Genomic DNA, 141415 nt, shown 5'->3' with positions numbered 1-141415 from the left:
TCTCCTCTCTCACTTCCTCCCCCCTCTCTCTGTCTGTCTCTCCCTCTCTCTGTCTCTCTCTCTCCCTCTCTCTGTCTCTCCTCTCTCTCCTCTTGCTCTCTGTCTCTCCTCTCTCTCTGTCTCTGTCCTCTCTTGCTGTCTGTCTCTGCCTCTGTCTCTCTCTCCTCTCTCTCTGTCTCGCTTCCTCCCCTCTCTCTCTCTCTCTCTCTCTCTCTCTCTCTCTCTCTCTCTCTCTCTCCCTCCCTCTCTCTGTCTCTCCTCTCTCTCCTCTTGCTCTCTGTCTCTCTCTCTCTCCCTCTCTCTGTCTCTCCTCTCTCCCTCTCTCTGTCTCTCCTCTCTCTCCTCTTGCTCTCTGTCTCTCTCTCTCCTCTTGCTCTCTGTCTCTGTCTCTCCCTCTCTCTCCTCTTGCTCTCTGTCTCTGTCTCTCCTCTCTCTCCTCTTGCTCTCTGTCTCTGTCTCTCCTCTCTCTCCTCTTGCTCTCTGTCTCTCTCTCTCCCTCTCTCTCTCTCCTCTCTCTCCTCTTGCTCTCTGTCTCTCTGTCCCTCTCTCTGTCTCTCCTCTCTCTCCTCTTCCTCTCTGTCTCTGTCTCTCTCTCTCCTCTTCCTCTCTGTCTCTGTCTCTCTCTCCCTCTCCCTTTATACACACGTCAACACATGCTTTTCTATCCCTTTAATTTTCACTCGGTTTGTTCCTAAATGTTCCTGATTCCTGATCCGTCCCATCTTTCCGTCCACCTGTCTGTCCTCCTGCCCATCTATTTGCCTGCCTGCCTGTCTGTCTTGTCTTTAGATGGTCCTCCCTACAGGCTGTTCTTCAGAGTCAAGTTTTACTCCTCGGAGCCGAATAACCTACACGAGGAATTCACCAGGTAGCGCACACACACACACACACGGCACACACACACACACACACACACACACACACACACACACACACACACACACACACACGGCACACACACGGCACACACACACACACACACACACACACACGGCACACACACACACACACACACACACACACGGCACACACACGGCACACACACACACACACACACACACACACACACACACACACGGCACACACACACACACACACACACACACACGGTGCACACAAGTTCTCACAGCACTCTCCCGGTTCCACTGTAGAAAGGTCCAAAGGGGAAGCGAGGCTAATTACTCTGCTCCTCTGAGCGGATTCTAATCAAGGCCAAATGGACAGAGACTTGTTAAGACAGATCATATATATGTGTGTGTGTGTGTGTGTGTGTGTGTGTATCCACACGCCCAAGACAGAAACAGTAACGGGGGGGGGGGGCAGATGGGAAAGTGCAACTGATGATGCCTCGGTCTTTTATTGTCCTGTTTCATTTTGTTTTGTCTATTTATTTTTCTTCCCTGTCAGGTATCTGTTTGTGCTGCAGCTACGGCAAGACATTCTGTCCGGCAAGTAAGCAGTCCTTAACACTGTTCATGTTAACACTCACACACACACGCACATACACACACACACACACACACACACATAGAACAAGCACAGACACTAGTAAACACACATCCACAACAGATACGGAAACTAGCACACAGACACACACACGTTGGTACTGCTACAGGTGACTCACAGGAAGTGGAAGCAGCTCATCTGGACACAATGTATATTGAGAGAAACGACAATTTTCCCCCTTTTTCTCCCCAATTACCCCACTCTTCGGCGCCGTCCCGGTCTTTGCTCCACCCTCTTTGCCGATCCGGGGAGGGCTGCAGACTTACCACGCGCCTCCTCCGATACACGTGGAGTCGCCGGCTGCTTCTGTTCACCCGGCGGTGAGGAGTTTCGCCGGGGGGGGGACGTAGTGTGTGAGAGGAACACGCTATTCTCCCCAGTTCCCCCGAACAGGCGCCCCGACCGACCAGAGGAGGCGCTACTGCAGCGACCAGGACACGTACCCACATCTGGCTTCCCGCCAATAATTCTCTCAGTAAACGTTGTGTCCAGATGAACTGATTCACCTTTCTTTGCTATTGAGAGAAACTTTTCATCGCTCATCTAAGTGACCTCTTCGGTGTCAACTGACTGCGGGTATCCCACCCTTGTAAACAATACAGCGGCATAACGACCAAAACAACGGTCCGTTTCATATGCAATTTGCCAGGACCATGAACTAGAGTTTCAATGGCCATGCATACTATTCACAGAGGATTGGGAAATCAGAATCAGAATACTTTACTTATCCCTGAGGGTAAATTGAGTAATGGTGGGCATTTGGGTAGCATAGCGGTCTATTCCGTTGTCTACCAACATGGGGATCGCCGGTTCGAATCCCCGTATTACCGCCAGCTTGGTTGGGCGTCCCTACAGACACAATTGTGCATGTCTGCGGGTATGAAGCTCGATGTGTGTTTGTGTCCTGATCACTGCACTGGTGCCTCCTCTGGTCGGTCGGGGCGCCTGTTCGGGGGGGAAGGGGGAACTGGGGGGAATAGCGTGATCCTCCCACGCACGACGTCCCCCTGGTGAAACTCCTCACTGTCAGGTGAAAAGAAGTGGCTGGCGACTCCACGTGTATCGGAGGAGGCGTGTGGTAGTCTGCAGCCCTCCCCGGATCGGCAGAGGGGGGGTGGAGCAGTGACCGGGACGGCTCGGAAGAGTGGGGTAATTGGCTTGGTACAATTGGGGAGGAAAAATCCCCCCAAAAATTGGGGAATAGTTTCAATCACAGCATTGTAAGATGGTGACAGATGTATTCTTTGTTCCCCCCTCGGTTCAGTGATGGTCTCTTCACATAGACGGCCTCTTTGACTCCCCGTTCAAACCAGCGTTCCTCCCTATCAAGGATGTGCACAGCCTCATCCTTGAAAGAATGGCCACTCCCTCTAGACGGGTGTAGACTTGGGAGTCCTGACCTGACGGCACAACACAGAGGAGCTCCCGCATCAGGCCAGGATTCTAGTCTACACCCGCCTACAGGACACATGACTCGTATTTCTTCCCTTGATCTCGACCATAATGTTCACCCTTCTATAACCAGCAGTTTAACTTGGCCTCATTTTAACCGTAACCATCGACCCCATCTTTAAGTGTCTTTCCTTGAGAGCGGGATGTAGAAGTTAGCCCTTAAATGATTGGCTGGTTATTGCATCATAGCTTTCAGGTTTTCTGCACCTTACATGTAGATGTGCACACACACACACACACGTACATGTACTCACATGCACACACGTGCACACACCATAAACATCAGGATAGATCTTCCCTCTCTCGTACCCCAGATCTATCTGGGCCATGGTTCCCCCGAGCCCAGCTCTATTATAAAGCTCAAGATCACGAACAGTAGAGGGCCGCTTATTTTAGGAAAAGGGCCGCTTCTTTTCATCACTGACAAACATACACATACACACACCAGACACACATGCACACACGCACTCTTACAGACACAGATACTGTAGTGTACTCACACACTCTTACAGTGAGTAGTGTACTCACACACTGAATCTTCTCCAACACACGATAGCATGCACGCATCATCCCGTAGGAGGGATAATGTAGTGTGCGTTTCTGTATTTTTACGACAGTGCATGCATGTGCGTGTATGTGTGTGCATTTGTGCGTGTGCACTAACGCAGCTGTCTGGTCATGTCATTGTCCCTCTCGTCCTCTCCACAGGTTGAAATGTCCGTACGACGTCTCCATAGAACTGGGCGCCTATTGTTTACAAAGTAAGTTGGCGCCGCATCGAGAGGTTAGCTCATCAGACCTTCTGGCTTTGGTTTGCACATTTCCAGGTGCATAAAGTTTGACGTTTAATGTTACAACACAGTAAGACTCATTGATTTAGGGCGTCCGGGATCGCCGGTTCGAATCCCCGTGTTACCCCCGGCTTGGTCGGGCGTCCCTACAAACACAACTGGCCATATTTGCGGGTGGGAAGCCAGATGTGGGTATGTGTCCTGGTCACTGCGCTAGCACCTCCTCTGGTCGGTCGGGGCGCCTGTTTGGGGAGGGGGAGGGGGAGGGGGAACTGGGGGGGAGTAGCCTGATCCTCCCACGCACTACGTCCCCCTGGTGAAACGCCTCACTGTCAGCTGAATAAAAGCGGCTGGCGACTCCACATGTATGGGAGGAGGCATGTGGTAGTCTGCAGCCCTCCCCGGATGGGCAGAGGGGGTGGAGCAGAGACCGGGACGGCTCGGAAGAGCGGGGTAATTGGCCAACTCCAATTGGGGAGAAAAGGGGGAGGGGGGATCATTGATTTTCGTTTTTTTTGTTTTGTTTTTTTTTCTCTTTTTGCAGTTTCAACAACTTGACTTGAACAGGCAGTACTACCCACATGTTTTGGATGATATTATAACATCTGCATGTTTGCTGCTCATCACATATTTCCTATATCTGTATTTTTAAATGTGTGTGTGTGTGCATGCACAGGTGAGCTGGGAGACTGCGATCCTTTGGAGCACTCTCCCGAACTGGTGTCGGAGTTTCGCTTCACCCCCAAACAGAGCGAGGCCATGGAGGCAGACATCTTCAGCAAATGGGTGGAGCTCAGGTAAGAGCAAAGTTTACCTACCGGAAAGTCATTGATTGTCAGGCTCTGTCCCCCTTATCTGGTTTATAACACACACTGAGCAAGCAGCCTGCCGTAGGGATGCCTGTGGTCTATCACTCGACCCCGGCTGGCTGTTCCCTCACTGGGAGAGGCCACTTGGCCGAAGCCTCGGGCGGCGAGTGGGGAAAGGAAGTCATTCCAGAGCTGCCTTTCAGCGCCAGTGTTGCCACTCTAAAGAGCCTCTAAAGTTCAATGTCCCTCCATTCTCCCTTTCTCTCCCTCCGGCCTGTGTGAAGGATTAAAGGATTAATCCCTGGAGGGTCTTGATTGAATCCAGGCAGTATTTAACCCAGCTACAGTCTGATCGCTCCCATCTCGGATGAGATTACATACACATATGCTGTGCCTCGCTGAACCAACGCCACACAGGGACAGATCCGCTCCTGGGTTCTTATCAGAAACAATTGTTCTTATGCACGCATGCGCGCACACACACGCGCACACACGCCCACACACACACACACACACACACGACGTCAAGGGTGAGTCAGGTACACAACCAGAGGGTAGTCACCAAGAACCAGGCGGTTTTCGCCTCGCTGCTGCAAAAAAAAAAACCCCTCACAGTAGGCTCTGCACAAAGTGTCAGTGATGATGGTTTCCTTGTTGTTGAACCACGCCCAAGTATCAGACTGGGGGGTGGGGGTGGGGGGGGGTGGATGCCTTGAATGAAGGATATTTCTATTTTGAAAACTGGCCATAATGGTTCATTTTTGTGTCTTCAGGGGAAAGAGCCCATCTCAAGCAGAGATCAGCTTCCTCAATAAATGCAAATGGCTGGAGCTTTATGGAGTAGATATGCACTTTGTGAAGGTCTGTATGTATGTTTCTAACCTCTTAGGCTCAGTATTAGTTTGCTCATGTCGCTTTAATACAAATTCGTTCCGTTAATACTTGATATTCTTTTTGATGGACCTTCCGCTCATTGTTGCGTGGCCCTCTAACCGTATCCAAGGATAAATGGCCACTGTTAGAATTCATTCTGAATTAATTTGTGTTTGTGTTACACCCTCAGGGCCGAGATGGAGGGGAGTACGCTCTAGGTCTCACTCCCACCGGCATCCTGGTGTTTGAGGGCTCAAGCAAGATAGGCCTCTTCTTCTGGTGAATATACCAAACAGATCTGTGACTGTCTCTTCACACTAAATAACACCCACGCGTTGAGACATTCATGGCTCGGGTCTCTCTGTTTGTGTGTCTGTGTGTGTGTGTGTGTGTGTGTGTGTGTGTGTGTGTGTGTGTGTAATTGCGTGCATGTTTGTGTGTCTGTCTGATCAAGGCCCAAGATCACCCGTCTGGACTTCAAGAAGAGTCGACTCACGCTGATCGTGGTGGAAGACGACGACCAGGTACGCATCCCGTTATCAACTCGGGGTGGGGGTGGGGTGTGGGGGGAGGGCAGCATTTGCATACAGCGAGCACTATTGCACAGTGTTGCGACTGTAAACAGAAGCTTGTTACACAGATGTGTGCTTGTGGTGTGCTCGTCCAGGGACGGGAGCAGGAGCATACGTTCGTGTTCCAGTTGGCCAGCTCCAAAAGTTGCAAGCACCTGTGGAAGTGCGCCGTGGAGAGTCACGCCTTCTTCCGGTTGCGCCAGCCGACTGCAGGCAAGGCCAGCCACAGCGATTTCACACGCCTCGGGTCACGCTTCAGATTCAGGTAGAGGACGGCGAGCCGCTCGGGTTTTTTTTCCTCACTCGGTCTACATGTTGTTCGCTGTGCTGTGCGGCATATGAATTGCCTGCTGCCTTTGGCCACGAGGCTGTGTTGAGACAGGGTGGCACAAGCTGCCACACCGAGGTAGCTGTGGCCAACGGTAGGGCTCATCTATATGGGGAATAGTGCGTCACATAAACCAGAGCTTCCTCTGTATCTATGGTTACGGTGTATCTATGGTTACACAGATCTGTTCCTATGGTGACAGAATTTTTTTTCATTTTTTTTTTTTTATATTATTTGTTTTCCTGTCAAACCATTATCAGAGATGTGAAGGAATCAGCAACTAGGCCTCGCTTCCCTGTCAGCAGTGGGAGGGGAAAGCAGTCCGCTGAAGGCGTGTCAGCGGATAACTTGCAAGATCTGGCGTCATTGCACAGATATGGAACTGATTTTGGACAAAGTTGAAGTTGTGGGAAGGGAAGAAAAAGCATGAGATTTACAGAGTTGCTCGACGTCTACTTGATCGCTTGCTAAAGTTATTTATGGTTATCAGTGTGGATTCCTTGGCCGCGCTGCTAGCCATCCTGTCATAAGTTTGGCTCCAGCTGTATTTGTGTCCATGGTAGCAAAGGGTAAATGTCAGCTTCAAAAAGTTGGTTCAAAGCCAAGCAATTTCTAGACCAAAGCCTAGATTTTGATTTAATGATGATACCCTTAGTATTTTGACAGTTTTTCACATCCAAACTCTGATTGTGGCGGCTCGGTGGCTAGTGCGGTCACCTCACAGCAAGAAGGTCCTGGGTCCGAGCCCCTGGGTAGTCCAGCCTTGGGGGTCGTCCCGGGTCGTCCTCTGTGTGAGTTGCATGTTCTCCCCGTGTCTGCGTGGGTTTCCTCCGGTTTCCTCCCACAGCCCAAACACATGTAGGTCAGGTGACTCGGCCGTACTAAATTGTCTGTAGGTGTGAATATGTGTGTGTGGGCCCTGTGATGGCCTGGCGGCCTGTCCGGGGTTGTCTCCCAGCCTACTGTCCAATGACTGCCGGGATAGGCTCCAGCATCCCCGCGACCCTGAGAGTAGGATAAGCGGTTTGGATAATGGATGGATGGGACTCTTGATTGTTGCTGCCGTCATCCCCAAGAGTAATGGCGTTCTTCATGTGCACCGCTTCACGTTCTGCTGGCTATCTTCCTGTCTTTTTGTCTGCCTTTCTTACTGTGCATGTCTCTCTGTCTCTGTTTGTTTGTCTCAGTGGTAAGACAGAGTACCAGGCCACTCGGGGCAGTCGGCTAAGGAGGGCCAGCACATTTGAGAGGAGGCCAAGCAAGAGATACCCCTCCCGCTCTCACTCACTGGGCAAAGGTCAGTCACATCTGGACATCAAAATATAAAATTAAACAGTTGTAAGTAACAGTCCACTGATTCCCACATTGGCCATTGATAAACCTAAACTTGTCATTGGTAAAACTCACTTATAATGCACAGAGCTGTAATATGACGTAATGTGATGATGTTCGTCTGTTTGCCAAATTTGTTGGGACCAAAGGGGGTCCGGGTGTTGTGGCGGTCTATTCCGTTGCTTACCAACACGGGGATCGCCAGCTCGAATCTTCGTGTTACCTCCGGCTTGGTCGGGCGTCCCTACAGACACAATTGGCCGTGTCTGCAGGTGGGAAGCCGGATGTGGGTTTATGTCCTGGTCACTGCACTAGCGCCTCCTCTGGTCGGTCGGGGCGCCCGTTTGGAGGGGAGGGGGAGCTGGGGGGGAATAGCGTGATCCTCCCACATGCTACATCCCCCTGGCGAAACTCCTCACTGTCAGGTGAAAAGAAGCGGCTGGCGAGTCCACGTGTGTCGGAGGAGACATGTGGTAGTCTGCAGCCCTCCCCGGATCAGCAGAGGGGGTAATTGGCCGGGTACAACTGGGGAGAAAAAGGAGGAAAATGAGGCACCCTGGTGGCTCACTTGGTAGAGCGCATACCACATAAGCCCGAATCCTTACTGTAGCAGCCTGGGTTCGAATCCAGCCCAGGCCTTTTGCTGCATATCATCCCCTCTCTCTCCCCTGCCTTTCCTGTCTCTGTCTCGACTATCGCTATCTAATAAAGGCGGAAAATGGCCAAAAAAAAAAAAATCTTTAAAAAGAAAAGGGGGGAGGGGGGTCCGGAAAAAAAAATTGTAGGGACCACGTGCTGTGATTGAATCAAAGTAATCTGCCAGCATTGACATTGGATTTATTCTCGATTAAAGTGTATAACTCAGTGTTATAATAGCCCAAATATTTACATCAGGGAAAGTATGAGATGCTGTAAACTCAGGTTTACTTTTCTAGTGGGTCCGAAAGAACAGTTTCCTGAAATCTATGACATCTGCACTTCAATATACTGAATAATGAATGGACTTCAATACACTCCCCTCCCATGGCCGGCGGTAGATTCGGACGAAGGTCCACAACCCTCCGTCTCTATATCGACTAACCGTTTTAAATAATACAGTGCAGACTGAAGACTATATTTACCCCTTGCAATGTGCCTTTTATTTATTTAGATGGAAAAGGTCCAACTGCCTCCATGGATGAGGCTTTGGCACTTATTAATGTCTGCAGCGCCGTGGTAATGGTACCTAACATGCAAAGATGCTGAGCTCATGCACAGCTCACACAGAGCTCGCTGATCAAACGGAGTTGATCGAAGAGGGCCGGAGAGTTCAAACTTTGCTCCTCTGGTTTGCCTTTTACCTCTTTAATCCTCTCACCGATATTATTTTGTCTCTTTCCACAGCTATTTCGCCAGCCAAACCACAGCACGCTGGGTGAGTCCCTGAAGAAGATTGAACAGTTCCCATAGATTTGTACACAGGCAAAACGCACACGCACACGTACACGCACACACGCAGGTTTGAGATCAAACCTGTGAGCAATGGGGGCGTCCAGGTAGCGTAGCGGTCTATTCCGCTGGTTCGAATCCCTGTGTTACCTCCGGCTTGGTCGGGCGACACCTACAGACACAATTGGCCATGTCTGCAGGTGGGAAGCTGGCGGATGTGGGTATGTGTCCTGGTCGCTGCACTAGCGCCTCCTCTGGTCGGTTGGGGCACCTGTTCGGGGGGCGGGGGGATACCGTGATCCTCCCCCGCGCTACGTCCCCCCTGGCGAAACTCCTCATTGTCCGGTGAAAAGAAGCAGCTGGTGACTCCACATGTATGGGAGGAGGCATGTGGTAGTCTGCAGCCTTCCCCGGATTGGCAGAGGGGGCGGAGCAGCGACCGGGACGGCTCGGAAGAGTGTGGTAATCGGCTGGGTACTACTTGGGAGAAAAAGGGGGGGGGGTGTTGGCAGGTTACTTACACGCCAGTCTGTGAGTGTGAGTGAATGTTCTGCGTTCATGTGTGCGTATATCTGTACGTTGTGGTGGGGTTATCTGTGGTAGGGAAAACCAATTTCCTGCCAGACAAGAAAGACTATATCTCTCTATCTTATCCTCAACCCCGACCCTGAAACTGGAACTAGTTCCTTTTGATAGAGGAGCACCGACATGCACATGTGTACACGTGTGTACTATGTATGTATGTTTGTACAGTATATTGTGTGTTTTCTGTTAACTCGTAATTCTGTTATCCGTTCTAGCGCTCGAGCCAGCCCTGACCCCAGCCTGCATCTGGTGAGATACCTCAGAACCTCAGATATCCCTCTCCTCATGAACACACACACACACACACACACACACACACACACACACACACACACACACACACACACACACACACACACACACAGAAACACTTCTGTTCATGCTCTCTCTCGCTCTCTCTCAGCCTCACCTCTCACTCTCTCCGTCGCATGTGTATACACACATTTAACTGTGTTATTCGGGGCATCCGGGTAGCATAGCGGTCTATTCCGTTGCCTAGCAACACGAGGATCGCCGGTTCGAATCCCCGTGTCAACTCCGGCTTGGTCGGGCGTCCCTACAGACACAATTGGCCGTGTCTGCAGGTGGGAAGCCGGATGTGGGTACGTGTCCTGGTCGCTGCACTAGCGCCTCCTCCGGTCGGTCGGGGCGCCTGTTCAGGGGGGAGGGGGAACCGGGGGGAGCCCCTCCCAGGTCGGCGGAGGGGGTGGAGCAGCGACCGGGATGGCTCGGAAGAGTGGGGTGATTGGCCAGGGACAATCGGGGAGAAAAAGGGAGAGAAAAAAAAACAAAAACCTGTTATTTATGTTCGACGACATAAGTTAATCATGTAATTATTAATAATTAATATATCATTAGTTATCAGATACGGATGTGTTGAGTTCTTTTGGCTCTTGTGACAACGTTGGATTATTGGGCATCTTATTCGAAGCTCTCCTCTTCCCCGCTGTATAGTACCAGCATAACATTCCCATTGGTCGTGACCCCTGGCACCCGCCCCACCCGGCCCTCACCCCCCCAGTTTACCTGCAGCACACCGGGCACACACCGCCCCACAGGTAAGACCGCCGAACCGACCCCCGACCACAAGGTTGCATGTAGGTCTTTAAAAAAAAAAAAAAACAGTTTGACGTCGAGGAGAGGATGTGATTGGATTTTGAATTTGGTGTTGGAATATTATTTTATTTTTTTTCATTGTGCCATCTGTTTTAGGGATTCTTGGGCGCACACTGGCTGAAGGGCAGATTTCTATTTTTAGAGATGCTTTCTCTCCTCTTGCCTCCCTCGTCACCCTTCATATCACTCATGAACCTCATTGCCCATGTCTGTGGCTGTCTGTATGTGTTGCTTCCACCCGCATGCTTGTGTGTGTGTGTGTGTGTGTGTGTGTGTGTGTGTGTGTGACCCTCCATCTACCTGTCATGTTCAGGCCTTCTGGGGAGGCTGCGAGTCCCGAGCCCAGCCGTTGCGCCGTACCACAACGGACCAGCGGCGTCTTCCCGGGGTCGATCAGCGTGGTTTACAAGGATAAGGTCATGACCGCCCTTTGACCAGGACCATCTTCCAAACCCCACCCTGCTTTTACCCCCCCTCCCTCCCCTCCCCAAGACTATCCCAAACTGAAACTTAACCCCGGAGAGGAGGGACTCTTGTCGGTGGACTCGCTACGGGAGGAGGAGTGCATCATCACGATCACAGCCATTGTCTTCATCAACTCCATTTCCCTCATCGGACGCCATTTCACAGCCTTCCCTGTTGTTTCCTCGCCCGTCTTCCCAGCCAGGCCCAGAAAACAACCTCTTGAACGAGGGAGATGAAAGAGAAACCCCACTTAAATCGCTCTGTGCATTTATTTTTTTCAGTTACGCGTGTGTCAGATTTGACTCGGGGAGGTCACGTTGTCCTCCGTTTTCAAGAAGTCTTGCCGACAGCCGGATTTCCTGAATCCCTCCGCGTCACGTGTGTGAAACGAGGCGATCCGACCGCGGCGTCTCCTGAATGTAAAGCTGTAAATTTGTGCTCCGTAAATGTAATTCGCTTACAGGTCTGCAGAGGTGTGATGGCTTCGCTCTCTGTGCATATCCTGGGGAATAAATTGCAAAAAAAAAAAAAAAGCTAAAAAAATGTCAATTTTTTTTTTTACCATATTTAATCTGCAGCGGAAGTTTACGAACGCGCTCAAATCGATCGCAGTGTGTTCACATGTGTGCGATGCTGCCACCGTTTGTATCGTCATCCTTTTGCCTCTTGTTACATTAAACCGTAGCTCTCGTTGCCTCGTCTAATCTCCACAAGTGACCCGATAAACGTTTGTTTGCGTGAGGGGTGAGAGAGAGGTGGTGGGTGTTTTGTGTTGATGGCACGTGTCGTCCTCAGTTACCCTCTGAGCGGTCCCGGTTCGCAGCATCAGTTCAGCGTCGAGGAGAACGAGGCCCAGTATTCGGGGAAGGTCCACTGCCATCGCCGCCGGCACACACACAGCCAGGACACTTTGTGCCACACACACACCAACGCCAGTGAGTACGCAGGCTGTTTTCAGCCAGATGTGTTGCAACATTTTGAAAAATAAAGGGGGGGAGGGGGGGTCTGTCTGTGAATCCACTGTGCCCGGATAGCATCCGGATGTGGGCCACTTCAGGCAGTGATGCGGCACTGGTGGCCGCCTTCTGGCCCTGACAAAATGGATGTGAGCCTGAAGTGGCCCACATGTATAATAGTGTGGCCCAAATGTGCCAAATCAAATGTGGGCCTTTTTTTGGCAAAGACGCGGTGCTCTGGGCAACATGTGATCTGGATGTGACCCTGAAGTGGCCCGTGTGGTGAATGGTGAATATGGCCCAAATATCACAACACACATATGGCCCACCTTTGGCAAATCTGTGGCACATGCGGCATTGCTGTGGCTTGGTTCTGGCCCAGATCCGGCAAACAGGAGCGGACCGCCCAAGTGCCGTCATTCCACGCGGTATGTGGGCCGGATGAAAGTGTCGGGTGTGGGACGGGTCCGGGCCACAGCAGTTTTGCTCTCTGGGTGCAGCGGCATTGTGAGTCGGCAGGTTTACCCGGGGAATAAAGTTCAATTTCTGCTCCGTGCTGCACAATGTTCTGCACCCACTTGCTCGTAAATGCGATGTGTGTGTGCGTGTGTGTGTGTGTGTGCGTGCGCGCGTTCCTTTTATCCGAGTTAGAACACCGAGCCCCTCCTTGCCCGGCAGACGAACTGGACCTGTCTCAGTCTCTGCTCAAGGCCCTGGAGTCTGACAGCGACTCTTCCCCTTGGCCGTCTCTCCACATCAATATCGACAAGGTCAGCAGACTGCTCATTAGGTTTGGTTTTGAGTTTGTTTTTGTGTTTTTTTCCTGTTCAGCCGACGCAATGAAACTTTGCTTCGGTCTCTCCCCTCTTGTCCCTCTACCAGGGTGAGGAGAAGCAGCTGTCTGAAAAGTCCCTGCACCCCCCCGCCTCGCCGTCGTTGCTGCCGGACCACCTCAAATGCAACATCCTCAAGGCGCAGATGGAGGCGGCTTTCAGGGTGAAGGCCGCTACAGGCTTCCTCCAGCCAGCCACCTTCTGATGGCTGAATGCTGTGTGTGTGTGTTTGAGCCCACTTCTTGTGCTTCTGTTTTTGTGAGCAGTTTGACCCCCCCCTCCCCTTTTCTACCCAGTTGTATCTGGCCAACTACCCCGCTCTTCCGGGTTGTCCCGGTCGCTGCTGCACCCCCTCTGCTGATCCGGGGAGGGCTGCAGACTACCACATGTCTCCTCCCATACATGTGGAGTCACCAGCCGCTTCTTTTCACCTGACAGCGAGGAGTTTCACCAGGGGACATAGCGCGTGGGAGGATCACACTGTTCCCCCGACTGACCAGAGGAGACGCTAGTGCGGCGACCAGGACACATACCCACATCCGGCTTCCCACCCGCAGACACGGCCAGTTGTGTCTGTAGGGACGCCCGACCGAGCCGGAGGTAACACGGGGATTCGAACCGGCGATCCCCGTGTTGCTAGGCAACGGAATAGACCGCCGCGCCACCCGGACGCCCCAGCGGTTTGAGTTTTTAACCGTCAGAGTGAGGACATTTCTGCAGAGTGAGAACATTATGGCTGGTCCTCCCTTTTTTAAGGGTCTGTTTTAGGGTCTGGATTTGGGTTTAGGATTAAGGTTAGAATTAGGATTATATTAAGGTAGGGGTTCAGGTTAGGCATTGAGTTCTGATGGTTAAGGTTAGGGTTAAAGGTGAGGGTATGAATGTCGTCAGTAGGGTTGAGGGTTGGGAGCCCTCACAAAGATGGAAGTACAAGAACGTGTGTGTGTGTGTGTGTGTGTGTGTACCGACATGCTGGCACACAGGCCAAGATTCTAATCCTCCATTTCCTTCTCTCCTTCATGATGAAGAAGGAAGCTCCGACGCCGCCGAGGGGGAAGAACTCGGGCGAGGCTCTGAACGACAGGTCAGCGTCTCTTCAGGGTGTGCGTGCATGTTTCTGAGCTGCTACACTGCGTGCGTTCAATTCCAGGTTCAAACTGGCTTGTGTGTGTGTGTGTGTGTGTGTGTGTGTGTGTCCTCAGATATCAGAGCTCGCCCCAAGATTCAGCCCCGTCCAGTCTGACCGCAGACAAGACCCCCCATCGGCCAGAGTGCAACCCCACCCCGGAGAGACTGCAACCCAGGCCCAACCCGAGCACCAACCGCAGGAAAAGGCTGGTTCGCCAGTTCAGCTTGTGAGTAAGGACGACCTTTAGGTGAACGCCGAAGGGCAAGCGATGCCCGCCGGCAGTTTTCTTTTTTTATTGGCACACAATGCACTCCTTAAATCAATGCTAGGCGGAGTACTTGAAGCGACGTTAATGCCGTCTCCCCCTCTTGGTAAAATGACAGTCTTTTCCCCTTGTAATGGATTGGCCGTATAAATCAGGATCGTGCCTGAGCCTCTTCTCTGTCGACTCGGTCAATAGCAACCATGAAGATGAGGATAATCTCCCAGAAGCCCTTGCGGCAATCTCGTCCCAGAGCGCGGGCAAGTCTGGATCTACCAGTTCGTTGGACAAACAAGTACAACCACCCATATACCCACAGGTAACTCATACACACATACACACACACACACACACACACACATACACACACACCAACACACACACCAACACACACACAAGCAACTCTTGAACAGGAGACTTTTGCTTGTCTGCATGTGTGGATTACGTGTATCCGTATGTGTGTGTCGGCCCACACATGCATTTGTATTACAGGTGGACAATATGCCCACACTGGAACTGGGTAGTCCCTGCTGTCCCTCTCCTTCTCCGTCCCCACACCTCTCCCCTTCCTTCTACCATAGCTCCATCCCTCACCTGGTCCCGTACCTTGCCGCCCACACGGACAGGTAACCTATCGCCCTTTTGTCGAAGCCTCCATCCGGTGACTTCAAACAATTTGAACTTTTTTTTTTCTTTTCTTTTTTTTTCCTTCACGGGGGCGTCCGGATAGCATGGCGGTCTATTCCGTCGCCTACCAACATGGAGATCGCCGGTTCGAATCCTCATGTTGTGTCCAGCGTGGTCGGGGATCACTACAGACACAACTGGCCGTGTCTGCGGGTGGGAAGCCGGATGTGGGTATGTGTCCTGGTCGCTGCACTAGCGCCTCCTCCGGTCGGTCGGGGCGCCTGTTCGGGGGGGGGGGGACTGGGGGGGGGTAGCGTGATCCTCCCACGTGCTACATCCCCCTGGTGAAACTCCTCACTGTCAGGCGAAAAGAAGCGGCTGGCGAGACTCCACATGTATGGGAGGAGGCATGTGGTAGTCTGCAGCCCTCCCCGGATCGGCAGGGGGGGGGTGGAGCAGCAACCGGGACGGCTCAGAGAGCCGGATGATTGGACGAGTACAATTGGGGAGAATAAAGGGGTGGGGGAGGGTCAAAAAAATTCATCGTCTCAAGAAAATCACAAGGCAATGTGAGGAGCTGCTAGTCGGCTAAGCTCTAGCGCAGCGTTTCTCAACCCGGTCCTCAAGGACCCCCCCTATCCTGCAGGTTTTCATGGTAACCCTGCATAGGAAGCCCCGCTTGTGCTTACTCGACCAATCATCTCGCAGCACTTAATTATGCAAGGTGTGCAACGTCTGACAAAATTCATTGCTGATTGGTTGAATAACTACAAACGGGTAACCTATTCAGGGTTGCAAAGGAAATCTGCAGGATAGGGGGTCCTTGAGGACCGGGTTGAGAAACGCCGCTCTAGCAAATGAAAGCGATGACGTGGCGTGTGCATTTATTTGTGTTAACCGCTGCTGAATGTCACGTTGTCCGTATTGTCGTACTTGTGCGTGTCACAGGGAGGAGGTGAGACTGGACAGAGAGAAGATACTAAGGGCACTCCTGATGACAGAGCTCTGAGACGCTGACCCTTGACCCCCCCTCGTGACGTTGCCACCGACCCAGTGTCAAAGGGAGGCCGAAGCGGAGTCGCCAAAGTCCCAAAGTCGCCAGCTGCACTCAGCATTTGTACATTTGCATAATGCAGTCAACATTTCCAAATATATATTTACACAAAGAGTACTTGGCTTAACTGTTATTTTACAAGGTATTTGATTTGTGTTCACACGACTGAAAACGTATTGAGCTTTCCCGCGGAGTGTTGTGGAGCCAGAGGGACTCGGTCATTGACTCACAGGCACGTGCGCACACACACACACACACACACACACACACACACACACACACACACACACACACATACAAGCAACTCTTAAGACCGGTGCTGCTTGCATGAGAGACCATCCATCCATTATCCAAGCCGCTTATCCGAATTCGGGTTGCAGGATGCTGGAGCCTATCCCAGCAGTCACTGGGGCGGCAGGCAGGGAGACACCCTCGACACGCCGCCGGTCCATCACAGGGCTGACACACACATGCACATTTACACCTAGGGGCAATTTAGGGTGGCGCGGTGACTGCTGGGATAGGCTCCAGCATCCTACGACCCCAACTGGGATAAGCGGCTTGGATAATGGATGGACGGACGGACGGCGTTGCAGTGTTTAGCGCAGTCGCCTCACAGCGAGAAGGTCCTGGGTTCGATCCCCGGGGTAGTCCAACCTTGGGGGGTCGTCCCGGGTGTGTGGAGTTTGCGCGCCCCCCCCCCCCGTGTCTGCGTGGGTTTCCTCCCCCCAGTCCAAAAACACGTAGGTCAGGTGCATGACAGACACGTTTTATTGTTTAGATCACGCCGGGCAAAGTGCGTCTCCGCCAGTGGCTGCAGAGCTCTTCACTGTTGCCAGCAGTCCTCTCGCCTTCAGAAGCCGAGTGTGTAGCTCAAGGTGGAAGCTGAAGTCCGCTCGCCCGCCCGTCCGTTGACTTACAAGTGAACGAAGAAACAATTTGCTGATGCACCACGTCAGTCGAACAGCGAATTAGAAAACGTGTTCACCCGAAGAACAATATCCAAGGGCGACCAAGTTGAAAGTGAATTGAACACCGCCCAGGGTTATCCGGGGCCCTTTTCCACATTGCGCTTAAAGAGCTGCCAACTCAATCTGACCAGGAGGTGGGGACAAATGCAAAGTGATCGCTGCTGAGGCAGGCGGCCGATGCATGAGCAACCCACTCCTCAAGTCGTTTCACAACAGGAAAGTCGAGACCTCCGATTCCTGTCATCCAGAGCCCCCCGCGTACAAACCGGTCCCATCGTGAACAAGAGGACGGTCGCCGTTTTCTCTGGAGCCAGGTATGCTCACGCGTACCCCCCGAGGTCAGATGACGAGCGTGTCAGTCCACCCCCTCTCCATCACCTCCTCTTAGCCCGGGGGTGTCCAACTCCGGGCCTCGAGGGCCGCAGCGTCTGCAGGTATTTGTTGCACCCGTGCACTGCGCCACCTGATTAAACCAGTTCCTTTCCCCTCCTTGATCCAGGAGGCTGGCTAATTACTGAAATCAGGCGGTGCAGTGCACGGTTGCAACAAATACCTGCAGACGCCGCGGCCCTCGAGGCCCGGAGCTTGACACCCCTGTGGATGATTTACTTTGTACCGCCTATCTCCATTGTGGTGGTGGTGGTGTTGTTGTTTTTTCTGAACTGGGTTTGATCTCGGCCTACACTTTACAGTCAGTTGGGGTAATTACCTCAATTTTGCCCTCTGAATTGACACGGGAATGTAGCCCGGCCTCACCCTGTGTGTTTGTGTTTAAACGTGTGTGTGTGTGTGTGTGCGCGCGCGCCCCGCCCAGCCTGAGAGGGAATGTTGTAATGAAGAACTATTACCGACTTATCTGCCTCTTCCCCACACACCTACTGTGCACCGTGAGTCAGATTATAATTGCATCCCCGCTGTCCCTCAGCGAGGCGCTTTGATGAACAGCGGACAGTTCATCTCCTTGAAGGCAAAGGCGCCGTGTAAAGGTTGTGACGCAAATAAAGGAATATGTGGCACATACGTTGGCCTACGAGTGTTCCTTTGACCCTGGAAGTACTGACGTGTGGGATTTGTCTACAGTCCAGTGGTTCTCAACCTTTTTGGGGGTCCTGGACCCCCCCCTGCGTATTTTTGATCTACCCTGAGGACCCCTCCACCTGATCTTGGGGGAGGGGGGGTTGCAATTTGATAGAAACAGTAGAAACTGCATTTTAAATTGCATTATAGCATTTATTCACTCTTTGGGGCAAAAATAAGAGCTTTCAGTTGTAACTTAGATATAGTTAACAAAACAGAATTCTTATGCAGTAACTTTCAGATATATGTAACAAAACAGAATATGTATTCAGTAACTTTCAGATATAGTTAACAAAACAGAATTCTTATGCAGTAACTTTCAGATATATGTAACAAAACAGAATATGTATTCAGTAACTTTCAGATATAGTTAACAAAACAGAATATGTATTCAGTAACTTTCAGATATATGTAACAAAACAGAATATGTATTCAGTAACTTTCAGATATATGTAACAACAGAATTTTTATGCAGTAACTTTTGACAATGCAAACGGGAGCGAGATCTCTTATTGAAATACAATAAATTACACTTGTGAAACAGATTAGAGGGGAAAAAAGTCCTGTTACCCTTTATAGTTCAGGTAGATAAAGGTCTCAGTCACATTTGAGTAAAATAATCCTATTTCTATAAATGTCATAGGATCTTTTTTTTTAAAAGATATTTTATTTTCACGGACCCCTTGCAATTACACCACGGGCCACTAGGGGTCCGCGGACCCCCGGTTGAGAAACACTGGCGCGTACCTATACATCCATCTATAGATAGAGGGAGAGAGGGGGCTGGCTCGCTGGGGTTTGAGCACATTGAAACCAGAAAGCCATTTGAAATTAAACGGCACTTTCCACACACCTGCGCAACGGAGACAAACGGTGGGAGCGGAGTTTGAGCTCGGCGATACAAAGTCTTCAACAAGCCGGCTCCGGCTGACTCCTAGTCGAACGAGTCTGCTTCTTCCGACTTGTGACCACCTTCTTAATTCCCCCCCCGAATCGACTCTGCGCCTAACCGTAGTCCGCTCACTTCCGGTTTCTACTGCAGCGGTCATACCGGTTTCCGGTGCGTTGACGACGGCGTGTTTTTCGGGACGCCTGCGAGCTTCACCGTGGATAAACGCGACGAATTGTCGACAAACGTTCACCCGCAGCGACCAGCAAACGGGGGAAACGTTTCGAGTTGTACGTATCAAGTTTGCCGACCGTTGTGTGCATGTGGTTGACGTTCACCCGTGGTAACTCCTGCTGGCGTCTCGAAAAATATGCCGTTGTCAATGGCAAACGTCTAACAAACCGGAAACTGTTATGACCGCTGCAGCGGAAACCGGAAGTCTGGACTAGTTTTGGGTTTTTTTTTCTTTTTTTCCCTTTTTCTCCCAATTTAGTGGCCAATCAAATCCCTATTTTAGTACAAACACCCCCCCCCCCCGTACTACAGTTCTGGGCAGAGCCGATTCGGCGGCCTCGTCATTTACCCTGTGCAAGTCTATAATCAAAAATGATCAACAGGGTAGGAAGCATGGGAATCTTCTGTAACCTATTTTTCTGGATTTAGCCTGTTAGTGATTTTAAGTTCCTGTTAGAAGCTGTTGCCACAGTAGATGCCTTGAGCTCTTATTTTGAAGGCTGAAGAGAGAGCGGAAGTGCTGTACGCAGTGTTGTTGCTGTGGAGTTCTGTTGGGGGAAGAATCCAAATAAAGTGGTCCTCGTGCGAAAGTGGAACCTCCGTATTTGTTATTTTATAGTTTCATACAGTATAGGCGACATCTACAAACCCTCGGTTACATTGGTGGCAGCGGTGGGATCCGGAAGTGCGCAGATCCTCAACAGTCTCTTCGGAGCGCGGGAAGAACAAAGCGCGAGGGCGCGCTTCCGGGAGAGGGTGACGACTGTAAACTACTGATAAGACACGTTAGCCCCTAGCTAAGGGCTCTGACCCTTTAGCCCCTAGCTAAGGGGTCTGACCCTTTAGCCGAGCGGTTAGTGATGTCGCCTTGTGGAGCAGTACACCTCGTCTCGAATCCCGCACCGGGCAAGAAAATAACCGGTTACAATAGCAAACGTCTAACAAACAGGAAACTGTTATGACCGCTGCAGCAGAAACCGGAAGTCTGGACTAGTTTTTTTATTTTTTATTTCTGATTTTTCCCTTTTTCTCCCAATTTAGTGGCCAATCAATCCCTATTTCAGTACAAACACCCACCCCCCGTACTACAGTTCTGGGCAGAGCCGATTCGGCGGCCTCGTCATTTACCCTGTGCAAGTCTATAATCAAAAACTGATCAACAGGGTAGGAAGCATGGGAATCTTCCATACGACAGGTTTAAACCCAACAGTTTCGATCCAGACCAGCACGTTGTGGTCATGCTGACCATTTCAGTCTGTTCCATAATTGTTTTATCATCCGTTTATTTTACTTTTTTTTCCCTCTTTGGCGGAAGTCTCCCGAGTTGCACGTTTGACTTTTTAAATGACGTTTTCCAGAAGTACCTGCCATCTATTTGCCCCCCCCCTCCTCCCCCCCGCAAAGAATCTCATTTGCTCTAATCTGAATCCGGTTTCTTCGCAGCTGCCAGAAGCATTTACACAACTCGACCCCGCCAATAAAATGGATGCCAGCGGCTGTCAGTCATCGGACGAGGGAGAAGAAGTCCCTTCGCCCCGCGTCGCGTCGCAGCCGCGCACACAGCACATAAAGCAGAGCCGGTTCGGGAAGCCTTTCTCATGGGTGGATGAAGGAGTCAGTGAGTTTAAAAACGGCTTGGGAGTTGGGTGGGGTGCGGTCTTATATTACACAATACCACATCTGCCCTGAGGGGGTCCGGCATCTTTTTGTCCCTGTTCCCACTCCCTACGCACGCGCACCCCACCCCACGTGTCTAATTCCTTCAACCTCCCACCTTGCCTGCAAGTCCACCCCGCCGTGTTAATGTCTTTTAGTGGGCTTGAATAACAACTTTCTTTGGGATTGTAGGCGTATGTGTAGGGGGAGGGAGGGTGGGGGATAAGGAAATCATTGCGGACTGGGAGTTTTCCCCTCTGGCCACAACCCGTCATTACCAGCTCCACCTGTGCGCGTGCGCGCGTGTTATTCTGGCAGGTAGCAGCTCTCGGCCCTTCCCAGTTCACGCAAAGCGCACTCGGGGAGGGGGGAGGGGAGGGGAGGGGGAGGGAATTGACAAAAGGAGCGATGGTGTGAGAAGGGCAAACAATGAAGCCACACAACTCGAGGACCAGTCGGTTTCACATGTAGTGTTTATTGCCATCGTTATTTGTCAGCACGGTCACAGCGCAAGGGGGGGGGCGGCGGGCACCCCGACGAGACAAAGATGGCGGCCGAACTCGCTCGGCGGTGACGTCACCAAGCGAGATGGACCCCCCGCCCCCCCGTACAGAAGCACCCCCGTCCCCGCGCGGGGCAAACACGGGCATCAAATCCAACACAGCAGTGTCCTTGCCCCCCCCCCCGCGAGCGCAGTCTTCATAAGAACTATAAGGGTGGCTTAGGAAGAAATATGGCGTAAGGATTTCCTTTGGTGGTGGTGGGGGTGTTCCGGTCCGCTCGGTTGACGTCCGCGCAGGTGTGGGACGGGAAACGGGCACGAGGGAACACGAGGAGGAGGAGGAGGAGGAGGAGGGCGGAAACCACCTCTGGCTCCCGCGGCCCACCCGGTAAGGTGAGAGAGCGCCGGTGGCAGGAGTCCTCTTTAAAGAGCAGCACAGCCCCTGCGGTTGGGTTACCCGGGAGCCGCCATTGTCCTCACTTCACGTTTGTGTCCCGACACAAAAGGCAAGACATTAGACAACATGGAAGTGGCCCCCGTGTAGGGTGCACAAGGGGGGGGGGGTGACGTGTTCCTATAGCCGAGGTCTGACACCGGGATCAGGCTGTCGAACAAGTTCAGGAAGAACCGTTGTAGGGTGTAAAATGTATGGTGGTGATTCCCAAAAATATACATATATATATGTGTAAACTACTAATAAGACACGTTAGCCTCCTAGCTAACGGGTCTGACCCTTTAGCCGAGCGGTCAGTGATGTCGCCTTGTGGTGCAGAACACCGCGTATCGAATCCCGCACCGGGCAACAAAATAACCGGTTACACATACACATATATATATATACTGCTATTGCATTGACTCGTGGAATTGTGGGTCAACAGTGCATCAACAAACTGGCGTCATGTAAACATCTTAAAACAGTGGTACTAACTTCTTCATGCACTAAAGCCTCCATCGCGTACTGTATCGAACGTATACAAACAAAACAATGCATTAGATGGACAAATGAAAGTATTAAAATATATATAAACACACAGCCATGCAAAAAAAAAAAATACGCACGCTCCTCATTCACATTCGCGCACGCATTCTCAACTTTGGTTCACAAAAAAAAAAAAAGACCGAAGAAAAATATTCAGTTCGTCTGGTGCCTAGTCAATCTGTTGTTTTTTTTTTCCTTTTTCTTTTTTTGCTAGCAAATATATCATAGTGGTTATATCATTTAACGTGTTAAAACATCTCTATAAAGCTTTTAAAATACACATTGTGCAATGGAAAGACGAAAGCTGCTATTTTGGCTAAGGGCACGTTGATTTTGGTATAAAATACATGGCTGTTTAACATAAATAACACAACTAAGACTATTGCAAAAACATACGAATACATTAACAGTCTGACTTATACCTAGTGAGAGTGTGAGAGAGAGAGAGAGAGAGAGAGAGAGAGAGAGAGAGACCCTACAGCAGGGTCAGGTCCAGGTACTGCCCTCCCGGCTTGGTTATGAGAGGGGGGAGGGGCATCAGGGGAACGTCGCCTCCGCTGGACTGACCAATCAGACTGCTGTTCAGGAGAGGAACCGACTCAACGGGACTCTATAGAGAAGAAAAGTGGGAGAACAAAGAAGGGAGAGAGGGGTGGGGTAGGGGTGGGGTGGGCATTAGTTCATGGACACAGGGACAGAGTGAGAACCCTTGTACCAGCACCAGAGGTTAACCCATCACCTTATCAGCCGCCGGTCAGCTCCACCTTTTTTATTACCCCTTTCCTGAAACGGCTACGACACCACAGATTAACCCCTTAAGAGGGCTTCAAGTGTAGAGGGAAAGCCACAGGCTGTGGTGGCTTCCTACGCGGGGTCGGCGGAAGTTTAGTAGCCTGTATCCGAGAGAGCAGTTAGCTACGATACCCTTCCACATACCCGTTAGAAGAGTAACGGCCCCTTGACACAACACAAACCGAGATCCAAGGAAACTCTACAACACTGAGAAATTTCCCCCAACCACTTCAATCCATCCAAAAAAAACAACAAAATGGCGGTGGCCAGAATTTGTTCCTAGTGCTTGTGGTTCGTGGAAACTTCCCTGTCTAGATAGGAAACATCCCTGCCGTCACCCCCACCCGGTGACCAGCCGAGCCAGAGCCACAGCTACAGCCTCCGTCCACAAACGCTCAACTGCGCCTCGGAAGCCAATCCTTACCTGCCACCTGTCTCAGACACCTTAAATACACACCCATTCTTTGGGCTGCGTAAGCAAAGTCCTGGTCGGGTCGTGGGCGTGCACGGGCCCGTGAGCGTGCACGAGACCATCCTCGTGGGTGTACTGTGGTGTGAGGGAGGGGGGGGGGAGGAGGAGGAGGAGGAGGAGGAGGGACAGAGAGCGGGGCTGAGAGACACAGACAAAATACACATGCAAGTCTAAAAAGGCCTCCGGGATCTGCGGCTGAAGCGCGGAGGCGGGGTGGACGGCGAGCTGGACGACGTCCGTCCCCTGGGGTTTGTCCCCGCGCACGACTTCCAACGTACATCCACTCACCAAGTAAACATCTGAGCTACATCCGTCTCTCCCGAGCTCGACTAAAAGACTTCTGGCGAATCAAGTCTAAGCAAGCAACAGTGTGCGTGTGTGTGTGCGTGTGTGCGTGTGTGTGTGTGTGTGTGTGTGTGTGTGTGTGTGAGAATGGGTAGAGCAGACCAGATAAACGAGTTCGATAGCCTCCGGGCAAACACGGCAAAATGCCTGACAATACACACCCACTACAGAAGGACATTTGAATGTAGCATTTGGAATCTGCGGCGAGGCGTGTGAACACTGGAGGCGCCGAGGCGTTCGCATGCACACGAACTGCAGCGCAAACGGGTTCTTGACGATGTGTATACACACACACACACACACATATACACACACATATACACACACACACACACATATACATGCGGTTCTTACCTGGTATCCCTGTACGGTGCTAATGAGGTCTTTGACTCCGTTGCTGTAGGTCAGGCTGGGCATGCGCACCAACCCCCCGGGGGAGGAGAGGGGGGAGGGGAAGAAACCTACAGCAGTGGGAGAACCAGGTGGGCTGAAGAGCAAGATGGTGGTGGTGGTGGTGGTGGTGATAGGAAAGGTGGGAGAGAAAGACTGTTACCTTGGAAATACACACTGTACATAACAACAAAACTTGCCTCAGTGACTTGGATTGTGTGTCGTTTGAGAGTAAAGGACGCAGGTGACCCACTTAGACCAGGCTGGCCAGAGAGGGAGAGAGAGGGGGAGAGAGAGGGAGAGGGAGAGAGAGAGAGAGAGAGAGAGAGAGGGGGAGAGAGAGGGAGAGGGAGAGAGAGAGAGAGAGAGAGAGAGAGAGAGAGAGGGAGGTCACCGATGTTTACCAAGCTATCCGATAAGTCACTGTTCAGTTATTAACTACCCTTGACCAAGTCTCCTTCTACTTGGCAATGCAACATTTCCCTCAAATCCAAACTTCCTTTCCTCCTCGTTGCACGAGGGGTCTTGATTTAGTCGCGGCAGTTACCCTCCAGAAGTCATCACGGAGCCTGGCCCGTTGTCCAAAACCCCAAAAACATCTCTGGCCGTGAAACGTGGGGGAAGAAAAGCTACGTGGAATCAAATCACCGGACCTATATCCCAATTGTGCTTAGCCAATTACCCCGCTCTTCTGAGCCGTCCCGATCTCCGCTCCGCCCCCGATCCGGGGAGGGCTGCAGACCACCACGTGCCTCCTCCCATACATGTGGAGTCGCCAGCCGCTTCTTATCACCTGACAGTGAGGAGTTTCACCAGGGGGGGCGTAGCGCGTGGGAGGATCACGCTATTCCCCCCAGTTCCCCCTCCTTCCTGAAAAGGCAGCCCAACCGACCAGAGGAGGCGCTAGTGCAGCGACCAGGACACGTACCCGCATCCGGCTCCCCACCGGAATAGACCGCCGCACCACCCGGACGCCCCGGTCCCGCAGGTTTGCTGATGGGACGCGCTCTCGGGGCTGGGACCGAGCTCTACGGGGGTGTCAGAATCATCAGGGGTCCCGTATTCCGCGGTGCAACGCGGCTTACGGACACCGCGAGACGGATGCACGAGTGCGGCATGGACCCGTTTAACACCGTCATGCTCATGTGAGCGTTACCCCACTAGCTGAATGCTCTCCTTCCTGTTTCCCTGCACACAAAAAACCGCCCCCCAAAAGTTTGGGGGTATCCCAGTACCGGCTGTCCATCGTCCAGAAAATGCTTCTACTCCGTCAGCGACATATCCCTGAGATGCACAAATCTGAACAGCAGTCAGAACGTCGGCCATTTTCACAATCAGGCCCAGCTGATGGAAGGTTTTGTCACATTTCACAGTGACAGGAAGTGATGGTAGAAGACAGACTCTCTGACACACTGCGGGGTGACTGCGGTCCTCGGTGGGTATCGGAAGGTAAAAGCTCGTTCTGCCATATCCACTTGTTAGCCACAAGTTCCCTTTTCCTTCTTCTTCTTCTCCAGACTCGTCGCTACTTGCCTTAGTCGTCCTCGCTCGACACAAGAACGCCACGCGGCGGATCATTTTGGTGCCTGACAGTTGCCACGAAGATGTGCAACTCCGGAAGCGTTCACGATTTAGCTGCTGTCTTACACACGCATTCGGTTGATATACACCATCAACAAGGATGGGCGGATTTTCTTCCCAGTTGTACCCGGCCAATTACCCCACTCTCTCTCTCTCGAGCCGTCCCGGCCGCTGCTCCACCCCCTCTGCCCATCCGGGGGGAGGGGCTGCAGACTACCACATGCCCCCTCCCGTACATGTGGAGTCGCCAGCCGCTTCTTTTCACCGGACAGTGAGGAGTTTCACCAGGGGGACGTAGCATGTGGGAGGATCACGCTATTCCCCCCCCGCCGAACAGAGGAGGCGCTAGTGCAGCGACCAGGACACATACCCGCATCCGGCTTCCTACCAGCAGACACGGCCAATTGTCTCTGTAGGGACGCCCGACCGAGCCGGCGGTGACACGGGGATTCAAACCAACGATCCCCGTGTTGGTAGGCGACGGGATAGACCACCACGCCACCCGGACGCCCGTAGGATTGTAGCGTTAATGTGAAAGCCACGAGGAAGACATCAGGATGTCGCTTTTATTGGCGTCTGGTGTCTGTCTCTATTCAGCCATAGGTAGTACCTGGGGTAGTAGGCTGCATAGTTCATGTACAGCTGAGGCGTGGCGGGGTAGTAGGGGTGCGCGGGGGGCAGGGGCCGGGGAGTCAGCAACACCTGACCAATAGGAGGGTAGAGGGCCGTGGCCTCCGTGGGCAGGACCGAGGGAACAGGGGTGAAGGAGTAGGTTGGCGGGGACAGACCTGGGAAAGGAAGAGGGAGAGAAGGGAGGTTAGACTCGGGGGGGGGGGGAGAAAAACAAGCGATAAAAGACAACCTTCACATGGGGGATTTATTATTTTTGGGGGGTTTTTTTGGGGGGGAACTCTGGTCATTGTTTGTTTCAGAGAGAGGTGTTCATGCAGTAACACAAACAATGACCAAAATCGTGAAGACGTCTGCACGGGACACCTTTATGACTGGGAGTATGGGCCTCTATAGGAGCAGATATGTTCAAGGAAGTGTCCTACGGGACTGTAACGCAGAGTATTGATAAGAACCCCCCCCCGCCCCCCCATCATTTCCATTTACTATGGCCTCACCAACACCTACACATCGCTAGACCTGAATCCCGGTGCTCTCTCCTTGTCATTCATGGGTGATTCTTCAATTTGGGGCCTTTTGAAATTTTGAAAAATCAATTTCTTTAAAATTTTGGGAGGAAAAAGTTGGCCAAGTGTTGGACTTGCTAAGCTAACTTGCTAGCTAGCATACGATGTACAGCGAATACGCGTGACTAAAGCGACCCCGTCCTTCTTTCTGAGCTAAAATCCTCAGCCGCTAACTGGTTTGGTAACGACGCCTAATGAACACACCGTCGGATCAGGACGTATAAACCCTCACATGACTCACATTTGTGGACATGAAAAAGGCACGCTTCTGCCGTCACCGCTCAACACCTCTGGCACGCCTCGTTTCCGCGGCAACCGTGTTGCCGGTGTTCGAAAAAACATCACTGCTCTAAAATGTTGGGCGTGAGGCCATGACGGATGTATGAGGGGGGGCAGCGATATTTCACTATATAAAATGTGCAAATTGCACATAAATAAACCATATGGATTTGAAAGATGTCTCTTTAATGAATTTAACCATTTTTATGACTTCATAGAGGGGGGAAGTTAAAAAATCTGGGTTGGGGACAAGCCCAAAGCGGTGAGATTCTGGCACATTGGAGTTTTCAACACACTGAAAAAAGCATTAAAATGACGTCACTGAGACACAAATCTTTCCCAAAAAAAAATTTTTTTTTTCTCTTGCAAATGTACCCTCCGTTGAAGAATCACTCTCGTGTGAACCCTATGCACTCGAAACCAAAAACACTGAGCCGTCCGAAAAGCTGAGCGAGCAAAGTCTGCGTGGTGCATTTTACCAGTCTTCCTTCTATTTAATTTGTATTCTTTCCATCCGCATACAGGAGTGCATAAATGTACACCGAGTCTGAGAAGAGAGAGGACGGGAGGACGGACAACACGTCTCTAGGCATCAGCGCTTAGCTCCGCCCACCAGCCCCACTGATTGGACAAGCACGGGTGATGCACACACCTAAAAAAGGCAAGAGGGGACTGACGAGGTCAAATCAACATACCACAACCGACCCCTGAGAACAGACGACATGATTGGAGAGTTGGAAGCCACCTCGCCCTCTCGGTTGGGATCTCGGCAGTGTTGCTTACGCTCATCCGACCTCCTCAGGTCACTGCGGGTGACCTCGGCAAGGGGGGGTGAGGATAAGCAACACGCGTGCCGTTGGAATAGACTCGCTATTCGACCAGAGTGTGTGAATGAAGATGCAGGGGGAAACTGTGAGTGCAGAGTAAAACGGTGGAACTAAGAAGTTTCTCGGTGCATGCAAAACCTCACCAAAAATCACTCTCGGGTTACACCGGGAAGGAACACAACCACATGTTCACACACACACACACACACACACACACACACACACACACACACACACACACACACACACACACACACACACACACACACACACACACCCACTAACACACCGATTCCCACAAATACGCATGTACACACACACGGTTCCTACCCCTCCTGGTCAGACCAGATGTCCCCATCCTCCGAAGAGTTCTAGATTGGAGAGAACCCAGAGAAGAGAGGAAGGGGAGGGGGGGGCAGAATTTAACCTCTAACCTCTCACCTCTGCCCCCGTGGCAGGAGCCCGCCTACCCCTGCGGTCCCGAAGCAAACCCCCAGCTCCCAGCAGCACTTACGTCTGGACTTACATGGCGGCGGGCTGAGCCCTGTCCCACTCCTGCTCCGGCTTTGTGTGTGTGTGTGTGTGTGCGACAGCGAGCCTCCCATCAGAACCAGGCCCATCTCCTCGGCGCTGCACGGGAACACCTCCACGTAGCGGCTGTGGACCCCGCGCTGGCCGGGCATCACCTGCTTGTGGAGCCGCTGGGAGGCCAGGAACGCCCGCTCCGCCGAGGTCATCTGGATGAAACAGTCGCCCGACGGGCGGCCCTGAGTGGAGAGACGAGATAAGGGGGAGAGAGAGGGGGAGAGGGAGGGAGGGAGAGAGAAAGCTTGGGGTCTATCTTTGAGGAAAACACTCAGGCACATTCAACCCCAGGGGGCAATTCAGGCGCTCACGCACCACACAGATCAGTCGAATTTGCTGGTTTAATTTAATTCAGGGTTGCAAAGGCTCGTAACGTATCCCAGCTGTCCATCGAAGGCGGAGGAAACCCCTCCGCCCAGCTCACTGCTCCATCACGGGGCTCAAACACACGGTCGCTCGCACGCCATTCGTGTCTATGGACAATTTACGCCTCCCGAATTCGACCGGCGTGCGGGTCTGGAGACAGCGAGAGGAGACCGCATGCTCGGAGGAAACCCACGCAAACAAATGGAGGGGAACAAGGAGACCGAGAAGGCAGGGACTCGAACCCAAGACCCGCTTGCTGCGAGGCAACAGGGTCGACCGCCCTTAACCCCCGCCCCCGGTACCTGTTGGTTAAGCACCATGTGCACGCCGTGGGGTCGGATGTCGTGCGTGAACTCTCCCAGGAAGGTGAGGATGTCCTCTATGGAGGCCGTGTAGGGGAGACCCCTCAGCCGTAAGCAGTCCCTTACACCACCAGGAGGGGGCAGGAGAGACACCGTGGGCAGCACCGACACCAAAGGGGCAGGTGCGACGGGGATCAGAGGCGCCGACGAGTACCTGTTCAGAACCTGAAAACACACACACACACACACACGCACACACACTTTATCAATGGCCGACCCGTTAGAATTACTTTTTATTTGTTTGATTTTCCCCCTTTTCTCCCCAGTTGTACCCGGCCAATTACCCCCCCCCCCTCCAAGCTGTCCCGGTCTCTGCTCCACCCCCTCTGCCGATCCGGGGAGGGCTGCAGACTACCACATGCCTCCTCCCATACATGTGTGACAGTGAGGAGTTTCGCCAGGGGGGCGGAGTGTGTGGCCCCAGTTCCCCCCCTCCCGAACAGGCGCTCCGACCGACCAGAGGAGGCGCTAGTGCAGCGACCAGGATGCACACCCGCATCCGGCTTCCCACCCGCAGACACGGCCAATTGTGTAGGGACGCCCGACCAAGCCGGAGGTAACACGGGGATTCGAACCGGCGATCCCCGTGTTGGTAGGCAACGGAATAGACCGCTACGCCACCCGCCCGCCCCGCCCCGGCCGTTAGAGTTATTGCCAGGCAGCTAGCTTAAAAAGGGGGCGGCTCTTCACTTCCAGGTGATTAGAAAGTACACTGGGGTTTCAGAGATGAGACGGCCGGTCGCCACCCGGACGAAACGCCTGTTTAATCTGCAGGAGAGGCCCCATAAAACCATAAAGGCTCTCACACGTTGAGCCACACGGGACGGCCTTCTGCTCGGCGCTTGATTCCTTGTCTCATAAGGGGGGGGGAGGGAGGGGAGGGATAGAGAAAGAGAAAGAGGAAGAAGAACGGCAATTGTTCACGGACCCAAGTGTTTGTCCAACACCCAAATAAATAAGAAGGCAGCGTAGTGAAGGGAAAAGCACAGATGAACACACAGATAAAGACACACACACACCCACCCTTGCTCGGCAGGTTCCACCCTTAAACCCTCTTCCAACTTTTCCTTTAAGTAACTCCAGAATATAGACAGCACGCCCACGCATTGTTTCGCTCTATTCAGCGTTCACACACACGACGAGATAATGGGCCCTCCATCCCCCCCAGAGGAGAACAAAAGAAGCGCAACAGACCCGGCCCAGTGACAACGACCAAAGAGTACACAATTTTTAAAAAACTACACCGAGGACCGAGCCCATTCCGCACATACACACCAATTCAGGCGCACAAATATCCAGAATTCCCGCGTGCGCGAGAGCAGACACACCCGCACACGCCCGAACGTACCTGTTGGACCTCAGCGGCGGTGCTCTTGAACAGCTCGATGTATCGTTTGCCCAGGATGTCTTTGTGCTTCCTCAGAGCGCTCTGGGCATGCTCCTCGCAGGAAAACAGGACGAAGGCGTCGCCCGTGGGACGTCCGTCCGGGTAGCGGACGAACAGGATGCCGTCTTTCCCGCCGCTGACCGGGCACGACTCCTTGGGGCCGTCCTCCTGGGCGAAGAACACCAGCACCTGCTCGTGCGTGGCGGTGAAGGGGAGACCCCGCATCCTCACTATGACCTGGTCCTCGCGCGACAGGAACACCGCCACCTCGTTGGAGGTACCTGGGGAGACACAGAAACACCCGTTCAGCTTCTGAGCGAGAAAGCGGGCGAAGTAACGCCGGACTATAGGGATCACCGGCGGTAAGAGTTCCCTCGGCGGGGCAGACAGGAGTACCGCCACGTTGCCGGAGTTGCTTCCGCTTCCAAAAATCAGACCTAGTTCAGATCGGAAGATCCGACCCGAGTCAAAACATTACAGAATTTTTATACTACTGTAATGACCACAAACGAGCAGAATTGCTAGCCCTTGGCTAACGGGTCGGACCCTTTGGTTGACTGGTTAGCACAGTTGCCCTGTGGTCTGGGCTATCCAGGTTCAATCCCCGGCTGCGACGGATGAAAAACAAATTGAAAATGGCCTCACGGTCTCACCATCCCACTTCTGGAACCAATGTAGCGAATTCAGGGGCAGCCGGGAATCGATCCCGGATAGCCCGGACCATAGGGCAACTGTGCTAACCAGTCAACTAAAGGGTCAGACCCCCACCCGGGCTGGTCCGGGTTCAATTCCAGGCTGTGGCGAATTCCCTACATTGGTGTCAGAAGTGGGATGGTGAGACCGCGAGGCCGTCGGAAGCACGTGTGCCCAAAGGCGTGAGGGAGCTGATATGCTGAAGCGTGGGGACGCGCTTCCCAAAGGAGCCCTTGGCTAACGGGTCGGACCCTTTGGTTGACTGGTTAGCACAGTTGCCCTGTGGTCCGGGCTATCCAGGTTCAATCCCCGGCTGCGACAGATGAAAAACAAATTGAAAATGGCCTCACGGTCTCACCATCCCACTTCTGGAACCAATGTAGCGAATTCAGGGGCAGCCGGGAATCGATCCCGGATAGCCCGGACCACAGGGCAACTGTGCTAACCAGTCAACTAAAGGGTCAGACCCCCCCCCCGGGCTGGTCCGGGTTCAATTCCAGGCTGTGGCGAATTCCCTACATTGGTGTCAGAAGTGGGATGGTGAGACCGCGAGGCCGTCGGAAGCACGCGTGCCCAGAGGCGTGAGGGAGCTGATATGCTGAAGCGTGGGGACGCGCTTCCCGAAGGAGCCCTTGGCTAACGGGTCGGACCCTTTGGTTGACTGGTTAGCACAGTTGCCCTGTGGTCCGGGCTATCCAGGTTCAATCCCCGGCTGCGACAGATGAAAAACAAATTGAAAATGGCCTCACGGTCTCACCATCCCACTTCTGGAACCAATGTAGCGAATTCAGGGGCAGCCGGGAATCGATCCCGGATAGCCCGGACCACAGGGCAACTGTGCTAACCAGTCAACTAAAGGGTCAGACCCCCCCCCCGGGCTGGTCCGGGTTCAATTCCAGACTGTGGCGAATTCCCTACATTGGTGTCAGAAGTGGGATGGTGAGACCGCGAGGCCGTCGGAAGCACGTGTGCCCAGAGGCGTGAGGGAGCTGATATGCTGAAGCGTGGGGACGCGCTTCCCGAAGGAGCCCTTGGCTAACGGGTCGGACCCTTTGGTTGACTGGTTAGCACAGTTGCCCTGTGGTCCGGGCTATCCAGGTTCAATCCCCGGCTGCGACAGATGAAAAACAAATTGAAAATGGCCTCATGGTCTCACCATCCCACTTCTGGAACCAATGTAGCGAATTCAGGGGCAGCCGGGAATCGATCCCGGATAGCCCGGACCATAGGGCAACTGTGCTAACCAGTCAACTAAAGGGTCAGACCCCCCCTGGGCTGGTTCGGGTTCAATTCCAGGCTGTGGCGAATTCCCTACATTGGTGTCAGAAGTGGGATGGTGAGACCGCGAGGCCGTCGGAAGCACGTGTGCCCAGAGGCGTGAGGGAGCTGATATGCTGAAGCGTGGGGACGCGCTTCCCGAAGGAGCCCTTGGCTAACGGGTCGGACCCTTTGGTTGACTGGTTAGCACAGTTGCCCTGTTGTCCGGGCTATCCAGGTTCAATCCCCGGCTGCGACAGATGAAAAACAAATTGAAAATGGCCTCACGGTCTCACCATCCCACTTCTGGAACCAATGTAGCGAATTCAGGGGCAGCCGGGAATCGATCCCGGATAGCCCGGACCACAGGGCAACTGTGCTAACCAGTCAACTAAAGGGTCAGACCCCCCCCCGGGCTGGTCCGGGTTCAATTCCAGACTGTGGCGAATTCCCTACATTGGTGTCAGAAGTGGGATGGTGAGACCGCGAGGCCGTCGGAAGCACGTGTGCCCAGAGGCGTGAGGGAGCTGATATGCTGAAGCGTGGGGACGCGCTTCCCGAAGGAGCCCTTGGCTAACGGGTCGGACCCTTTGGTTGACTGGTTAGCACAGTTGCCCTGTGGTCCGGGCTATCCAGGTTCAATCCCCGGCTGCGACAGATGAAAAACAAATTGAAAATGGCCTCATGGTCTCACCATCCCACTTCTGGAACCAATGTAGCGAATTCAGGGGCAGCCGGGAATCGATCCCGGATAGCCCGGACCATAGGGCAACTGTGCTAACCAGTCAACTAAAGGGTCAGACCCCCCCTGGGCTGGTTCGGGTTCAATTCCAGGCTGTGGCGAATTCCCTACATTGGTGTCAGAAGTGGGATGGTGAGACCGCGAGGCCGTCGGAAGCACGTGTGCCCAGAGGCGTGAGGGAGCTGATATGCTGAAGCGTGGGGACGCGCTTCCCAAAGGAGCCCTTGGCTAACGGGTCGGACCCTTTAGTTGACTGGTTAGCACAGTTGCCCTGTGGTCCGGGCTATCCAGGTTCAATCCCCGGCTGCGACAGATGAAAAACAAATTGAAAATGGCCTCATGGTCTCACCATCCCACTTCTGGAACCAATGTAGCGAATTCAGGGGCAGCCGGGAATCGATCCCGGATAGCCCGGACCATAGGGCAACTGTGCTAACCAGTCAACTAAAGGGTCAGACCCCCCCTGGGCTGGTTCGGGTTCAATTCCAGGCTGTGGCGAATTCCCTACATTGGTGTCAGAAGTGGGATGGTGAGACCGCGAGGCCGTTGGAAGCACGTGTGCCCAGAGGCGTGAGGGAGCTGATATGCTGAAGCGTGGGGACGCGCTTCCCAAAGGAGCCCTTGGCTAACGGGTCGGACCCTTTAGTTGACTGGTTAGCGCAGTCGCCCATGGGCCGGGCTATCCGGCATCGATTCCCGGCTGCGACGGATTCCCGGCTGCCCCTGAATTCGCTACACCTATATCGAGAAGGCCTCGATAAGGCTCGCATCATCTCGTATATGACAGTCGAACCTTTAAAGCGACCACTTGTTTGTCGATCGAGTTGCGGTCATCCTGGAATACGCTGCTCTTGAGAAGAGCGAACGGCATCATGGGATAAAGGTGACCACTCTGTTTTAGCACGACAATATATTTATTTCTCAAATGTATTAAATGTCTTGTCTTCATGGAGGCTCGATAATCCAGGTAAGGAAATCACAGAAAGTTGAATCAGTTCATCGGGACACAACGTTTATTGGGAGAAACGTCTCATCATCATCATCTAGGTGACCTCTTCAGACTCAACTGACTGCAGGCACCTCCACCCTTATAAACAATAATGACACGAAACAGGGCACCAGCTGACGCGAGGAGAAGGACAACGGCTGCCTAAGCTAAACCAGCGGTGAGTCCGTATGTGGCAGGAGTTTTGGAACAGTCGAGACGCGTATTTTCCAAACACCGCATCTCAGTTGCTTTCAAACCCCAAAACACGCCGCGCCAGAAGTTGGTCCACCCCAAGGATCGGGTCCCCCGGTAGTGTACGCTGTCAAGTACTGGGAGGATTGCTGTGACTTGCACATCGGGGGAACCAAACAGATGCTGGCGAAGAGGAGAGCACGACACAGGAGAGCCAGTCTACACCCATCTACAGGCCAGCGGCCACTCTTTCAAGGATGAGGGTGTACACACACACACCCTCCCCAGTTGTACCAAGCCAATTACCCCACTCTTCCGAGCCATCCCGGTCACTGCTCCACCCCCTCTGCCGATCCGGGGAGGGCTGCAGACTACCACATGCCTCCTCCCATACGTGTGGAGTCTCCAGTCGCTTCTTTTCACCTGACAGTGAGGAGTTTCCCCAGGGGGACGTAGCACGTGGGAGGATCATGCCATTCCCCCCAGTTCCCCCTCCCCCCTGAACAGGTGCCTCGACCGACCAGGGGAGGCGCCAGTGCAGCGACCAGGACACATACTCACATCCGGCTTCTCACCTGCAGACACGGCCAGTTGTGTCCGTAGGGATGCTCAACCAAGCCGGAGGTAACACGGGGATTCGAACCGGCGATCCCGGTGTTGGTAGTCAATGGAATAGACCACTATGCCACCCAGACGTCCTATTGAATGTGAACATCCTTGATGGGGAGGAACGCTGGTTTGAACGGGGAGTCAAAGAGGCCATCCATGTGAAGTGGGAACGACCACCCCTGAACCGAAGGGGGGGGGGTAAGAGTACATCTGTCACCATCTTACCATGCTGTGATTGCAACTATTCCCAGATCCTCTGTAAATAGTACACATGGGCATTAACTCTAGTTAATGGTCACGGCATTTACATATGAAACCAATCGTTGTTTTTGGTCGTTTTTGTCACTGTTTTATGTATGGGGGGGGGGGGATACCTGCGGTCAGTTGAGTATGAAGAGGTCACCTGAGGTCAGATGAGTGATGAAACGTTTCTCTCAGTAAGCGTGGTGTCCGGATGAACCGACTCACCTCTCTGTGATGTAATTTCTTGCAGACTTGCCACATCTTTGTTTTATTGTCCTTATTTATTGGGATATATTCAAAACATTCTATTTTTAAGGTCCAATTTACAGCTTAGTACTGCAATGCATGATTTTCCCAAGTTTTATTGAATTATTAGATTGAGCCCCTCCACCCCCCCCAAAAAAAATCCACCCATGATCAGCAAGAACACCAGGGGACCTCATAGAACAGGGGTTAATTTTGATGTCTCCTTAAATTTGACTAAATTCTGTACACTGTACAAGAGTAGTAGAAGCTAGGTTAAGAGGAGAGGTGATGATCAGCGAGCAGCAGTGTGGTTTCATGCCAGGAAAGAGCACCACAGATGCGATGTTTGCTTTGAGAATGTTAACGAGGAAGTACAGAAGGAGGTACATTGTGTCTTTGAGGAGTTAGAGAAAGCATACGACAGGGTGCCAAGAGAGGAGGTGTGGTATTGTATGAGGAAGTCGGGAGTGGCAGAGAAGTATGTAGGAGTGGTGCAGGATATGTATGAGGGAAGTGTGACAGTGCTGAGGTGTGCGGGTAGGGATGACAGATGGGTTGAGGGTGGAGGTGGGATTACATCACGGATCGGCTCTGAGCCCTTTCTTGTTTACAGTAGTGATGGACAGGTTGACGGACATGATCGGGTAGGAGTCTCCGTGAACTACGATGTTCGCGTATGACACTGTGATCTGTAGTGAGAGTAGGGTGCAGGTTGAGGAGAGGTGGAGGTATGCACTGGAGAGAAGAGGAATGAAAGTCAGTAGGAGCAAGACAGCAGAATGGTGAGGATGCAAGGAGTGGATGTGACGAAGGCGTAGGAGTTTCAACGCTTGGGGTCAACCGTCCAAAGTAATGGGGAGTGCAGTAGAGAGGTGAAGAAGACAGTGCAGGCAGGGTGGAGTGGGTGGAGAAGAGTGTCAGGAGTGATGTGTGACAGAAGGGTACCAGCAAGAGTTAAAGGGAAGGTTTACAAGATGGTCGTGAGACCAGCTATGTTATATGGTCTGGAGACAGTGGCACTGATGAAAAGACAGGAGGCGGAGCTGGAGGTGGCGGAGCTGGAGGTGGCAGAGTTGAAGATGCTAAGATTTTAATTGGGAGTGATGAAGACGGACAGGATTGGAGGTTGGACGGTTTGGAGACAAAGCAAGAGAGGCAAGATTGAGATGGCTTGGACATGTGTGGAGGAGAGACGCTGGGTATACTGGGAGAAGGATGCTGAATATGGAGCTGCCAGGGGAGAGGAGAAGAGGAAGAGGAGGTTTATGGATGTGGTGAGGGAGGACATGCAGGTGGCTGGTGTGACAGAGGAAGACGCAGAGGACGGGAAGAGATGGAAACTGACGATCCGCTGTGGCGCCCCCTAACGGGAGCAGCCGAAAGTAGCAGTAGTCTGTAAACCATGCATTAAAATAAATGTATGGGCAATGTGACGATGCGACGTGAACGACAGTTGATCTTACGACTCAAGTTTCTAAACCGTATTTTAAATTAGGTTGCAACATGGCATCGAATCTCTCACCTCCCGCTATCTTCAGGAAGTCCTCCCCTGTTGCTTTGTAAACCTGCAATGACAACGATAACGCATGTCAGCTAGGCAGGGTGGTGCGTTAATAATTTAACGCACCACCCTCAGATGCGTGGTTGCAGCGTGTCAGGTGTGGGCTATTAGTGTTAAATATGGATTAGAAAGTAACGAGTTGAAGGGGGTTGGTTACCTCGATGTATCTGTTCCCCATGTGGTGCTTGTGTCTTTGCAGAGCCAAGTCTCTGTGCTCTTCACTGACGAAGCGAACCAGAGCCTCCCCGTTCCTCCTCCCCTGAGCATTAAGACACAACGCAGCTCCGCCTCTACACAACACAAAACGTGGAGATGTGTAAGTTGACGGGACTCTTGTGGGCGCCCCACCGCGGTCCTCCTGGGAGCATCTTCTCAGTCGACGCGATGGGGGTGGAAAGGTCTCGCGTGTGAGACAGCCACAACCTACTTGGCAATGTTGAGTCCCCTGAAGAAGCGAGCGATGTCCTGGTCGGACGACTGCCACGGCAGCCCTCGGGCCCTGATCACGGTGTTGTCACCCACTTTCTCCGTCTTGCTGCTGCGCCCCAAACACAAAGTTAACGTCATAGGGTGAGACACTGGAGTCTATTCGCAAATTCTGCCGAATGAGAAACATAAAAACTCAAGCCAAGTTTCAATACCAAGTGCCGGTCTCGAACTTCTCACTGACTCTCTCTGGGTGAGAAAACGTGTGACCTGTCACGAAAACAAACAAACAAATAAGCAAGCAAACAAACAAACGAGTGCACGATTAGATTCCAGAATGAGATACATTTGAACGAGGTGACAAGTAAATCATCACACACAGTCGAAACAAATGGATACTTTGTAAACGATAGTAGGCAACGCAAGTTATGCGTCCCCCCACACGTTTCAGACACTATCAAGAGTAAATAAAATACAATGTTTAACGTTTCGTAATTGACCCCCCCTCCCCTTTTTCTCCCGAATTGTACCCATCCAATTACCCCACTCGAGTGGTCCCGGTCCACATGCCTCCTCCGATACATGTGGAGTCTCGCCAGCCGCTTCTTTTCACCTGACAGTGAGGGGTTTCGCCAGGGGGACGTAGCACATGGGAGGATCATGCTATTACCCCCCCTGAACGGGAACCCAGACCGACCAGAGGAGGCGCTAGTGCAGCGGCCAGGAGACATACCCACAACCTGCACGGCCAATTGTGTCTGTAGGGACGCCCGACCAAGCCGGAGGTAACACGGGGATCTGAACCGCCGGTCCCCGTGTCGGCGGGCAACGGAATAGGCCACCGTCTCTGTAGTCCTGGTTAAAAGAGCTCAGAGAGAACGTACTGCTGCTGGTATCTGTACCACGGCGCCACTCTCCACCCGATAATAACGTACCGCACACGCCCTACCCTGGCAGTCTCGCCGTTGTCGATATCCTAGATGTGATTACAGCGAAAGAGGGGGTATGCGGCTCTTACATAGGGGCTCGGAGAGCAGCGCGAGGACAATGCTGGTCATAGTCTGGACCTGCTGCACTGCTGCTTCTGGGCCCAATATGGCGGACGAATCCGACACGGCCGGTGCATCAACGGGTATACTGAGAGCTGAGGCGGTCGGTTAAGGAGAGGATGCAGAGCAAATTTGCAGCAAAACAAACAAACAAACAAACAAACAAACAAACACAGTACTGGTAGCCTGCAGTACCCTGGAGGAAGGCGAAATGTGTACTCGCGTATGTACGGTGAGCGAGAAAGGGGATTAAACAGAACACGAGTGAAGGACAAGGCGGCGAATGAATAAATGAGAGAGACGAGTGGAGAGGTGGTACAGAGAGAGAGAGAGAAAATAGACAGAGAGAGAGAGAGAGCGAGAAAGTGAGAGATTCTAGCTTTCCTGTTCTTATGGGTGTGCGGGGTTAGCCCTGTTGGCTAAGCACACACTCTGTCAGTGTGCACTTAGCAAGGTGCCGCCATTGTTTCTTTATTTGCATTTCAAAACCTCTAGACTTGAGGCCAACACCCTGTGGTCCCAACTTCTCATTTGAATGACCGACGTGCATGTTTTTGCCTCCACGTGCTCGCCGCCGTTCCTTGAAAATGCTTTTTCTCTGTATGCACACAGTCTCCATCACAACAAGACGACGCGACGGTATTGAAAGGATACAGTCTGCCATGAGGCGCACGTCCAGAGTTTTCAGGTCAGACCTGGGGAAATGCTTCCTGAACTCTTTCCGCAAGTCAAAGAAGCTGTAGAAGCACTCCGGCACCAGGATGTTCTAAGGAGGCAGGCGAGTTACAAGTCAACAGACGGGTCCCCAAGAGAAAAACTGAGTTGAAGGAGTGTCATGAGCAACAGCCGGCTGGTACGGGTTCACAACAGCTGGCTGGTATGGGTTCACAACAGCTGGCTGGTACGGGTTCACAACAGCTGGCTGGTATGGGTTCACAACAGCTGGCTGGTATGGGTTCACAACAGCTGGCTGGTATGGGTTCACAACAGCTGGCTGGTATGGGTTCACAACAGCTGGCTGGTATGGGTTCACAACAGCTGGCTGGTACGGGTTCACAACAGCTGCCGCCTTTCCACTACTGCCGTACTGCTATTGGGGGCAAGCCAAAAGTGTGCTGGAGGTTCACCATAGCCCTGCCTTGTTCCTACATCCATCTTGGTGCGATGTGTGTAGGAATTTGATAGGCTGCAGTGTGTGTGCGGTAGACAAACTCTACACCTGACACACAAACCCACGAAATAGCCCATCCCGGCGTGATTCTGTGTGGGCGCTGATGGCTCTAGAAGCAGCGAATGCCCTCCCCGGGGCAAAAGGCCCGCACCTCCCCGGTTCACTCACCTTCCCGGCGGCTTCAGGGTGAATCACCTGGCGGATGTGGAGCTGCCCGTCCGTGCACAAATATAAGGACGTGCCTGCGTCGGCGCTGTTCACCTCGTTTGTCAGTCTCAGATGAAACTGCGGAGGCAAGCGTGAGACATTCATAAAATCACACACACACACACACACACACACACACACGCACAATAAAGACAACAGACAAGACAACGCTCAGATGCTGCGAGCTTTGTGCCGACATTGTTCAACAACCCATGGAGAAAAGTGAAAGATCAATCACAAAAAATGACAAATGATGGTTCTTGCTCTTAAACCCTTTTGTGTGTGTGTGTGTGTGTGTGTGTGTGTGTGTGTGTGTGTGTGTGTGTGTGTGTGTGTGTGTGTGTGTCACTTCTGCAGGTCTGCTTGGCGTCATTTTCTCCGTCCTATGTAAATTCACCAGTTTGCATTTATAGGCCATAAAGAGCCACGGCTCCATATGGCACTTCACTTACTTTTTATCGACAGCTCACACCGGGTTCATTCAAATCGGTAGGCCAGCAAACATGGCCAAAGATTATGTGTATGCATACACAACCTCGCCATATTAAAGATAAATAAATAATTAATGATCATGAATAGGCCATCGTGTACAAATTGATGGCGCTACAGTGCATGTATACACACGTGGGGGGGGGGGTCAGTACCTGGCTTAACGCGTTCTCGAGGTCTGTGGCCGTGGAGGTGACATCCGCGCAGGATCCGCTCTCCCCCTCCTCCTCCTCCTCCTCCTCCTCCTTCTCCTCTGTCAAGTCTGCGAGCTCGGGCTTAACCCGGAGCTCGTTCACCTTGCCCAGCTGGTTCGCACAAGTTAACAAAAAAAAAACGTGTCAGACCCGAAGCAGTGGACGGCAAACTTGGCGGACACACGTCCCCCCCCCCCTTTCCCAGGGGGGAAACGACACTGTACAGCGACGTGTAAATATGGCTACACAACGTCACGCAGCCCGGTCTAGGCGTACCACGCAAGGGGCCTCGCGCGCTCCCCTTGCGCGTGCGGGGTGAAAGCGCTCTCGGGCCCCAAATGTAGCGACCGAGGGGTGTGAGTGGGTTTAGTAAAGTTGTATCACCTTTTTGTTCTTGACGTCCACCAGCTGCCACGCTAGCTGCGCGAGCTCCTTCTCGTCGGACCCCAGCAGGTCTCCGCTCACGCCAGATGTGGCCGCGAACAGCACCGCCAGGTAGTCTACCTGTGCCGTCATCTCGGGACAAATACACCACACACAAAAAAAACAAAAACAACCACACAGTATAACGAGGGTGACTTAAAAACAACAACAACAACGGAAGAAAAGAACCGAGAGCGCTAAAACCGCCTACACCCTGACACCTGAACGCATGGGTGTGCTTTCTTTTTTTAGGCAAAGCCTCCCGCAGTCACCATCGCGGAGTAATGGCTGAACGCTCGCCCCTTTTTCTTTTTTTTTTCTTTCTTCTTCTTCTTCTTCTTCTTCTTCTTTTTTTTGTGTAGCGCACCTACCTGTGTGACCACGTGACTCCATACCTGCCCTCCCCGCCTCAGGTGGCTTTCGGGATCAGGGACGTGGCAGATGTGCGACAGTCGTGGGAAAAAAAACAAAACTCTTATTCACGCGCAGTGGCACGCGACGAGGGGGGGGGGACCCCGATTTCTGCAAAAAATACAAGTTTTACTCGACGCAGCCGCATCACCGCCCGGCCGTTGTGACGTCAAAACCTTGAATGGGACAGACCCCACGCCGTTTCCGAAATAACGATCGCTATTTCGCGGCTCTGTTCTTAAAAACTGTCTTGGCCAGGTCAAGACCTGTGGTCTCGATATTATTCAAACATCGACATATTTTTTGAGAGGTGCATAAATTAGCGACTCGCGGACGACTGATCACCAATATGAGGGGGTCGCCTATTTACTCTTTCGGGGCCTTATCACTTAAATTTGCGTGGCGAAACACTATTTGGCGTCGAACCCCCTCGCCTTCTAGAGCAGTGTTTCTCAACCGTGGGTCCGCGGACCCCTAGTGGTCCGTGGTGTAATTGCAATAAAATATCTTTATAAAAAAAAGATCCTATGACATTTATAGAAATAGGATTATTTTACTCGAATGTGACTGAGACCTTTATCTACCTAAACTATAAAGGGTAACAGGACTTTTTTCTCTAATTACATCTGCTTCACAAGTGTAATTTATTGTATTGTAGCGAATTCGGGGGACAACGCAACCGCAGGAAGTGCCGCGGCCGGGAAGCGAACCTGTATCGCCCGCACCGCAGGAGGCATCGCTAACCGCTCGACTAAATGGTCAGACCCGCCAGCCGGCGGCCAGCGTGTCTTCATATCTATGCACGTTACAGTTTATTAATAAGAGATCTCGCTCCCGTTTGCATTGTTAAAAGTTACTGCATAAAATTCTGTTTTGTTACATATATCTGAAAGTTACTGAATACATATTCTGTTTTGTTACATATATCTGAAAGTTACTGAATACATATTCTGTTTAGTTACATATATCTGAAAGTTACTGAATACATATTCTGTTTTGTTACATATATCTGAAAGTTACTGAATACATATTCTGTTTTGTTACATATATCTGAAAGTTACTGAATACATATTCTGTGTTGTTACATATATCTGAAAGTTACTGAATACATATTCTGTTTTGTTACATATATCTGAAAGTTACTGCATAAGAATTCTGTTTTGTTAACTATATCTAAGTTACAACTGAAAGCTCTTATTTTTTCCCCGAAGAGTGAATAAATGCTATAATGAAATTTAAAATGCAGTTTCTACTGTTTCTATCAAATTGCAACCCCCCTCCCCCAAGATCAGGTGGAGGGGTCCTCAGGGTAGATCAAAAATACGCAGGGGGTCCAGGACCCCCAAAAAGGTTGAGAACCACTGGTCTAGAGCGCGGGCGAATTTTACCAATTATTTAGATGGCCTGATGGGGAGCGACTGATACGTAGCTGATCTGAGAACAGCACTCGCCGGGTGAACTCAGGCCGCTCGGAGGCGCGAGCAACCGATCGGAGATCTGCGCTTCGTCGCCGTCGTATACGACCGTGCTCCGGAAGCGTTCGCAACCTCCCGGAAGTGAACCTCACCGCGACAACGGCGAATGATGGCGGGGGACGCTTCGACGGAGCTTCTTTTCCTCGAAACGTTCAAACACCAGAGTGCAGAGGTAACGTCTTCTGGAGAGTTGGGGTCCCCCCCACTCGGGACGCGCCGTTCGGGGCGTCGCTGTAATGAGCGGCGCGGCTTGTGGTGCCGTAATCACGGCTAACTTCATGGCAGACGGCGTTAGCTCCACTAACCGGTGGCGAGCTCACTGTAGTTGTTGTAAAATAAGCCGTGGGAAGATTGTTATTAAACGGCTCTCAGAGTACGTCGCACTTCCTCCATTATTGTCCGGAGCTCTCTGTGAATAACACCCTTTTCAAGCGTGCAATCCAAACACGTGTTGAGCAACATGTCGTCTGTTAGCATCGTCAACGACACTGTTTGTTTGTTAGCTTAGCAATGCTACATTTAACGTGACCTGGACAAGAAACGCTCGTTTTAGGTATATTACGGAAGGTGTATCTGCAGTGTAGCCGTTGCTAATGGGCCCAGCGTCAGTGATGGACTTATTAACGAGGGAACATGTGTTAAAACCAGTGTTTGATTAAAGGTTTTGCTATGTTTTGGCATATAAGTGATTTTTATCGATTAATATAGTTTGTTATGCATGTTTTGTGTTCACTACATTGTAGTTGACCAACGTTGATGTTGTGCGGTTCCCATGCGGCGTACTTATCACAGAGGTGCGGGTCATCCCCCCCGGAATCAAAGCACACAGCAGCCTACCTGACAGCAGAGCATTTGGGTATGTGATGCATAGAAGGATTAGAGAAAAAAAATTACCTCATTACAACTCATTACTTACAGCATGTCCCTTAAGGGGACGTTTGCTTGCTCTGAGTGTCAAGGATAATGTTTATCTCTCAGAACCATAGAAGCCCGCTATGTATGTGAATGAATGTGTGACACCTCAGCTCTGTTGTTGAGTTGATTCTGGATCACTGTGAGCCAGTTGGGTAATCTGTGATGTAATCTAACTGTCTGCCTGACTGGTCTTGTTGCTATACAGTGCATAGACCTGAGCAGAGCAGCTCTCTTATGTTTATATAGTCGTCAATTCTCCCATGAAGCCTTCTCGATTCAGTGGGAATAAGACATGAACACCGCATGAGACTGACTAGTGTGTGCGTGTATGTGTGTTCCCAATGTATCCAGGGAGACCTCTCCTCATGCCTTCCAACTAGAGTTGTTCTTCAACAATGTCGCCAAACCCAACAGCCCCACCTTCCACAGGCTTGGCAGGTAAGAGTTATCCACTTTCTCTCTTTTGCCTTCTCTGTGTGTTTGCTGGTTGGGTGGTGGATTTATAAAGAACTCAAAAGTACTTAAAAAGTAGGTGTCTGTCCCACCTGCAGAACCAGTCGGGGTGGAGTCTGTTCTCATCCTTGTTCTCACAGGATGCCTTGAGTGAGGGGTGTGTCTGTATGTGTGGTTGCTTGTGTGCATTCATGCTGGAGCAGGTGCATGTGTGTGTTTACTGAACCCTTGTCAGGTGGCTTTGTTCATTTGCGAGCTAACTGGTCTCTCCAGAAACTCAGCTCTGCTCACAAAGAACCAGTACATCTTGGAGGTCCTAGGGAAAAATAGTCTAGAGAAGTGCCAGAAAGTTGAATCAGTTCATCTGGTCACAACGTTTAGTGGGAGAAACGTTTCATCACTCATCCAAGTGACTTCGTCAGTCTCAACTGATTGTAGGTATCCCCACCCTTATAAACAGCACAGCTGAATAACGACCAAAACCAAGGATCAGTTTCATGTGCAAATTGCCGTGACCATTAACTAGAGTTACAATGGGTATGTGTACTATTCACAGAGGATTGGGGGATAGTTGCAATCACAGCATTGTAAGATGGCAACCAATGTACTCTGCCACCGCTGCCCCCCATTCGGGGATGGTTGTTCCCTCTTCACATAGATGGCTTTTTTCTTTTTAGATTTTTTTTTTGGCCATTTTCCACCTTTTTATTTGATAGTGATAGTCGAGAGAGAGAGAGAGGACAGGCTGGGGAGAGGGGGGGGGATGACATGCAGCAAAGGGCCCAAGCTGGATTTGAAACCAGGTCGCTGCATCAAGGACTCAGCCTTATGTGGTATGTGCTCTACCAGGTGAGCCACCGGAGCACCCCTGATAGATGGCCTCTTTGACTCCCCATTTAAATCAGACTTCCTCCCTATTAAGGATGAAATCCTTGAAAGAGTGGCCCCTGGCGTGTAGATAGGTGATGGCGTGTAGATGGATGTAGACCGTGAGTTCTGGCCTGATGAGGTAGCTCTTCTGTGTTGTGCCTCCCTCTTCGCCAGCGTTTGTTTCGTTTCCCTAGTGAACAAGTCTGGATTATTGAGCATACATCAAGACAAGTCTAGCACAGTGGTTTTTAAATTATGGGTCAAGACAACAAGTAGGTTGAAGCAGGGAGCAGATCGCGGGCTGTTCTAAATAGACACATTTTGTGTGGACACAGAACTTAAATTTAAAAAAGAAAAAGAAAAGATTTTATTTTCATACATTTTGTGCCGATGCAAACAGTGCAATGATTGATTGTATTTCAAAATATCTCTAGATTAATGTTGAACGTTGACATGCCTTGTCAGTTTCATTTGAGCATTAATAGGCCATGACTAAAGACTGAAAAGGGGAATACTGCATTGCTGAACAATATGAAAAGGATTGTTAATTATTTCACTTTTTGACAGGTAATGAGAATTTACTGTTTATTTTACTGTACAAAGTATATGGTCTATCTTAGGCCAATAAAACCTCTGCAGGGGTGAGTCACAACATGATCAAGTCTGGGAGCTCCTGTTCTAGTGAGAGGATATTTGAATGAAGGATATTTATGTCTTTGTGATAAAGACAGTGTAGACTAAACACCACAAAGCTGTAAATAATGGTAACCGTGTATACGCTAGCTGTAACAGCTTCCCCTTGTGCTGAAAATCGCAAATTGCAAGCCAGATATACCCCAGTTGTTGTTGTTGTTGTTTGGGTGGTACTAATCTGCCTCGTCTTCTGCCCTCAGTCTGGAATATGATGAAAACAAGTCCATCATCTTCAGGCCCAGTGGAAAGGTAAATGCATCATATCTGATTTGAAGTGACACTGTATGCCTATCCTGTATATTTGTAAATAAATATCCATGTGTTTGGGGGTTCAGGTGAACACAGATGGCTTGGTGCTGCGTGGCTGGTACACTAGTCTGACTCTGGCAGTGTATGGAACTGCAGAACAGTCACATGACCAAGCCTCACCCCCTCCTCCACCACCCCCACCCCCACAACAGCAGAGTGGACCCAAGAGGATCATTAAACAAGGTGGGCTCACCCTGAATCTATCCGGCTCTTCCCCTATATACCAACCTTCTGAAACTGACTTTATGAATGTTCAATAATTCAGCTAAAGAAATTGCAGAAAGTTGAATCAGTTCATCTGGACACAACTTTTATTGAGAGAAACGTTTCAGCAATCATCTGACTTCTTCAATCTCAACTGCAGGTATTTCCACCCTTATAAACAATACAGTGGCGTAACGACCGAAAACAATGATTGGTTTCACATGCAAATTACCATGACCATTAACTAGAGTTACAATGGCCATGTGTACTATTCACAGAGGATTTGGGAATAGTTGCAATCACAGCATTGTAAAATGGCAACAGATGTACTCTTACCCCCCCTCTTGGTTAAGGGTGGTTATCCTAACAAGGCGTTTGTCAAAGCCAGGAAGACGCCCAAATAGTGCACCAGCCAACTGAAGAGAGGAGAAGGACCACAGCTGCCTAGGCATGAACCAATGGTGATTCTGTATGTGGCGATAGTGTCAGAGCAGTTGAGACACATTTTCCAAACACCGCTTCTCAGTTGTTTTCAAACCTCAAAACATGCTGCATCAGAAATTGGTCCACCCCAAGGATCGGATCCCCCAGGCACAAATAGAGCAATTTAGTGTACACTGTTAAGTGCCGGGAGGATTGCCGTGATTGGTATACATACATGTGTTGTGCCAAAAAGATGGCACAGCACGGAAGAGCTAACGCGTCAGGCCAGGACTTTGCAGTTTACACCCATATACAGGCCAGTGGCCACTCTTTCAAGGATGATATGCACATCCTTGATAGGGAGGAACACAGGCTTTGAACGGGGACTCAAAGAGGCCATCTATGTGAGGAGGGAACAACCATCCCGGAACCGAGGGGAGGGCTAAGAGTACATCTGTTGCGATCTTACAATGCTGTGATTGCAACCATTCCCCAATCCTCTCTGAACAGTACACATGGCCATTGTAACTCTAGTTAATGGTCACAGTAATTTGCATATGAAACTGATTGTTGTTGTTGGTCGTTATGTCACTGTATTGTTTATACGGGTGGGGATACAAGCAGTCAGTTGAGACTGAAGAGGTCACTTAGATGAGTGATGAAACGTTTCTCTCAATAAACGTTGTGTCCAGATGAACTGATTCAACTTTCTGTGACTTCTGAGACTGAAATTTCCCTCTGGCCAGGCAACCACCTCCCTTGCTCTGTGCCTCTTAACACCACACAGGGCCAAGCGCCCTAATTCAATTTGTCAATGCCAATTCAATTTGTCAGTGTGAATTTGTGATATTCCCCCATGCCCATTCTCGTAGAGTGGGACAAAGATGACCAGTACAATGGCAGTCCGCCCAGACCAGCACCAAGAGGCCCCCGCACTCCGCCTGGTCCCCCACCCCCAGATGATGATGATGAGGAGCAGGTCCCAGTGACAGGTCAGTTTTAAACTAATTATCTGCTGGTTTTAGATGTATGGTGATGGTTTTGTTGGGTATAAATATAAAAATGCACCAAGCTGACTGTGGAAAAAGATGGTGAATATTTAATTTTCTTATAATTGAATGTGGTACGCATAGTTATTTAATGACGCTTGTAGTGACTTGAAATCATCAAATGATTAGGTCCATTGTCCCTAGAGACACATGAAATGAGTCCCAGCAGGGCTCACATAACTAGATCTCTCTCGTTCTTTTTCTTTCTCTCTCCCCATAAAATAAATGATAAAAATATTAATTTTTGTTTTAAGAAAAATAAAATTGCAAATTTTTTTTTGCATTTTACATTGGTAGGTCCTTTCATGTTTTTCTTTTTGTATGTTTATATAGCGCTTTGTAGATGTGTTTGTCCCTTGTTTAGCATTAGCACTATATGGAAAGCTCTTTCGGTCTGTCTATGGTCTGTGTGACTTTTACAGTGGGCGTGGTCAAAACTGAGCTGTGTGAAGGTCGTGAGGATTACCTCGAGGCCGTGTCACCTGAGAGATCACTGCCTGCCGATGAACCATACTCGGATGCCGAGCAGGAGGAGGAAGGCGAGGAAGAGGAGGAAGAGGAGCAGGAGGAGGAAGAAGATGTGCGGACTGAAGGAAGCGTACCGGAGGAGGAGGAAGAGGAGGAAGAAGAGGAAGATGAGGGTGAGGACGAGGAAGAGGAGATGGAGGAAGGTAGGGGAATTCCGGTGTGGGAGCAGGATAGACTGACAGATATCCAATCCCAAATGGACCCTTTATCCTTAGTTGCTTAGGTGTCATAAACCCTACCATTTGCCAGCCATCGCTGACCTGTGTATAACTTGCCAGAGGTTTTGGGGAAACAGGGTCCATTTGGGACTGGGAGATGGTCCAAGACCGAGTTATTTGTTGTGGCATGCTGCATCCGCCTGCACCTCCTTGGTTTCTCTTCAGCTTGTCCACCTCGGGCTGCTTTGAAGGCTTATGATGAGATCACAGAAAGTTGAATCAGTCCATCTGAATACGTTTATTGAAACGTTTCATCATCATCGAAGTGACCTCTTCAGTCTCAACTGCCTGCAGGTATCCCCACCCTTATAAACAATACAGTAGCATAACGACTGAAAACAATTGATTTCACATGCAACTCGCTGTGACCATTAACTAGAGTTACAATGGCAATGTGTACTATTTAGAGAGGGCTGGGGAATAGTTGCAATTGCAGCATTGTAAGATGGTGACAGATGTACTCTTAGGCCCCCCTCCCCTCGGTTCAGGGGTGGTCGTTCCCCCTTCACATAGATGGCCTGTTTGACTCCCCGTTCAAACCAGCGTTCCTCCCTATCAAGGATGTGCACATCCTCATCCTTGAAAGAGTGGCCACTGGCCTGTAGATGGTGTAGCCTGTGGAGTCCTGACCTGACGCGTTAGCTCCTCTGTGTTGTGTCATCCTCTTGGCCAGCGTCTGTTTGATTTCCCCGATGTACAAGTCACGGCAATCCTTCTGGCACTTAACAGCGTACACACTATGTTGCTCTGTATGTGCCAGGGGACCCGATATTTGGGGTGGACTAATTTTTGGCACAGCATGTTTTGGGGTTTGAAAGCAACTGAGACGCGGTGTTTGGAAAATACGTGTCTCAACTGTTCCAAAACTCCCGCCACATACAGAATCACCACTGATTTACGCTTAGGCAGCTGTTGTCCTTCTCCTCACTTCAGCTGGTGCACTGTTTGCTTTGACAAACACCCAGTTAGGATACCCACACTTAACCAGGGCCTGTTTAATGTGGGATTTCTCCCCATCCCCGGCCGCTGTGTCGGTGGGGACGTTGTCAGCTCGGTGGTGTAACGTCCTGATGACTCCTAGTTTGTGCTCCAGTGGATGATGAGAGTCAAACTTTAAGTACTGATCAGTATGTGTTGGTTTGCGGTAAACATCAACCATCAAGTGTCCCTCATCACCGATTGCAATTTCACAGTCTAAGAAGACTAACCTGTCATTTTTCACGTCCTCCCTGGTGAAATTGATGTGGTTGTTAATGTGGTCAGTGAAATGTGGTACATCCTGAGATTTAATTTTAACCCAGGTGTCGTCCACAATTATGATGAGAATTCATAAGCTGTTCTAAGCAGCCCTAGTGTAACGCATCCATCCTCACAGCCATGGCTGCCGCCGCTTGTGTTGTGGTCACATCCTGCATGTCAAAGTAACTAACCTTGCATGTTTGGAGTGGTGCTCCCACTGCGTGAGTAGGTCTGTCTGTGTATGTAGAAAGGGTAAGAGAATAGCTGCTGTCATCATTCTTATCATTTCACAGAATGCTGTCAACCTAAATAACTTTTAAAAACTGTTAAAAGAAAGTTTATTCATAGTAGCTTCATTGTCATCTCTCTCTCTTTTCCCCCTGGTCCACCCTGCCAGGCGATGATGGCTATGAACAAATTTCCAGTGATGAAGATGACTTGGATAATGGCAGCTTCAAGCTGCCCAGCTTTGACATGGACTACACTCCTGAGGACCTGGCGTCTGTCCCACCAGTTCAGTATGACCCCTATGAAAGAGAACTTAGACCGCTGCTCTACTTTACCCCTCCCTACAAGACACGCTTTGATATCCAGCTTGAGAAGGCAAGCATAGAAGAGCCCAGGGACTCTGGTGGCACAGAGGGTCTTGGAGGTGGGGAAGTGTCTGAGGCTGACACCATTTCCCAGCTAAGAGAGCTCCTGGCAGGTATCGGAGAGGACAGAGATGCCCACTGGGTCACCGCTCTTGAACAGGCACCAGGACTTTTAGCAAAGGGGCTGGGCTATTTAATCGGACAGGGAGAGGGAGAGTGGGAGGATCCTTTAGGTGCTTTAGTCCAATGGGCTCTCCAAGCTCTTAGTATGGAGATTGCACTTACACAACCAATTGCTCTTAATCTCAGACAGCTGAAAGCTGGTGCCAAGCTCGCATCTCACCTGGCAGAATGCCCACAGGGTCTCACAGCGCTGCTGCATGCAGGGGCCCTGGGCGTGCTCCTGGAGCTGCTCCATGGGGATCATGTCTCCTCCACACTGAAGCTGTGTATCCTTAGAGCTCTGGATGCCCTCATCAGTGCTCCCGCTGGAGTGGAGGCCTTCCTACATACAAGGGAAGGGGAGAGGAGTTGCTATCAGGTCAGGGGCACAAATTTCCACTCAAAAGAATTGTCTCATGGTTGAATTAATTAGATTCACATATGTGTTTCCTCTAGCAATTACAAGGGAAACATAGCACATTTTTCTGTATACGATGATATAAATACCCAATTGAGTTGTTTTGAAACTGCAAAGACAACTGGAACTGATCTTGGAATGGGCCCAAGAGTGAACCTTGGTCTCAGAACCAAAACTACCAGCCCCTACACCTGGGGGAAAAATCCACAGAAAATACTGATTACATGGAAAAAAGTATTTGCTTGTGGATTTCTATCCCTGAGCTGACATCTAACTCCATGTCCCTCACAGCGTCTAGTTCAGCTGTTCCTGCGTGAGGAAACTGTGAGGGTCGTAACTGCTGGCAACGCCATACTACAGAAAAGCCATGCCTATGAAGTACTGACTGACCTGCAGCGCACAGCTGCAGCATGGAGTGAGCCCCAACAGGTACACACCCACATTAACGCAGTGTTCCAAATTATAACAGAAAGAGCACACACATATGGTTAAAACAATAACCACCTAATGTTATCAGGAGGAGATGGAGGATACTGAGAGCCCTATGGAGGAGGAACCATCGCTGAGCTCTTCCCCTGTGAGTGAGGCAGAGCTGGATAGGTTGGCAGGAGCTCTAGAAGAGTTACATCATCTGCTAGAAACTGCCCCTCACACCATGGTACAGCCCCCTGGGAAAGCCTTCCCCACCAATGCTAGAATAACAGGACCACAGGAGAGGGATGACCCATATCCATCACTGTATAGGTATTTCTCTCCATCCCTCTCATATACACACACACACACACAACCCAGGGCCTTTTATACTACACATTGACCAAAGTATAGATCCCTGAACCCCAATAAGCGGCCCACGGGCCAAGTACGGCCCGCAAGAACCAAACGTCTGGCCCGCGCCAACCCATTGGCACTAACACACCTGTCATAACATGTGAAATAAAGTGCGTGCTGCTCTACTTTATTATGACCTCAGCCCACACCGTACACTTGACCTATGCCGTAGAGCATGTGTAGATGTAAGACGTACTCTGTGCTCTCTAGACTAGACAGAGCCACTCACCAGCTAAGTCACAGGTAATCAATAAATCTCCTAAACCAAGAACATGGCCTGCGCGAAAAAGTGGCAAGTCAACCAGGAAAACCGTCAGTTCAAATCTGACTGGACCGATTGGTTTTGTTTTATTTTACTGGACCACGCCAGTGCCAAACCAACATGCTTGATATGCATGCAGACCGTAGCTGTCTGCAAAGCAGATACTCTCAAGCAGCACTTAAACACTACACATGCTGCCAGTTTTATTGCCAACTGCCCTACAAAACCAGATCACCGCAAACAAAAAAATGGCAAATATGATAACGTCATACAAGCACTCCATTTCTACTATCTGCAAATCAACATTGGCATGAGAGAGTGCAACAGCTGCATCACTGCATAGTTCATGGAACCTTGCTAAAGTAAGAAGCCATTCGCGATGCTGAGTTGATTTAAAACGTGTGCAAATGGTTGGCAAAGTTTTAAGTCATGATGAGAAAAACAAGAAAATGGCTGTGGCGCTATTAGAGCAGGTGCCATTGTCAGTTAACAGGACAACAAGAAGAGTAGAACTTTTAGCGGAGGAATGTTTTTCCAATCTACTCATCGATTTGAAGAAAGCAGAAGCCATATCATTAGCCATAGACTCGTCCTATGACTGAACCGATATGGAACAGCTATCTTGTGTTCACAAGATTTTTTGATGGGAAGACCTTTTGGGGAGAGCTGCTTTGTTTGCTTCCTCTGCCTGGGAGCACAACTGGGGAAATCATCTTTAATGAATTAATACAGTTCTTTGAGAAGAATGGCTTGGATGTGAGCAAAATTGTGTCTGTTGTCACCGATGGGGTTCCGTCAATGGTGGGACAACACAAGGGCTTGGTAAGCAGGCTTACCGCCGTTAACCCAGCGCTCTAGTATTTCATTGCATTATTCACAAATCAGTGTAGTGCACTAAACTGTGTGGGGAAATGAAAGAGGTGATGGATGATGTGATGAGACAGCTAAATTTCGTTCGTGAGAGTTCTTGTCTGCAACATCGCCTTTTCAGAGCATTGCTGGAGGAAATGTCAGTGGAACGCAAGGATCTTTTGCTGCATAATGAAGTTTGCTGGCTGAGCAAAGGCCGTGAGTTGGAGAGGGTGTGTGACCTGTGCAATGAGCTCGTGTCATTTTTATCCAGCCTGCAGAGCCAAAAACCCCAAGAATTTCAGAGGTTTTTAAGTGACAATAAGGTGATGGCATATGTTTATTTTTGTGTTTGACATCACATCTCATCTAAAGCACCTTAATCTGCAATTAAAAGGCAAGAACCACATAGTTGCAAATATGTACAAGGCTGTAGAAGCTTTCTGGTCAAAGTTGAACCTTTTGGAGAGAGACATTCACGGGAGAAAGTTGCACTCTCCACGTCTGCGGGAGCATTGCGAGAACGAAATACGGGAGGATTCAGCGATGAAGGATTTTGCGATGAGCCTGGCAGAAAACTTCAAGGAATGGTTTGAAAGCTCCCCTTAACTCTTGGGTGACATCCTCGTCTTCCTGAGACAGCCATTCTCCGTTTTGGCTGCTGGCCAGTGGACTTCAGAGGCCAAAAGGCTGGTACCTGCCATAGATGAGGCAGCTCTTCAGATGGAGGTCTTGCAGATGGGAACATCTGATTTGCTCAAAGTAAAACACAAGGACGTTGGGGTGAGTGAGTTTTGGATCAGTGTGGTTCTCCAAGCTCGATTCAGAAACATGAGCGCTATTGCAATGCTCCTACTCACAATTTTCCCCGCCACGTACATGTGAGTCACCGGTTTCTTCAATGAACTCGATCAAGAACCAGGAAAGAAACAGACTCTCCAGTGCACATCTTGGCCAGAGCCTCAGGCTTGCCATAACAGAATAGTACAGGCCCAACATCAGAAGGACTGTCTCATCCCGTCGCTCTCACTGATTGGTGAATGAACATCCATTTATTTTTGTCCATTTGTCCATAATTAAATGGTTGGTTTTGGACTTATTTTGTATCAAGAGTGCATTTTTTTTCTTGTGTGACCCTCAACACAGGCTTTAAGAATCCCAGGCTTAAACTACTACTACTACTACTAATTATAATTAATAACAATAAAAATAATAATCGTAATAGCAGCAACAACATCTGCACATAAAACAACTTTTCCTGGCGCAGTGGTAAATAAAACCTGGACGTTTTGGCCCTTGGTTTGGCATGCATGACAGGATTTGGCCCTTGGGGAAAACTAATTGGGGAACCTTTGTATAGATAATACAAAATAGAGACCCATGTATACCCCTGTTTATCTATTAATTAATGGTTGTGATCCTTTTTTTGTTTTCCTTGTCTCAGGTACATGCACGCATGCCACTTCCTGGAGAGTGTGACAGTAGTGCTGTCGGCAGCTGCAGCCGCCGGACACTTTGGCGTCACTCAAGCCATCAGAGAGCTCCTACGGTTCCTATCTCTTGCCCAATCAGGGCTGCTCTTCATGCTTGCCCAGCCCACTCCCACCAACCTGCTGCTGCGTCTCCTGGCAACTGTGGCAGAGGCTGAAGGGGAGGAGACGGCATCCACAAGCGGAGAGGGAGGTCTCACAGGGCCAGTGTTGGGTGAGGAGGGTTTGGGGGTGTGGCTTATGCAGGCGCTGCACGCTCTCCAGGGTGTGTCGGAGCTAATGAGCCACGTTGCGACTGGGGGAGACGGAGGGGCTGGGCTGGAGGAGGGAGACAACGCAGACGTACTAGGCATGCTCCATGCCCTCTACCTGATCACCTTCACCCAAACTGGCCGAAGCGCGGTGGCCCATGTCTTCAGCCTGGACCACAATCTGTCCTGTCTGGTCACGCTGCTTCAGCACCACAGCAAGGATGGACAGGGGTGAGGCCTGCGTTTAGCTGTATATCTGTATCCATATCTACCTGTTTGGTTTTTGTGAGCCAAGACCATGTGACTATTTGTAATTCCTTATGTGTCTTTTTCTCATTTGCTGCTTTCCATCAAGATTTTTTATGCAAATGTTAAAGTCCAGAATATGAAAAGCTAAATAGAGAGCCAACATGACAAAAAAAAACAAAAAACAAATATCACAAAAAATCCACTTGCTCACTTGATGTTGAGAAGTTGACGTGTTGAGAGTTTTTGCAGTGAGGTGAATGGGAACTGTCTTTCAAAAGGTCGATGACAAGTCATTCCTGTCAACCCTTTTTGCCCTCTCTTCTTTTAGGTTTTGCTGTAGGGCGGGGCAATAACTCCGTATCATCGTTTATTGTCTTTCAGTGGTATTGCATCAAGAGGAAATTCAGATGTTGTCCTATCATGATACAAAATTTTGTTGTCTAAATTAATGGTAACAAAAATGTACTCCCTCAAATTCTTTAGGAAATGAGGTCTGAAATATTTCAGCAGGTAGCCTGTTGTTAGAAAACTAGTTTAGGTTTAATATATGATACATTACCAAACAGTTCAATGCGGTGAACCTCTGTTGGATTCTTTAACATGATATTTTTGCATTTGTAAGCCGATATCATGATGTATATTTATATTGTGTAAAATTCCCCACTGTGGGCGTCCGGTGGCATAGCGGCCTATTCCGTTGCCTACCAACACGGGGATCAGTGGTTCGAATCCCCGCGTTACCTCCGGCTTGGTCGGGCATCCCTATAGACACAATTGCCCGTGTCTGCAGGTGGGAAGCCGGGTGTAGGTATGTGTCCTGGTCGCTGCACTAGCACCTCCTCTGGTCAGTCGGGGCGCCTGTTCGGGGGGGGAATAGCGTGATCCTCCCACACACTACGTCCCCCTGTGGCAAAACTCCTCACTGTCAGGTGAAAAGAAGTGGCTGGCGACCGCTCGATGGTGTTTTAAGCCCCCAACGTACTCTTCAAGGCAGTGCTGCATGGAAGGAACTCCCCGCCCCCTACAGTTTCAGCCAATCACAGCACTGGCGCTAACCCTAACCCTAACCAGTGCTGTGATTGGATGAACTGTTGGGGACGGGAAGTGCCTTCCATGCAGCGCTGCCTTGAGGAGTACGTTGGGGGCTTAAAACACCATCAAAGCCGGCGACCCCACACGTATCAGAGGAGGCATGTGGTAGTCTGCAGCCCTCCCCGGATCGGCAGAGAGGGCGGAGCAGTGACCAGGACGGCTCGGAAGAGTGGGGTAATCGGCCAAGCACAATTGAGGAGAAAAAGGGGAGAAAGCCCCCCCCCCAAAAAAAAATTTGCATACCACTTTGACAGAAACCTTTTTTTTTTATCTTCCAGGGAGGCCAAGGCTCGCAAGGCAGTGACATATAACTACGCCTGTATGCTGGTGTTACTGGTGGTGCAGAGCTCGAATGACCTGCATATGATGGAACAGTACGCTGCTCCACTGCTCACCGTAGCCAAAGCGGATGACACCAATACCAAATTACAGGGTTTGGCTCCACCATATAGTATTCATACATTGCATATAAGAAATATATTTTGGTGTAAGTGTGTTTGTGTGTTGAGTACTGTGTATTGATTATCAGTATGGTGTTTTGATCAGGGCTCATATTGTGTTTCAGAACTCAGTAAATGGTTGGAACCGTTGGAGAAATTACGCTTTGAGATTGGCAGCATTCCCGCCCTCATAGACTACATCAAACAGGTACCTCATTCGCTCAATTCAGTACTCTTGAGGCTGAGTTTGAAACCAATCAGTTGCACGATTACATACACTTTTATCAAATACGGCGCTTTACAGAGTAAAGACGTTTGTCGTCAATATAAAACATTTACTTTTCGAGTCCTGTGAGACTTGTACGCGGTTCCAACGGTTCCGCGTGGTCCTGTTAACATTTCTTCCAGCACTTGAATCCTTTCTATGATGCCCTGTTACACTCATACAGTAACTGTGCTGTGCTCTGGCGAGCACATTCACTTGCATTATATTGTTTTTCCCTGCTATCTTGTAATTGCCACCAGCAGACTTTTAAATCCTCTCTTAAAGAAAGTAACAGCAGAACACACCACATGCTTCTAATTCCTTGCGTGTGATGGCGAAGTATTTTGCTGTTTTATAACACTGGAAGAAGACTCAGGGAAACTGCCTGGACTGCCAATAATAATAGGACATCAGAAAAGCTCACTTACTGACAACTAATTAAAAATGTGATTTTATATCAGAGTGAAATTTTGATTTGAAATTAAACATTCAGTTATATGTTCTCATCAGGCACTTGAAAAGCCACCACAATGCATTGCAGTGGATGTCACACTTCTTTAAAATGTCGGCTCGTCAAAAACACATACTTGCCGTGTGACATTTAAACAGTCGTTATATGCAAATAAGCGGGCGCCATGTTTTTCTGAACCCGTGTTATTTCCCCCCGGGCTTTAGAATGTGGAGAACGTGTTGACTGCCGAGGGAGCTGGGTTGGTGACTGCTCTCAGAGTCCTCTGCCACATCGCCTGCGCTCCGGTTGCAGTTGAAGGTAAAAAACGTCAAATGCAATTTCTCCAACACTCAAGCTCAAGTGATAGTTGTTAAACTCACAATCACTAGCCACACTGATAACAAGATAAATTAAAAAGTTACTTGCAATAAAACCCATTTATGACATTTTAGCTAATTGTTCTTGCACTCACTTATAAGCTGGTCTTCATGAAACATAAGCTAAATACCAATAACAGGAGTTTTATTGTAAGGACTGTACTTTTGGCTGGACCGGCCAGCGGGCCAGCCCTACAAATGAGAATGTCCCCGAGCCACCATGTTTAGAGTGCCTGACAGTAATGATGTTTGACACAATTGGGCCGCTGGATCAGGTGACCAACGGTGTCACTGAAGATACATGATTGCTTGGCTGAGTGCTGAGAGGCATGAGGGAGAGAGAGCGCATAGTTAAAGCACCCCAGGGTGGCGGCATGGCTCAGGAGGTAGAGCGGGTCGTCTAGTAATCAGAAGATCACTGGTATTGATCCCCGGCTCCTCCAGAGAGTGTGTCGAAGTGTCCTTGAGCAAGGCACCGAACCCCCTAACTGCTCCTGATGAGCAGGTTGGTGCCTTGCACGGCAGCCTCCACCATCAGTGTATGAATGTGTGTGTGAATGGGTGAATGTGAGGCACACACTGTAAAGCACTTTAAATGGTCAGTAGACTAGAAAAGAGCCATATAATGCAGTCCATTTACTGTTTCACCCCAAATAATTGTCACGCTGACGAAACACTCACTGGCCCAAGTCACAAAAGGATTGCGCGGCTTTTGTGGCTGCTAAACCTGCACAAATAAGACAAAAAAAAAAAACACCTGGGTAATTCTCAAAGTACCCACAAAAGGTGAAATGTACCCCTTACTGCGCTACCGAGCAAATGGCGTCTTGGTGCTCCGGTGCTATTTGCACGTATTTAAATTAGATATTATGCACTCATTAGGCGCAAAATTGGCCCCTTGTATGCAAATGAGCCTCATTGCAAAAAAAGTCCAATTCAACAAACACCAGCGCTGATAGCCACATGCAGTTAGAATGAAAATTATTAGCGCCTTCAGAGAGTTGGTGGTCACTGAAGCGGTGCCATGCCCGGACTTTCCGGTGATCGTGGCAGCGGTGATTGTAGCCAGGTCAAGGCATTGTCATGCCAGGTGTGCTCGTGCAGTAGCGTGGAACACGAGTGGCGCACCACTCTTGGGATCAGTATAATGCCGCATAACCACTGGTGGCACCCATCATCCACTTTTCAAGCTTGGCATCACTGCTCGTAAGCAGATACAGGTTGCCAGGTCTAACAGTTCTTGCTGTACTTGATGACATTGGGCCTGCCTACTGTGTTCTTGGCACAAAGCCACCATTTCTACTTACCGCATGGATAATCGCAATCAGACACAAAACTTGATGAGTGTGTTTGCACTGTAATATCATTAGCGCAGTATCTTTTGTGAATCGGACCTTGAGACGGTGCAGATAGCGGTCACAAGTGATGCAGAATTCATGGTGCTATCATTGGCCGCAGTCCATTCTTTGTGAATTTACAGTGAGTCTTGGAAAAATGAGAGACATCTGCAGATAGATAAAGAGGAGGGGGAGTTAACAGACAATTAGAATAGGTATGCTTACAATTAAATTAGGTTCTCTTACAAATCAAACACAGTGTTGTTCTTGCAACTGCATTTGTAACTTTTTTTTTTTTTTACTTGAACGTAGCTTAACCATATCATGTGACATGCTACTTCAGTACACTTTAACAACATATATTACAGGGACCACTACAGGAAATTGCTGATGAACGTTTAATATCCAGGAATTCACATTATAGACACTACCACTGACTATCCCTGTAACAAATTGGCCACAATTTTGAACATTGACCACACACCGTCCAGCTGTATACCAGGTTTTGACCTGGTCTTGTTTACTTTTTCCAAGAACACTTTGCTTCCTTCCTACAGGTCAGCAAAAGGATCTGAAGTGGAGTTTGGCTGGGGTCCAGCTGTTTTCTGGTGAGGGTCTGGACACGTGTGTGCGTGTGCTTCAGAAGCTGTGCAGCGTGCTCCTGCAGCCGTGGCGTGTGCATGGCCACATGGGCCCCACGCCGCAGCGCTGCATGATTCTGAGCATATGTATCAACACCCTCCGGCTGCTTCGCACCATGCTGACAGAGCTGCTGCGTGGGGGAGCCTTCCAGTTCAGGGACACGCGCGTGGCTAGCGTGTTGGTCACACTCCACATGATCGTTTGTTCTGTCCCCGCATCTGGCCGCCTTGACGGGGAGGAGACCAGAGTGCAGGCGTTTATTGTTGATGTGCTACTCACCTTCACACAGGGCGTCAATGAAAAGGTGTGTCTACATTTGGGTTTTGCATTTCTGTTCACAACCAGCCTTGCTATCCTTTACTGCCTAATGTTTCCCATGAAATGGGCCTGTAGAAGCCTTAAAGCACAGTAGCCTGATGTCCTTCTGCGGTGTCCTCTGGTAAGTAGTTAGTACATTGTGTCAGGAGATCAGTTTGTTCAGTGGCCAGTCTTCTGGACCCCTGGTACTGCTATTTTTTGTTTTTCTGCTTAGTTAATTACATGCACTTTTGGTGTTAGGTCTAACACTTCCTGATTGCATGGCTGTTATACCTAGTAGAGTAGAAATCAGCACTGGTTTGTTCCAGTATTAGATTTAAGAACCATCGGGTTACTCCATCAGCCGGTTTGAATCCCCGTGTTACCTCCTGTTACCTCCGGCTTCGTTGGGCGTCCCTACAGATTGGCCTACATGTGTCCTGGTCACTGCACTAGCGCCTCCTCTGGTCGGTCGGGGTGCCTGTTCAGGGGGGAGCGGGAACTGGGGAGAATAGTGTGATCCTCCCATGCGCTACGTCCCCCTGGTGAAACTCCTCACTGTCAGATGAAAAGAAGCAGCTGGCGATTCCACATGTATCGGAGGAGGCATGTGGTAGTCTGCAGCCCTCCCCGGACCGGAAGAGGGGGTGGAGCAGCGACCGGGACGGCTCGGAAGAGTGGGGTAATTGGCCAAGTGCAACTGGGGAGAAAAGGGGGGGGGGGATACAATAAAAAATCACTGTCTGGCTTCATTGGTATGCCTTCCCACTCCCAAACTGCAACGTTGCTGCAACTAATCATTAGTCCCCGAGTAAATCCGGGTCTGAGAATAATATCCCCACCCAAAGCATCTTCAGAAAAATTCTATTCAAACATTGGTGGGCTCACATTTGCAGAGGCAGTGTGATGCAGCAGTCGTCCGTCTGAAGAACTGTGTATGTTTTATGCAGGTGACCCACACAGAGGAGACTCTTGCGAGTAACACATGGTCCCTGATGCTGAAAGAGGTTTTGGGCTCACTGTTGAAGGCTCCTGAAGGTCTGTTTTCTGGCCTCACCCTGCTGTCCGAACTCCTGCCACTGCCACTCCCCATGCAGAGCACACAGGTACCCAACCTCACTGTATTTCACACTGTTCATATTCACTGTTCTCTCTATCTATTATGTGTCTCATCCCTCCCGTGTCCTCAACTATAGAATGAAAGTCTTGCAGGAGAATATGGAAGTGACTTGGCAATTGATTCACATGTGTCCATTGTTAATTACATTGCTGGAAACTGGCAAAAAAAAATAAATTTCATGACCACATTTCCATGGTGAAAATTAACCGATAACCAATTCAAAATGTACCTGTGAATCAGAACTGGTCCAGCAGGCATGATTGAACTTGATCAACGTAGTAAGTCGGCGCACTCATTTCTTGACAAAAATTACAATAAAGCAACCCTTCATTCTTGACCTGACTAAAAAGAGACAAGAACAAAATCTAAATTCACCTTTATGAACAGAAATAATAACAAAATGTAAGAGTTATTATGTTGTTTTTTTTTTATGCATGCTCAATAATCAGGTAAGGGAGTCACAAAGGTGAATCAGTTCATCTTAACACAACTTTTATTGAGAGAAACATTTCGTCACTCATCTAAGTGACCTCTTCAGTCTCAACTGACTGCAGGTATCCCCACCCTTATTACCTGTGTTTTTTTATATCAGGGTGGGGATACCCGCAGTTAGTTGAGACTGAAGAGGTCACTTAGATGAGTGATGAAATGTTTCTCTCAATAAACATTGTGTCCAGATGAACTGATTCACCTTTCTGTGGAGAGTGATACTTCCTCAAAGTTTGTGTTTACACAGGTGACTTTCAACTTATTTATTGTCATGGAAAATGGGTCTCAACGATCATCTTCATTTTCCTTCAATATTACCACCATTGTAGTCCCACAGACAGGATTTTTATTGTTGCGGTGATGTAATGTCATCCCCGTAGGTGATCTCGGTACAGGATGTGGCGGTAGCCCTGAACACCAGGAAGCTGTGGAGCATGCACTTGCGGGCGCAGTGGAAAATGTTCGCAGAGGCGCTGAGGTGCGTGTGCGGCACCAGCTGCCCTCCGCTGCTGGCCATGTTGAGGAGGGTATGCGTCCAGCTGGCCGACCTGTCCTCGCTTACTGCGATGCTCATCATGAAGACCCTGCTGGAGCTGCTGCTGGAGGAGCTACAGCCGTGAGCGCAACACACGTGCACACAAATGCATGCCGATACTTGCGTGCACTCCAACATGCTCACAAACTTGTGTGCGTGAGCACATGTGCAAAGTTACGGAGCCTGTGCGTCACACAAAGTTCTTCTGAATTGTGCTGCAGCATAATAAATGTGCTCACCTCAGCAAATGCTTCCAACTCCAGTCAGAACTGCAGTGTCGCCCCCTATTTCCTGTTCTAGACTAAAAGCACACTGTTTTGATGACGTATCTTTCTGTTGCCACTGAATATCGCCCTTCGCTACTTGTTTACTTCAATATTTTCCAATTTTTTTATTGTCAGCCAAGTAAGTTTCCTCATACAAGGGATTTGACTTGGTTGTAAAGTCCCAATTGGTTGTCTTAGTTCCTGTATTTATCCTATTTATAACAGCTGGTTTTTATGTGACTGTTTCATAAAGGAGATGATGGAAAAGAAGCTCTGGGGCGTCCGGGTGGCGTGGCGGTCTTTTCTTTTGCCTACCAACACGGGGATCGCCGGTTTGAATCCCGGTGTTGCCTCTGGCTTGGTCAGGCGTCCCTACAGACACAATTGGCCGTGTCTGCGGGTGGAAAGCCAGATGCGGGTATGTGTCCTGGTCACTGCACTAGCGCCTCCTCTGGTCGATTGGGGCGCCTGTTCAGGGGGGAGGGGGAACTGGGGGGAATGGCATGATCCTCCCACGCGCTACGTCCCCCTGGTGAAACTCCTCACTGTCAGGTGAAAATAAGCGGCTGGCGACTCCACACGTGTGGTAGTCTGCAGCCCTCCTCAGATCGGCAGAGAGGGTGGAGCAGCATCCAGGACGGCTCGGAAGAGTGGGGTAATTGGCCGGGTATAATTGGGGGAAAATACAAAAAAGAAAAAAGAAAGGAAAAGAAGCTGTGGATATTAGAGTCAGCTGGATGTCTCGAGTGTAAAACATAACACTTGCTAATTGTTGTGTGTTTGTTTTTCAGAGTGGAAGGAAAGGGTGTGTGCTGGGGACAGGTCTTGCGATTGCTTTCTCTGTTGGACGCGCTGGTCTCCCAGAGGGCATGCAAGAGCGCAGCGTTACACCTGCTCTCAGGCTCCTCCCCTGGAGATGAACCGCTAGCAGACCTCTTTCCCCTGCTGCTGTCTCTTCTGGCTCCCCCAGCCGACCATTCCTTACAGCAGCAGCACTGCAGCGATCTGGTGGGGACAATCCTGCAGTCACTGTGTGACCAAGTAAGTACTGCATTTCGCGTGCCAAGGAACAACATGCACGTGCTCACACAAACACTAAAGAAAGAAAGACAGCCTAAGAACACTCAGCTCTGTCCACATTAGGACATCTCTCTCGTGGTGTCTCCGCCCGGTGAGAGCTGTGTGTCAGAGGCTGAACAGCTGGCCAATGCGCTTCCAGGGCGAGAGATGATGTCGCTGGTGTGCAATGCCTTGTTGGAGGTGTTGGGGAATGCTGAGAGCAGTGCCACACTCCTCCTTACCTGCATCCGAACGTTGATGTTCCTCACAGAGCACGACTACGGAATTTATCACGTAAAAGGGTAAGTGACACACAACAGGTCTCCCTTTTCTTGTTGCACTGCTGCTCCCTCTTCTTTCTCTACACTTGACAAAGACGGTTCCCTCTGGCTTAACAAGGCTTGACTGAAAAACTCGAAACTGTTGCACAGGGCTCTGAAGAAACACAGCGCCGGGCTGTGTTCTCTTTTGAAGAGGCAAGTGTTCCCCTTTAACAAGGACTCTGCAGAGCTGCTCTCCACCTTACTCGACTTCCTCAGGCAAATCCTCCACACAGACTCCCTGGTGTGTATACCGTTGTTCTCTGAAAATACGAGGCCCTGGAATAAAACAGTTTTTCTCTTCAATCATCGTTGTTTCTCTGCAATCTTGATCATGTATAACTGAAGGTTCGGGAGCATTTCGACTCGTCTAGAATATTGTAACACTGATCATGCACGACAAAATTTTTGACATAAAACTTAATCTTGAGAGTTTATTTAGCGCTAAACGGTCCCTGACAAAGCAGACATTTTCGTTAAGGGTACAAATACAAGTTATTTCTGATGCCAACGGGTAACCAGTGTGGAGGTTGTGTGACACCACCTGTTTGCATCGGCTAAACCCAAGCAGCTATGTTCTGCACAACCCACAGATGAGAACGAGACACTGGACTGATTTCAGAATAGAGAAGTTACTGTTGTAGTCGTTAGCTAAATTACTTCTGAAAGCCGAAATGAAGGACTTTTATTGTCACACTTCCACAACTGCAGCTGACTGTTTAATTCTGATGTGGTCCAGGGGTGCTGTGCTGAGGAGGGCCAGGGGCCAGGTGAGGAACCAGCCTTTCCCCCGCCCCCTCCACGTTCGCTGTCTCTGACTGGCTCAGAGATGAAAGCTCTGCTGCAGTGGGAGGAGTCAGAATCACATCCACTCCCTGCTCTGGAGAAACAGATCACGGTACAAACAAGTGCATACGGTTTTACCAAGAGGAGTTGAAACTGCATTATCACTGTATTTACTCTGTGTGTGTGTGTGTGTGTGTGTGTGTGTGTGTGTGTGTGTTAAGAAACTATGCAAGGAGGATGAATCACTGGAGACGATGTTGGAGAATGTAATTGTTCTGAGGCAGACGTTGGAGTCTGCCACCGACACACCTTCAGCGGCTGATACTGAGCCCACCTTGCCAGCACCCGAGACACTTTTGGCCCAGTTTAATCACAGGTACATCACCTGGGTAATGAAAGGGGGACTTCTGGATTAAGAGTTTCTGCATTCATCCACTATCATCATCTTCTTCTGTCAGTTCTTTGCTCCTGTAGTCTTTCAGTACTGGTGTTAGTCTGCATCAGGGACATTAACACCATTGCTAGAAAAAATTTGAAATTAGAAAAAAGGAATGATTCTGGTACCTCGGCCCAATAGCAAGCGTACAATATGGTCTCAGACATCAGGCGTTATTACAACAATGTCCTGGGTTTGTATCTGGGCCAAGACCTGGGGTGTATCCCATTCTCTTAACACACTTCTCTGTTACTCTCCACTACTCAGTCTAAAAAAAGACAAATATGCCTCAGAACACCCGAGAAGGATATTTCAGCTAAATCTTTCTTCCCAGAAGTGTTTAGGGAATACTATTGTGATTATTATTTTGTATTTTAATTTCATAAGGTATCAAGAACATTCACTTCAGCACCGCAGCATGTATTGGAATCATAACTGGGACTCAAACTAAAGCTGCATCCATTGTTTGTTTGCTTAATAAAGTTACCAAGGAAAAATTGCGTAATAATTAGAATATCTTTCTAGGACTGTGTTCATTCTGTCGGAGGCTCTGGATGAACAACTGAAGGCTTTGTGGTTCTCTCCCTTCCATACGGATGACATGGAGACAGAGCTCGACATGGTAGGTTTGTGTTCATCTGTGTGACTGTTTGCAGGGTCTGGGATATCTCGAAAAGCGTGTCTGTCTCTTTCTGAATGGGGCAAGGTCAAGGACACCGAGCAAGTAGTATGTGGTTATAACACTCCTCTTCCTTTGTGGCAGGTGAAGGTGGACCTGGTGGGTCTGGCACAGGAGTGTTGCCCTGAACTGGACCTGAAAGCAGAGCTGGAGCGCTCCTTCCTGTCTGAGCCCTCCTCCCCTGGACATACCAAGGCTCCCAAGGGCTTCAGACTGGGCAAACATAAGCACGAGACGTTCATTACTTCAAGGTGCAGTTTCATTGCTTGGCTGTTAACCTTTACAATTTCTTTTTTTTATATTTATATATATATACGTATATATAAATTCATTTCTGATTTTTCCCTTTTTTCTCCCAATTTGGTGGCCAATCGATCCCTATTTTAGTTCAAACACCCACCCTCGTGCATGCGTTCGCCAACTGCATCTCTCCGGCCGGCAGTCTCGAAGGAGACGCCTCGCCACTTCCATGACAAGGCGAATCCAGGCCTCGCCACTGCTTTTTCCGACACACACAGAGACGCTTTCATGTGACGAACACAAGCCGACTCCGCCCCCCTCCCAAAGACAGTGTTGCCAATTATTGCTGCTTCAACCTTTACAATTTCTTTTTCTAATTCTTATCTTTTCTAAATAACAGTGGACTCTTACCCAGAATCAGAGAGCAGCTACTATCTTGAGACACACGAGTACGACAACTGCACAAAATGCAATTTAGATAGTCGCTTTGGTTACTGGGAGAAACAAAACATTCAGAAAGAACCCAGCTCGTATACTGGGTCCACTTCTAGCCGAGGAGTTGCATAGGTCAATTCAAAGGGGAAAAAATTCACATTATTAAATACGGTGCAGAGCTGATCACACACAGTCCTGTCTACATATGTTAACTTATTGCCAAGTTGGTGACCACGAGGCAGGTTTTCTGATTATTTTCAAGAGTGATGTGTCAGCTGCTAACACAGTAAAGTTACACCCTTTTCAGAGCAAGTTAATGGTTGTAAACGTTATAAGAAATGAGAAATGCTTGATAAATATACATTTTATCAAGTTATGTAATACCGTACTGTATTCCTAAATACAAATATTCTGCTTCCCCTGTAGCGGTAAGTCAGACTACGTGGAGCCAGCTAAGAGAGCCCACATCATGGCGGCCCCACGCGGCCGGGGAGGCCGAGGAGGTTTTGGACAAGGCCTCTGCCGACCCCATGATATCTTCCGCCAGCGCAAACAGAACACCTCCCGTCCCCCCAGTATGCACGTGGATGACTTTGTGGCAGCTGAGTTTAAAGACATTGTGACCCCACTGGGACTCTTGCCCCCTAAACGGCCGCCCAAGAGCACCCCCAAACCCCCTACCAGAGGACTGTTTACTGGGAACAGGGGCAGAGCCACCTTCCACGGTCAGACCCGCTTCTTCACTCCGCCACAACCTAAAGGAGTATTGTTGTCTGGTAGGTATACGCACACTTACACAGTTGTCACACATAAAACAGAACACACCCAAAGGCAAGACACACACACACGAGAGATAAATATAAACAAGCGAGACTCACATTAATCCATTTTGTCATTGTTATTGCAAGAACCTGTTTGTGTGCTTCACACCAATGCTTACCATCCAGAAGTTAAGTCAAAACAAAGGTTAGATACAGAATTTGCCCATTAGAGGGGGCTAGATTCTTTCTATGTACGTCTACAGGTAACTATGCTCGAAGAGAGGGAGGGCGTGGCTCATCCTGGAGTGCCCAGGTGCCAGCTGTCACTCACAGAGGAACCTACAGTGAACCCCGTGGAGGACAAAGCAACTTCACACGTGGCCCCCTGCCCTCCCGACAGCCCCCCGCAGGTATATTCATACACACTGTCCGACAAGTCAACATGGCCATCAGTGTGCATTAGCTCCCTATTTCTGGTATTCGGCACCTACGTTCTGCTTCTTGGACAACTAATAATCATTAGTATAGTTAGTTACAGGCTGCAGAGGCTGCAGGGTGAGAATAAATAATTTAATTACATTGGATTTTCATATCGTACACTGTGTTAAATTTAAAACTTTTTAATTAAATGACACTCCCTTGGGTTGTCATACCCCCTCTATATAGTTATGTGTTTATTTTTTAGTGCAGTTACTATTTTTAGACATTCTTACAGCTTTGTTTTTGACATGAGTACCGCGCTTACATCCTCCGTGTTCATTGTGTTGAACATCCGAACAAGTCATAACTCTCGTGCATGCAAACTTACTTTCTGTTGCATCCCACCACATCTCACAGGGGCATACCGCCTGGCTCCCAGGGACCGTGCTCCGCGAGGCAGAGGAGGTACCGGCCTGTCATGGCTCAGCGGAGGGGGCGGCGGTGGCAGTGGAGGCGGTGCCAGCGGAGGAGGAGGGAGAGGCTCACAGGGGAGCAAATTCAGCGGCGGGGGAGGGAGCGGAGGCGGAAGGGGTAGGCATGTTCGCTCCTTCACCAGGTAAACTCACCTGGACAATGACTGCAGCCTGTCATGGCAACCAATGGACCAATCAGGATGTTGAATATACCGTCTCCATGGATACGTGTCCGAGGTGGGATTACGATGACTGTGTGACACAGACGAATGAACTTTGTAGATGTTTTATGTTTTGTTATCAAGCATTGTACTTCGAGAATAAAGGTCATCATGATTCGCTCGCATTTGTTTGGTGGCTTTTTGTGTTCAGCGGTTGATAATTTATTAGTCGAACAATCATAAGGAAACAATTTCACAGAATCGGTGTGGGCCAATAAACAGTGACCTCTTACTGCCAGCATAATAAACTCTCAAGCCAAGTAAAAAAAAGTCTTCAGGGTAAACACCATTATGGAGATTTCATTCTTTCAAGACCGTATCGTTAGGATCAGGAGTGGGTTCTAAAATGTGCTACATGACTGGAAGAAAAGTGATACACAATTGTTACAAAAAAATCCAACATTATCCACATTGAAAACTTTGGTAGCATTATTGTAGAAGAAAGATCACTGCAAAAGAAACTGGGAAATTTCTGCTCTTACAGAAAACAGATAAGACAAAACTCAAATGTAAAAAAAACTTGGGGCGAGGATTTGAGGAAGTCTGGATCGTGAAGGTGAAACACGGTTGTAGATGAACGGAGCGTAAACCACTCCGACTGAAATGGGATCAAAGTTCCAGTCTGGTACAGCAAATGAATAGGAATAACATTCTAAAAGTTAAAAATCCGGGGGGTATTTTTAACTTGCACAGTTTCAGAGTTTGCCAAAAAAAAAAAAAAAAGTATTTCACTACACACTGTACTTGTATTTGAAGTATGTGACAAATACACCTCTGAATCTTAAATCATTCACTCACAATCTTAAAAAAAAATTTTTTTCTTCCTAATTTAGATGAGAAAAGACTAAGACTAACACCTGTACAAACACACAACTATCAGCAGAAGTTCATTACACTTTTTTCAAATTGTGTCGTCTGACAAACTGCTCAACATTTCTTTCACGCAAGAAAATGCAGCGCTTGTGTGTCTCCTACAAACCCGTGATCAGACACTTGCCCTTTGAGCATGGGTTCTACATTAGCATTCTGTACTGTAGGATTATCCATCTTTCAAGTTTGTCATTGACATTCAGTAGTCTGCCCTCCAGTCTGCTTAAATCAGGGGTCTCAAACTACTGGCCCGCGGGGCAGGATGTGGCCCGCGGGGCAGTTTTGTGCGGCCCACACTATGTTTTCGATTTATTAAGACACGTATCCATTTTGGATACTACTTTTGTGTGTGTGTGTGTGTGTTTTTTTTTTAAACATTTCTGTGTTTCTAGTTCCAAGTACCCAGTTAAGAATTGTGAGGTCATTTGCAGATGATGTAGCCTAATGTCAGTTTTGCAGCACTCACTCACTTACACACACGTACTGTTGCCGGGCAACAGGAGGACGTAAACCCAGCAGGCTAGCCCGCTGCGAAATATCTCTCGTGAGCTCGCTAACGTAAATTGTTGTCGTTGCTTGCAGATGTTTTGTCACTTTCAAAAGCCAAAAGAAAAGCTGAGCGGGAGCACCAACAGTTCCAGGAGAAATGGACCGGCGGCTACTTCTTCACTGAATTGAGGGCGCCTGTGACCCGTCTAACTTGCAAGGGAAACGTTGCCGTCCTGAAGGATTTCAACCTGAGGCGACAACACTACTAAACATGCAGAGGAGGAGGGAAAGGCTGCGCACTTTCACAAAAGTTCTGCCCTGTCGGCAGAACTTTTTTTCACAGAGTCAAACAAGACTGTGATGTAGCTGTCTAAGCTAGCTATGTGGTGAATGAGGCAATAGTGAAGGCCGGCAAGCCATTTACAGAGGGATGGCTTCTGAGAGACGGCACGCTGCAGGTAGCGAGTATGGTTCGCCCGGAGAAGATATCTTTGTTCAGAAACATCAGCCTCAGCCCAAATACAACGGCAGAACGGATCGGCGAGTTGCCGGGTGACATTTACACAGTTTTGCACTAAAGCAAACGATTTCACGGACCATTCTTTGGCACTCGATGAAAGAACAGATGTAAATGACAATGCTCAGCTCGCTATATTTGTAAGGGGTATGGGTGACCGTTTTGCAGGGGGAGACTACAGCCTAAGATATATTTCAGGGGCTGTGCAATGCAATTGAGGGTGCTGGTCCACCCTGGAATGAATTGGCTGGAACCACCGCTGATGATGGTGCCCCGTCAATGATGACGAGAGGAAAAAAAATGGGCTTGTAGCAGTGATTCAAAGAAAGGTGGAGGAGGAGAATGTAGATCCTGCAGGCCAGCAGGCACTCTGCAGCAAACGCTCGAAACTTGACAGTGTTTTCATGACTGTTGTGGTGAAAATGCAATAATGACATCAGATCAAGAGGTTTTACAACACCGTCAGTTCTGTGTGTTTCTGGAGGGAATAGATGCAACACATGGAGATGTGTTGTACCTCACAGAAGTGCGCTGGTCGAGCAGGGGCAGTGTCCTGAAAAGGTTTGTTTTTTTTTAAATTGAGGAAGAATTCATGAGAGAAGGCAGGCTACATGTTCCTGAGCTCGATGATCCCAAATGGCTCATGGATTCAGCTTTCTTAGTTGATATCACACAGGCACTTGTTGTAGTGTGAAAACCTTATCTGTGAAAATAGGTTTATGGAAAACACAGCTCAGAGGAAAGATCTGTCCACTTCCCAACATGCCAGTCGATCATTGACGATGGTGCCAGAGTCAATGCTGAGGAGTCCAAAGGAGTTGAATCAAGTGCAACTGGACTAGGTATATATCCGTGAAGACGTTTTGCCTCTCATCCAAGAGGCTCCCTCAGTTCGTGCCTTTCTGACTAGACCAAGCTGGTCTGACTGAGTCTCATCACAAGCCAGTCAGACCAGCTTGGTCTAGTCAGAAAGGCACGGACTGAGGAAGCCTCTTGGATGAGAGGCGAAACGTCTTCACGGATATATACCAAGTCCAGTTGCACTTGATTCAACTCCTTTGGATAACCACGACCTGGATGAATGAGAACATTCACAGAAATGCTGAGGAGTGTGTGACTGCCGTTGACAATCTGCAGCAGGAGTATAAGCATCACGTTTCTGATTTTAAGACTCACAGCATCACTTCCCAGCTATCTGCAGACCCCTTCTCCTGATGGGGGCAGTGCCCCAAGCACGTTTCAGATGGAGCTCACAGACTTGCAGTGCAACGCTGAGCTCAAGGCAAGGTTCAGAGAGGCACAGGGAAAGCAGGAGATGCGTGGACAGTTTCTCAGAGAGCTTCCCAAGACATTCCCACAGGGCAGGTCGTGTGTCTTTTCGGCAGCACTTATCTGTGTGAGAAACTGTTCTCAACCATGACTTTTAATAAATCAAAGCATGGGTCCAGACTGACCGATGAACATCTCCAGGCTGTCCTCAGGGTGTCCACTGCCCGCTCCCTGAAAGCAAATGTGCCTCCCCCTGTGTCAGCCGATGAAGTGCCAGGTTTCTGGCAAGAACTAGACTAAATATGTAGGCCTAGGCCAGGCTACACTATGTACACAGTTACCCATTCATGTGAAAACTTTGAAAAAACGTGAAACAATAATAAAAGACGATGTGAAGGTTATACGTATGGTCGAACAGTTTTTTCTTTATCCCTATTGCACCGGCCCTCCTCCATCAGACCACCTGTCAAGTGGCCCCCAGGTAAATTGAGTTTGAGACCCCCCGATTTAAACTAATCTCAAGCTGTTCCAAGTCCTCTCAGATGACGGTTACCTCTCGGCGCTCCCTCTTGACGCAGTCCAGGGTCAGGCTACGGGTACAAGCCTTGCGTGACCCCTCCCCCCCATCTGCGGGGACAGAATTGGGGCCGACACATTCGCCGACTGGGCAGGAGTTGACGGCTGACTAGGGCCTTGTAAGGGTGGATCCCACGGCGGGCGTCTTACCAGCTGGTCCCCAGGCAGTTTCCATCCGATAAGCTGCTGGGCTCCCTGAATGAAGCCGGTTCCTGGCGGGCTGTTCAGAGGACTGCTGACTCCTGAAAAGCTGCAGGTCTCTGAGGAGCTCCAGTTCTCTCTTCTCGAGCTCCGCCTCTGCCAGCTCTCGCCTCCTCAGACGCTCCGCTCCAAACAGGGCGCGCACGTCACACATCACCCTGGACAACTGACCCTGCGCGGACACATCACGCAGGAACAAGTCAACATTAGACAAGATCTGTCATTGTGTGGATTTGTGTGGTCTCCGTAATGAACTTCAGTGGACTGTTGCGGCCCTTGTTTCACTACAGCGATAAACGGATGAGAAGGACTGTGCGGTCACCTTAAGCTCATCCACTTCGCTCTTGAGCTGAGACACCTTTTGTACCATGTGTCTCCTCTGAGAGTCCAACCGAGATTCCATCTCCTGCTTCACCTCTTCCACCTTGCAAAGCATTTCTGCCCTGCGTGACACAAGAATGACCCATTCATTCGTCTATTCATTCCAATTCAGTCTACAGAAAGCATTCGGAAGACGGCAAGGACACATCTTGGACAGGTCACCAGTCCGTCAAAAGCCCCAAACAGACAGATTATCACTCAAACTCCAAACGCTACCTTTGGGGAATTTAGCAACTTTAATTCACCTTGCATGATGGAACCCAGCAAGCTCCTGCAGTGAGGCAACGGTGCCAATCCCTACACCACAGGGCAGCCCAGGTTCAACATTGTGATTCAGACATAGTTCCGACCAACTACGAGGAAGCGGGTGGTTTCCGCAACAACACAAAACCCACCTGAGCGTCTCTACTTCAGTCCGCAGCTCTGCCACGCAGTTGTGTGGCGACTGCTCGACGGAGAGGAGCGCGTGGCCGCAGCCGTTGGGACATTCCCTGCCGCGGAGCTCACACTCCGACAGGTGGGCCTCCAAATCGCGCCTCTCCACCTGCACGGGACAGCCTGAAAGAGCAGCAGCACATCATCTCCACATATAGGTGTTCGGGAAGATTCCCCCATGTGCTCACACCATTTCCCTAACTGATGCGGAAAACTTGCACCGAGATAAATTGTACCTGATTAAGTGCTGTCAAAATTAACGTGTTAATTTTTGCGATTAATCGTGGCGTAGGGGTTGGCGCCGTCGCCTCACAGCAAGAAGGTCCTGGGTTCGAACCTTGGGGGGGGTGGGGGGTCGTCCTCTGTGTGGAGTTTGCATGTGCTCCCCGAAATTCAGCCGGCACTTTAACACACAGGCCTGGGTTTTGTTATTTTTTCTGTTGGTGCATATAAGAAATACGCCTTTCAAGCTGACCGCCAGCTTTGATGGCCTCGATGGTTTTACTGGTCTGTAGCTATTGGTCTTATTGGTCTGTAGTTCACAGCAGAGAATCTGTGTTCAAAGTTAAAAAGACGCTATTAAACAACGAATATACCTCCTTTGTGCTCATTCTACATCAGTTCCACGATTTTGCATTTAAATATCCATTATTTCAAGCTACATTTAGTCTTAAGAAGAAAAAAAAAAGTCAATTAATCGTCACTGGGCACGGCAAATTGTGCGATTAATTAGTTTTGTTTTTTATTTTATCGATCGACAGCCCTAATTTGAATATATATCTGAATTTGGTTTATTTCAGTGCAAACTCTCTGCAGCCGTTGGGGAAATGCAGTGTGCAGGCAGGGCACACAGCAGTACCACAGCACGTAATTAAAGACACAACAGAAACAACACAACAGCACAATCACAGAAAGGTGAATCAGTTCATCTGGACATGTTCAGTGAGAGAGAACCGTTTCATCACTCGTCTAATGCCCCTTTTCCACTGCATGCTACTGGCTCAACTCGACTCTATTCGACTTTATTTGCTTTACTTTTTGGGATTTCGTTTTCCACTGCAGATAGTATCCCCTCATGGCGAAGCCCTGCTGGTCATTGTGGGCGTGTTGGGTACATGTATTTATATTTAGGGCGGCGCAGTGGTTAGCGCGGTCGCCTCACAGCAAGAAGGTCCTGGGTTCGAGCCCCGGGGTAGTCCAACCTTGGGGGTCGTCCCGGGTCGTCCTCTGTGTGGAGTTTGCATGTTCTCCCCGTGTCTGTGTGGGTTTCCTCCGGGTGCTCCGGTTTCCTCCCACAGTCCAAAGACATGGAGGTCAGGTGAATCGGCCGCACTAAATTGGCCCTAGGTGTGAATGTGTGTGTGTTGGCCTTGTGTGTTGGCCTGGTGGCCTGTCCAGGGTGTCTCCCCACTTGCCGCCCAATGACTGCTGGGATAGGCTCCAGCATCCCCGCAACCCTGAATAAGGATGAGCGGTTAAGACAATGGATGGATAGATAAATAAATGTATATATATATTTATATTTCATTTATTTACTTATAGTGGTATTTTCATGCCACCTTTTAGCATCGGCTCAGCTCACTTGGAACCTCGACAGAGCTGGTACCAAAAAAAGTAGCTAGCACCAGGTACTCTCCCTAACTTTTGCCCAATGGAAAACCAAAAAAAAAAAAGAAAGCGAGTAGAGTTGAGTCGAGCCGGTACCATGCAGTGGGAAAGGGGCATTAGTGACCTCTTCAGTCTCAACTGACTGCAGGCGTCCCCACCCTTATGAATAATACAGTGGCGTAACGAGATGCAAATCTGCATATGAAACCGATCGTTGGTTTCGGCGGGGGAACCTGCAGTCAGTTGAGACTGAAGAGGTCTCTTAGATGAGTGATGCAACATGTTTCTCTCAATAAACGTCGTGTCCGCATGAACCGATTCGGCTTTCTGTGATTTTCTTACCTGGATTATTGAGCATGCATAAAGACATCCCAACGGCATACTGAACACACGTGCTTCTTTTGCTTTGCACTCCAGGCTTCAATCCCCTCAACTCAACCGCAATAAAATACAATTAAAAGATTGAATCCGATACAGCAGAATCTTAATATTGCTCAGAATGCCATGGGAGACTGCAGCAAATCTACACCACGTGCACACCCTCAAACAATACCTACCGCAGCGGTAACATATGCACTCGCCACCTGCCAACAGACAGGTCACATACACACCGTGAGCACAAAGGTACATGTGTAGTCACACGTACACATGGAGGAGCGTCAGTGCTCATTAAAGAATGATTGAAAAGTGACCCTGAACGCCCCCCTGGAGGCGATGCCATGTTCAGTAGCAGCATTCGGTTATGTTAAACCCCCCCCTGAGCAAGTCCTCGGTGCATCATTCTGTGTAAAGTAGCCATGACAACAAAAGGAGCCGCCTGTGCTCCCATCCCACTCCCCATGCGGGGGTGTCCTATTACCTGTGTCTGAGCACAGCAATGCATTTAACATGTTCGCATGCACCAGTGCCACCAAAAATACAGATCATGACCAACGCCAGGTCACGCAAACGAGACGCGGACGCTGTCCTACCCGTGTTAGAGCAGCGTATGAAGGCAAACTCGCATTCATCCTCGTGCGCGTGCAGGGTCTCCAGGGGGCAGACCACCTCGCAACCCTGTTCTGCATTCGCACAGCGGATCTGCAGACGGCTCAGGTCATTACGCATATACCTGTTATGAAACCAATGGGAGAGAGCAGTCTGGTGAAATAGGGGTGCATGTAGTGAGCAGTAGAAAACCTAAGGTGTAGCAGACCCTGAATTGTAACAGAAGAGTTGGACAGGGAAATGAGGTGTGTGTGTGTGTGTGTGTGTGTGTGCAGACAGAGACATCGACAGACACGCAAAGTGGAGGACCTGCAGAGGGGTTTGAGAGTGCTGACGTCCAGCGGTAGTCTGTCCTCGGGGCAAGAGGGGTGGTCAACCAGCCAGCCGCTGATGCAGGCGCTGCAGTAGGCGTGTTCACAGGGGGCCTGGAGGGGGCGCTCCAGGACATCTCGACACACACAGCACAGTAAGCCCTCGTTCACGTAGCCCACAAACCTCTCCAGATCATACCCCATCCTCCAGGCCAATGCATGCAAACACAGACACAAAGAGGAACATATGGACACACTGGCAAACAAGAGCAAAAATAAAAATGCCCCAAGCTTAATCACTGTTGGACAATGTGTCTTCCCTCTCTGCTCATCAACGCCAGGATTGACAGTCTCACCTGACAAGTTGTCCTTCACGTCACTTAACTCTCCCTTGCCTCCCAGGCTCCCTCCTTGCTTTCTTCCTCTCACTTTCCTCACAGGTGACCTTCCCACGTTTCTCTGGGCTATACCTCCTTCTTCAGTCCTCTCTCTCTTCTTCCGCTGTTCCATTAAGGCACAAGTCTTGTTCAGTCCATGCCCCTCCTCCTCCTCGCCTTTTTGGGGTCTGTGTCCCTCTGGTGAGGTATCCGTGACGACAAGGGTTCACAACATGGGCGGACAGCTGTCAGATGGGACAAGTGAGACAGACAGAATTACATGCTGCAGACACACACCGTCTCTCTCTCTCTCTCTCTCTCTCTCTCTCTCTCTCTCTCTCTCTCTCTCTCTCTCTCTCTCTCTCTCTCTATCACAAACTACTACTACTACTTTCGGCTGCTCCCGTTAGGGGGCGCCACAGCGGATCATCCGTTTCCATCTCTTCCTGTCTTCTGCGTCTTCCTCTGTCACACCAGCCACCTGCATGTCCTCCCTCACCACATCCATAAACCTCCTCTTTGGCCTTCCTCTTCTCCTCTTCCCTGGCAGCTCCATATTCAGCATCCTTCTCCCAATATACCCAGCATCTCTCCTCCACACATGTCCAAACCATCTCAATCTTGTCTCTCTTGCTTTGTCTCCAAACCGTCCAACCTGAGCTGTCCCTCTAATCTACTCGTTCCTAATCCTGTCCTTCTTCATCACTCCCAGTGAAAATTTTAGCATCTTCAACTCTGCCACCTCCTGCTCCACCTCCTGTCTTTTCATCAGTGCCACTGTCTCCAAACCATACAACATAGCTGGTCGCACTACCATCTTGTAAACCTTCCCTTTAACTCTTGCTGGTACCCTTCTGTCACAAATCACTCCTGACACTCTTCTCCACCCACTCCACCCTGCCTGCACTGTCTTCTTCACCTCTCTACTGCACTCCCCGTTACTTTGGACGGTTGACCCCAAGTATTTAAACTCATACACCTTTGTCACCTCCACTCCTTGCATCCTGACCATTCCACTGCCCTCCCTCTCATAGGTATTCCGTCTTGCTCCTACTGACTTTCATACCTCCACCTCTCCAGTGCATACCTCCACCTCTCCAGGCTCTCCTCCGCCTGCACCCTACTCTCGCTACAGATCACAGTGTCTCTCTCTTATCACAAACACGTCCAAAAAATATGCACAGTCCAACCAGCTGTATTGTGTTGTACTTACAGTGACACACATAAAGACAGGTAAAAGCCTCAGCAGATTACTGTCCCCCCGCCCCTCCCCCCCCAACTTGTCCATCCGCCATGCCGTCTGCCTCTCTTCGTTGAACTCTTTTCAGACCACTCTTCCCTGATCTTTCCACTCCATCTCTCTCTCTCTCCCCCCCTCTGGGCGCGGATTACCGCTCTCTTCTGCGCCCTGATTGGATCACAGATTCCACGAAAACGTCAAAATGACAGCTGTCAGTCAGAAAGCAAAAAAACCCCAAGAGGAAACCGCAGGCGGGGTGACATTATGGCACGTTTGCCAGGCGTACATTTAGAAGCGCTCGTTTTGCCAACCAGGGGCAGCCCCGACGCGCCGAGTGGCTGCTGTTTCAGCCGGGCGTTGGACGCCGCCCTCGCGCGGCGAGCCAAAAACACGCGCGTACCTACCGGTTTTGACCCCGCCCACATGGAGTGCGCAGCCAATGGTGTGCCGCGGGACTTCAGCGGGAGATTCGGCCCCGCAGAGGAAGACGAGTAGACGGGAGGGTTGTATACACTTCCTGCCGTTTAGCCGCTTTGTTTTAGGTCTTTTTCGGTACGGCGGGCATTTTTCTTTACAGCTATGTGAGGTACGCTTGTCGGACGTTGCTGTCGTCGAACAGGGAACTGTAGTCGAGGCTTTTAAGTACCAATGGCACGGTTGTCGCGTTGCCAGTTTGCCGTGTATTTATTTCGGACCCGTCGGGTCCCGCTCGTGTTACGCCTGACGTCGCCATGACGACCGAAAGCTAGCTAACGTGCCCCCCTTGGCATTGGTGAGTTTAGCACCCATTTTAAACGTGTGTCACGCCGTTCGTTGTCTGCTAGCTCTACCAGATTAGAGACCGCGGCTGTAACTGAGCAACGGCAGAAGGATGCGACGATCCGGAGCCCCCAGCCAGCTCTTGGGTAACGCGGCGAAAAAGCCCCGGTTTGTTGCCCCCGGGCCGTCTCTGCCCGGAGCTCCTCGTCCTGCGACCGACACTGGGCCGCTGGCCCCCAGACGGGGTGTAAGCAACATACTGAGCAAGGTCATCTCTCCTTGGCTATGACACATATACAGTCTGTTTACAGTCCCTCAGATTTTGCTGTCACCCTCACACTGGTTATCTCCCTACCCATCCAAACAATACCTCCAACCTTGTCCAGATGTTAACTTCTATCCTCCTCCTGTCTCCCAGGTCCAGAGAAGTCTTGCAACGCCCTCCTCGGACCAAGCAGAATGTGATGCCCAAGCACTGACTGCGAAACCCTCGCTCGGTGCTGGTCCAGCTGCTCAAGGCATGTCAGCGGTACTTGCTCGAGTTCTGAGTGTGGCAGAAAGTAAGGAGAATAAGGCGGGGACACAGCACCCTCGAACTGAAACGGGGGAGTATACGTATACGGAGGACACTGCACCGGAAGGTGAGGCACACAAGCAGGACGCTGTGGCAGTAAAAAGTCTCTGTGTGGTATGAGAGACTGGGTGAGTGAAGGAGCGAGAGAGAGAGAGGATGAGTATGGCGTTATAGCCCATCTGCAGCCAATAATGAGGTTTTTTTCTGTTCTCCTGATGTGGAAACATATCCTGACCAAGACAGTGTGTGCATTCTGACACAGTGTGATTGTCCTCTTAAAGCTGGTGACATGGCTCTGGGAATGACTCACAAAGTCAAGGCCAAAGGGTAACTGGTGTTTTTAACAGCTAAAGGTTTCCGAGTTGGACAGTACTAATTTGATGGAAACTGGCCACATTATGCTACCTTTCTCTCAAGTCTCTAAAATATTAAGTATCTAGATAATGGCTTTAAGAAATGGAAAATTGTTGATTTTTGGTTGACATTTTGGAGTGGATGATTTAAAGCCATTGGTGGTAAGGGGCACCACACTTTGCATAGTAGACTTGCTGTTCCTGCTGAGATCAACTTGAAACTGAGCCATAGTACACACTGCTCTGTTTTTCTCTGTGTGAAATAGAACATCATGTAAAACCCCACCAAACAAGTCAGTAAAATATTGAAATAATATGTGCATTATTTTTTTCCCCCCATCAGTATTCAGGCAAATCCTGCCTCCTGTTTTAGGATGCAATTTGCTGTTTGGATAGTTGAAAAATGGTTGATTTGAGTTATCGCTCTCTGAAGAGGTTAAGTTAAGATATCTCCTAAACAGGTGGAGGCATCAAGGGCAGGACTTGTCTGAATATGGCAGGGGAAATAACACACAAAATGTCAGCTTTTAAAGCCCATTTGCACTCACTGCTTGTTACTACCTCATATACACCGATCAGCCAAAACATTAAAACTACTATGCACGTGGGGAGCAAAGGCCAGCCCGTCTGGTCTGATCCCACAGAAGAGCTACTGTAGTTCACATCGCTGAAAAAGTTAATGTTTGCTATGATAGACAGGTATCAGAACACACAGTGCATCACACCCTGCTGCATATGGGGCTGCGTAGCCTCAGACCAGTCTGAGTGCCCATGATGACCCCTGTCCACTGTCGAAAGCGCCTACAATGGGCATGTGAGCATCAGAACTGGACCATGGAGCAATGGAAGAAGGTGGCCTGGTCTGATGAATCACATTTTCTTTTACTTCATGTGGACGGCTGGGTGTATGTGCGTCGTTTACCAGGAGAAGAGATGGCACCAGGATGCACTATGGGAAGAAGGCAAGCCAGTGGAGGGAGTGTGACGCTCTAGGCAATGTTCTCCTGGCATTCATGTGGATGTCAATTTGACACATACCACATTTTTGCAGACCAGTTACACCCCTTCATGGCAATGGTATTCCCTGCTGGCAGTGGCCTGTTTCAGCAGGATAATGCACCCTGCCACACTGCACGCATCGTTGAGGAATGGTTTCAGGACCATGACAAAGAGTTCAAGGTGTTGCCTTGGCCTCTAAATTCCCCAGATCTCATTCCGATCGAGCTTCTGTGGGATGTGCTGGAAGAACAAGTCCGATGCACAGAGGCCCCACCTTGCAATTTTACAGGACTTAAAGGATCTGCTGCTAACGTCTTGGTGCCGGATACCAGAGGACACCGTCAGAGGTCTTGTGGAGTCCATGCCTCAATGAGTCAGAGATGTTTTGGTGGCACGAGGGGGACCTACACCATACTAAGCAAGTGGTTTTAATGTTTTGGCTGATCGGTGTATATATGGATGAAGATTATTCCATGAACAGGAAAGTTTCTATAAAAGTTGTAGTTTGAAACAAGAGTATCTTGCTGTGAAAAGGTCTTAAGCTGCGTTCTAAGAAAGAAGAGGTTGTGTTTGGTGAGTTATATTTTGTCTCTTGTTAAGTGAATCGGTTTTAACGTGACAATTAGCAGTTGAATTTAATGATGTCATTCTCTCTCACACAAAGAGAGGAAGGAAGGATTGCACATGTTAAGCTTTATTTTTCAAGTGCAAACTCAAAACTCTAACATCCACTTATCACTAATATGTACCTAAATTTGTATTCCTTGACCAACACTTGTGTGAGATGTACTTCATTAGGTTCTGTTGTTTTGCCCTACACTGCTGTAATTTGTGCAGACGGGACTCAGCAGCATCAATTTTATAACCGAGGGGGGTAAACTTCATGGTTGTAATTGCCCACACGATGTGTGCATTAGCAGATTGAGTCAGCAGGGTGCTCTGAAGAGTCATCGTCTATTTACAACGTTCATGATTGGGTAACAGCATCGAGCAGTTATGTACTCTAGAAAATCCTGTTTAATTTCAAGATTCTACGCAGGTATGAGATTTGTTCTGCAGTGAATGAATGAATAAATTCCACTGGATGATTAGGGGTGCTCAGTGAGGTCTGAAATCCATCCCGTTTGCAAACCCCTTGAAACTTGACGAACAACGGCAGGAAATATTGTAATGTTGTGCACCGCTTGATTTGATTGAAATCCTTTTTCTCGTCCAAGAACGCTGGGAATGTTGTATTAGCCGTGTATTCCTGGTTTGTTACGGCTCCCTTCTGCAGAGGGACTCGCACACTCGTCTTAAGCCCAACCATTTTACACACGCTTAACACAAAGCTCCTCTGCTGTGGATGTAGCTCGCCACTCGTGCAAGTAATTCACAAGTCGGCATTTACCGACACGCGCACGCACTTTCAAGTTTGCAGGCATTATATTTCTGCAAATATCAAAAAAAGCATCATCATTCAAATACTTATAATTGTTAAAAACATGTAATAGACAAAATACACATTACCGGTGTCTTCTCTTCTTTTTTTTAATTGAACGTTATGCACACACACAATCAGCAGTTTTCAGACATTCAGCTGTTAGGTGAAACATACATTCTTATAATTCAAATTTCTGCAAGTGGAAATGGAAAAAGGCAGATAACCGAATGAAATATGCAACGTAAACAATTAAGTATAAAGTATCTAAATATGATACACAAACAATAACCTAAATGAAGTCAGTGAAACTTAATCAGGGGCTGCAGATAATAGGACAGTGTGTCCATGTACGTGTTGAACTCAGCCAGGAAAGCACCAAGGTTTGGGAGGGACCTTGCTGTACGGGAAATTGACCAAATTCAAGTGTAAGATTCGTCGTGTAACTTAAAAGACTCAGTTTCACATTCAAATGCAGTAATTATGTCTCTAGGCATAATTACTATAGAGTGCCCAGTCTTGTTATATATAAAATTCTCCGTGTCACCCCAAAACACAGAACAAACGCATAACCGTTTCTGGCTCGGCGCCACAAAAGCTGCAGTTCAGATCCATGTCAGTAAATTAGGAAATGAACGTGTTACATCAGGGCTGAGATGTGGTGTAGAAAGTGTCAAATGGATTTCCCTCGTTTGATGATCTGAGACACAGAACTGAAATGGGCACAGCCGTGCCTCACGCCATGTTGTGCCATCCCTCTGGCTGAGCTCTTATCTCGCTCGTGAAGCACTTTCCTTATGTCTGTCGGTACATTTTGTGTGTGTTGATTTTACTCAGCTGTAAACTAACGTTCCTACCGGCCCAATAAGGGGAATTATGTAGCCCCATAACCACTACACAGGTAACTTTTACACAAGGTACTCGGACCACTGACGTTTCGATATGCTAGGGGACATCTCATGAACTGGGTTATAGCTGTGGGGGGGGGGGGAGCCCTGATCACGGAATCCTTTGTATTTGGCCGGGGAAGATGTGTTGGCTTTATGATCCGACACACGTGCGACGTATGGATTTATACCCACGCCTGCCTGCCTTCCTTCCTTCTCTAGTTGTATCCGTGTGGGTGCACGTGCGCTCGCGCGCTCTCCCACGCGCAGGTAAACATCGGATTCGGCGCTGCGCCGGCTGCCCTGCTCACTGGGATGTGCAGCAGCATTACTCTCCCCATCAGCGCACCGCGCCAGCCAGCGTGGGTCCGTCTCCCCCCCGGGGCGGGCTTCTCGGCTGTGCCGCCCGTCCCCGGGGGGGGGGCTGCCGTGCCGTGCCGTTGCGGGCTGAACTTAAAACGGACGTTGAAGGAAGCGGCGTGAGTGACAGCAGGTCCGCGGCATTATGCAAATGGCACAGGCGCCCCGTTAAGTGCAGCGCCTGGCAGATTTGAGCCGTGCTCAGGATCTCCCCCCCCCCGCCCCCCTCCCTCCTTGTTTGAGAGCAACTAGTGCCCTCCTCCTTCAATCATCCCTCTCCGATGCCTCCTATCGATCGGGGCACTTGGTACGAAACGGTATCTCCGCCCGGACTGCGTTTGAATCGATAATCCCGGTAGCGGCTGCGGCGGCGGCGGCGCGCGAGTTGAGATTTATGTTATGCATAAACGCTCGCGCTTGCGGGCATGCGCAGCGCCTTACTCGGAGCCCCTCCCCCCACCACCCCACCAGTTAGTTAAGCCGGGGCTATTTTCGACTCGTCTCTTACTTAAAAAAAAACAAAAAAAACAAACCCCGGCTATTGACCCCTAGCCGCCCACAATACTGAGCCTTAAGAGTGTTCCCATATTAGTGCGCTGCACACCTATTTCCACCGTCCCCGCTGTTACTATTTACAATAGTGCGGCTGTGGTGTGCTCTGCGCTGCGCTTGGTTTTGGGTTTACTGAGACCGGGCTGTAAGTAGGTCGGGCTAGGCTTAAGCAGCTTAGCTACGTCAGCCTAAGCTGGGAGGAATTCATCCAAAGCCTTCCGCGCGGTAGGCGGGGGCCTAAACGAGGCTGGCCTAGTTAAGCCTGATTCTTATTGTGTGTACAGACTGATTTTGTTGTGCAACGTAGCAGAGAAAGAACCTAGGGAGTACATGTGTTCATGCATATGTTAGACACAGAATTTAATTGATCCAGAGAGGAGGAAGTGAGGGGGAAATGAGAGGCGCTTGACAGTTAAAGCCCTGTTGGCTTTATCTCTGTAGACAAAGAAAAGGAGAGAGGGAAGAGAGAGAGAGGCCATCAAGGAGGAAGAGAAGGGGGGGAAAAGGACAAGGTGGAATAGTTAAGAGCCACTGTGCAGAGGGGAGGTGATAGAAACGCGCCAGCTCCAGCTGTAGGCCTGGTTTGCCCTGAGTCTGTCCGCTATGCTCTAAGATGGCGACCGGCTCTGTTTTCCTGTCCAGCATGGTGGGTAAAGCTCGTTCCTCCAACTTTACCCTCTCTGAGAAGCTGGACCTACTGAAGCTGGTCCGCCCTCATGTGCGCATCCTGGAGGAGCACACCAACAAACATGCAGTCATCGTGGACAAGAACAAGTGCTGGGACACCGTGGCAGAGCAGTACAATGCCCTTGGTGGGGACAGACCTCCCCGTACCGCTCAGGGCCTGAGGACCCTGTACAAGAGGCTGAAGGAGTCAGCTAAGCAGGAAGTGATGCAGAGAAGACATGCCCAGCCGGAGTACCGGGGAAGCATCTCTGAGCCAACCAGGAGAGTGATGGAGATGATCCCTCACCTGTTCCACCATGTGCCCATACATGATAAAGACCAGGCTTTGCGCAGGTACAGTATGAAACTTGTGCACACACACACACATGCATATGCGCACACACACACATGCACACACACATATAACATAACAAATTTAAAAGGGGTAAACATACAGATAAGAGTGGAGCAAACGTAGAGCAGAGTGTCAAGACCTCCACAACAGAGCCCGTCCCTAATACTGGCCTATCTAACAAGGGAGGGGCTCTGCTCACAGATCCCGAACCCATTCAGATCACATACTCTTCCTGTGTTAACAAGCTCATGAAGAGGGAAGAATGTACTGCTCTACCTTTACTTTTTGATGGTTATCAGTGTACTCAGGAGTTTGTTTTGGGTAAATTCTCTCTTGTCATCATTGCTTTCTCAACCACTAGTTCAGTTGGCAACAAGCTTAACTTTTAATGGATCATTTGCAACCTGCGTGCATCTACTCACTCTACATAATTCATGAAGGAACTCCAAAGTGAAGTCTAATGATATTGAAATAGTGTTACAGTAATAACATAATCACTCCACAACAATCTGATTGACTCACAATTGTGTGATAATTTTATATTTCAGTAATTGCCTCGTTATAATATAACTTGATCCTTTCTTTCTGTAGGTTGATTTACAACAAGCGTAACTCTCCAATTGAACATCCTGGCAGCAGCTCCTCTCTGCCTGGGCTCCAGGAGTATCAACCAGCAGTCCCCATCATCCCCCATGAGGTGGTCCAGCTGGACGGAGAAGAGGACGTTAAACCCCCACCAGACCTGTCTAACCTCTCCACACACATACACCCTGTGCTGGAGGGTGGTCAGCTTGGGTGCGAGGCAGAGCAGGACTTGAGCAGTGTCCACGATTACGATCCCTCGCTGTCTCCCGCCGCATCCTCTGTCAACATCCCCCTCTCCTCTTCTCCGCTGGCTGTACGGCATGACTTTTACCCCAACGACATCTACCCTCACCATGAGCCCAGCAGGATCCGTCCCTTGCACCTGGCCAAGGAGGAGCACGAGCTGGTGCTGGCCAATCATAGGAAGGTGGGAATCTATCTGGAAGAGAAGAGGGAGGGGCTGAAGAGGAAGCAAGAGCTGGAGGAGGAGCTTCTGCGAGCCAAGATCAAAGTGGAGAAACTGAAGGCTGCCAGACTCAGACATGGGCTGCCGCCCCCTCTATAAAACTCATAAACACACACACTCTCGTACTCGTGACCATGTGACAGTGGGAGTCTCTGAGCAGTCTGGATTTAAGCAACGAGATATGGCTGACGAGCATATCACTCCCGACAGTTTTGGGTTTCAGAGCTGTTTCAGAGCTTGAACTCTTTTGCCTGGACTTTTTTTCTCCTTTGCTTGGAACTGTTGTGCCTCTTACAGATAGATATGGCCTCTTTGGGTATTGCAGGGTACAGCTAACTTACTTGAGTTGTCAGCAGTTTCCCCTCAGCACAAATAAATGATTGATTCTTACCATTTTACAAACTATTGACTGCAGACACAATCAGTTGTGTAAAAAAAACTCATCACCGACCTTGTGACAGTCTTAAAAAACTCAAAACAGGTGTTTACGTATAGCAATTTCAAAGTACTTGTTTTGTCAGGGAATATATGAATTATACACAAAGGTGTGTGTACCCTTCTGTTGTTCAGATAGTTGAATGATAGAGCTCAGCACAGGTAGAAATTACACACAGCCCCTTTGGCAGAATTGCAACAACAGCATTGAAAAGAAAGTTACAGTGCTTGGGGAATCAATGAGGCGAGCTTCTTTATTACCACAGAGGTTGTGGGGGGAATTATCCGTCCAAACAAAGGAAAACTTATCCAGAGATTAAAAAAAAAAAAACCACGTCACACACAGAGGATGAATCAATCACCATTGATCGCCATGATTTTTGCTGCTTCAGAGGAGGTGGGAGCTGAAAAAGAAACCCTGAGAACCACCGCCGAATTCAGATTCATGTTTATTGGCCATGTAGGTTTGCACATACGTGGAATTTGACTCCGGTTTCGTGGCTCTCTCAGTGTACTTAACATAGAATAACAACACTGCAACTGTTCTAGAATCAGCTGTAGAGTCCAGATTTTCATTGATACCTCAGCCTGTGTAAGGGCTTGGGTTGAGCTGCTTAAGCCCTCACGTTTCTGATGGAGATAAACCCTGCACGTTGGGATGCTGCAGCCTTTTGACTGAAAGAGAAAGCGTCGGCTTCCCCAAAAGTTCTCTCTGTCTGCTGCCAGCTGAGGGAGGATAGACAAAGGGGAGAGATCGGGTTGATTTTTGTGACATTGCTGTTTGTTATTGACACGTATGTGATTACACGGGCATTTGTTTTTTGTAGTAACTGTATGTGAGTGGCAGTGTCCTTTCTCTTGTACGTTTATACGTTGATTTATTTCTTTCTATTAAAAAGTTGTGGTCTAATTTCAGCTTGTGTCTTGTGTTCAGGCTGGCTTACCGTTTCCTCTGACTTAAGGGGAGAAATCTCTCATTTTTGGTTTTATTTGGGTTGTAAAGCATAAAACTGTTGCTTTATCTTAAGTATTGTTCTGGGAGTCATTGTCAAAACTCATTGTTAGTGAGGCACCAATCGAGAGCCTTGCTCAGAAACTCTCAATATCGTTCATTAATATTTTGTAGTCTTACCTGACAGTCTGAGGTGTGTGGATTTCTCAGGAAAATTGTACCCACGTGACTCCTTAGTCCAGGTCTAATTTCTCAAGCTGGTCATGGGGCTGGTTGTGTGGAGGGAAAGCACAACCCTGAGGCACTGATGCCCTCTAGTGGGGAGTTATCTGAACTGAACATGAGTTTCATTGTGTATATGTCTTGTACTGCATGTTCAGCCACTGTATCGCATCTCTGTGTTCCAGGACTGACAGGTTCCCCCCAGCTGAGGTGTGGGTCCCCTCAGAGATCGGCGGTGGCTGTGGGGTCAGTCAGCGATCCTGGTTCAGAGAGCGTAGGGTCACGCTGCGGTCAAGATGGAGCATGCTACTTCAGTGTGATGTGGTGCAAGGCCAGTAAGAAGAAACACAAGCGCTGGGAAGGCGATGCGGTGCTGGTGACCAGAGGGCGGACCGCTACCCTGAAAGATATGGAGGGCAAGGACATCGGGAAGGGTGAGACAGAGATGTCCCTAATTACAACCTAGTGTTGTTGTGTTTTAGTGTTTGATATTTACTGCAGCGGAGTGGTGTTGCAAACAGGGAGACTGCAAAAGTCCCAGTAATGATGATAAAAGGTTCTTTTTTTCAGACTCATTTTTAATTTGAGTATAAGCGGTTAAGACAATGGATGGATGGATGGATCTCAAAGTTCATCCTTGCTACTGAGAAAAAGAGTTCCTTAGGAAACTATTTTGGCCTGTTTTAAAAGAGGCCAGAATCTGTGGCACCTTCGGGTGGTAAAGAAGGGCATTTCAAAAAACTGGGTTGCGGCTGAGTATGGGGGCAGATCCCCTGTAGTGCACTGCAGAGCTTTGTCCTGGGGCTTTGGAGGAGCTGGCAGTTGGAACAAGCTGAGGTTCTGGTAGAAACCAAGACCTACCTGTAGCAGAGAGGAAAGCACAAAGAGAGTGTCTCTCCAGGGGTCAGTAACTTATTGTATTATCTTACATTTAAGTGTTTAGCCGTTGCTGTTATCCTTAACAATGTACAGCACTTATACCTGAAGAACATGTTCAATTCTTAGATCGCCTTCATTATAAGCCTGAAAATTACTTAAGAAAATGAGCGTCAGAGTTGTTGGTCTCCGACAACATCCTTGTGACTGAAATATAGGAGCACTAAAGAGTCTAGATTGAGAACTTATTTCCTCTACACCAACTCTTCAACACCTTCCCTCGGACTTGATGCATACTCAGTAATATAGGTAAGGAAATCCCACAAAGTTTAGTGGGAGAAATGTTTCATCACTCATCTAAGTGACTGTCAGTCTCAGCTGACTGAAGGTATCCCAACCCTTATAAAGAGCACAGTTTCATAATGACCAAAACCGGCGATCCGTTTCATATGCAAACTGCCGTGACCATTAATTAGATGTACAATGGCCGTGTGACAGAGGATTCACAGAGGATTGGGGAATAGTTGCGATCACAGCATTGTAAGATGGCGATAGAGGTACTCTTCCACTTCTGGTGTGGGAAGATGGCGGCGCAAATTTACGTTTGCGGCGGCCTCACCCAGTACCGTCCACGCAGTGTCTTTGTCCACGTCCACGCCTGCGACTTAAGTTTTGTCTTCATCTGATGGCTGGGAGAGCTTGGTCTGCTGCGTCCTGTGGGCCCAGGGACCACGGCCCTGTTCGGCGCTGCACCCGAAGCGGAAACACCGAGGGCGGTCTGACAGGAAGCGGGGCAGGCTAAGCTAACTACTAGCCTATGCAGATCGGCAGTTCCGACAGTCATCCTGGCTGTTTCCCCGATGTGCAAGTCACGGCAATCCTCCCGGCACTTAACAGCGTACACTATATTGCTCTGTTTGTGCCAGGGGACCCGATCCTTGGGGTGGACCAGTTTCTGGCACAGCGTGTTTTGGGATTTGAAAGCAACTGAGACGTGGTGTTTAGAAAATACACGTCTCAACTGTTCTGACACTCCTGCCATATACAGAATCACCTGCTTGTGCCTGGGATCTAGACATGAGGCGGTCAGCACCGCTTTGCCTGCAGCGCACACAAATCCACTGTAGGAGCCATTTTTATTTAATTATATATTTATAAATGTGTGTGTGCTGGTGTGTACAGATACTTTCTCAGACCTTAATTTGTGAAATGTGCCCCGAAATAATAGTTTAACTTACTCAATATGTTTTCTTCTTTTCGTTTTCGTTTATCTAATTAAGTTTGTGGTAGAAAACATGAATAAAACAACAAATTCTAACTAAAATAAACCTTGGACATCGGAGCTTTTACTGACAACAAATGTCTAGTAAGCGTCTGTATGAGAAAAGCTTGAAAATTAACACTCAAAATGATGATTTCAATGAAATAGCAATTGATGAAACAGATGTTAAAGAAGTAGGCCTAGTGAATTAGTTACATCATAATAAAATAAAATGCATGGTCCATGTATCTATGGCAACTTACCAGGAGATATTTTATCCATCACACGCCTCTTGCGAGAGCTTGCTACAGCCCATCTGAACTCCGTTACCTTTGGAGATTCTCCAGCTACAGGTTGCAGGTGCCTGTTCATGAGGCTGTGTGTTGCCGGGTAAGCCGCCGAGATGCACACGTGTGTCTCACTGCAGAGGGCTGTTGTCGCGCACTTCAGAATCTGAATGCTGGCCACATGTCTTCTTCCATTGACTGCCAGGTGTCATCGGTAAGTTCCAGCCTTCGTGCATCACTTATTTTGGTGACATTCCTGCCTGACAATGTGACCGTCACTGCTCAACGTTGCTCATGCATCATATCAAACACCAAATTCCAGCATGTGTGACAGTACTGTAACGGCAAACTCTGAAGCTCCTGCTTTCTCTTCAACACACTTATTGCAGTGGAGCTATGGTGAAAATGGGACAGTAAACAGCTGAACACCGCCACCACATGGCTCATATTAGTGCTACCGAAACCATCATTTATGGCAAGCTGACATGTATGGGCATAACAGCCCACCGATTCCCATTTTACTGCTGAAGTCTTGTTTGCAAGAAACTTTTTCTATGCATTATCATGCACGTATGAACAGACTTTTCCAGTCAATCCCCATTCTTCAGCGGCAGTGTGAAGATGTGCAGCAATATTTTTGGCCGTGTCGCTCATCTGTGCTGCGAGTTTTTAGGACAGAGGTTTTGATTTCCCATCCCTCCATGTAGGAACATCCATCCATCCATCCGTTATCCAAACCGCTTATCCTGCTCTCAGGGTCGCGGGATGCTGGAGCCTATCCCAGCAGTCATTGGGCGGCAGGCAGGGAGACAGCCTGGACAGGCCACCAGTCCATCACAGGGCCCACACACACACACATTTACACCTAGTAATTTAGTACGGCCGATTCACCTGACCTTCATGTCTTTGGACTGTGGAAGGAAACCGGAGCACCCGGAGGAAACCCACACAGACATGGGGAGAACATGCAAACTCCACACAGAGGACGACCTGGGATGACCCCCAAGGTTGTACTACCCCAGGGCTCGAACCCAGGACCTTCTTGCTGTGAGGCGACCACGCTAACCACTGTGCCACCGTGCCGCCCATGTAGGAACATGTTACAGTTATTTATATATGCTACTCTTGTAAGGGGGGTCCACCTACTGATGGGAAAAGGCAACGTTGACAGCACAAAGGTCTGATTTAATCCCCCAACTTTGTTGCTGTATTCTTTCTCAACCTGCACTGTAATTGTCTTATTTTCTGGCGCTATGAATTACGTGAGCTAACGTATCTTTTGTAATCACTGAAGTGATGAGCTGTTATCTGTTCTTTTCTTCTGGAATCACACTTGCGTTTAACAGTAACAAAGGATGCCATACTTGCTTGTTTTCCTTCATCAAGAGATTTGTCATGCTTTTGTTGCACATGATATCTCATTGTAGTTGTTGAACTAGTATAACTTAAGTTTGTTGCCACATATCTTGCACTGAATGCAACGCTGATCAATCCCTTCTAAATATTCCCCACACAACGCTGCGTTTTCCCTTTGGTGCTGCCGTCGTGTTTACCGCTTCCCCCGAAAGTTCAAGATCCCACTGCTAATTCCAAACCACCAATTAAAATGGAACAGAATACTCTATTTTAAAGGTATTATATTCTTTGAAAACATTAATTTAATCAGCTAAGCTAATCATAATGCCTTTAAAAAATGGGGAAAAAAGTTGACATTTCCGTAAAGATGTTGTTGACGTTTCAGGGCAGCACGGTGGCACAGTGCTTAGCGTGGTCACCTCACAATAAGAAGGTCCTGGGTTCAAACCCCAGGGTTGTCCAACCTTGGGGGTCGTCCCGGGTCATCCTCTGTGTGGAGTTTGCATGTTCTCCACGTGTCTGCGTGGGTTTCTTCCAGGTGCTCCGGTTTCCTCTCACAGTCCAAAGACATGTAGGTCAGGTGAATCGGCCATACTAAATTGTCCCTAGGTGTGAATGTGTCGGCCCTGTGATGGACTGGCGGCCTGTTCAGGGTGTCTTCCCACCTGCTGCCCAGTGACTGCTGGGATAGGCTCCAGCATCTCCGCAACCCTAAGCAGGATAAGCGGCTTGGATAATGGATGGATGGATGTTGTTGACATTTCGATTAAGGATGTTTCAGTTGACTGGTTAACCGATTAACCATGCCCATCCCTAAAACAGTGCTCCTACCTTTGTCCGCCAGAAGGATGATGATGTTACTGTCCTTGCGGAGAGTCATGAGTGCCTTCCTCTCATCTCTGGCGATATTGGTTGGTGATGCAGTTGGTACGGATTGACTGTAATCAAACAAGACCAGTGACCACTTTTTCAAGGATGAGGATGTGCACATCCTTGATAGAGAGGAACAAGGTTTGAACGGGTAGTCAAAGAGGCCATCTATGTGAAGAGGGAATGACCATCCCTGAACTGGGGGGGGGGGGTCTAAGTACATCTGTTGCCATCTTACAATGCTATGAATGCAGCTATTCCCCACTCCTCTGTGAATAGTACACATGACCATTGTAACTCTAATGAATGGTTACAGCATTTGCATATGAAACCGATCGCCGGTTTCGGTCGTTATGCAACTGTGCTGGAGTCAGTTGAGACTGACGAAGTCACTTAGATGAGTGATGAAACGTTTCTCCCGCTAAACTTTGTGTCCAGATGAACTGATTCAACTTTCTGGGATTCCCTCTTTGAACTGATCTCGGCGTGTTTGTGTTTAGGTAGCGGCTACAAGGTGTCTCAGCTGGCGTCCCTGTGCGAGGGAGAGACTCTGATGATCGGCGGTAAGGAGGTGGAGGTGATGGGGGTGATCTCCGCCGAAGACTTTGCCAAGGGACGCTGTTTCCTGGATGCCCACATGGAGGAGAAGAATGAAGAACAACGTAAAACAGCACTGCCTTCCCGCTGCCTGGCGTCAAAACCGTTCTGTTGCCCAATGCCGCTGAGCAGATTAGAGCGACCAGGGGTCAAACCACAGGAGGAGCAGTCCTGCAAACCTCGCCATGACCCCCTCACTCCAGGTATACGTACAGATTAGAGAGGTTGTACTAGAAAATGCGAAATCTCTGTCCAGACTGAAGCCTTGCATGTGTTTGGCTTCTAAAATGCTTTGCACAATTTAACTTGTAGTTTAAATTTAAAAAAAAGATGTGCATGTTAGGGTTAATACTCTGCCTGTGCCCTTGACCAAGGCAATAAGAAAAAGAGCTGGGGTTGGTCCCTGGGCGCTGCACCGCCGCTGCCCACTGCTCCTATACAATAGGATGAGTTAAATGTAGAGAACAAACTTGTAAGAAAACTACAGTGACAAGATAAAGTGGCTTTCAGCTTTCGTTCTTCTAAATTCTTTGACTAAAGAGTCAGTAGCTGAACTGTCAGTAGAATATATTCTTTATCCCCCTTGTAGTCATTGTTATATTCTTTATTAGATCCCTTTCTTTAGAAGTTAAGGTCCACTGGTTCACCACGTCAGTGAATTTGCTCGAATTTAGGAGTCTTATTTCACATCAACAGAATCCACACTGAGTTGTACAAATGCAGTTTTCATACACAAATATCAGTACATGAAACGTTCGAGGCCTCTGTGTCTGCAGGTGCTTTGGTCATGCCGCGTCCCTCTGCCAACCATCAGTGGACCTGGAACAAGGCGGGGCTTCCTGTGGTGGATGTAGTGGTTGACCCCTACCTGACCGCTCACCTCCGACCCCACCAGAGAGAGGGCCTGCTGTTCCTCTACGAGTGTGTCATGGGCATGAGGTGATGTAGATGGAATTGTGTCTGACAGGTTGTGAAATGACAGGGGGGATCCCTTTGATGGACTGTAATGCTAGAAACCTGTCATCACCTGGCAGTTAGAAAGGGAGAATTGGCTACACTTAGTGATCAATAAAAAGAAGACATTTTTAGAGGTGTCGGGTCTAGTGTAGTGGTCTGTTCCGTTGCCTACCAACACAGGGACCTCTGGTTCAAATCCCTGTGTTACCTCCAGCTTGGTCGGGCATCTCTACAGACACAATTAGCCGTGTCAGCGGGAGTCGAAGCCGGATGTGAGTACGTGTCCTGGTCACTGCACTAGCGCCTCCTCTGGTCGGTCGGGCACCTGTTCAGGGGGGAGCGGGAACTGGGGTGGGGGGGATAGCGTGATCCTCCCACACGCTACGTCCCCCTGGTGAAACTCCTCATTGTCAGGTGAAAAGAAGCGGCTGGTGACGCCACATGTATCGGAGGAGACATGGTTGTCTGCAGCCCTCCCCGGATCGGCAGAGGGGGTGGAGCAGCGACCGGGACGACTTTGAAGAGTGGGGTAATTGGTTGGGTACAGTTGGGTAGAAAAAAGGGGGGTGGGTTTCGGGTCATCCTGGAGCCTGAAGTGACCTTGATCAAGACCCCAAAACCCCTCCAGAAGTGCTTCACTGTAGGCAGCCCTGCACTCTGACCTCTTTGAAAAAACTGCATGTATGTGTATGCTCATAAACTTTGTGTGTATGTGTGTAACCTGGGGGAGGTATGTGAGAACTGAAAAGCTACAATTATTGTATCTGTTGTCATGTGTGAGCTTATTGGCCATTGAAGTCACTCTTCCTTTATGTTAATCACCATTCTTCTATAGGTCTCCTCAAGAATTGTGTGTTGACATTTGGTGTCTGTGTGTGCATGTCTGTGTGTTTTAGATCCATGTCTCACTGTGGAGCCATCCTTGCTGATGAAATGGGTTTGGGGAAGACCCTGCAGAGCGTGGCCTTGGCCTGGACGTTGCTACGACAGGGCCCTTATGGTGGGAAACCCGTCACTAAACGTGTCCTGGTGGTTGCCCCCGGCAGCCTCGTGCAGAACTGGGGGGCGGAGTTTAACAAGTGGCTTGGTCGTGAGAGGATCAGTGTCTTCACTGTGGATCAGGTGAGGAGAGCATCTCTTTTCGCCTCTGGGTTCACAAGGATTGTGTTGATAGTGGGCAGCATGGTGATGTGCTGCTCTACCATTGACGGTCGTGGGTTTAAACCCCCTCTGCTCACAGTCACTTGCTATGCTGAGGTGCAATTGAGCGAGATGTTCAACCCCCACCAGCTTACTTTGCGGCTGAAATTGTACCTCCCCATCAAGATGATGATCATGATAGGGTGTGTGTGTGTGTGTGTGTGTGTGTGCGTGTGCGTGTAGGACCACAGGATAGAGAAGTTTGTGGCCTCTCCTCTCCACAGTGTTCTGGTGATCAGCTATGAGATGCTGCTCCGCTCCCTGGAGCAGGTATGCAGACCTCAATTTTAACTATTATTGTGTTGAATAAGTGGTGAGTGTTAAAATAAAGCACTGCCTTACCTTATTGCAGTTGGTACTACGTAAGTCCCTGCAGTGACAGTTTCAAGAGAACACAAAAGCCACTTAAAGTCCCCCCCACTATGTCTCCTCAGAGCTTCTGTAGTTTCCTCTACAAGAATTTGTTTATGTTGTGTTTGTCTTTGCAGGTGCAGCAGCTTGAGTTTGGTCTTGTGATTTGCGATGAGGGTCACAGGCTGAAGAACAGCAGCATCAAGACCTCCTCTGCCCTCAGTCAGATGACTTGTAAACGCAGGGTCATTCTGACAGGTAAACAGTTATTGATTCTAACGCTCTTTTCTGAAACGGGTGGCCTCGTGGGCCAGAGCAACCGGGTGAAGTGTTCTTGGGTTTTGGTCTGCTTCTCAATGAGAGTGATTTCAAAAAGCAGTCCTGTCTAATCACAGCTTTAGAGACTTACCCAAAGGTGTGCAGCAGAATTGTACACAACAATGGTGGCAATAAGCAATTTGTATTGCGGCAGAAGTATCAGGCTGGGTTAGATGATGCGTGCACAATGTGCAAGAGTGTGTCGGCTGTCGCCATAGAATTAACTAGATTTATTCATTTATTAATAAGATTTATTAGTGTTTTTACGGCCATTTCTGTGTACAATTCTGCTGCATAGTTTTTCAGCCCAGTTGAATCAGTGTCCACATCTGTGATTGGACTGTGCACTCCAGTGAAAACAAGGCCAGACCCAGTCACACCAACAAATAGTGATATTAGTCTAATTCAGTGGTTTTCAAAAGGGGGGCATCAGCAAATTGGGGGAAGATGAGGGAAAATGCTAAGAAAAATAAAAAAAATAAAATCGAATTATTATTATTATAATTATGTGTATTATTATAAAATGTAATTTATAATATATAACTGTTATATATTATGTTTTATATGTTATATACTATAAGCCCACCCCTCCCACTAGTATGCTCTTCTTCTCTCACTCCCAGACACACACACACACACACACACACACACACACACACACACACAATGTTGTTGAATGTTGTTAAACTAAATTTAATTTTATTTACACTGACAATGCTTATAATGGAAACAGAAATATTGACTCTGATGGAATGATTAAAGATTTGAAGTACAATGTAATTATTATTGCATGAATAAAAGTAAGGAAATATATTCAGATTTAAATTGTTTTGTTTTTTTTACATTTGCCATAGTACTGTCAATGGGTTTTTAACGATATCTTGCAAAAGGGGGGAGGGGGGGCAGCCAGAAGCTAATGCTATTTGGGGAGCTTTGGCATGGAAAAGTTTGGGAACCCCTGGTCTAATTCACAAGGTGATGAAAAAGGAAATCAAATGGATTTTTTTTTTTACTGTTAATATCTTAGTAACTCTTAATATAGCACAATAATTGTATGATAATGTTTTGAAGGAACCCCGGTACAGAATGACCTGCAGGAGTTTTACGCCATCATCGAGTTCGTCAATCCGGGGATTCTGGGATCGTCCACTGCTTACAGGAAAGTGTACGAGGAGCCAATCCTACGTTCCAGACAGCCGTCCTGCACAGAGGTACCACCATCTTCCTCCACATCCTCTTCAAGTGTCTGCTGCATATGTAAACATAAGCATCACTTTATCTAGAGAAACCTGATCACTTGGCATCTGCTTCCGCCAATAGGAGGAGAGAATTTTGGGGGAGGAGCGAGCAGCAGAACTCTCTCGCCTGACAGGCATGTTCATCCTGAGGCGGACCCAGGAGATCATCAACTGCTACCTGCCTCCGCGTCTGGATTGGACATTATTCTGCGGCCTCTCCCCCCTGCAGCGAGAGCTTTACAAGTACCTCCTTTCCCACCGGGTCTTCAGGGACTGCCTCCAGGGCTTCACCCAGACCCACACACACTTGGCCTGCATTACAGCCCTGAAGAAACTCTGCAACCACCCCGGCTTGCTCCACTCCACTATCAAGGTTAAGCCCTGTTATTAATGGGACGCGGGTGTAAATTAGTGAAAAGGGACACTTTGCGGAAGCTTTAATGTCATTCATTATATGGTCTTTATCAACAGCCCAAGGTTAATAAATAGAGGTTTCCCAAGTTATTTATTGACTTGTCATCCTACGGTCAAGGTGCATAATTGTTCAGTTAGTAATTACAATGCTTAAAGGCAATGTTTTTAAGAGTTCTTTCTACATCCAACTCCTAACTCCGTGCGTGTGCATGTGTGTTTAGGAGAAAACTAAAAGAGGTTCAGAAGACAACTCTTTATACGAGGGGCTGGCTGGTCTGTTCCCAGAATCCTACTCTTCAGGTGGATTCAGCACGGTGGATTCTGGAAAACTGTTGGTACTCTCGGACCTGCTGACTGCCATTAGACAGCTCAGCCCATCAGACAGGTGTGTGTTAGAGAGAGAGAGACAGAGAGTGTGTGTGTGTGTGTGTGTGTGTGTGTGTGTGTGTGTGTGTGTGTGTGTGTGTGTGTGACACAATAAGGGGAAAAATACAAATATATGAAGTACATGTCAATTAGGCTATTCTCATGCCAATTTTAAATTTACAAATAAGAAAAGTCTTATGGCTTATAGAAGCGCCAAAGTATTGCTAAAAATATCCCAAGAGTTCATACGAAATTCACTTACCATTTGAATGAAAACTTAGCTTGTGTGTGTGTCTGGTAATCATGTGTAGTTGCATGTGTAGAGCTTGGTCTGTATGTGTTTTCAAATAACAGCATTTCATTTATGTCTCTTCCTTGTAGGGTGGTTGTGGTTTCCAACTACACTCAGACGTTGGACCTGCTCCAGGACCTCTGCATCCACCTGGGCTACACTTTCTGCCGACTTGATGGTCACACCCCCACCATCCAGAGGCAACGACTGGTTGATAATTTCAACAGCCCCAGTTCCCAGAACTTCCTGTTCCTGCTGAGCTCCAAAGCTGGAGGGGTGGGGCTTAATCTGATTGGAGCTTCCCACCTGGTGCTGTATGACATTGACTGGAACCCCGCCAATGACATTCAGGTGAGACACACACACACACACATATTCATGTGTTCACCTGTTGTGTTTCTGTAAAGCCCCTTGAGGCAAATTTGTAATTTGTGATACTGGGTTATACAAATAAAATTGACTTGACTTGACCTGTGAGTACATATAGTACTATACATAGACTCTTATAAACTCCAATGTCCACTAGATGGCACTGTGTGTATGTGTATCATTATATAGGCCATGGCTCGAGTTTGGAGAGATGGACAGAAGAAGACTGTGCACATTTACCGTCTCCTAACTGCAGGTGAAAAGACATGCACACACACACACCATCATCATCATCATCATCATCAGCGGTCACCCGGGGTTGAGTATGACTGTTCTCCTTGGTCCTTGTGGGTCTTCTGGTGGGCATAGAAGCCGATCCTGGGGCCACATATTTTGGGGCAGCGTGGGCGAGGGTGTGAAGAAGTGGTTTGGGCCTTTATGCTAACTCGCGCCTTTCTGAGTCTGCGCTTGTTTTCAGCAGCACAGTGGAGGTCATGGTTGTAGCGGCCAGCACCCTCACAGATAGCCGGTCTACAGGCCTCTCTGTGTTTTGTTGCTTGTTCCCAGGTGTTAAGGTCGATGCCAAAACTTTTATGTGGGCCTTGATGTTATCTTTATATCACTTCTTTTGTCCTCCTGGGACACGGTATCCTGTCACGAGCTGAGAGTAAAAGACTTGTTTCGGGAGGCGAGAGTCAGACATGCAGAGGACATGGCCAGTCCATCTCAGCTGATGTCGTGCGATGGTGACAGTTATAGAAGCCATGTTGGCCTCCTCGAGGACACTGAAGTTGGTGCGCTTATCCTCCCAGCTGATCTTAAGGATCTTCCTGCAGCATCGCTTTTGGCATGCCTCGAGTGCCTTCAGGTGCCTGCTATATGTGGTCCAGGTTTCTGACCCATACAGTAGGGTGGGCAGCACTACTGCTTTGTACACCAGAATTTTTGTTCTGGTCTGAAGGTCGTGGTTTTCAAAAACCTTTTTACTCAATCTTGAGAAGGGCTGGCTAGCACAAATGAGACAATGATGTATTTCAATGTCAATGTTGGCTTTGGAGGAGAGAAGGCTGCCAAGATATGGGAACTGTTCCACGTTTTCGAGTCTGGTGTTGTCTACAGAGATGGATGGGGGCAGAGCAGGCATATTTCTGTTGGGTGGGGGTTGGTAGAGGTCTTTTTTATGTTAATGGCCAGGCCAAGCTGTTTGTATGCCTCTGCAAAGGCGTCCAATATGCTCTGTAGTTCCTCTTCTACGAGGGACACTAAGGTGTTGTCATTGGCGTACTGCAGCTCTATGATGGATGTGGTGGTGGTTTTGCCTTTGGCCCTGAATCTGTTAATGTTCAGAAGATTCCCATCAATCCTGTACATGAGTTGACTCCTGAGGCAGATTGGGCTACCTTGAGGTAGAGGATGGTGGCAATGAAGACAGAGAACAGGGTTGGTGCAATGACACAGCCTTGTTTAACTCCTGCGTGGACCTTGAAGGACTGTCTCATCTCTATAACCGCTGAGTACGCTAGCTGACATATTATCATGTAGTAGTCATAGTACTCTGATATATTTGTCAAAGCGGCCTATTTTTGACAGAAGAATTTTGTCAAAAAGTAGACACACACACACACACACACACACACACACACACACACACACACATGCAATGTGCACATGCAGGGATACAGATTCGAAACTATGAATGCATCAGTCTGATTTCAAGGTACATCTGTGTATTTGAAACTGAAATTTGAACATTATCTTAAATTTCTTCACCTAAATGAAGAGTTTCACAGATCAGTCTGAAATACACTCTTAACAAAATTGGTAACTAACAAAGAAAATTAAAGAAAACATTAAAAATACTATTGAAAAGTCTTATTAGAAATACTTGGACTTAACAGAAAACTGTCACCATATGTCCCCCCTTCTTCTCTCAGGGACCATTGAGGAACGTATATTCCAGAGGCAGGTATCCAAACAGGGGCTCTCAGGTACGGTGGTTGACCTGGGGAAAGGGGCGGAGCACGCCAGCTTCTCCGCCAATGAACTGCGAGATCTTTTCAGCCTGACGGACACACCTTCCCTCACTCATGACCTGCTCGACTGCAGCTGCAGCATGGATGGATCAGTCAATGGTAGGCTTGAACACACAGCATGTTCTGCAAGCTGTTTTTCTGTACATTTCAGTCATGAATGGGATACGTTGAATAGAACAAGAATATAACAAAAAACCTTTAATACTACAAAAAAAAAAAAAATCTTGAAAATTCAACATGTCTAAAGATATTGTGGGATAAATGGCACTGGAAAGAAGTTGCTGCATTTCTCTGTGGCACGTTCCCTAATTCGTGGCGGCATGATGGCGCAGTGGCTAGCGCGGTCACCTCACAGCAAGAAGGTCCTGGGTTCAAACCCTGGGGTTGTCCAACCTTGGGGGTCATCCCAGGTCGCCCTCTGTGTGGAGTTTGTATGTTCTCCCCGTGTGCGTAGGTTTGCTCCGGTTTACTCCCACATGTCCAAAGACATATAGGTAAGGTGAATCGGCCATACTAAATTGTCCCTGTGTATGACTGTGTTGGTCCTGTGATGGCCTGGTGGCCTGTCCAGGGTGTCTCCCCGCCTGCCGCCCAATGACTGCTGGGATAGGCTCCAGCATCCCCGTGACCCCGATTGGGATAAGTGGCTTGGATAATGGATGGATGGATGGGAGTACCTAATTCTTGTCAATGCTTCTCTGGTTTTCTCTTGAATGTTGACACAATCCTGCACACAGGGAGGTTGTTTAATTGCTTATTTTCCAAATGCTTTGAATTTGCTTCCATCACGTACATGTGCATGTATTCGTTTCAGTTGTGGAGGAGGGAGAGGAGTCATCTTCTGAGAGGTCCTGCCAGCTGGGTCGCCAAGGTGACCGCAGCGTGTTGGTCCAGAAGCATCTCAGCATGTCAGAGCTGATGCAGTGGAGACATTTCTCTGGTGACACAGACACATTCGCAGACCCTTACCTAGACCACGCACGAAACCACGTCACCTTCGCCTTCCAGTCCACTGTCTGTCACACATCCTCATAAACCAATAAACAAACACACTTGACACAAATATATTTAGATTGGCTTTCCATAGAAACTTTTACCGCTAACATTTACTTCAGATCTTCGTCTTCGGGCTGTCTGCATTTTGTCTGCAGCCTGGGTTGTACTCATTGGACTGCAAATATGTCCATTGAACAAATAAACCCCCAGCAGTTCCCAAGGCCTGCGGGACACGATTCTGTTCTGTTCGAATAATTTTTTTATGTATTTTCACGTCGATGTTAAGAACGTTCTGAGATTTGTATGAAGCGCTTCGTGAAATGAATAAATAGTTTATTATGACTGTCGGCAGTAAACAGACTACACTTTTGACCAGGCATGGTGTCTGGTAACACTGAAGAGTATCCTGGTTTGTGTGTGTGTGTGTGTGTGTGTGTGTGTGTGTGTGTGTGTGTGTGTGTGTGTGTCTGTATTTGTGTATGTTTTTAAGAGAGGGGGAGAGTGGTTGCTATGCAGTTGTGTGTATTTGTTAATGACTGAGCGTGATTGTGTACATTCCATTTCCATGTAGGTAAAGCTTGTCTATATGGTACTCTTCTTTCATCTGGAGTAATATTTACTGTGTCAATAAGAAAATTTATCTTGTCTCAAGATTTATGTTCTCAGCACGCAGGGCATGGATGGCATGGAGGGAATGTGTATACACCCAACCATTAAACTGAAGCCAGTCTGAGCATCTACCCGTTCAAGTTTGGGTTCTGCTGATCGCCAAGCAAGTTTGTATACAAATAAGTTTGATCACAACTTGCTAAAGCAGGAACAGTGAAATTATCTCATTTCATCTCATCATCAGCCGCTTCGGGGTCGGGTCGCGTTGGCAGCAAGCTAAGTAGGGCATTCCAGATGTCCCTCTCCCCCAGCAACGCCCTCCAGCTCCTCCTGGGGGATCCCAAGACGTTCCCAAGCCAGACTGGAGTCCCTCCAGTGAGTCCTGAGTCTCCTCCCAGTTGGACGTGCCCGGGAAACCTCCAAAGGAAGGCGCCCAGTGGGCATCCTAATCAGATACCCAAACCACCTCAACTGGCTCTTTTCGACGTGAAGGAGTAGCGGCTCTACTCTGAGCTCCCTCCGGATGTCTGAGCTCCTCACCCTATCTCTAAGGCTGAGCCCAGACACCCTACAGAGGAAACTCATTTCAGCCCCTTGTATCCGTGATCTCACCCTTTCGGTCACTACCCAAAGCTCATGAGCAGAGGTGAGGGTTGGAACTAAGACTGACTGGTAAATTGAGAGCTTTGCCTTCCGGCTCAGCTCCCAGAAAAATCTATCCAGAAAATTTGTATGAATGTGTGAGTATCTGTATATTTTGGAACATCAAGTGGGCGATGGAGACTTAAGTGATACCAAGCATGTTTACACAAACTGCAAAGTAGACTGTGTCACTTTTACCAAATCTTCTTGTGGAAGAAAAAACAAAAGCATTGAACAGACCCACAGGCACATGTAGCCTTAGTTGTTGCACCTTAATACCACAGCTTATGTATCTGATATAGTGTTGTAAGTTCGTGTCTGTTGTGTTTTAGATGTAGGGCAGACTTCAGTCCACGCAGTCTGTTGTTTCATATAACGCTGGTCTGTTCACTGTCTGAAACACAAGACTCCTGCGTGGGAGGTATGGAAGTGTGTGCGTGTCCTCTTGTGTGTGTGTGTGTCCTGAATTCACAGATTAGCGAATGTGGGCTTTGGTTCTGGATAGGCAGCAACATAACGTGTCTTTACAAAACCAAGATAATGATTACATGTGATCATTACCATGCTGCGTGATAGTTTGGCAAGAATGTTGTATAATAACTGGGTCTGTTTTTTTTTTTCTAAGCTGACCCTTTTACACACACACACACAAACCCGTTTCTGCATGCCAGCTCTGGGGCCTAGTTTGGTCTGTGTGTAGTTTCTGGCAGTGAGGTGATGATGCAGGCCAAAACATTTTGTTTCCCTGGAAAATGCGTTGTTGTTCCCATGTAATATTTTAACTTTAAAGGTAAGTGATTTGCATCCTGAATTCATCTTCATGCGCTACATTCAACTCACCATGCAGTCTCAAGTGTCTTGGAGAAAGACTTTATCCTCCCCAGTTCCCAGCGGACCGGTTTCGTACCTGTATCTTCATACTGACCTCCCTGTGAAGGAGCCGAGGGTAAAGAAAATAGTCAAGAAGATGACGGAGGATCACGCAACAATACTTTGCATGAGTCCAGACTAGTAGGGAAAGTATTCTTCACCTGGAAAACAAACACGCGGTGACATGGCAACTGTTGCCAGGCGACGTACAGCAGCCATTACCCTGGCCCAACTCATGCCTTTGCAATGTGAGGCGGTTTTCGTGTTGTGTTGCGATCACATTTCATGTCGATGTGCTGCGGTGTCGTACACGTGTCTGACAGACAAATGTCACACGTCCGCACGAAATATCGATTCAAACTGTCTTTATCCGTCTAAGAGATCATGTGCTGCCCTGTGCTGCAGCTGCTGGATCTGTCTGTTAGGGTAAAGCTCTTAGTAGCAAATTCTCGCTGCAGTGCCCAATCCCTCTCTGGAAATCAAACAAGGCAAATGGACAGAATGAATGATTTTCCCTTGCTGGAGGGGGAGAGAGAGGGAGAGAGAGTGGATGTCAGAGACTGTGGCTTTTTGTTGGTGAGACTGGATCACAGATTGAAACTAGTCTCTGTGATCCTGGGGATTTAAAGGGGGAGATGTGAATGAAGAGGTCAGTCGGCCCAGCTTCCCTGATTTAGCCCCAAGATGGCAATTCTTTTGGTCCAATCAGTGAAAATGATATTCCGGTCCATGCACTTATCCTGTGTGCTCAATCATCACTTCTCAGGCTCCAGATTCAATGATGATTAAACTTTGTGGTCACATTTGTAGAATAGTTATCCATAACAAGAAATCATGCTGCAGCAAGTTCAAGGTGTTGTAACTTGTGCAGAAGATTAACAGGGCTTGTTCAATACGCTGTTGCCCCTTGTGTCAAGGTTGGGCCGTACAGCTGGCCGTCACAGGGCTGACACACGCACACGCACATTCACTCCTAGGGACAATTTAGTACGGCCGATTCACCTGACCTACATGTCTTTGGACTGTCAGAGGAAACCCACGCAGACACGGGGAGAACATGCAAACCACAGAGGACGACCTGGGACGACCCCCAAGGTTGAACTATCCCAGGGCTTGAACCCAGGACCTTCTTCCTGTGAGGCAACCGCGCTAACCACTGTGCCACCGTGCCGCCCCGCATGCAACTAAATATCAGCTGGGAGTTTAATTGTAATATGATGCAGCTGAAAAGTTGTCTTTTTCTGGTCTTAAAAGGCTGCACTACAGTAAAGTCATGGGGTTTTCTGAACTTATTACACATTTCTATCTTTAATGGTCATTTCTCAAAGATTTCTGTGTCATTATCTTATGATCATCCCTAAACTCTTGTCATGTTATTGATGTTGAGGCATTTAGTCAAAAGCATATTTGATTTTGTCAATATCGCCCAGTCCCAGTTGGGCCCTCTGGACTTCCAGCCGTCAACCAGGGACCAGTGGGTCTGGAAATCCTCATGATATTTTATGTGTAACAGCATTCAGTTGTGTTACACAGGCTGACATGACTGTTGTATTTGGCTAAATAATATGAACTAATTCTGCTTTACTGTGTCCTCTCCAGGGAAAGTAACTCACATCGCTATACATAATTCCCTGTCTGTTTTATAATTGACTGTCTCCTAGCACTATCTTTCTAGAAGAGACTTAACCCGGCAAGTGTATCTCTTACACATATCGACATGATGCATGACGTTTTGCATTAGCTGGTAATGCAGATCCTGACCTTTATGGTTTAATGCTAAGAGAGGCTAAAGAGAGCAGCTGTGTGGATTGCAGACTGTGGATTTTGCTGTTTAGGCTTTTCATGAAATCCTAATCCTACAGAAAATTGGAAAAAAAACATTGAAAGATGCCCTCTTCACACCTGTAATCATTCTCTCCTCTGGCTTGGCTTTTGAAATTTAAAAAAAAATGTTTGTAAATTAGTCTGCAAAGTGCTTGAATATTAGTGTGAGGAGTATTTTACATGAGAGTGCCTTTGCTTGAAATACACAGCAAGCCATGTCTCACGTCCATTTATAAGGTTTATCTGTCGTATTTCGTCTCTCTCTATATCAGTCATCTCTTCACCTTGGACCTTTTTTGATATAGTCAAGGCTATCTCCAATCAAACAGTGAAACCATGGAGAGAATTAATTTCTAGACCAAGGTCGCGGTTGAGTAGTTGTAGTCTCTGCCCACATTTAAACAAAAGTAATTGAATTAATTCTTTAATAAGATTTGTGGGTGTTTCTTTTTATGATTCCAACTCTGAGCCAACCACTAACTTTCCTCACCATGTCAGTCTTGTAACAGCAGTCACCTTGCCTTTGAACCCTATCATCAACCACTTCCTGGTTTTTGACACATTCCCTCTCCTTTCCTCTTTCTGTGGCTTTCTCCTCTGCTTCTTGTGTTGCACCAGTCTCCTTTTCCTCCTCAACCTCTTACCCAGACACCATCGCAGTCTGGCACCGAGCCTGACCGGCCTCTTAGCCTGGCACATTAAACTGCCTGGAGGTGCCAATGCCAGCTCAGGCTAAGTTCCCTTGGTACCAGACCACAGCAGGAGAAGGGACATTTAAGGATACTGGTAATTGACACAATCAGTTAGCAGAAGGCGGTGGGAATCTGTGAAACTGGCTCTTCAAACTACATACTCGAGAAATTGACATTTTCGAGCTATTTATTGAATATGAGGCAGAAGTGCAGTCCTGTGAGGTTTGTTACATATTTACCTACATGGTAAAATGTAAGAAAGATGGACATTGTGTTACCTAAAATGAAGTTATACCTCTGCCTCTGCTTGAGAGAGGGAGCTGTGCCCCAGGACATGGAGATGCCAACATCGTCATCCTCTACAAGAACAAGGGTGACAGAGGTGATTGCAATAACTATTGCGGCATATCCCTGCGGTGAGACAATTGCAGGAGAAATGCAGGGAAAGCCCCTCTACCTGGCCTACATTGACCTCAAAAAGGCTTTCAACCTCATGAGCAGAGACGGTCTCTTCAAGATCCTGAGAGAACCATCTGCCCCCAACACTCCATCTATGACAGCTCTACAACTGAGGCACAATGGAGTAAAGCAAGACTGTGTACTCACTCCTATTCTATTTGGCATTTTCTTCACTGTGTTCCTTAAGCAGGCATTTGGTCAATCTACTGAAAGTATCTACTTCCATACCAGATCAGATGGGAAGCTGTTTAACTTGTCAAGGCTGGAGGAAAACCAAGGTGTGAGCAGTCACTCTGAGACTTCCTCTTTGCCGACGATGCTGCAGTTTCCACACATGATGAACACAGCCTCCAACAACTGATGGACTTTTTTTCCAGGGCGTGTAGGGACTTTGGTTTAATGATCAGCGTCAAAAAGACAAACGTTAAGGGCCAAAATGTGGACACCCCCTCCTCACATCAGCATAGAATCCTGTGAACGTGAGACCGTCCATGAATTGACATACCTCGGTTCGGTCATCTCAGACACCCTGTTTCTGGAGACAGAGCTTGTCTGTGAATGTTCTCTCAGACAGAGCTCAGTAGTCGGATTGGAAAAGCCTCTACCACCCTTGCAAGGTTGACCAAAAGGGTGTGGACAAACAATAAACTCACGGAGCTCACCTAAGTGCAGGTGTACAGGGCTTGTATAGTGAGCACACTCCTGTATGCCAGTGAGACATGGACACTCAAGCCTCACCAGGAAAGGAGACCTCATGCCTTTCATATGCGCTGCCTTCGCTGAATACTCTGCATCTCTCGGAAAGATGAGGTGCCCAACAGGGATTTTCTGTCCTGAGCAAAGACCCCATCCATGTCCACACTCCTCAAGTAAAGATTCTTTCGCTGGCTTGGTCACATGCACCGTATGGAGGATGACAGAATCCCCAAAGTCTTCCTTTATGGAGAGCTCACTTTAGGGAAAAGGCTAGTTTCTTTCTGTGGGCTGTCATTCAAATGAACGCTTAACATTGTCAAATAAACCCAACCACATTGTGTATTACTGTACTGTACAATGCACGTATACTGGTGCGCTCTGTCATGTCCATCTACCTCAGACATGATGTATGTCAGTAACCTGCAAACATTTATTTGTGCATCTCTGATATATTCTCTGCAACATTAATCTTTATTGCCTCTTATTTCGCCTATATATAGTCAATCCTTGTGTATATATCTGAAGATTGTTGTGTTGTTATACACCGAGAGCCACAAAACCGGAGTCAAATTCCACGTGTGTGCAAACCTACATGGCCAATAAACCTTCTGATTTTGAACTTGTCATACTACCTCAAGTAACAGAGCCCCTGAACCCCCTCACTGTAGGGGTCAAGCATTCAGGATTTTTCTTTAATTTGTCATGACAAATAGGAGTAGTTTGACGAACACGAAAGAGTTTAAGGTGTTGCCTTGACCTTCAAATTCCCCAGATCTCAAGGAGCATTGATGCTCTTCTGGAGGTTCATGGTGGCCCAACACCTTACTAAGACATTTTATGTTGGTTTTTCCTTTAAATTTTCATCCACCTGTATACATTTCAAAATTCAGTTATGTCTAAATGTTCCACGGAGCAGCCCACTATGTCATGTGAAAACTTAACGGAGATTCTGATTCAAACTCAAGTTTATCAACAGCCATATAAAGTTGCACACACTATATTCAAGAGTTAGCACCACTCTGCTAATCTCCAGATAGACAGAACCTGGCTAGCTTTCTGTTTTCCACCGGGCCCCTGGTTCTGGTCCAGCACTTAACAGGGATTTAATGTCGCCCAATCATCTGTCCAGCAGATCACAGCAGATCAGATCAGAGCTTTAATACACAGCGGCAGGCCCCTTTGGATCAGGCCACATTCCCATAGAGCATCAGCCCTGGAAAAACACAGCCGAATAAACATCATAATCCTACAATTACTGTAATAACTCTCTGCCCTCACTTGCTCTTTCGCTCTTTGAAACAGACACACATATGGAGTCCTCACACAAATTAAGCTGTGGTGCTCAGAGTGTAGGTCATGGGTTGGTGCAGGGATTCTCAGACCATGTGTTTTTTAGATGTTCATTCACAAATAATTAAAAAAAGAAGGCGTTTTCTGGCCTATAAAAATCTGCTGTTGCTGACAATAGATTGATGGCTTAGATACTCAGCCTCCTCTCAATGAATCCATTCAATAGCCAGCACAGTTTCAGCGATGGCATTTACGAACGATGTTTAGATGACTTTGCCTTGCCTTACAACTGGGACTACAAACCGGCGGCTCTGGGAGAAGTTTAGCTTGCTTGGCTAGACGACTTCCATTCTCTACAAGTACTGATTTTGAGTTGCATTTGTTGAATGACGTAACCAATTACAACGGTGAAGAAACCCTCTGAACACCAACAGGCACTTGTTTTCACCATAGCGTTGTAAAATGGCAACGGATCACTCTGCACAAACTGTCCCCTGCAAGCGGGGACATTTGGTGCCTGAAGTGCTGTTGGAGGTCTGCGGAGTGACGAGGTAGTTGAGCCGAGCCAAAGATGACGGTTAAGCACATCTAAATAGCCTCCTGTGATCCTTACCCAGCTCGATGTGAAGATAGAGTTCAAGATTAGACAAAGTGAGATTAGGGGTTAATCAATGGCCTTTTGACCTGTGTTGTAATCTAGTACATTGTTAATTAGCGCTCAGATTGAACTGGCGACAAATTAACTTTCGCAACAGCGCAGTGGCGGCACTGATTTATAAATACATTGTGCACAATGAAACGGGCAGTGTGTGATTATCAAGTCAATATTACCTTACCGTCAAAGCAAGCAGACGAGCAGGAAACCTTCTGGGATACAGTGGAGACTACCCGGTAGGGGGAAGCTGCAGGTTCGCCTCTCATTATTGATTGACAAGTGTAGGTAGAGGTTCTGTAACTCACTGTAGTGATCAGTTGAAAGCTCGTCGCCACTGGACCAGCCTCCAAGTGTAGGTCATAATGGGCACTTACTCCATTTTAACATAAAGGGGCGAAACTGAGAACGTGAATATATCAGAGTGCCCCTTTAAGAGCCTTGTTGTATTCCTTTTTTTGTTTTCCTTTCCTACGGCCACACAAGGAGGGAACACCGGATAGTGACGTTAGGGAGACCCCCGCCCAACCCCCCCTCCCTCTCTCTCTCTCTCTCTCTCTCTCTCTCTCTCTCTCTCTCTCTCTCTCTCAGGGGGAACTCGGCAGCCAAAGTTGGGTGTCTCTATATTCCGGAGCTCTCCGTCTTAAGACCAGTCTCTGCTTTCTTATTCCGACGGGAGCCTTCGACGCTCCGTGAGCGTCCTTCCATCCGAGCGCGCGTTGCGGGCTGTTTGGCGCGCGTCCGCCTCAAGGACTCCGAACCCCTCGGCAGGGACCTCGTCTGACACCAGCAACAACGCCGGATTTCTCCTCAGCGCGGTCGGGGGAGTTTTTGAGGGGGGCCGTTCGTTTCTAGCTCTTAGTTCTCGTCGTCGTCTCGGCACCATGCTGTGCGGAATGCGCCGCCACAGTCTCCGCCTGCAGAGCGAACTCCACCGGTGGAGCATCTGCGACCCCGGGAGCCACCTGCTCCCGGACAGCGTCGCGTCCCGGGTCCCCAGCTGCATTTCCCGCTCCAAGTCCTGCATCAGCTCGGCCGGGGAGTCCAGCCGGAGCTGGTCCTCCTCCGACTCGGTCATCTCCACCGACTCCGCCGGCGAGGCGGCGGGATGCGGGAATCCGCTCCGGGTGGTCCTACTGGGGGCCAGAGGGGTCGGTAAGACGGCCTTCGCCAGCATCTTCGCCGGTGCCGCGGACAGCATGGACAGCGACGACTGTGAACTCTACGGAGGTGAGAATAGTCTCTATCTATCTATCTATCTATCTATCTATCTATCTATCTATCTATCTATCTATCTATCTATCTATCTATCTATCTATCTATCTATCTATCTATCTATCTATCTATCTGTTGTTCTATCTATCTATCTATCTATCTATCTATCTATCTATCTATCTATCTATCTATCTATCTATCTATCTATCTATCCATCTATCTATCTGTTGTTCTATCTATCTATCTATCTATCTATCTATCTATCTATCTATCTATCTATCTATCTATCTATCTATCTATCTATCTATCTGTTGTTCTATCTATCTATCTATCTATCTATCTATCTATCTATCTATCTATCTATCTATCTATCTATCTATGTTTGTCTGTTCTATATCTATCTAATCTATCTGTTGTTCTATCTATCTATCTATCTATCTATCTATCTATCTATCTATCTATCTATCTATCTATCTATCTATCTATCTATCTATCTATCTATCTATCTATCTATCTATCTATCTATCTGTCTGTCTCTGTTGTTCTCTATCTATCTATCTATCTATCTATCTATCTATCTATCTATCTATCTATCTATCTATCTATCTATCTATCTATCTATCTGTCTGTCTGTCTGTCTGTCTGTCTGTCTGTCTGTTCTCTATCTATCTATCTATCTATCTATCTATCTATCTATCTATCTATCTATCTATCTATCTATCTATCTATCTATCTATCTGTCTCTGTTGTTCTCTATCTATCTATCTATCTATCTATCTATCTATCTATCTATCTATCTATCTATCTATCTATCTATCTATCTATCTATCTGTCTGTCTGTCTGTCTGTCTGTCTGTCTGTCTGTCTGTCTGTCTGTCTGTCTGTCTGTCTGTCTGTCTGTCTGTCTGTCTGTCTGTCTGTCTGTCTGTTGTTCTCTATCATTCTATCGTTCTATCTATCTATCTATCTATCTATCTGTCTGTCTGTCTGTCTGTCTGTCTGTCTGTCTGTCTGTCTGTCTGTCTGTGCCTCTGTTTGTCTTGATCTATCTATCAATCTTTTTGATATATATATATATTGTTCTTGTTTAAACTGAAATATTATATGATATGCTGTTATATTATTATGTTATAATATCAAGACACGTGCTGTCCTTGTAGTTCTGCTCACCTGTCAGCCTCGCCACTGTGCAGCTTGACAGCTTAACTTCTCCAGCGCGTTAGAGGGAGAAGTTAAGGGAGCGTCGGTGGCGGAGTCGTCTGCGATGTTTAGAAAGTGTAGCTTATCTGCGTGTGGCTGTCCGTTACAGACGAAGTGTGTGAGAAGACGATTGAAGTGGACGGAGAGAGTGCAACCATAACTCTGCTTGACACATGGGACGCCGAGGTAAGGCGACGTAAACCACCAGCAGGTCCTTCATCTTCATGCAGACACGTTTCCCTCCTGCGTGTTTGCAGGGGGTGAAGGATTCATGTACTGCGGGGGGGGGGGTTGACTTGTGTAAAGTAGGTCTCTTGAGATATTGAGGTAGATACCCATACAGACAGGAGATTCTTGGATGTTGTAAATGTCCTACCAAATTTCTTGTATGTGCAAACTTAACTTGCAAATTTCCCAGCTGTTGGTCTGTGTGCAGTTTTCTCAGTGTGTGTGTGTGTGTGTGTGTGTGTGTGTGTTTTGCAGGACAAGAGTGGATGGACTCAGGAGCAGTGTATGCAGACGGGCGATGCCTACCTGTTGCTGTACTCCATCACGGACCGGGCGTCCTTCCTGCGAGCGTCGGAGCTCCGGATAACCCTGCGCCGCCACCGCCCCGCCCAGCACACGCCGATCATCCTGGTGGGGAACAAGTGTGACCTGGTCAGATGCCGAGAGGTGTCAGTCAGCGGTGAGGAGACACCAGGAGTGTGTTTGTGCGTGCATGCGTGTGTGTGTGTGTCTTCAGGTTGAACGTCACCTCCTTTGAGGTTGGGGGGGGGGGGGTATTCATTTGTTTATTGATTTATTTTCTTTGCATGTGAGTTTCTTACTTTTCCACTGTGGCGCTGCGTCGTGCACCGTCGACAACCTTACAGCATTTTGTTTTCAACCCCACGATACCCCAGTTGATTTCACCAGTTAGCACGTCCTCGACCAGACAGAGGCGGCGCAGTTGGTAAAATGAGCCTGGTATAGGGGCGTCCGGGTAGCGTGGCGGTCTATTCCGTTGCCCACCGACACGGGGATCGCCGGTTCGAATCCCCGTGCTACCTCCGGCTTGGTCGGGCGTCCCCACAGACACGATTGGCTGTGTCAGCGGGTGGGAAACCGGATGTGGGTATGTGTCCTGGTCGCTGCACTAGCGCCTCCTCTGGTCGGTTGGGGGGCCTTTTCAGGAAGGAGGGGGAACTGGCGGGGAATAGCGTGATCCTCCCACGCGCCTCGTCCCCCTGGTGGAGCTCCTCACTGTCAGGTGAAAAGAAGCAGCTGGCGACCCCACATGTACTGGAGGAGGCATGTGGTAGTCTGCAGCCCTCCCCGGACCAGCAGAGGGGGGTGGAGCAATGACCTGGAAGGCTCAGAAGAGTAGGGTAATTGGCGAAGTCCAATTGGGGAGAAAAAGAGCCTGGTATAGTGTTGGGTTGTTAGCAAAACTTGCATACACACGGCCCGCTGTGGCACGTGATTAAGCACCATTGCTATTCCGTATATCCTCACGGGCCTCTAACTTCACATCTGCGTTCTGTCCCGTTTCAGAGGGCCGCACTTGCGCGGCGGTCTTCGACTGTAAGTTCATCGAGACGTCCGCCGCCATGCAGCACAACATCTGGGAGGCCTTCCACGGCATCGTCCGGCAACTGCGTTTGCGCCGGGACACCAAGGAAGCCAACGATCGCCGCCGGCACACAAAGTGTAACTCGCGCCGTGAGAGCCTACCCGTGAAAGCCAAGCGTTTCCTCGACAAGATGGTCGCCAAGAACAACGCCAGCGTGGCTTTCCGGCTGAAGTCTAAGTCCTGCCATGACCTTTCCGTGCTGTAGGAGCCAGAAGCGCACCCGCTCACACTTCCTGTCGCGGCGTCCGTGTGCAGACGACCGGATTAGAGGCCGGAGGGGAGAATCGGCGAGGATGGATTGGGTGGAGGCTTTGAACTTGGGCTGTACGGTTCACAGATAGTGTCCCCGGCGGTGTCTACACCCAGCCCACAGCCGGGACTTCATGTATGCAAAGTGTGATCTTACACCTCTACGCCCCTCCATCCCTCCATCACACTGTAGTCTACATTAGACATATATCTGATCTGAAGTTTTATTTGCCAGCCTCTGTGATGGACTGGAGAATCAGCCAGAGGACACGTCCTCCCGTCCTGTTATGTGGATGCGTCACGGCTGTGAGGCCGAAACCTTGGAAGTCTGAAAGAGGAATGTGAGAGGAATGACGACTCTGCATTACAGTGTGTTGATGTCTCAACAACCACAACTTGTACAAAGACAACGGAGGTTAAGTTCCTTGTATCTTTCTCTCTCAGTCTCCCCCCCCCCTTTATTTCTCCCTCTGAGTCATTTCTCGTGCACATCTGTTATTTTTCTCACCCACATCAGATTTGTCCTTTTTCTCCCAAGTGCCAAGATCACCAGTTGTAAGCTTTGTTATTGATTAAACACGGAGCGGCGGTGTGTTTGTACAGGTGCGTTGACCAGCGAGCGTTTCCTGTCCCTTTACTGATCATGTGCTGTATTTTGCTACTTGTGAATAAACTCCCAGTTTACTCATGGTTTGCGGTATTTTGCTACTTTTTATTCTGACCTAAGTGTTGACTGAAATACAGCAGAGGGAAAAGGCAGATAAAGTGACTTTTTCACTTGGGAGTGAATAAATGCTACTTCCTCGCCCTCAGCTCAGGAATCAGGAACACTTTATTTGTCGTTTCACTTCGTGTACTCGCGCACACAAAGTGAAACGAAACATTGTGTCCCCCCCCAGCCCACAGCAGTGCAACACAACGACAAAAACACACATCTAAAAACTACAACAATACATATATCCAAACTAAAAACCACTGTCCAAGACAGCGAACGCCAGGATGACTGTCGGAACTGCCGGTCTGCATGGGCTAGCAGTTAGCTTAGCCTGCCCCGCTTCCGCGTCCTGTAAGACCGCCCTCGGCGTTTCCTTTTCAGGTGCAGCTCCCGGCAGGGCCCTGGTCCTTTGGCCCACCGGGCGCGGCAGACCAGGCTCCCTCAGCCGACCCAACGCTAGCCCTCTGTGTTGGAACTGTTTTCCACCGAGAGTTTGATTTCTTGCCACCTAGTGGCTGTTTCTGGTATTGCATGTAATTTCGTAATTGCACTTCCTGTGTAGCGTAGAAGGAGAGTCTCTCTGACAGGAAGTTCCTCCTTCTCAGCAGAAAAAAGCGGGGTGATCCTGTGTTTTGATAGATGAGCTAATCCTCAGCCATTCTTTTTGTTTCCAGGCCTTTGAGTGGCCTTACCGTTTCACCATACTGTTATTCCCCAGTGTCCTCACGGTGAGCCCATACTGAGTTTTCACAGTTAGCTAAACACTTCTTCATATTCAATCTGCCCAAAACAACTACTGCCTGTTCCTTGGACAGACGATATGAAGAGGAGTTTAGCTAACTGTGAAAACTCGGTATAGGCTCACTGTGAGGACACTGGGGAATAACGGTGTACCCTCCCAGCCAGACACCTTCGACACACCTCCCCGCGCTCCCCACGGCGACACTAAAAACACAGTCAAGGCTTGGCGAGGCCGCCTCCAGACCACCCTCGGTGTTATCGGAACCGCCGGTCCGCATGGGCTAGCAGTTAGCTTAGCCTGCCCCGCTTCCGCGTCCTGTCAGACCACCCTCGGTGTTTCCTCTTCGGACCCAGCTCCGGGCAGGGGCCGCGGTCCCTGGGCCCACAGGGCGCAGCAGACCAAGCTGTCCAAGCCGATCCAGCGGCCAGCTCTCCCAGCCATCACATGAAGACAAACTTAGACGCAGACGTGGGCAAAGACGCTGCGTGGACGGTGCTGGGTGAGGCCGCCGCAGACGTGAATTCGTGCCGCCATCTTCCCACACTGGAAGCAGAAGCTGAGCACTCTCACATTTTCATTCACAGCTAAGCTGACGGCAGATGAGTCAGGCGGCGAAATGACAGCTGAATTCACCGACAGTAAATTTCTACCTTATGTGACTTGTGCGATTTGACCTTGTTCGGGGGCAGATCAGAGATTTGGGTCACAGCGCGGTAGCGGGCGTGCTCAGACAACCAGCCAGCCAGCCGCTCACTGGCCCTCCGCTCTGAGCGACGAAACGCAGGGAAACACGTTGCCAAGGTAACGTTCAGAAGAGGCTGAGAGATGAGTTTTCTCCATCAAGGCCGGCGTGTGCGTCGGCCGGGAGACCTATCAGGGCTGCCTGTGCACGAGCACAAAACAACCCAAACGAAGGAAAAAAAAAGGAAAACTTCAGCGGTCGTGAGAGAGCGTCCGACTGCCTTGTCTTTAGTGCACATATACACACACATCCACCCTCCCCGTCCAAAACCTCTCCCTTCCACACTCCCTCTCTCTCTCCACAGTACCTACACACACACACACACACACACACACACACACACACACACACACACACACACACCTCTGAACTTGTACTGTAAACACATATTCAGTACAACTAATTGTACTACTTCGTTCACCCGAGAGAACAGCTTTCACACTTGAATGAAGCCTTCATCCATCCATCCGTCCATCCATCCGTCCGTCCATCCATCCGTCCGTCCGTCCGTCCGTCCGTCCATCCATCCATCCATCCATCCATCCATCCGTCCGTCCGTCCATCCATCCGTCCGTCCGTCCGTCCATCCGTCCGTCCGTCCGTCCGTCCGTCCGTCCGTCCGTCCGTCCGTCCGTCCGTCCGTCCGTCCGTCCGTCCGTCCGTCCGTCCGTCCGTCCGTCCGTCCATCCATCCATCCGTCCATCCGTCCATTATCCAAACTGTTTATCCGGCTCTCAGGGTTGCAAGGATACTGGAGCCTATCCCAGCAGTCATTGGGCAGCGGGCGGGGAGACACCCAGGACAGGCCGCCAGTCTTTCACAGGGCCCACACACACACGCACACACACACACACACACACACACACACACACACACACACACACACACACACACACACACACACACACACACACACACACACACACACACACACACACACCTAGGGACAATTTAGTACAGCTGAGTCACCTGACCTACATGTCTTTGGACTGTGGGAGGAAACCCACGCAGACACGGGGAGAACATGCAAACTCCACACAGAGGACGACCCCCAAGGTTGGACGACCCCGGGGCTCGAACCCCAGGACCTTCTTACTGGGAGGCGACCGTGCCCCCCCACCCCCCATCCAATATCCCATCCATCCCTTTTGCAATCCGTCTCCGGTTCAAATCCTTTTTTTATTTTTTTCTTCTTCTTCTGCAGAAGCGGTGCCCCGTAACGGCCCCTCCACCCGCACGGCAGCCACGGCTCCACCTCAGACACGGCCCTGTGAAGCGGTGACTCGTCCACAGCCGGTCTTCCTCTGTTTGCGCACTCGTAAACGTCAGCCCGGGCTCACACCGACCTTCGGCGGCTCGTCAGTCGGCCGCTCTAAGCCCGACACGGCGGCCCGGTATCAGGACGTATGCGCGCTAATCCTGCCTGCAGATCTAGAACGAGGGGGCGAGGCTGGGATTACACTCTCGTGATACAGCCGGGCCTTTTTTGTAGATTTGTTCCAGAGCACTTTGCATGTTTTTTTTTTAGTGCAGTTAAGGGGGAGAGGGGAGAGGAGACGGTGTGTGTGTGTGTGTGTGTGTGCGTGCCTGAGGAAGGGTGTGTAACCTAAAGTGTGAGCTGTTATCACAGCATCGTACTATAACAATACGTCCCTTTGCACGGCGAAGCCATTTAAAAAGGCCTCGGCTCTCAGCAAAGGCTGCGGCTCCGTCAGCGCCTCCTGCAACGCCGCCGTCGGCACACGGCTCCTCATCAGCCACACCCACCGATGGAAAATTAGAGACGGGGGGGGGGAAGCGGTTCCGCGGGTTCAAAGTTCAAAGTCTGAAGGAGATGACAAACTTTTCCCGACGAATCCCGGCCTGCGCTCTCTGACAAATTAACCCCCGTGCACGTTTCCCACCGCAGGGTCTCGCAGGCGGCAACATCTGGCGAGGCCGCCGCTTGACCCGAAAGTCGACCGCGCCTGACCTCCAACAGATTGACTTTTTTTTTTTCTTCTCTTTTTTTTGACGTTCACCAACAAACGACGCCCGAGTTCAAAGCGTTCTAAGGGGGCCATGCAAAACCGGACGCGCCCGGTCCACGCGTTCTCTGGCGATGTCGTCCCAAACGTTGTTACCTTAACCAAATTACGCCGCCGTATCCCTGTTCTGCTCCTCCTGTCTCCTTCACCGCGCCGTTGTTTCCTGTTTCCCCGTTGACCGGGGCGTCGGCATCAGGGCCGGCTGATTAGACAATCATTAGGTTCAATAAAACATTGCCAGCCAACACTTGGTTAACGTTTGACAGGCGGGGATGGGGGCTGCTGCTAACTCCGCCGTGTGAGGAGTGACTCGAGAAGTCTCTCCGGCACGAGGTAGGTCTCCTCGACGCTTCCCCGTCTCTCTCCCTCTCTCTCTCTCTCTCTCGGTACCCGCCGCGTCCTTTCAGGGGAATTCCAGGGTGGCGTTAGGAGGGAGAAGAAGGCCTCCGCTCTCAGTGACTGTAGGTTGGTTGTGGGTACGGTGGGTGTAGACGGTGATGGTGGGTGATTTGGAAGGTGGTGGTGCCCTCCTGTGATCTTCACTTGACTTTGGCAGGACTTCCTGTGTGTTTTAGGCTTAGCTTGCGTGGTGCTGACCCACCCCGGCATGTTTTAGTGTCTCTCGCTTGGTTTGCAGGGTGTGGTAACTGCTGATAGGCGCCTGTACAGACGAATAGTCCGGTGAGTTTTTAGCCGCATAAAAACAGATATTTTGCTCGGTAAAGGTCATTTGTGCACAGCCATGTGAAGGTAGCGGGGAAACGGGCCCCAAAGGTCCACCTTCCTCCTCCTATGAAGTCAATATTAGCTGTACAGTTGGTTGTATGAGTGATTATTCCTAATGACACATATTTTTTCCTCTATTTTTCCTAATTTATGTTATCATAAATTAGCCATGCAAATGCCAGCTAGGTCGTCGCCATAGCTAGCTGAGTCGGTAGCTTGGCCCTCGGGAATACTTTTTATCAGTAAAGTCGGATCCAGAAAAATGTCGAGTCAAACTTGGTTTCGGGTGACAGGGTGGACGGTCGGAGACGAGGCGTGTGGGCTCGGTGACATCAGCGTCTTCTGTTCCACGAAAGGTCACTGCGCCGACTCAATGTCACCTTCAGCTGTTGCTATATGGCGCTCCTGCAGCCTCGTCTCCGCGCTCCGAGAGCCCGCGGGCCCCCAACCGACCCGCACCCCGCACACAAACGGGTTAAGCTCAGCGACGTTTGTCGACAGTCGCGAGTTAAAAGCGCCCGTTTTCCCCGTGTATAACGTTGTCTTATTAGCAGTGTCGGCTCACTGACTCATAACGCCAGCACGGGGGTCTGTCATCTTGAAAAATGAAACCGAGCCGATTTCAAACATATTCATTTACCAGTACTGAACAGCCATATGGGTTTATATATATATATATATATATATATATATATATATATATATATATATATATATATATATATAGATAGATAGATAGATAGATAGACAGATAGATAGATAGATAGATAGATAGATAGATAGATAGATAGATAGATAGATAGATAGATAGATAGATAGATAGATACACAGATAGATAGATAGACAGATAGACAGATAGATAGATAGATAGATAGATAGATAGATAGATAGATAGATAGATAGATAGATAGATAGATAGACAGATAGACAGATAGATAGATAGATAGACAGATAGACAGACAGATAGACAGATAGATAGATAGATAGATAGATAGATAGATAGATAGATAGATAGATAGATAGATAGATAGATAGATAGATAGATAGATAGATAGATAGATAAATGGAATCTATTTTGTTGACAGTCATAACTATCAAAAATACTCAAAGAAGGTGGAATCAGCTCATGTGGATACAATGTTAATGTAACATTGATCAGATTCGACCTTCTTGGATTTTCCTACCTGGGTTATTGAGCATGCATGAAGATGTCAAAAATACAGTTTTTTTCTGCAACGCACACTCTTCGGTACTGTCAGTCACTCGTTCTATTACAGCGCAATCACAGATTTGTCATTGTGATGACTAAATTCGGCTCATGTGTTTATCAGTATTTCCTGGTGAATGATCTGATGCGTGCGCCACACTGCTGTATTACAATGTACCGCAACACAAGATAATGGAGTCTGTCCCACGTAATGATGTTTTGTTTGAGGTGGGTGGAACTCGTCGCCTTACTGGACACCACAATACATGAGCGCAATCGTTACCTATAAACGGGAAGTTTCTCCTTTAGACACACACACACAGACACACACAGGGAGGTCACGGGGGTTACACACCTGAGACTGACCTTTGCCCACTGTGACCCGAGTCACTGACGGGGGGGAGGGGGGCACACTTCACCTTTCAAATGTCATTCTCAGCTGCTGGGGCCTCCTCGCATGGCCAAACATAATATCATTTAAAGCCCTGACTTTCAGCCCCCCCCCCCCCCCGTGGAGGAGACCCGAGGTGGTGGTTTGCCTGATTTGGGTGTGGGCGGAGCTTTACATGTGAAGGCTTCAAATTCCCCGCTAGCTCAAAGTCTGAGAACAAAGAGATAGTGTGTGTGTGTGTGTGTGTGTGTGTGTGGGTGTGTGTGTGTGTGCTCAGGGTCAGACGCTCGTTGTGTGCAGAGAACAGGCTTTAAATGGCCACAAGTGGTCCCTGTGCAGGTGAATCAATAACAGGCCGTTTCTAAGCGGAGGAGAAAATGTGCCGAGATGAGCCGGATCTTAGAGCCGATGTGAAACGAAATGTTCTTGTTCTCTGCATTAGAACTGAGATGTACAGTATTTACCGGTGATTCAGCATTGATTTAAAACACACACACACACATTTGTTGGTTTGTATAGATCCTCACGGGGGCGAGGATTTTCAAAATCTTATTTCCCTAACCCTCAAACCCCAGAATTAAACCAAACCCTAACCCTAAGAATCATAACCTTAACCCCAACCCTAATATGACCCAGAAACACCCAACCTTGACCTGTACCCTTAACCCTGAGCCATATTCTAATGCATGGCTTTAATACTAGACCTAGGCCTATCCTTATCTGGACATTGGGTCCTCACGAGTGCAGATACACATGCACACACACATGCACACACACACACACACACACACACACTCACACGCATGCACACACACAGTTCAAGCCCCATTACTTGCTCTGTCTGCAGTGTCTATGCTATGCAGCTATCTGCAAGGAATGTGTTCAGCAGAGGACAGTCGCATTCATCGCTCTGTAAAAAATGAGAGTCACCACATTTCAGTGACCTTCTCATTTTTTACAGTGTTTTCGTCAGCAGGGGTCCTCTTCCTCCGCTCACCCCTACTCATCACTGACCTCTCTCTCTCTTTTGTCCTGCATCCATTTCCGCTCCTCCGCCCCAATATCCTCCCCGTCCTCCTCCTCTTCTTCCTCTTCTACCTCCTCCTCCTCAGTCTCACCATGACACCCACAGTGCATCTGTTGCTGGTCCCGCTCCTGTTCAGCTCTGTGAGTACACAACTCGTCCAGCTCAGCCGGTTGTCCTGCATTATGCATCAATGTTCACAGTTAAACGTGCATGTCATTATAAACCTACCGGGCAGGCTGTGAAACATACACTGTGAGTTGGCCGATATGTTTAATTCATCGACTTTAACACTTGCAGCTTTTTGGTTTTTGCAATTTGGGACTTTGGACATTAATGCACACTACAGAGGCATAGGCCTTGCTGAAATCTGCTGGATTGGATTCTAGGTTTGACCTTGTATTAAGTGTCATCCTCTCTCTCTCTCCCTCTCTCTCTCTCCATCCATCCTCACTGTCCTGAAAGTACAAAGAAAATGATGTCAATTTACACTGCGCCTCAGAGGTCCAGTGAACGGGTGCATGCGTTAAAAACTCCTCGGTAACTTAGATCTGAGTTACCGCCAGGACGGTTAGTAACGTTACACACCATGAGAGGAAATCTGCACAGACTGTGTTCTGCCCTTCTGTCCTGTAGCGGGGCAGAAGCATTCCCTCGCTTCTGCTGTCAGAGTGGTTCAATAGATAACCAGCCAGCACAGGAGAGAGAGACAAACTACATCTGCCCTCTACCAATTCAGTCACAGAGAGAGAGAGAGAGAGAGAGAGAGAGAGAGAGAGAGAGAGAGAGAGAGAGAGAGAGAGAGAGAGAGGAGAGAGAGAGAGAGAGAGAGAGAGAGAGAGAGAGAGAGAGAGAGATTGATTTTGGAAGTGGCTTTGATGGGTACATTTTGGTACTGGCCAGTCCCAGGTGACCCCTGACCTCTATGTCTGTGTTCTGATAGGCTGTTGGGCGGGGTATGGAGGACAAGAAGGGCCCGCTGGAAGACAAGACTTTGGATGTACCGGAGGGAACACTATCGACGTATCCTATCTATCAGGTAACACTGCACACACACACACACACACACACACAGACACACACTGAGAACCACTTCAAGAAAGAACCTGTGCAAATCCTGCTACATAAGCTACATCATTTCACCCAAAAGTATTTAGGATTTCAGGATTTGTATGCACCTGGAATTCACTTACTATGGTAGTTTTGCTTTCAGGCTGCTCAGTCTCACTGATGTGCTTTTCCTCTTCTTCTTTTTGGTCTTTTACACTTTATGGTTTAGAATTGTACTTTATCTTCGTCGGCTGTTTTTATCATATCCGCCAGGGGGGGCTGTATGATAAAGACCCTGTCGTGGTCGCGGTGATTCAAAACCCTCGAAGAACGTTCGGCCTCGCTATCGCGGCTCCCTCTCGCCCTTCACTCGCCAGCTCGCTCGACCAACGCCGCTTCCCGTCGCTGCCCGCGCGAAATTGGCCGTGCGCATGCGCGGCTCACATCGACGATCGCGTCAGCTTGGGCAGCGGTAGAAGTGTCAGAACCAAAACATTACGCATTCGGGTAGAAGTCTTGAAAGTAAACGAAAAGCAAATCCTTCACGGCTGACCTCAGCACAGGAGAACCGGAAGAACAGCGGGTGAACAAAAAAAAAAAACAGTTCGCCCTAGGCTACGGTCACGCATGCGCAAAAACATTCGCTCCCCATTCACTTCCTTTCTACGCGAGCGAAGCGGTGAAGAAAACATTCGCTTCCGGTGGCGAAGGAAATTTGAATCTTCGCTTCGTGCGGAGTTCAACTTTGGTGAATTGTGACCGGCGAATCCGCAGCCTCAACCAATGGTAAAGAAGTGTGTGTGTGTGTGTGTGTGTGTGTGTGTGTGTGTGTGTGTGTGTGTGTGTTTGACCCCACTTGCCTGTTAGTGAGCCAGGTTGGAGGTTTTCACCCCGTTTACACTTGGTTTTAAAATGCGTTTTTTTGCGATCGGATCACAAGTGGGCAGCGCTAAACACAAGTGTAAACGACCACCAAAACGTTTTGTGAACCGGTTATTCAAACCACTTGCCGAGGTGGTCTGGGACGCATTTGACCACATTATCTTTTGTAGCGTAAACGCGAACGCGTCCTGAGCCTCCCCAATATGGACGTAACAGGAAAATGCGTCATCAACGCAGGATGTGGTGGTTGTTTTGTAACAGCGCGCCAACTTTCGAAAAAAATGGAGAGGAGAGTGTAGGTGGTTGGAGTACAAGTGAAACGAGATGCCTAATCTCCATTTGGGCAGAAGAATCAGTCCCGTCCCTCTCCACAGTTGGAACAGTACGTACATGTATATTAGTACTTGAAACATCTTCAAACATCTCTCATCTCATCTCATCTCATCTCATCTCATCTCATCTTCAGCCGCTTTTCCGGGGTCGGGTCGCGGTGGCAGCAAGCTAAGTAGGGTAATCCAGACGTCCCTCTCCCCAGCAACGCCCTCCAGCTCCTCCTGGGGGATCCCAAAGCGTTCCCAGGCCAGATTGGACATGTAGTCCCTCCAGCGCGTTCTGGATCTACCCCGGGGTCTCCCAGCTGGCCGTGCCCGGTAAACCTCCAAAGGAAGGCGCCCAGGAGGCATCCTAATCAGATGCCCGAACCATCTCAACTGGCTCCTTTTGATGTGAAGGAGCAGTGGCTCTACTCCAAGCTCCCCCCGGATGTCCAAACTCCTCACCCCATCTCTAAGGCTGAGCCTAGACACCCTACGGAGGAAACTCATTTCAGCCGCTTGTATCCGCGATCTCACCCTTTCGTTCACTACCCAAAACTCATGACCATAGGTGAGGGTTGGAACGAAGATTAACTGGTAAATTGAGAGCTTTGCCTCCCGGCTCAGCTCCTTCTTCATCATAATGGTCCGGTGCAACGTCCGCATTACTGCTGATGCTGCACCAATCCGCCTGTCAATCTCCCGCTCCATCCTACCCTCACTCGTGAACAAGACCCCGAGATACTTGAACTCCTTCACTTGAGGCAACAACTCATCCCCAACCCGGAGGGAGCAATCCACCATTTTCCGGTAGAGAGCCATGGCCTCAGACTTGGAGGTGCTGACTCTCATCCCAGCCATTTCACACTCAGCTGCAAACCGCCCCAGTGCGTGCCGGAGGTCGCGTTCTGTTGAAGCCAACAAAACCACATCATCTGCGAAGAGCAGAGATTCAATTCTGAGGTTCCCAAAACGGACACACTCCTCACTTTGGCTGCACCTTGAGATCCTGTCCATGAATATCACAAACAGAATCGGAGACAAGGGACAACCTTGGCTGAGTCCGACACCCACCAAAAACGTGTTTGACTTTGTGCCAAGAATGGGGGCACAGCTCTCACTTTGGTTATATAAGGACCTTGTGGCTTGTAGCAACTGCCCCGGTACCCCATACTCCCGCAGTACCCCCCACAGAGTGCCCAGGGTACACGGTCGTAAGCCTTCTCCACGTCCACAAAACAAATGTAGACTGGCTGGTCAAACTCCCATGCCCCCCTCAGCACTTCTGCAAGGGTAAAGAGTTGGTCCATTGTTCCACAGCCAGGACGGAATCCACATTGTTCCTCCTGGATCTGAGGTTCGACAATTGGTCGGAGCCTCCTTTCGAGCACCCTAGAGTAGTCTTTCCCAGGGAGGCTGAGCAATGTGATGCCCCGATAATTGGAGCACACCCCTTTTTGAATATGGGAACCACCACCCCAGTCTGCCACTCCACAGGTACTGTCCCCGACCTCCACGTGGCACTGAATAGGCGTGTCAGCCAAGACAGTCCAACAGTGTCTAGAGCCTTCAGCATCTCAGGGCGAATCTCATCCACACCTGGCGCCTTGCCACCGAGGAGCTTTTTAACTACCTCAGAGACCTCTGCCAGGGATATGGGTGGGGCTCCCCCTGAGTCTTCAGACTCTACCTCCTCACTGAGGACGTGTTAGTCGGGTTCAGGAGCTCCTCAAAGTGTTCTTTCCACCGCTTGACAACATCCCCAGTCCGGGTCAACAGTTCCCCTCCCCAGCTGAACACAGCCTGAGTCAAGCTCTGCTTCCCCTTCCTGAGTTGCCGGATGGTTTGCCAGAACTTCCTTGAGGCCAACCGAAAGTCCTCCTCCATAGCCTCGCCAAACTCCTCCCACACTCGAGTTTTTGCTTTCGCGACCGCCAAAGCAGCAGCCCTTCTGGCCTCCTGATACCTGCCTGCTGCTTCAGGAGACTCCTGGGCCAATCAAGTCTGAAAGGCCGCCTTCTTCAGCCTGACGGCTTCCCTCACCACCAGCGGGTTCTTAGGTTGCCACCTTGACAGGCACCGATGACCTTTTGACCACAGCTCCAGCCTGCCTCATCTACAATAGAGGCTTTGAACATGGCCCACTCAGACTCCATGTCCCCAGCCTCCCTTGAGATACACAATAACTTCTTCCAGAGGTGGGAATTGAAGACCTCACAGACAGGGGCCTCCACCAGACGTTCTCGTGTATCCCGAACATTAGCTATTGTTTTCACAGCTAATCGACAAATCTGGTGCTTGACTGAGGCCCTTTGACCTTGTAGCGAAAGTGACATATACCGTAACGAAGTCTTCGGAGTAACAAAATCTGATCACAAGTGGTCAGCAGGACGCATTTGGAGACGCATGACAGACACAGGTGTGAACGACGATGTGTCTCGCTGTCCACTTGTGATCCGATCACCCAAAACGCATTTTAAATAAAGCGTAAACAGGGTGTTAGTGAGCCAGGATTGTTGCTGTATCTAACCAGCCGGTATTGCCCATGAAAACTACAAATTGTCCTACAAGAGACATGCTGCCTGGCTGGCAGTGAGTCGGGAGACAGGCATTTGAACGTAAATGAAAAATGTATTAATAACCAATTCATAGTTCACGGTATTGGTTAGCTAGCTTAACTTGGCTAAACAAATATAACCTGTTTACCACTGTTCTGCCTCTGTATTTGTCATTGAAACTATTATAACATGTACAAGTGAGACAAGTGAAAACGTTTATTTATCTTTCTCTGGACTTTAGTTTATATTTTCCCATCGCAAAACCAACAACTGCTCATGTGTGACTGACAACCACTACTACTCCGAATGCACTACAAAAACAGCAGACTGATTTCCATGTGCGTCACATCCAGCACGACAAATCACGAATTCGCCTCAGCAGGCATTTTCGCCTGCATTTGTGTGTCTGTGAGCGTAGCCTTATTTACCCCGCCCTTCTCCTGGATCACCACCTTGCCATAGTGGAGAAGCTTGTGCGTACCAATGGTCCCAAGAGCTATGCCGTCCGGAGCTTGGCTCCCTGTAGGGTCACCCAAGGCAGATAGGTCAAGGGGGAGGTTCAAGACGAAGCACAATCCAACAGACTTCAACGGCGGAACTGGTGGAAGATGTCTCAAGGTCACAACGGCAGTGAAGGCGGATGAAGGCTGCAACAGAGGGTGGTCCCCAATCTTTTTTATTCTTCATGCCATTGGACTCTGGCCACCCCCTGCTAGTGGCTGCAGGCGCCATCAGCCTCTCCACGTAAAAAGCTGTCACGGTCAAGCGTCCTCCCATTACGTGGCTTCAGGACCGGCTTCTACACCCACCTGAGGAGCCATAGGGGACCCAGAGGGAGGACAGTCATACTCGACCCGAGTGACCACTGATTCACCTCACCGAAACCCGGAAGTGCCATAGTCTCCAATGTTAAAACTCCACTATAAAAAAATAAAATTTCAACCGTAGGATTAAGTCAGTCAGCAGAGCAGCCATTTGCCTTCGTTCATTGCATTCACATCATGAACACTGCAATGGTTAAACACATCTGAAGCATTTTAATAAGGGCGTTGAAATTATGAAGGCCTGAACTCTTCCTATTTCTTGGTCGCTTTCGTGTGAGGGTCCGCCTAGGAGGCTGCACAACCACAGACTGACAGGCAAAACGTTTTTGATTAGGTAGATTTTTTTCCCTTGAGCGCCGCATATATTTTTTCCATATTTCCCGTAAGTCTTATAATGGCAGGAAAAACAACAGTGTTTCTGTCCGTGTGCGTGTATTTTCCTTCTCCCGGTAGGCAAGAAAAGGGTTTGTTACTGGGTAAGGGGAGATGCGCCTGGCGGAAATCTGCACCCTACTGAGTCCTCTCCTCTGGTTCTTTTGTCTTTTTTTTTTAAATTCACAACACTTTGGTCGCTGCTGTTCAACCTCACACAAATTTCGCAAATAGATGACTGTTTTCTAATGAGGAAGGGCTTTCCTCCCACCACCGTCCCTCTTTCTTGTGTTGAGCTTATCTCCAATTACCAAGTCTATCGAAGTGTAACAGACACTGTAAATGAGTGAATCAATCTTTTTTCTCTCTCCACAGTTTCAGTCCTCCCATCCAGGTGTGAATGGATTCAGGCTGAGGGGAGAAGGGAGTGAAGTCATCAGAATCTCAGATGAGGGTTGGATGTTTGTGGAACGCCCGCTGGACTGGGCCACAAACAACCATTACGTTGTTTTGGTAATCTGGTGACCTTTACCTATCACCTGTACCTACTCATATATACACATTCTACCACACACAAAAATACAAGGACACACAGATACATTCAGACCCACACGAAACACGCACAGACACACACATATACATACATTATACAGAACTTGAACGGATGTACGCACATACTGTATAGCAAGGTAACATTAGTTTGTGTGCATTTGTGTATTTTGGTTTTGTGCATCTGTGTAATCACATCCAGGTGGAGGCGTTGTTAGATGGTGAGGTAGTGGAGGGCCCGGTGGCTGTGACCATAAATGTGTTGGATGTCAACAACCACTCCCCGACCTTTAACCAGACCGAGTACTCTGCTGTGGTTAGGGAGCGCAGTCCTGCAGGTGTGTGTGTGTGTGTGTGCTTGCACATGTGTGGGTTCCCATGGATGCATGTTTTATGAGTGGCCGTTCAGGCCATGAATCATACGTGCCCTCACATGCACGATTATACTCTCTCAGAAACACTACTATTCTCTCTCTCACACACCATCATACGTTCACACACACTGTTATTGTCTCTCACGCACACGACGGTGTACGTGAGAGAGAATGACAGCTTATCATACATTTGCCAGTAAGTATAGGTATGAATGTGTGTGTCTGTTAATTGATGCCAAGATCGTATTTGAAGGAGGCTTCAATTTGTGTGTCATGAATAAATCAGATACCAGATGTGTAAGCTGTATACTCTTATTTGTTTGTTGTGGCCTTCCAAGCCAGCCTAGAATGATGTCACTTTTACATTTGGACTACCGACAGTCTACAACTTGTGCAATATATATTCCAGGTGTTCCCTTTGTGCGTGTGTTTGCGTCGGATCAGGACGACCCATTGACCCCCAATGCTCGTCTTAGATACAGCCTGGTCAACCAGTTCCCAATGAGGCAGAACACAATTTACTTCCAGGTCAACCCTGACTCCGGAGAAATCTCCACCACAGAAGCAGGTATACAAACACACACACGTTCGCGCACACATGCACGCACACATAAACAGACTAACATACACAGGAACACACACTGCGAACGTGCCCCTGCTCAGGCGCACGTACACACATTCGCATGAACACGCACATAGAAATACATAGGCACATGCTCGGCCCCTCACACACACACACACACACACACACACACACACACACGTGCATGCTGGAGCCAACCTTTGCACAAACAACCATATGTGTGCACGTAAAGAGACAGATGGTCCCCAAAACAGACACACAATCTCTCTCATACATACACAGACACACAAACTCAGACCAACGTACGAGGTGCCCTCTCAGTGGGAGAGGCTGTAATCTCTGTCTGTGGTTTGACTGTAGCGCCACTGTAAACCCAGATTACACAGCTCAGATCCTCTGCTGCAGATTAACAGTGATTGGTGGCAGATTGACTAAATGTGTCACGTGAAGATGATCACTGATTGCTTTGCATTTCTGCATGTGTGTGTGTGTGTTTGTGTGTGTGTGTGTGCATGTGCTCATGATATGTACTTCTCCGAGTCCTTTGCACATCAGTCAGATATGAGAGGATGTTTTTTAGGCCAGCAGAGGCAGTATGTGCCATGTTGCTGATACTGATGAATAACTAAAGTTGTGAATGAATGACTGAACCTGTTGGTGTATGTTCACTTGCTCTTATACAGGAGAACAAATGCTAAAGGCTAGAGAAGGAATCGAGCACGGCAGGGGAGAAGGCCCGAGCAGTGATTTTCTGAAGAGGAAGTTTGACGAGTATTGCACCCCGAAGCAGGACATGCCGTACGAACACAACCCCTTCTTCCAGTGTGTGGAGAAAGCAGGTGTGTTTGCAAATTTAAATGGGTGCGTGTCTGTGTCTGTGTGCGCGTGCACCCACACATGCATATATATATATATATATATATATATATATATATATATATATATATATATATATATATATATATATATATATATATATATATATGCATGTGTGGGTGCACGCGCACACAGACCATATATATATATATATATATATATATATATATATATATATGCCAATACTTGTGCACATTTGTGAGCTGTGACAGAATACTTCACATGAGCCTACCTCGTAACCATGGTAACCAGGTGGACCCACCAATGGAGATTCAAGAATTTAAATGATACCGGTCACAGATGGTGCATGCAAGTGACCGTGCATGGCTGTTAGCATGACAAGCAACCATGCCCACATTTTTCTTTATGTGACTGTAGGTGATCTGGAAATCTGTAGCGACTCGCAGTGGTCTACTACGTATTTCTGTGTGCACTTCAAGGGTGTCCGAGGCGGAGCGTGTGGGGAGAAGAGGGCGTGGGTGTCTCCAGATAGACCGGGGAACATAAAGAGTACCTGACTCAAGATTTGGGTACTTGACACCAGCACGGGGAGGCGCCGGTGGTGAGATTAGCGGCGTTGATGAGTTCAGTGGGAGCAAACGGTCATCCAGCCTCTGATTTCTGTGGCTTTGGGTGACGATCCTGAAAGATTGTGCGCTGTAAAAAATGTGGCTCAATATCCCCTCTGACTACAAATAAGGGGTAGCGCCTCAGATGATCTTTAAAAATACTTAGCGGTGAGGTTAAAGTCGGACCAGAATTGAAAAACACTATGTGCAAACATCCCTTGTTACTTTAATCATTTTCTGCTCTCTTTCTGCTAATGAATTTCAGTATAAAAGGTCAAATTCAGTTTATCTGTTTTTCTCCTTCTAAAAGACCTCCTCCCCCTTGTTCGGTTTCTCCCCTTTTTCTGATGTTCGTGGCGTCACCAGACACTCATTTACGTACAGCCAATCAGATCAGATTACCAAGCTACGAAAGCCCGCCCACCCCTACCACCTACCCTTGCTTGTAATTGTCATTCAAAGATCAGCTCATGAATATTAATGAGGAATAGACCACGCCCCCAGTTCTTGAGACAAACGAGAACAGTTATGGATAAAGGCATTAGATAACATAGTGTTCGTTATTTATATGTTAAAAATGTTGCTTTATGTTTTATTATGCTGTGCTCCAGGTTTTAAAAAAAGTTAAATCTGTGACCGAATTCAGCCCACCGTTAAGATTCTTGATTTAGCGCACGGGCGTTCGAGTGATAATCTCCCCCTGCAGTGTTCTCCTGCTGAACTCCACCGTCCATCTTGTTTCCCCAAGTGGGCTAACGTATTACGACTGGGGTGCTTTTTCCTCTCTGTCAGAAATGAGGAGGCGGAACCTAAATCCCCAGGAGGACCCCGACTTCACCCTTATCGTGCGTGTGGAAGACATGGCCGGCGTGTCAGAGAATGGGCTAAGTGGGAACGCCAGGGTGAATATCGCCGTGCAGCCGAACCTGTGGGTCAACCCTGGACCCATCACCATCAAGGAAAATTTGGATGTGGCCTACCCTATGGTTATCGCCAAGGTATGGTGGGGAGTCACATGACATTTATCCTCCTTTTTTCTGCACACCAGAGTAATGTGATTCAGGGTTGCGGGGGGCGCTTGAGTCTATCCAAACTGAGACTGGGTATAAGACGCCACAGAGAGGTGGCCAGTCAGTCACGAGGCCCATATACACAATCGGTCACCCTCCTGTTTATACCCTACGCAAACATGCATTTCCTCCAACTAAACCACAGTGTGTGCCTTAGAGTTAGGACATGAGTAGGACATGCCAGCTTCATAAAGAAGGGACGGGATTGAACCCACGACGCTCTTGCTGTGATACAGCAGCGCTAACCACAAAGCCTCTATTCTGCCCCCAGTCACATTATTCATATTAAAGCACACAGCGGGGCGTCTGGGTGGAGGAGCGGGCTATTCCGTTGCCTACCAACCCGGGGGTCGCTGGTTCGAATCCCTGTGTTACGGCTTGGTCGGGCGTCCCTACAGACACGATTGGCCGGATGTGGGTATGTGTCCTGGTTGCTGCACTAGCGCCTCCTCTGGTTGGTCGGGGCGCCTGTTCAAAGGGGGGGGGGGGGATAGCGTGATCCTCCCACGCGCAACATCCCCCTGGCGAAACTCCTCACCGTCAGGTGAAAAGAAGAGGCTGGTGACATGTGGTAGTCTGCAGCCCTCCCCGGATCAGCGGGGGGGGGGGGGGGGGGGGGGGGGGGGCACAGTTAATCATGTTGTGTTATGGTAGTCAGCTCATTCCCATTCTGTCCCTTTACCTCTCTGCCTCCAGGTCCAGTCTAATGAGCCCAGCGCCCTCTACAGGTTGGTGCAAAAGGAGCGGGTGTTGACGTTCCCCTTCAGCATCGGGACGGACGGGGTGATAGAACTGACAGAGACGCTAGACAGAGAAAAGAAGGACATGGTGAGTAACACACATACATGTACACACACACACACACACACACACACACACATCTGGCATCGTGTCCCTAATCGCCTGTCTGGTCTCTTTCAGTACATCGTGGTGGCGCTCGCCGAAGATGAGCACGGCGAGGAGCTGGAGGCCCCGATGGAGATCCACGTCACGGTGGAGGACGAGAACGACAACGCGCCGCTGTGCGAGAGCGATCTGAGCGTATTTGAAGTGCAGGAGAACGAGGCCATCGGTAAGACGCGTCCGTATGTCTGCGCCTATATGTAGCGTATACCTATATATTTATAGTTGTTTTTATGCACATACATTTGAACGTCTTCCATGACAGCCGTGTCCTTCAAGCGAAGTCACGAAGTTGCTTTTGGACCTTGAAGGTGAATGGAAACTGGTCAATTTCTGGGAAAAAAAATGTGACAACTTGGCAGTAAACTGATTACGTGATAACGAGCGACGGTTATGGGTATTTTGAAGTTATTCTTTGAAAGCATTTTCTGTTTTTATCCCCAATTGTATCCCCGCTCTTCCGAGCCGGTCCCTGCTCCACCTCCTCCGCTGATCTGGGGGGGGGCTGCAGACTACCACATGCCTCCTCCCATACATGTGGAGTCGCCAGCCGCTTCTTTTCACCTGACAGTGAGGCCAGGGGGGACGTAGCGCGTGGGAGGATCACGCTATTCCCCCCCCCGAACAGGTGCCCCGACCGACCAGAGGAGGCGCTAGTGCAGCGACCAGGGCCCACACCCACACCCACACATCCCGCTTCCCACCTGCAGACACGTATGTTCTATGCTGTGACTTCCTTACACGTTGGCCTCCCCGCCCGGTGCTCTCGGTTTCAGGCAGCTTCGTCGGACAGCTGGTTGCCCGCGATGCCGATGACGTGGAGACCATCAACGCCCTGCTCAGCTACACCATCGCGTCGCAGCTTCCGTACGCCAACGCCTTCTCCATCGACGACGTGACCGGACGCATCCACACAATGAAGCAGCTTCGGAGGAAAGCCACCCCCGAGTACAACCTCGTGGTCCGAGTCAGCGACCCAGGTGAAACAGACGCGCACACACACACATACACACACACACACACACACAGACTCGTGCACGGAGACACGAAAAGACGTTCACGAGCACCGGTGAGTTTGGCTTCAGTTCACATTGAGGTGCTTACGGCTCCTGACCCACAGGCTTCCAGACGGAGTGCAAGGTCCTCATCAAGGTCATCGACGTCAACAACGAGCTGCCCGTATTCGAGAGGAAAGACGTGAGTAGTTTACTCTTTTTCGTATTGCACCTTTCTTCTCTCTCCCACAAGGAGAGATGTCCTCGCCGTCAGGGGTATTCAGAGTCCTCTGGCTGAGCCACCGTGGCCAGACTGGGACTACGAGCGTGCTTCTTCTCGCAGTAGGAAAATGGAAAAAGCTTTTTATTTATTTTGTTCTTGTGTAAGAAAAGAAAAAAAATTTGCGCTTTTCATAAACTCGCAGAATTTTTTTTGCGTGATTTTATTTGATTTGAATATATTTGCATATATAAAACAAAGTGGCGCGGTGGGTTAGCGCGGTCGCCTCGCAGCAAGAAGGTCCTGGGTTCGAGCCCCGGGGTAGTCCAACCTCGGGGGTCGTCCGGGGTCGTCCTCTGTGTGGAGTTTGCATGTTCTCCCCGTGTCTGCGTGGGTTTCCCCCCACAGTCCAGAGACCTGTAGGTCAGGTGAATCGGCCGTACTACGTTGTCCCTAGGTGTGAATGTGGGTGGGCCCTGTGATGGCCTGGCGGCCTGTCCGGGGTGTCTCCCCACCCGCCGCCCAGTGACTGCTGGGACAGGCTCCAGCGTCCCCGCCACCCTGAGAGCAGGATACGTGGTTTGAATGATGGATGGATGTGTGGGTTAGCTGGACAGTGATCTCCTTGTTTCAAGCTGTTGTTCCTTTCTACTGCTCAGCCCAGGTGTGGTGACCAGTAGCTTCTATTTGTACTTGTTGTGTGTGTGTGTGTGTGTGTGTGTGTGTCTGTGTGTGTGTAGTACGGAAGTCACACCCTTGCAGAGGACACTCCGGTGGGACACACCGTCCTGACGGTGAAAGCCACGGACGCCGACGACCCCGGCAGCGGTAGCTCCCTCATTGAGTTCCATATCTCCGCCGGCAACGACGACGAGGTCTTTGCCATCGAGACGGACGGCAGTGGTGAGGGAAGGCTGGTCGTGGCTAAGGTATGGACACGCACTCAGACACGCCGGCATAGGGCTTCGCGTCCCCACACGGCCTTCCGTCCCCAAATTCCGCCAGTAAAACGTATCGGCAATTAGCTTTCCAATATGGCGCCCAACGAGCGCCGGTCAACTGACGGCCGGCCACTTTCAGCCGTGCTGTGTGTGTCCACATATGTGTGTCTGTGTGCCCCGGCCACAGCAATCCCAGCTCCACCTAACAAGCCCGTCTGTCCCCCAACAGCCTCTGGACTTTGAGTCGTCTTCCTCCCGCAAGCTCCAGATCGACGCCCGCAACCCGGAGCCCCTGATTAAAGGCCTCAGTTACGGCAGCGAGTCCTCAGCCTTTGTGTCCGTATCCGTCACCGACGTGGACGAGGCCCCGGAGTTCAGCTTGAGCATCCTGGATGTGGTGGTAGCTGAGAACACCACCAAGGGCACGGTCCTGCTCACGGTGGAGGCCCGGGACCCGGAGGGCAAAGAGATCGGGTACGCATACCGCCTGCCGCACGGCTGTTGTGTTCACCCGGACTGACCTGCCCATCACTGCTGCCCCATGTGGACAAGTGATGTTCTGTGTTAAGATCACAGAGGACACAAATTTCTAAACCGGATAAAAACACGAGTAGAAAAACACGGTGAGAATGTCTGAGAGAGAGTATTTGGGCACGTAAGATCCGTTGATAGTAACGAAAAAAACCCTGGCTTTCGCGACCGCAACTGCAAATATTGCCGATCATTACTGACATTCGACAAGGATCAGGCAGTCAGGTGAAAGGACACGCTGGCGCTCTCCTGTGGACCATGTGTGACTTGTTACGACCAGTCTTATTACAGGATACTAGCCTAGCGATCGCAATCCAGGGCAAGGTTGGAGTTAATTAATAGCATACAGCAAGACCTGGGTTCGAACCCCGGGGTTGCCCGACCGTGGCGGTCATCCCGGGTCGTCCTCTGTGTGGACTTTGCATGTTCTCCCCGTGTCTGCGTGGGTTTCCTCCCACAGTCCAGAGACATGTAGGTCAGGTGAATCGGCCGTACTACATTGTCCCTAGGTGTGAATGTGTGTGCCCTGTGATGGACTGATGACCTGTCCAGGGTGTCTCCCACCTTCCGCCCAATGACTGTTGGGGATTGGCTCCGCATCCCATGACCCTAATTAGGATAAGCAGCTTGGAAAATGGATATATATATACATACATATATACATATACATATATATATATACATACATATATACATGTACATATATATATGTGTGTGTATATATATGTACACTACCGTTCAAAAGTTTGGGATCACCCAAACAATTTTGTGTTTTCCATGAAAAGTCACACTTATTCACCACCATATGTTGTGAAATGAACAGAAAATAGAGTCAAGACATTGACAAGGTTAGAAATAATGATTTGTATTTGAAATAAGATTTTTTTTACATCAAACTTTGCTTTCGTCAAGGAATCCTCCATTTGCAGCAATTACAGCATTGCAGACCTTTGACATTCTAGCTGTTAATTTGTTGAGGTAATCTGGAGAAATTGCACCCCACGCTTCCAGAAGCAGCTCCCACAAGTTGGATTGGTTGGATGGGCACTTCTTTGAGCAGATTGAGTTTCTGGAGCATCACATTTGTGGGGTCAATTAAACGCTCAAAATGGCCAGAAAAAGAGAACTTTCATCTGAAACTCGACAGTCTATTCTTGTTCTTAGAAATGAAGGCTATTCCATGCGAGAAATTGCTAAGAAATTGAAGATTTCCTACACCGGTGTGTACTACTCCCTTCAGAGGACAGCACAAACAGGCTCTAACCAGAGTAGAAAAAGAAGTGGGAGGCCGCGTTGCACAACTGAGCAAGAAGATAAGTACATTAGAGTCTCTAGTTTGAGAAACAGACGCCTCACAGGTCCCCAACTGGCATCTTCATTAAATAGTACCTGTTAGAGCCTGTTTGTGCTGTCCTCTGAAGGGAGTAGTACACACCGGTGTAGGAAATCTTCAATTTCTTAGCAATTTCTCTCATGGAATAGCCTTCATTTCTAAGAACAAGAATAGACTGTCGAGTTTCAGATGAAAGTTCTCTTTTTCTGGCCATTTTGAGCGTTTAATTGACCCCACAAATGTGATGCTCCAGAAACTCAATCTGCTCAAAGAAGTGCCCATCCAACCAATCCAACTTGTGGGAGCTGCTTCTGGAAGCGTGGGGTGCAATTTCTCCAGATTACCTCAACAAATTAACAGCTAGAATGCCAAAGGTCTGCAATGCTGTAATTGCTGCAAATGGAGGATTCTTTGACGAAAGCAAAGTTTGATGTAAAAAAAATCTTATTTCAAATACAAATCATTATTTCTAACCTTGTCGATGTCTTGACTCTATTTTCTATTCATTTCACAACATATGGTGGTGAATAAGTGTGACTTTTCATGGAAAACACAAAATTGTTTGGGTGATCCCAAACTTTTGAACGGTAGTGTATATATGTATATATGTATATATGTATATATATAATATTGCCACACTGACTATTACTAATAGATTATGTATTATACATCCAGACTTTTTATGGTAACTTCACTTTTGTGTGGGGCAGGTTCAAGTTGGATGGCGATGCTAACAGCTGGCTTGAGATTGACGGCAACACGGGCGAGATCAAGACCAAATCTAAGCTAGACAGAGAGACCCTCGAGACCTTTAAAGTCACTGTTACTGCCTTCGAGAAGGGTGAGATCACACACACACACACACCACCTCCTCAACATAGGTTTGGAAATGTTGTTACCCCTGAGTGTCGAGCGAGGACATTTCCAACCTCATCAAAGCAAAAAATGGAAAGCTGTGCGAGAAATGACACCGAGAGGAAAGCAAATCGTCTGTTCCGTCTCTCGTCTGTAGCCAACCCAGAGAAGTCGGCGGAGCGGGACATCTTGGTGAGGCTGCTGGATGTGAACGACAACGTCCCCAAGCTAACGGAGACCCAGGCCTTCATCTGTGTGAAGACCCCCGTGCCCGTGATCATTCGGGCCCACGACCCAGACAGCTCCCCCTACTCCGAGCCCTTCACCTTCACCCTGGGCCACGGCAAGAAGTCCCCCAACTGGGACCTGCGGCCCGTTGATGGTACCCTCACACGCACGCCTCAGACCCGACGGGGAATCACCGGGTCAAACTTCCAACGCTTTCCCGACGGCACGAGTTAACGCTTTTCCTCTCGTCCACCCCTGTGTGTTCGCAGGAACGTCGGCTAAGCTGATCCTGAAGAAATCCCCCTCCGAAGACAAGACCTTCCAGCTCCCCATTAACATCAAAGATAACGCGGGCATGGGCGTCACACACAGTCTGCAAGGTGAGCTGCCCGGCTGAAACGAAACCGTCGGTCAGCCGAATCATTTTCTATTTATATATATATATGCGTATTTGATGTGTGTGTGTGTGTGTGTCCCTTTTTTGTGCCGTCCAGTGCGTGTCTGTAACTGCACGGAGCTGGGATACTGCTACATCGCACCAGAGGAGTTTGGCCACAAGTGGGGAATGGAGGCCACCGTCGGCCTCCTCGCCGGAATTATTGGCTTTTCTCGTGAGTCTTATCTCAGCTTCTTATAAACTGATCAACCTTAACCTGGGCGTTGCCCCCCCCCACCCCTATTTTAAGGACTTGCTATAAAGTCCTCACCGGTATTTTCCGGAATTGTGGTAATAATGCAATTTCAAGGTGAAATCCGTGATTCGTCCGACCCGTCCCTCCGTCTGAGAGCTACAAACCAAGGTGCAGCAGCCGTTGTGGCTGGTGTGCCGTCAGCTCATCAGTAAACAGTTCCCACCCTCGTTAAGTTAGCGTCCTCGGACCAAAGCCAACACAAAACTGCATCAGACTAGATGGGAACACTGTTGTGTGGTATTTATACCTGACTGTATTTTTGATGCTAAGCGTGAACTCCTTCTCCTGACTGTATTTTTGTTGCTAAGCGTGAACTCCGTCATCTGACTGTATTTTTGTTGCTAAGCGTGAACTGCGTCACCTGACTGTATTTTTGTTGCTAAGCATGAACTGTGTCTCCTGACTGTATTTTTGTTGCTAAGCGTGAACTGCGTCACCTGACTGTATTTTTGTTGCTAAGCGTGAACTGCGTCACCTGACTGTATTTTTGTTGCTAAACGTGAACTGCGTCACCTGACTATATTTTTGTTGCTAAGCATGAACTGCGTCACCTGACTGTATTTTTGTTGCTAAGCGTGAACTGCGTCACCTGACTGTATTGTTGTTGCTAAGCGTGAACTCCGTCTCCTGACTGTATTTTTGTTGCTAAGCGTGAACTCCGTCACCTGACTGTATTTTTGTTGCTAAGCGTGAACTGCGTCACCTGACTGTATTTTTGTTGCTAAGCGTGAACTGCGTCACCTGACTGTATTGTTGTTGCTAAGCGTGAACTCCGTCACCTGACTGTATTGTTGTTGCTAAGCGTGAACTCCGTCACCTGACTGTATTTTTGTGGCTAAGCGTGAACTGCGTCACCTGACTATATTTTTGTTGCTAAGCGTGAACTCCGTCTCCTGACTGTATTTGTGTTGCCAAGCGTGAACTCCGTCTCCTGACTGTATTTTTGTAGCTAAGCGTGAACTGCGTCACCTGACTGTATTTTTGTTGCTAAGCATGAACTGTGTCTCCTGACTGTATTTTTGTTGCTAAGCGTGAACTCCGTCACCTGACTGTATTTTTGTTGCTAAGCGTGAACTCCGTCACCTGACTGTATTTTTGTTGCTAAGCGTGAACTCCGTCACCTGACTGTATTTTTGTTGCTAAGCGTGAACTCCTTCTCCTGACTGTATTTTTGTTGCTAAGCGTGAACTGCGTCACCTGACTGTATTGTTGTTGCTAAGCGTGAACTCCGTCACCTGACTGTATTGTTGTTGCTAAGCGTGAACTCCGTCTCCTGACTGTATTGTTGTTGCTAAGTGTGAACTCCGTCTCCTGACTGTATTTTTGTTGCTAAGCGTGAACTCCGTCACCTGACTGTATTTTTGATGCTAAGCGTGAACTGCGCCACCTGACTGTATTGTTGTTGCTAAGCGTGAACTCCGTCACCTGACTGTATTTTTGTTGCTAAGCGTGAACTCCGTCTCCTGACTGTATTTTTGTTGCTAAGCGTGAACTGCGTCACCTGACTGTATTTTTGTTGCTAAGCGTGAACTGCGCCACCTGACTGTATTGTTGTTGCTAAGCGTGAACTCTGTCTCCTGACTGTATTTTTGTTGCTAAGCGTGAACTCCGTCTCCTGACTGTATTTTTGTTGCTAAGCGTGAACTGCGTCACCTGACTGTATTTTGTTGCTAAGCGTGAACTGCGCCACCTGACTGTATTGTTGTTGCTAAGCGTGAACTCCGTCACCTGACTGTATTTTTGTTGCTAAGCGTGAACTGCGTCACCTGACTGTATTGTTGTTGCTAAGCGTGAACTCCGTCACCTGACTGTATTGTTGTTGCTAAGCGTGAACTCCGTCACCTGACTGTATTTTTGTGGCTAAGCGTGAACTCCGTCACCTGACTATATTTTTGTTGCTAAGCATGAACTCCGTCTCCTGACTGTATTTGTGTTGCCAAGCGTGAACTCCGTCTCCTGACTGTATTTTTGTAGCTAAGCGTGAACTGCGTCACCTGACTGTATTTTTGTTGCTAAGCATGAACTGTGTCTCCTGACTGTATTTTTGTTGCTAAGCGTGAACTCCGTCACCTGACTGTATTTTTGTTGCTAAGCGTGAACTCCGTCACCTGACTGCATTTTTGTTGCTAAGCGTGAACTCCGTCACCTGACTGTATTTTTGTTGCTAAGCGTGAACTCCTTCTCCTGACTGTATTTTTGTTGCTAAGCGTGAACTGCGTCACCTGACTGTATTGTTGTTGCTAAGCGTGAACTCCGTCACCTGACTGTATTGTTGTTGCTAAGCGTGAACTCCGTCACCTGACTGTATTTTTGTTGCTAAGCGTGAACTCTGTCTCCTGACTGTATTTTTGTTGCTAAGTGTGAACTGTGTCACCTGACTGCTGCTTTCTCTGTCTTGGCACAGTTCTTGTCTTCGCCATCGTGGTGGTGCATCGCATAAAGAAGTCGAACGAGAAGAAGGCCTTGGAGGGGGATACAGATACAAATGCCGTACTGTAGAAAAGACACACATACACACACACACACACACACACACACACACACACACATGGACACATAAACAACATATTTTAGATAACATATTTTATATTGTTTGTAAGGGATATGTGGATAGATCTGCTGCGTAGCTGTGGGCGGGCCTAGGTGGGCCTGGGCCCGCCCCACTTGGCTCTGAGGCCCACCCAATCAGAAGGCTTCCTTTTTCGCTGGCTCATCCAGTGAGGAGCAGACAATGAATACTGTTTCAGTTATCTGACTGTGCGACCAATAAAAATAAAACCAGTCTTGTTCCTTGCTTCTTGTTTACCACACGATGATGATGATGATGGGTACGATCTGTGGCGTGGCGGGGCTTTTCTCCAAGAGCAGCCCCTCTTCTTTCACCCGGCGTGCAGCCCGCGCGTTGCACGGGGGAACAGAAGCCTTCTTTCCGCTAGCTAGCTGCTTGTAACGTGGGTTGAGATAAAGACCATGGCTAGACAAACCGGTTTGCTTGAGTTTGTCACAAAAAGACGCAATGAGCAGGAGGAAGGAGAATCCAGCTCCAGTTCAGGCATCGTTCTTAGCTCACCACCCACACCAGGCCCCGTCCTCTCCTGCTGTGAGCATCAAAAGTAAGCTCATTTACAATTTCGGACTAGCCTATTGCCGGTTTCAATGTTATTGTGTAGTTTTTGTTGGGTGTACACTGGATTTTATGTTGATGTTGTTGCATCCACCATGTGTGTGTGTGTGTGTGTGTGTGTGTGTGTGGTGTATTCGGTGACTGGCTATGTTCAAGTGTGTCTTGCTTGTGCCCAGGACAAGATGATCTCTAAAAGCCCCCCACCCTGACCCCGATCCCAACCGCACACTGGTCGCTGACTCCCGCGCACTATTTAATCCAGTACAGGCTAATTAAAAGGGTCGCCCCGCCACCAGAATTCCATCAGTAGAGACACGCTATCATTCCCATCCCACACCCCAACTTTCATGCTTTGAAGTTGTCCATGGAAAACTGGTAACAAACTCGTTATTCAACGATCTGAACATACTGTAGCGAATACAAGGGGGCAGCCGGGAACCGCCGCCGCAGCCGGGGAGCGAACCCGGGTCGCTCGCACCACGGGCAACTGCGCTAACCAGTCAGCTGGTTCCCGGCTGCCCCGGAATTCCCTACATTGGTGTCAGAAGCGGGATAATGGGACCGTGAGGCCTTCGGAAGCGCGTGCGCCCAGAGGCGTGAGGGAGCTGGTAGTGTAATGACCGGGTGACTGGACTCACTAGCCCTTGGCTAACGGGTCGGACCCTTTAGCTAGCTGGTTAGCGCAGTCGCCCACGGTGCGGGCGACCCGGGTTCGCTTCCCGGCTGCGGTGGATTCCCGGCTGAATTCGCTACAACACTACACATCAGATTTACAGGGAATACGCACGGGGACCTTAAACAGCCCAAACATAGGTGGTCTGCGTGTAAAC

General features: G+C 49.1%; 8 protein-coding genes across 11 annotated transcripts in view; 6 read left to right on the top strand and 2 right to left on the bottom strand.

Moving 5' to 3' along the window:
- The window catches only part of epb41l4b (erythrocyte membrane protein band 4.1 like 4B), a 20006-nt gene extending 3780 nt beyond the window's left edge, over positions 1-16226 (top strand). The window contains exons 4-23 of the mRNA XM_056286554.1: positions 790-868; positions 1408-1452; positions 3667-3719; positions 4426-4546; positions 5332-5419; positions 5622-5710; positions 5886-5955; positions 6099-6268; positions 7519-7628; positions 9047-9077; positions 9892-9925; positions 10631-10734; positions 12053-12192; positions 12865-12983; positions 13096-13209; positions 14075-14130; positions 14249-14401; positions 14636-14756; positions 14930-15063; positions 16013-16226. Coding sequence (XP_056142529.1) covers positions 790-868; positions 1408-1452; positions 3667-3719; positions 4426-4546; positions 5332-5419; positions 5622-5710; positions 5886-5955; positions 6099-6268; positions 7519-7628; positions 9047-9077; positions 9892-9925; positions 10631-10734; positions 12053-12192; positions 12865-12983; positions 13096-13209; positions 14075-14130; positions 14249-14401; positions 14636-14756; positions 14930-15063; positions 16013-16073 — 1892 coding nt within the window. The 3' untranslated portion in view covers positions 16074-16226. The remainder of the gene's footprint in view (positions 1-789; positions 869-1407; positions 1453-3666; positions 3720-4425; positions 4547-5331; positions 5420-5621; positions 5711-5885; positions 5956-6098; positions 6269-7518; positions 7629-9046; positions 9078-9891; positions 9926-10630; positions 10735-12052; positions 12193-12864; positions 12984-13095; positions 13210-14074; positions 14131-14248; positions 14402-14635; positions 14757-14929; positions 15064-16012) is intronic.
- Positions 16227-22901: 6675 nt separating this feature from the next.
- On the bottom strand, positions 22902-41756 carry esrp1 (epithelial splicing regulatory protein 1). Its single transcript, XM_056286451.1, has 15 exons — positions 41460-41756; positions 41037-41186; positions 40354-40470; positions 39669-39780; positions 38984-39109; positions 38181-38235; positions 37967-38077; positions 37697-37829; positions 37501-37543; positions 30970-31289; positions 29562-29786; positions 28823-29075; positions 26617-26794; positions 24390-24522; positions 22902-23036 (listed from the first exon to the last, which is right to left on the bottom strand). The coding sequence occupies exons 1-15, from the start codon at positions 41589-41591 to the stop codon at positions 22902-22904; spliced, it is 2223 nt and encodes a 740-aa protein (XP_056142426.1). The 5' UTR covers positions 41592-41756.
- A 1717-nt stretch (positions 41757-43473) lies between these two features.
- Positions 43474-68644, top strand: virma (vir like m6A methyltransferase associated). Its single transcript, XM_056286548.1, has 27 exons — positions 43474-43556; positions 44128-44240; positions 44651-44737; positions 46516-46564; positions 46651-46807; positions 48124-48243; positions 48723-48971; positions 50683-51419; positions 51750-51887; positions 51976-52202; positions 54842-55369; positions 56758-56912; positions 57045-57127; positions 57860-57953; positions 59907-60295; positions 61239-61394; positions 62278-62513; positions 63490-63739; positions 63842-64059; positions 64189-64321; positions 64817-64975; positions 65085-65239; positions 65825-65921; positions 66063-66229; positions 67080-67429; positions 67678-67824; positions 68252-68644. Exons 1-27 carry the CDS (start codon positions 43491-43493, stop codon positions 68452-68454), a joined length of 5463 nt encoding a protein of 1820 aa, XP_056142523.1. The 5' UTR covers positions 43474-43490; the 3' UTR covers positions 68455-68644.
- Positions 68645-72211: 3567 nt separating this feature from the next.
- rnf41l (ring finger protein 41, like) lies at positions 72212-76376 on the bottom strand. Its single transcript, XM_056286501.1, is given in 7 exon segments — positions 72212-72295; positions 72298-72447; positions 72449-72622; positions 72773-72893; positions 73227-73389; positions 75846-75985; positions 76171-76376. Coding segments are annotated over 7 exon segments (1038 nt in total).
- Positions 76377-78290: 1914 nt separating this feature from the next.
- On the top strand, positions 78291-101497 carry rad54b (RAD54 homolog B). Its single transcript, XM_056286552.1, has 15 exons — positions 78291-78816; positions 78967-79189; positions 87560-87808; positions 92525-92824; positions 93398-93560; positions 94475-94700; positions 94962-95048; positions 95267-95387; positions 96519-96658; positions 96768-97058; positions 97321-97484; positions 97847-98108; positions 98316-98382; positions 100061-100258; positions 100974-101497. The coding sequence occupies exons 1-15, from the start codon at positions 78661-78663 to the stop codon at positions 101192-101194; spliced, it is 2868 nt and encodes a 955-aa protein (XP_056142527.1). The 5' UTR covers positions 78291-78660; the 3' UTR covers positions 101195-101497.
- LOC130118137 (fibrinogen silencer-binding protein) lies at positions 84307-85864 on the top strand. Its single transcript, XM_056286503.1, has 2 exons — positions 84307-84713; positions 85306-85864. The coding sequence occupies exons 1-2, from the start codon at positions 84307-84309 to the stop codon at positions 85862-85864; spliced, it is 966 nt and encodes a 321-aa protein (XP_056142478.1).
- Positions 101498-109493: 7996 nt separating the features above from the next.
- Positions 109494-113791, top strand: gem (GTP binding protein overexpressed in skeletal muscle). Its single transcript, XM_056286505.1, has 4 exons — positions 109494-110119; positions 111414-111490; positions 111788-111992; positions 112841-113791. The coding sequence occupies exons 1-4, from the start codon at positions 109774-109776 to the stop codon at positions 113122-113124; spliced, it is 912 nt and encodes a 303-aa protein (XP_056142480.1). The 5' UTR covers positions 109494-109773; the 3' UTR covers positions 113125-113791.
- Positions 113792-117653: 3862 nt separating this feature from the next.
- cdh17 (cadherin 17, LI cadherin (liver-intestine)) lies at positions 117654-140248 on the top strand. Of its 4 annotated transcripts, none has more exons than XM_056286429.1 (19): positions 117654-117727; positions 120831-120885; positions 121686-121781; positions 127118-127255; positions 127494-127629; positions 128075-128233; positions 128932-129087; positions 130486-130691; positions 131460-131591; positions 131685-131835; positions 132443-132646; positions 132787-132863; positions 133622-133810; positions 134052-134296; positions 136397-136527; positions 136699-136923; positions 137039-137149; positions 137264-137380; positions 139866-140248. In XM_056286429.1, exons 2-19 carry the CDS (start codon positions 120838-120840, stop codon positions 139958-139960), a joined length of 2616 nt encoding a protein of 871 aa, XP_056142404.1. In that variant the 5' UTR covers positions 117654-117727; positions 120831-120837; the 3' UTR covers positions 139961-140248. The 4 variants fall into 4 exon arrangements, with proteins under 4 accessions (XP_056142404.1, XP_056142403.1, XP_056142405.1 ...); XM_056286428.1 differs by lacking the exon at positions 117654-117727 and adding an exon at positions 117800-117859; XM_056286430.1 differs by lacking the exon at positions 117654-117727 and adding an exon at positions 117839-117855.
- Positions 140249-141415: the final 1167 nt, after the last annotated feature.

This window comes from Lampris incognitus, chromosome 9 (genome assembly GCF_029633865.1).
Source record: "Lampris incognitus isolate fLamInc1 chromosome 9, fLamInc1.hap2, whole genome shotgun sequence".
NCBI lineage: Eukaryota > Metazoa > Chordata > Actinopteri > Lampriformes > Lampridae > Lampris > Lampris incognitus.
This window is presented reverse-complemented; position numbering and strand designations above follow the sequence as displayed.

What these genes read in the sequence shown, in the direction of transcription:
- esrp1 (XM_056286451.1), bottom strand. Translation starts at nt 41,591, where the DNA reads ATGACGGCACAGGTAGACTACCTGGCGGTGCTGTTCGCGGCCACATCT. An exon ending in TGGGGAACAGATACATCGAG is followed by an intron (nt 37,544 to 37,696) that starts GTAACCAACCCC and finishes TTGTCATTGCAG; the next exon opens with GTTTACAAAGCAACAGGGGA. An exon ending in TATGCAGCCTACTACCCCAG is followed by an intron (nt 24,523 to 26,616) that starts GTACTACCTATG and finishes CTTGCTCTTCAG; the next exon opens with CCCACCTGGTTCTCCCACTG.
- virma (XM_056286548.1), top strand. Translation starts at nt 43,491, where the DNA reads ATGATGGCGGGGGACGCTTCGACGGAGCTTCTTTTCCTCGAAACGTTC. An exon ending in GGAATTTATCACGTAAAAGG is followed by an intron (nt 64,060 to 64,188) that starts GTAAGTGACACA and finishes ACTGTTGCACAG; the next exon opens with GGCTCTGAAGAAACACAGCG. An exon ending in CTCCCGACAGCCCCCCGCAG is followed by an intron (nt 67,825 to 68,251) that starts GTATATTCATAC and finishes CACATCTCACAG; the next exon opens with GGGCATACCGCCTGGCTCCC.
- rad54b (XM_056286552.1), top strand. Translation starts at nt 78,661, where the DNA reads ATGCGACGATCCGGAGCCCCCAGCCAGCTCTTGGGTAACGCGGCGAAA. An exon ending in CCATGACCCCCTCACTCCAG is followed by an intron (nt 92,825 to 93,397) that starts GTATACGTACAG and finishes CTGTGTCTGCAG; the next exon opens with GTGCTTTGGTCATGCCGCGT. An exon ending in ACGCAGGGTCATTCTGACAG is followed by an intron (nt 95,388 to 96,518) that starts GTAAACAGTTAT and finishes AATGTTTTGAAG; the next exon opens with GAACCCCGGTACAGAATGAC.
- LOC130118137 (XM_056286503.1), top strand. Translation starts at nt 84,307, where the DNA reads ATGGCGACCGGCTCTGTTTTCCTGTCCAGCATGGTGGGTAAAGCTCGT. An exon ending in AAAGACCAGGCTTTGCGCAG is followed by an intron (nt 84,714 to 85,305) that starts GTACAGTATGAA and finishes TTCTTTCTGTAG; the next exon opens with GTTGATTTACAACAAGCGTA.
- gem (XM_056286505.1), top strand. Translation starts at nt 109,774, where the DNA reads ATGCTGTGCGGAATGCGCCGCCACAGTCTCCGCCTGCAGAGCGAACTC. An exon ending in CGACTGTGAACTCTACGGAG is followed by an intron (nt 110,120 to 111,413) that starts GTGAGAATAGTC and finishes TGTCCGTTACAG; the next exon opens with ACGAAGTGTGTGAGAAGACG. An exon ending in TTGACACATGGGACGCCGAG is followed by an intron (nt 111,491 to 111,787) that starts GTAAGGCGACGT and finishes TGTGTTTTGCAG; the next exon opens with GACAAGAGTGGATGGACTCA.
- cdh17 (XM_056286429.1), top strand. Translation starts at nt 120,838, where the DNA reads ATGACACCCACAGTGCATCTGTTGCTGGTCCCGCTCCTGTTCAGCTCT. An exon ending in TCCCGCTCCTGTTCAGCTCT is followed by an intron (nt 120,886 to 121,685) that starts GTGAGTACACAA and finishes GTGTTCTGATAG; the next exon opens with GCTGTTGGGCGGGGTATGGA. An exon ending in ACAACCATTACGTTGTTTTG is followed by an intron (nt 127,256 to 127,493) that starts GTAATCTGGTGA and finishes AATCACATCCAG; the next exon opens with GTGGAGGCGTTGTTAGATGG.